Source organism: Chroicocephalus ridibundus, chromosome 4 (assembly GCF_963924245.1).
Source record: "Chroicocephalus ridibundus chromosome 4, bChrRid1.1, whole genome shotgun sequence".
Lineage (NCBI taxonomy): Eukaryota > Metazoa > Chordata > Aves > Charadriiformes > Laridae > Chroicocephalus > Chroicocephalus ridibundus.
In genome coordinates, this window is record NC_086287.1 from 41,037,903 (window position 1) to 41,163,558 (window position 125,656).

The window sequence follows — 125,656 nt, forward strand, 5'->3', positions numbered from 1 at the left end:
GGATTTAATTGAACACTCCTTCTTGCCCTGTATTCCATTTTTTTCCCCTTAGCATCTTTGTTTCCCTCATTACTTGCCCACATTTCCTCATTTCTTATTCATATTTAGTGCAGTGAACTTCCCCTTTTCACTGTTTGCTAATTATAAATACATATTTTATTACTGCATTTACTGCCCCTGAACCCAAGCTCATTTGCAAACCACCAGTACCCAGCTCTCTTGGTGTGCCTTTTGGACTTTCTAGGAAAATGTCCTAAAACTAAGTCAGGGCCGGAGGGAAAGAAGCCACAGCTACGTTATATCCTGCCACCAGCGGCAGCGAAACAGGGGGCTTGCACCCTGAAATGAAAAGCAAGGGTGTCATATCGAGTGGTATCAGTGAGGGAGGGAAAGGGAGTTCTAGCGACTCCCCTCCTTCCCCAGTAAATCGCTCCTCAGATGGGCAACACCCCACGTCCCAAGTGGGGAAGATGGGAGCTGCAGCACTCCCCTTCCAGCCTGGCTCCCACCAAACACTCCTGCGGCTCCTTCTGGCGTTTTCCTTGGGAGCGAACAAGCAGGAGGAGCCTGTCAGCTTTCCACCAGCTTCGGAAGTTGAACCCGTTCCCACGGGAAGCTCAGGAGAGCAGGACCTGCCTCCCTCCCGGAGAAGTGGGTTCCCTTCTGCAGCGGTTTCATGCCAGCAGATCTCAACTGCTCATGGAAACATCCTCACTCAGAGTTTGCAGTTTAAATGGGTTTTTTTGGTGTTTGTTTTTGTTGGGTTTTGTTTGGTTGTTTTTTTTTTTTTCCCCACAGATCAAATCCTTTCTTTTAGGCAGTATAATTGTTGTATAGTATGATGAGCTGAGGATTTCATTTGGTTTAAACTCCACAAATGTAATCAGCTAAGCAATACACTCACTTTAAAGTCTGTAATAGTTTTCATCTGGCAAGAGTAAGACTAAAGTAGACTTGCCCTTCGGCTGGAAACAAACACTGACTTTGGAAACTACAGGATAAAACTGTAGAAACATCAAAGGTATTTCAGGCCCGGCAGCAGGAGACCTCGAGATGTGTCACTCAGACCGAAACCTTCCGATGGTTGTGCAGATTTTCAACTTAAGAGCGCAGCAAAGTGATTAATGGGCCATTACTCCTGCTGTCTGCTGCAATTTGTGCATCTCTGGCAAGGTGATCTACTGTCCCAACACGTTCCTTAACTGCTGTGAAGTTGGGCCACAAAAGATCTGTATCTTTTACATCTCTGTCATTAGCAGAGGGAATGAGAAAATACACCCTTCCTGGCCAAATACACGGGAGACGAAAGGTGAAGAGCCCTTGTGTTGGGTGACAAACTGCAAGAGTTTTGACTTTAAAAGTATGTGTAAGTAAATAAAAATCTCCATCTAAGGCTGTAAATTGCTTCCACTGTTGCTCAGACAGATTATCCTAGTCGGTCAGCCATTTAGGAATTCAAAACATTGCTACAGACTTTCCCAGCTTAAAAATAAGTCTTCCACATCATCAGAAACATGTAGGAGCTAAAAAAAGCTTCTTTCTGGAAAGAGTAGAGATCTGCCCCGTAGGACATACTGAACCAATTCTCGCTTCTCATGCTGCACTAAAAGGGAAAACAGGACGGCGTGCAGGTAAGCGCATCCCACAGCAGAGCTGGCATGTGGGAAAGGCAAACTTGGGGAATACTGACTGTTTAGAGAGGGCTTAAAAACACCTCAAAGCACGTTACTTCCTTTCATTCCAAGATTGTTAAAGCCTAGATCGTCTTTCCTTTTTCTCCCTCCAAAGCTTAGATATAGGCGGGAAGCAGACTGTTCTCATGCTTTGGAGAAAATATATAACCCAAACCAGGAAATGCCAGATCTGGCCATAATATACTGGAAATGTCACTGAAGCAAAGAGCATTGTGACATCCTGAACTGGGGACAGTTTCATTTTTGCTTTCTAGGCACCCAACACTGCAAATCTCTCTAGATCCTAGAGGGAAGAAAAAGGTACGGGGCTCCTTGAGAAGATGTAGAAACCTCAGGAAGGGGAAAATCAAGTTAGAGGAGGCTCTTGCCTTGGAGTTCTCTGTTCCTCCTGCAAGGATGTGTTAGTTTTCTTTCTGTTGTTTTAACAGGCTGCATAAAGATCACTCTGAAACGAAGCCCCAAAACTTCCTTCCAACGTCCAAAGACAAACATCAATCAAAAATGAAGTGCTTTCCTCCAAGGATCTTTGTTCAGCAAGTCCCAGGCGACATCAAGTTAAACCAGACAGCTGGACAACAAAGAGACGGGATCAAGCAGCCAAAATCAGGGACCATCTTGCTGCTACCAACCACTTGTTTGGTTCCCTGCAGGCTGCTGATGGAAGAAAGGATCCCTGCTGGGTGACAGAGGGGTGGCCGGCCCACCGGGACGGCTGCGGCTTCTCAGCTGCTACCCATCAGTGGTACGAGTCGTCCAAGCTCAAGTGGGAGAAGTCACTTCCATTAACATATTTCTTAGGCTTGTAGGAGATAGAAGTAGAAACAGGTGATGAACTTTTATGCAGAACCTAATGGGTATTTAGGGTATGAAGGGGTTTTTGTTTGCTTGTTTTTAAATACATTTCAACTCCTTTCCCCTTCCGTGACAGAACTCAGTTCTGAAGCTCATGGTGTTTCTTTCTGCCGTACATCCACATTTTAGAGTTCAAAAACGTATCTCATGAGTGTTTAACCTTAAATGCTGAGGTAAAGCTGAAGCTCTTTAAAAAGATGCCTCAGGATTTCCTCGAAGCAAATTTTGTTTCAGGGAAGCAGAAGACTTTCCCAAGTCTTCTTGACCCTTGACCAGAAGACGCCCAAGACTTTCCCAAAGAGCATATGGTTTGGCCATTTTGAAATGACCAGAACGCAAACCCTCTAAGTATGCAGGAGCTGGTGTTTGCAGCCATTAATATTGCTGTAAGCAGCTGCGGTTTGCAAAGTAAAATGCTGCAGACCCCTGGCTCATAGTAAAGCGGTCCCAGGGGTAGACTCTACCTAGAAACGAGCAACTTCCATAGCATCTGACCACGAAAGTGCTCAGCATATAGCCAGAGGCATCGTCTGGCTGCGAAGGACCTGGTCCCCCATCAAAAGTTCAAATTCAAGCAGTTTTTTGCCTATTTATAAGAACATAGAAAGTGGTTTTTGCTCATTTGCACCACTTCCAAATAGCCAGTGTGCAAATGGCAGCTTCAGCAAAGGGGCAACTCCGATCGGCTCCAAAAGCAGCAACACCACCAACCTGTATCTGTGCAGCAGCTCCAGAGGTGCCGGCTGATAATCAAGACTCGAACTGAACAGAAAAATATTCACGAAAGAAAAGCTGAGCCTGCCGGCCATATCCCTGAACAAACAGCTCACTGGCTTGGGCATTCATTTAGGAGGTTGTTATTACGTGTCTACAGGAAAATAATAAAAAAACCCAACCATAAACACTCCAGCCAATTTAGAAAGGGCAATTCTCCCAGGTTCAAGACAAATGGACTGCATACAGGGCTGGGTCAGCATCTCCCTCTTGCTCCCTGTGCCAAAGAAGATCACAGGAGGTGGAGAAGGGAGGAAGATAATCCTCTGGCGTTTTCTCCGCAAACTATAAACCGTCAGAGCTGGGCTCAAGGCCCCGCTCCAGTATTTGGGGAAGTGTTTCCATTTCCTTTCCCCTTTGCATTTCAGACAAAAGAAGAACAAAGCCCAGTCCTGAGTAATACAATAGGCTGATGCTTAAGATGTTTTGGACAGTCGAGTGAGAGGCAGGAGACCCAACTTCAAGTCCTTGACCTGAACCAGGCAGAGAACAAGCATCAAATTCAGATTGCTTATCGCCTACGACAACGTAACACACTGACATCTCTCTCGAGATTTCACTGCTCCTGACCTGCACAACCACTGAAGAAAACTTTGGCAAACCCAGCACCTGCCATAACCAGTGGGGTTTTCTGTTGGGGTTTTTGGTTTGTTGTGTTTTCCCACTAAAAAACTGCCATTTTCTCAGTAGCTGTTTGAAACAGAGTCCTTGTTCGCATTAGTACAGCATTAGCTGGGTTAAGTAGTGCACCCCGACACAGCAGTGCACCGATGTGTTTTATAAATTATGCATGTGCTAGAATTAGCTTATTAGAGAATTCCCAAAGAACTAGGCGCATATGCACGTAGTGATTCACATGTTGCAGCTATTTGCATTACTCTTTGGTACTCTGCAGTCCCTGCAGCAGAGCACCGAGTCTCCCAGGTTTGGCAAAAACGTTAGGAGAATCTGAGTGGGTGAAAATGAGTGAAAACATCAGGTGTAAAAGGTACCTCTCCCCATAGCACCGCCTGCGAAAAGAGATGAAAACTCACCAACGTGGAGCATTTTAACTCAATGAAGACATAACAAAAATCCTGTCTTGCTCTTGTGCGCAAACAGCAAAATAAATCATAACTGCAAATGAAAGCATCCCAGGACCTTAGTAATATCAAGCCACATCAGCTTCTGGTGGCCACAGTGAGCAAGAAACCCCCATCTGTTCACTAGGATGTGACAATGCAAGCACATACAAGACCTCAGAAGTAGACCTAACTACATTTATCTTTTAAATATTTGAGGAAGAGTGCTTTTCTAGCTAGTTACCAAGTGACATGGCTTAAAACAGAGATTAGGACCAGGTTTGAATCACTTATTCTATTACGAAACTTCGGGAGGAAAAAAAAAAAAATCCACTGCAATTTTTGGAGAAGAAATGGTTCTGAAATTAGTTGTCCTTCCCAATTATTACTCCAACTGAGACAGGCTGGATTTCGGAACAAACTGCAATCAACTGGGATGCCCATGCTCACACGCCTGTGCTCTTCCCTTCTCAAGGCAGCTGGATCTTTCTGCACGTGCTTTGCCTGTGAGGAAGCGCTGCTCCTCAACAGCAAAGCCTGATCTCCATTGAGCCACTCATCTTGGAGAAGACTCACCGGCTTTGGCAAGAGGATCACTCGGGAGCTGCAAAAACCCCAGCAGAGCTTTGGCTGACAGATACCGTATCCTCCTGCATCTTTGAAAGTGGTGAACGCCCCAGCCCAGAAAAGCCTCGTGCTTTCCTGCTTCAGAGGAAGAGTCAGCTTTGACTCTCTCACAAACAGGTTGGCTTGACATTAATTCTTTTAACAGCAAAAGCTGAAATAACCTTGTAGGAATATAAAAAAAAGAGTTTCTTTAGAGATCAGTCTTTCTCTGTCCAAAGTGTTATGAAGAGACATAAGGGATTTTTTCTTTCCCACTGATAAGATTTTCTGGAGATGAACTGTACAACCTGGCCCAGTGAATTTCCTGCCATAACAAGTTGCATGAGAAGTAAGTAGTGGCTAGCTAACAAGGTAGTTCAATATTTACACAACCTTTTCATTTCTAAGTACGTGGCACAGATTTTTAGAAAAGGTGAAATCTCTTCAGATAAACTTGCAGGATTTTCCACTGAACAGGTTCCTCTCTTTCCTCAGAAATGGGGAGTGGCAATCCCAAACATCCAGCACCACTCACATCTCCCAGCCCAGGAAACCCAGCACAGCACCATTAGCAACCCAGTGTCAGGGAGAGCCGCCGGACGCACGGGACCAATGACAAAGCAAAGCCACCTACAAAGAGCAGCTCTTTTCACTGCTGGCCACCTGCAGCAGACATGCTGCTTGCTTGCTTGCTTATTTTTTTTGGTCTTTTCCAGATACCGCAGCTGCCTAGCGCTGATAACATTTCTTTATGTCATAAGGTGAACGCACTGATTCAGAAGTTACAGTTCTTGCGTGCACTGAAATTTCCTGTGAACAAAAGGTTTTGATTGCGGCCTACCTTCCTCCTCCTGCTTGACAGAAACTAGAAATAACAAGCCTGCAGACAGCACGGAGGGCCGTCTTTGGGGAAACCACAGCACACCTTTATGCCCAGAGTCTGTACAGGAGTGTTAACACCAAACCTGGGAGTTTTTATTCTGCTTTTGAAAACAAACAAAAGAACCAGAGACTGAGACCACAAGGCATTTGAGAAAACACTGAGAAAAGATGACCATGTCGAAGGAGAGCGGAGATGCCCATTCACTAGCAACCTGGGCATTCTTCAGAGGAGAGCCAAAGAAGTGACAGCTGAGAAAATTTTCCAATGCAAAGAACTTTTAAAAAATAAAATAATAATAAAAAACCCCTTTTGACTCAGCAACCTCAGGATTTTGGTTAAGACTGAGCATTTACAATAAGGTGTTTATACAACCAAGGAGAACACTCCTATAGTGATCTTGATTGCAGCGATCTAAAATATAATCAGAACAATTTTTTTCAATAAGATAGCAATGTATCGGCTTATCCTTATTGCCACTTTCACCCGTGTTTGAAAACAACCCTTTCTTTTAGCCTTCTTACACGCGTCTCAAAAATACGACATCATATCTTATTCCAAGTTCTCACTTAACAAAGCTGACCAAGTGTGGGCAAAGTCTATGGCACACAGTAGTTGTAAGAAAATTTTTCAGCTTGCGTTCTTCGCTCTCCATCCCATACCTTCCCCTCCCAGCATCCCTTCTGAAGTGCTCCTTTACTTTCATCATGTTTTAACGGGGCATGTTCCTTCTTTCCCCACGTACTGGGTAGCTGTGCACATGAAATCATTATTCTGAGACCAGTGCTGTACAGCAGTGTACTGCTAGAGTCATATCGGAAGATAAAATCTCATATTCCTTAAAATAATTTAGTCCTTCCTCAGTACTGGGCTTAAACGCCTGTGACAATTACTCGGTTCAAAAGAAGCCTCTTTTTATGTTGCCAGTACTGCAAGGCACAAACACAGAGTTTTCGTGTCCTCTATAGGTGGTTTCATTTCCCTTCACACACTGACTCCTCTTACCTTGGTGCTAAGGAAGCAAGAGCAATTCCACCAGTTTCAGCATGCCGGAACTGAGAGGACTCACAAGATACTCCATTAAAAACAGAGTCCAGGCAAGAAAGGACTCCGTCCACCGGAACAGTATGTCAGTTCACGGCAGCCAGAGCTACGCTCTTGCTCAAGTTCTGATTGCCAGACTTGGAGTCCCAGAGTCCTCACACGTGGGGACATTTCTCTGAGGCTCTCCCTTACACACACAGCTCTGTGGAATCCACCTACCAACCCACAGTTTTAAATGTTTGCAGCACAGTATCGGAAAACCAACCCTGATCTCCAATGCCAACCTATTTTGAGCTTTGGGCTAAGAAAATTGCTAAAAAAAGCAGTTTTCAGACTTTACCAAGTGTTGCTGTTAACATGCATCAGTGACGTTATCCATTCTTCTGCTATTTTCTCTGTGACCTACTGCCTCCACATGGGGGAAGGGGAGGGAACAGTCAAAATATATCCCAACACTCAGAACCATATCCTTAATAATCATAATGATAATAATGAATCTCTATGTGTTAAACTCACAGAAAGGCATGTTTCAATGCCTGATTTTTAATAGCCCTTGGTTAGAGCGAGGCCTACAGAGTGATACCTTCCTCTTGGCAAACAATCACATTTTAGTATAGTGATGACACTGGGTTATTCAGTTCTTTTCTTTAAAAAAAACACACTCACAAAATTGAATGTCACCATGGGAACAGTCTAAAGTTGATTTTGGAAAGAGGCTCATTTCCTACAGCTTTTCTGTTGGCATAAAAATAATGTCACTGAACTGTATCAGAAGCAAGTCCTTTATGAAGTATCGTCTCTAAAGATACCAGTCAGTTCTGAAAATATCCTCCCTAATGGCTGCAGTTCTTTAGTTTCTGAAGCAGAATAAAGGGCTCAGACAGGTTTCTTCCCTGTTTTCCTCAACAAGAAACACACCCCAAGCTACCACCAGTGTGATCTAATTCAATCATTCTTCAGCCTGTAATGTGTAATAAGTGTCAGTATGGAAAAATTCCTTCTTAGAAGAACAATTAAAACTTAAAGCAGTCATCCTGGTTGGCTGGCTGAACAAACGACACATGTTCACACAAGAATAATTCAGTCAACCGTCTTAATAAGGATTTACTTTAAACAGAACCTTGTATGGGTACACTAGACTCAGTCTCATTAAGGAGTAAGTTGGATTTTTATACAGCATGAACCATTGGCAATCTAAAACAGACCCACTGAAGAATGGAATGGAGAATCAAACGCAATGTTTCAGACCCAAGCTCTATGTGCCTTTAATAACTTCTTTTTCCTTTTCTTTTTTTTTTTTTTTGAGAGAGTGCACACTACGACAGACATTTGCATTTATCATGTTTTTAACTTCTTTTCTAAGGATGAACTCTCTGAATCTGCATCTTCCAACTCCGCTCTGTGTCTTTTCAGTCCTCCGAAAGATTGAGTGCCCTCACTGCCCGTAGGATGCAAGTCAGCAGTATCCTCTCTTGTGCTCACGTTGTAGCTGTTGGAGTCCATTTCAGACAGGCAGCAGTCTTTGTGCAAGCTCACACCCATCTGTACAAGGTTGCCATTATCAGCATTTGAGCGCACCTGTAGTCCTTGCGTCACAGCCTCCTGCTCTCCAAAACTCTGTCCGTTGCTGAAGCACGAAGGGCGAAGATGCAAGTGGCCGTTATTGTGGTTAACACAGGAGGTCTCGAGGCTCCTCTCCTCACTGTCATCAGTCTGGTTTCTGGAGCAGTGACCCGACATGCCACAGACGGCAACAGTGGAGAATGGAGGGACCAGTGAGTGATGGCTTGATGCTGGTTGACAGTTCTGACTATTTTTCTGTTCCACATGTCCTGCTGTCTGAATGCAAGGTTCTTCAGTACAACTATTTAGCCCTTTGCGGTTAGCTTTTCCATTGAGCTTTGTAGTCTCAAAAGAATGCTCTATACCTCCACTGCTAGTGTCTTCAGATGTGTTTTCTTGACCCTCCGTTCGCCGCTGATTGTCACATTCATGCGCTTGACCATTACTAGAATTTTCTATCAAGCCACATTCTTTTAAAGTTTCTTTGTTGTGGCCTTCAGTAGAAAGAGCTGGGGAACCTTGAGGAACTACTGAACTCAAGTTCCTAGCATCTTCCTTATTTAGCGAGTGTGCTGTACTGTGCCTTCCACTAGTTCCTGGTTTCCCTTCATCATTCTCTCCATCTCCTCTGGAGGATTCACCATCTTTACTAGCTGAATATGATATGTAAGAATAATGAAGCCATTTGTAAGCTTTGTAAATCTTTCTCTCCACCGATTCACTGTCTGAACAAGGAGAAGTCCTTTCTTTGAGAACTTCTTTGTTGGCTGAACTCCTTTCTGGCGAAGAAGCTGGAGAAGAAGAAAGATCATCTACTTTGATCTGGGGGTAATCATAGATGTCCTCACCTATGTAGGGGGTCACATTCTCTGTGTTAGTGCTAGTCCTTTCCTCCTTTTGCACCTTCTGTCGGCGCCTCAGCGCATTGCGTTGCCTCATAGATGTGCGTCGTTCATTCAGTTCCTCTTCATCTTCTGTACTGCTGCTGGAGCTGCTGGATTCGTTCTCCTCAGGGCTGGGGGACCGTGGCCGTGGGAAAAGGTCCGTATCTAGTTCTGGCTCACAGGTATTGTCATCAGAGTCAGACTCATTGGAAAGGGCCAGGAGACGTTTGTCCTGATACTTTCTCAGTGCAGAGAGCCTCTGCTGACGGGAAGCCACGTCTTCTCTGGCTGAGGGGGATTCAGTTGATCTTAAGGCCCTTAAGTTATAGGCAGTTTCATCAGACTCTTCAGCCACATGTGGTGGGGAGTGATGCAAAGAGGCGGAAGATTCCGACTCGCTGTAAGCGGAGCGTTCGCTTACTCCTGCATGGAGCTGCAGGATTGTGCTCTCACTGAGGTCACTGTCCGAGTCAGAACTCCAGCCCTCGATCTCCCGGCGCACAAGGGAGTCAAAAAAGGCCATCATCCGTGGATCTTCCTGGACTGACTGGTTGGCATAATCATGGGACAAACCACTACCACTGTTCAACACAAGACTGATGTACTCTTCATGAGTGTAGAGGCAACGTGAATCATCCTCAATTCTACCATCCAGATCCCCTGTGCAGTCAGGCTGCTTGTAAGGACTCCAGATCTGTAACAGAAAACAAAAAAATATGTACGTCTTCGAATTCATAAGCTATTATAAGCATTTGAAATAAAACAGTAGTGCAAATACCCATAACAATTGCAAGTTCCAGATTGTTTTTATTAAATTTTACGCATCAGACCCATACTTACAAGTATTACAGAGATGTGGGGTTTTTTTCTCCCCTTTTACAAATGTGGTTTTCCTGCATCTACTTCACCCATCCAGAATTTAAAAGCTTTCAGACTGCAGATTATCCATCATTTCAATATTTCATTGTGTAACTATTTCTCCCAAATTGCAGGGCTCTATTTTTATATAACAGGGGATGCTTACTCACTAACGGTAAGAATAGTTTGTTGCCTACAATACAGTCTTAGCACTAATGAAGGCACTTGTTTCCCAGGAAACTAGAGTTGCTTGTGCCAGTGATGTAGAGTAACATTTCAGCCAGCTGCATAATCAGTCACACCTGATCAGCAGGCAGGGAGCTGAATGTATAGAGGTGAAAAGCAGAGCTGCACTACTCCCTTTAGGGAACAGTTGTGAAGGAAAGAAAGCGTCCAACGTCCTCTCAGGACACAGCAGCAGTTTGAGTTAGTGGGAAAAGGTAAAGGAGAAGAGTTTTACTGAAAGCTACTTTTGAAGTGGAGAGAGTAACATGGTGAGGTGTAATGACTTCACCAATAGCAACAGCCTTGGCTGTGCTATCTAGCCTTCCCTCAGTTTTCCTGGTGTGGAGGGGAAAAGTGCTGGGGGAGCGGGGAAGCCCCAAAGAAGATCCACCAATATCCCTAAGAAACTGGTAATCCACAGCACACGTAGTAGCTGGATCTCCTTACCTTTCTCAATTTTACTCACAGATTTGGGGACAATTTGTTTAAGGCACTCATTGGACGACTATCACTTTATTCTAGCTCAATTGTTAACGTGATGCGCAACACTTACAGGAAGCCAAGCTAGTATGTAGCTTATCCACAATACTACCTTAAAGTTCTGCTTATAAAATATCTGATTTCAGTCGTGCTTTGCTTTTAGCACACTAACAAGCTCAGGGAAAAAAAATCCTATGCCAGCTGTCTATACCAGGGTTGGCCTTTCGAGATAGGGTTTTGCAAAAAACATCCAACTCTTTCCCAACAGAAATCAGTCAAGTTTTGTTCCAAGTAGACAAAACCACTAACAAAAAAAGTATTTTGCCTGTAAAAATGAGATAATCAGCACTCATCTTACAGATACGTAGTTAACACATGCAACATAATCTGATACTACCATGACAAGCACTATAAAAAAAGCCCACGAGAATGCAATTTGGTATTCACAGAAATTTTCCCATGCTTCACCTCCTAAATACAACATAGGGAAGAGCCTTCTCTCAGTGGATGCCTGAGAAAGATTGTTGATTTGGGGATACACCAAGTTGTTTAATAGAAAAATAGAACTCTACCTGCTCAAAGGACTATTCTGAGTTGCTGCCTTCTTGATGATTTAACTAGCACGTGTTCAGTACCTTCTCTCACAATTTATCAGATCTTTTCCCCTCTTTGTCCCACTACTGAGCATTTCAGCAAGTAGATCAGACCTTTTTGCATTTCAGAAGCATATACCTTCTTGTAAATGCTTCATACAGTATGCGTGGACAAGCAGGCTGGCATGCTCCTTCCTCAAATAGTCTTAGCAGTGTTAGATTGATCACTAGGTTTTATAAAACTATTTTTTTAAGCAAGAGAATTAGAAAACTCTTAGATTCTGTATGAATCAATATAAGCGGAGGAGAGGTAGTCTGCTCTGAAGTCTCTCTGGCAAAGGTCTGTTTTATCATGAAAAGTCATCTAAAAAGGTACATAAAGTGTGCACAGAGAGATTTGACATCCTCATTAGTGCTAACGGATCTTTCTGCTCACTCTGCAAGCATCAGAGAAAATACAGCAGTGTTAAATATTGAAAAGATAGCTACACTATAAAGAGTCTATAGTGAGGCTTTTCCCTTCCAAGACAGATTTGTTCAGAGAGGAGGAGTAAATAATAAAGAGAAGTCACAGGAATTCAGGATGAATACCTATTTGTACAGGATCAGATGTCTCTGGAGATTGATACCCCTACTTCTTAGACGTTGCCATGAGGGAGTGTGAGGGCCTGCCAGAGTCCCAGAGAGAAATCATACTAAGAATCTATCCTTGGCAGAACCGGGAAGTCTTTAAAATGGCAGCAACTGGTGCAGTGCTCTCCATGGCATCCAAAATGGGCTTCTTTGTAAATGGAATGCCTTTGCCTTTTTCTCATCCTCTGACTGATGCCATGTCAAGGAAGGATGTGAGCAAATTGGAGAAAATAAGTTGGCAAATCATCCCACTGAAGCAGCAATCTATCATGAAGTTCTTTCTCTGTGTGATGATTACGGAGCTGAATATTACTCAGTGATGCCCCAAGTATGGATATAAAAATAGGAACAATAAAAAAAAAGGGGAGTACAAAACTGGTTCTCTACTTCAGCAGAGATGCTTCAGAGAACGCCTTTGAATTGCTTGTATCGCATGATGGCAAACCCCCAAATTTTACAACAAAAAAGTAGTTATGCCTGTAGCGTGAGAATAATTAAAAACAGCTATATTAGATTATCTGATTAGGCAAAGGCAGCTAGCCACAATGACATTAATCTGTCACCATATCAACGTGGGCAAATAGACTTTGCTATCTTTGATATACTGATGATTTTTAAACAAATGGGACCTACAACAGTACTGCTCAGTTACACAGTACTCCATTTCCAATACAAAACAGTATTTCTTTCTGAAAATCTTTATGCACTTTATCTATTTTATCTTTTCTGGAACTGTCTTCTAGCTGCGTAATTCTCTCTAAGCCCCACACATCAGAGGGAATGCCTCATTTATTTCTCCTGCACAATTTGTTTTCCTGACAGTACATCCCAATGTCTCACACACTTAACTGAGGGGAAAGTGTTATTTTTCTATTTGATATTGCTTTAGCCTTTGTGGCGAATGTTTGCTGCAAATAATAATTTTAGTTCACAGCTGTGCTTTTCCATGCAATTTTACTGAGGTTCAGGTTTTTGAAATGGAGGGCAATGAACAGTTCATTTGGGTTGATGTGTCCAGCACACACTGTCTGGAGTCAAGGCTTCTAGTATCCTTTACTAATGAGCTTGTTAAGTCTTATTTTAGGTTTCTGAAACCTCCTTACTTGAATATTCACACACCCCTCCTCGTCTTACCCATTGTATTCTCAGCCCCAGCCGCAATCAAACCCTAAATCATTGAGTTACTGAATTATATTCTTGCAGGTGCTTTACAACAAAATAGAACTAAAACAAAAAACCCATAACCACAAAGGTCAAAATCATTCTTGTGAATACTATTCATTTCAGCAGGGCTAGGCCTGAGATGAATTTGTATCTCATTTGCAATCAGCATTAAAATAGCAAGCGTGTTGGCAGAAGCACGTGGAATTATTGAATGGCTTGTCTGTATCACGCCTTGACGTTGGTGCTATCAGTTCCTCACTTCCAGAAGTACTAAATTTAGGCCAGCTAGTCTAAAAATTAAGGGCTCAGACAAACAACTACTTGAATCCACATTTTTAATTCATCACAGAGTTTCTACAATTGAGGGAATGGAATACCAGCCAGTGAAGTTATCTTCTGTAATTTAATTCCAGAAAGACTTTTAGAAGACACTTGAAGGAGAGTAAAAGGAAGGACACTTCTTAAGGAACTGATTAAAAGAAAGAAACAAATAAAAACCGACAAAATAAGAAAACATAAAAAAACCTAACTACCATTTTTATTTATGGCTCTTCCTCTTGTCATCTCAAGTTCTCCGAGCGAGCACATCAAGCATTTATATGGGGAAAGACAGCCAGCCATGCAAGGCAAGGACTTGTGTTCCCAGCTGTTTTTAATGCAGTAATTAGCCCCTCAGAACTGCTGGTGGTGTTTTGCCTGTTTTGCCCTTCTGCTAGTGGCAGTTACTAGCCTTCAGCCCACCTGTAGAAGTAGCTGGAATGAAGAAGAAACCACCATTGTATGGTCACCCACAAATGGCTGCTCAGTAAGACAGTACCTTTAAAGAGCGAAGTCACGCAGATCAGACAAGATATGAGCCTTAAAACAACCTGATCCCCAAGCGAGGCACGCTACAAGCTGAGACAAAATGACATACAACAAAAGGGTAAGAAGTTCTGGCTCACTAATAAACTTAATACATGAAACGCCCTTCCCTTAATTTGTTTCTAGCTTGCAATGTTTGGGGAATTCAGTTCCTTCAAAGCAGCTACACAAGTTCCATTGCACATACTGCGACACAACAGGCATTCTCTTCTAAGGAAGCAGTCAAGCAGAGGTGTCTTTGAAAGAGTTACACAACCTGTGACTGGAGCCTTAATCGAACTAACCTTTTAATCACTAGGTAAAAAAAAAAAAAGCCAAAACCCTAGCAGATGTACACAAAAGCAACACAGGGGATGTTTATACCAATGCTAATCCAACAGTCTAAGAACACTCATGCAGGAAGGATTCATCGGGTGAAGGGTCAGCAGATCTAAAACCCAAAAGGGAGAATTCAGGCTGTGAATCAAGTTCCCAAAGCAAAAAAAAAAAAAAAATGCCTCTGGCAAAACTGTTGTTAAACAGTGGCAGTTTCACTGCTTGAAAATTGAAAAATCAGTGAGCTGCTAAGACTGTTTGATGGACTTTTGTTCAAAGCCTGGATTTGACAGATTTGCGATCAAACCTGTCAGAGGGACACAGATGAAGAAAAAAGTAGAAAAGCAAACCAAAGTATCAGTGGAAGGTAGAAGAGAAGGAAAGCTGAACTACAATCAGAACCCAAATGCTGATAGTAGCTGTAATGCAAGTGAAGCAGCTGGGCATTGGGCCATGGTCCCAGGGTTTTGGGCCAGTTCTGGTACATAAGTTGCAGACCACTAACACATTCCTTTGCAGGACAAGTTCATTCAGTCAACTTGTAGCTGACTAAAGCATTTACTAATATTCAAATGACCTCATTTATAGCCACATGCAGGTAAGACTTTTATGAAATCATTCAAAAAATAGTTAGAAGTAGCATCAGTTCTCATTAGACTACTAAAAAATTAAATAGTTCTGCTTTCTCTCATCCTGTTGATAAACCATAATTATAGCAAAATTTCTATGGCAGCAGAACACGAAGTGCATTAGTGTAGCATAATCCCCTCCCTCACCACCCTCCACCTCTGCTATTAGAAATGACAAAAAAAAGTTTCTGCCTTGCTCCCACAATACTGACTGTCTTTCCTTAAGGAAAGGAAGTTTTAGAACCTAACTTTGTTATCTCTTTACATTCCACATAAAAAAGAGCACAAATTTTCTAAAAATACTGTACATTGCTGGATTCAGAATAGACATATTGTGGAAGCTATTAAGAGTCCTGTTTCCTCTGGAAGCTCCAGAAAGGTATGTTGAATTGATTCAATGCAGAAGTGTGTTCAAAAATTATAGAAGGGCTCCTGAGGCAGTATTTGGGCCAAATTCAGCTAGGTCAGGCTAGGCTAAGGCTCAATGAAGGCTCTCTTTGGAGAGACTTCATTAAATTTTAGCCCAAAGTACCAGAAGTCTTAGGAGATGACATGTTACAGCTGTGATCAAACTCTCCAGAGAAGGACTGTTTGCATGATAGTTCAGTTATGTACAGAAAGAAACTGGAAAAAAAAAATCCTTTGTCAAGGTACAAATTCAGGATAATCTGATATTATCCATTATATCTAAAACCTTTAAAATTGAAACAGAGTTTACAGTTGAAATGCCCATTAAAAATTTGCATCAGTTTAGCCAGCAAATGAGACATACCACTTCACAAATAACTAAGATGAGAAGACAGGATGGGTGTGAAAAAGAACGATGCTGAGCAAAACAAAGCATTTCTTCCTGAAATATTGAAAGAACACATTTTCTGATAATTAATCTTACCTTTATAATCTTTTCAACGCCAGAAGAACAGATCATGTAAGTGTGGGGATTAAACCGGACTTGGTTTACAATTGACCGATGACCTTTCAATACCATAAAAGCACCATTGACGACCCTGCCAATGCCACCTAGGGGAAAAGCAAGAACACACTGAAATGAATAATTATATCTTCATATTGCTTCCATTCATAATCATTTAAAGTCATATTATATTTGACAATGCACTTCAGCTTTATTTTGCAATATTTTAAGGCCTACGTTGGCTGCAGAATTCCAATTTTATGAGCAATGCCCTATGAAAAGCTGCAAGTTTGATGAAAAGCATCCTTCTTGCAAATTAGGACTTGGAGGCTAGCTTTAGTTCAACTATCTAAACAAACAATGAAGGTTTTTGACCTAATATGACAAGTATGTGAATAAGAACAACATACATACATAATGAAATCACCAGTGAAACCATTGTGCCTAAGGCATGACACTACTCACAGTTTGTAAATCTGAAGCAGAGGCAAATAAAGAGGTTGACTTAATTAATAGCTATACTCTGTTTTTTAAATTTATTTTTTAAATCAGCAATTCATTACTGTCACAGTTGACTCTAGTCTGATGGGTAGGAATCTAAAGGAGGCAATCTTCAAGGCTACAAACCTGAGTTACTACTTACAGCAGGACTTAGTATAGCCTTCCCTAGACCGGGATCTATAACAACTCGTATTTCCGTGAATCAAGCTTAGAGAGGGATCTGAAATAACATATCTGACCAGTGGGTTACATCATTCTTTGTCACAAGGCAGGGAATTAGCTGAAGTGGAATGCTTTTGTGCTAATGGCAAAACTCAAAACAGAAGCCAGATAATTTTTCTGCTTGGTCATTGGCTCTTACTAGGTCTATATACCAAAGCACGAAACTGTCCCACAGTAATTTTTTATATTAATAGATTCACACAATTAAAACCATAAGTTTGTTAGAAAGTACACCTGTGTATCTGAATAAACAAGTGTCAATCAACATGCTATGATTAACATCTTCAGTGAAAGAAACCAAAACTTTTAAAAGAGGGAAAGTAAAACCTGAAAACCACTTCAGAGGAAAACAATCTTGCTATTTACAACTTCAAACGTCGTAAGCACACTTTACAGAAAGTTAAAATAATTTCATTAGCTTCTGTGCTGCTTATAGTCATCTCAACACTAAACAAGTAAACTTTATGTTCTTCTCGCTGAAGATGTTTGCTATCCTCCTTTGTCCTCAACAGGAGCTCTTTCAGCTGAAATAGCTGCTGCCTTAAGCCCTGAGCCCAGTGTTGAACAACTTGTCTTCTAAAACAGAGAGTCGGAGTTCTCCTGCAATGCACATTTTCCTAAAGAAAAACTTGCATTAACACTAAAGAGTAGCAAGATAGAAGGGTCAAAAAAAAAAAAAAAAAAAAAAGGCATTCCTATATCACCTTCAATTTGTCCGGTTACATAAATGATAAACTGCAATTAGTGAGGTTGTGTTCAGCGCCTTTCCTCTTAGAAAAAGTACTCTATCCCTTCTTCCACTCATAACTACACTCTGAAGACCAGACCAATGCATACATGGTGTACAAACCATGATAAGGATTTAGAAGCAAGGAGTCATCCAGCTCCTAAGAATCCAGAGACAGATCTTTTTACTGCTTTTGTAAAGTGTTCTGTTTGCACAAATGAATTTTTGCAGACCAAACTGCAGTCTCATGGCACTTTGCGACAGAAACGAGCCTGAAGAAAGGAAAAGAGATAGCAAGTAACCCCAAGGACCAAAACGCATGGCCATTTTAAAGACTTTGTATATAGAATGAAAGCTCATTTGAAATTAAGAAAACTTGAAAGGGAGACAATCACTCCAGTTAACTCCTAAATACGTTCATCGAAACTGCACTGAGACTGAGCTACCTGGACCAGTTCTGTAAGTTCTGCCTTCAGCCACTGGAGCAAGATTCCACCAGTGTAAGCAAAGTCGACTGAGAAGTAACTGATTGGAGAGCAAGTTCATTAAATGCCAAATTGGGCTCTTTTGATTTTCTTTTCCGTTTTATGAGTTTCCTCATGTCCTTTCATTCTGCTCACCCTGCTAGACATTCGTGACCACATTTATGGCTGATGGCAAGTTGCCCTACTCCCACAGCATTCCTTCCAGCCAAATCACAGTTGTCAGTCCAATTGCATCTATCAAGCCAATGGTAGATGGTTACATCAAGTCCAGTTCTCAATGCGTTTATCTTGACCTAGCAGACAAATGTTCCAGGAAAGAGGGCCTCAGGAATGGAGAGACAATTTGCTTAGGAAATGTTTACAAGTCTGTAAGTAATGCCTAAAACAAGTTTTAACTATCCATGGTCTCTAGCTGCCTGAATTCAGTACAAAACAAGAAATACGACCTATGAAACACTCACAAAAGAGCCAGAAGTTAAAGAAACAATGAGCAAAGAAAGAATTATAATGGAGATGAAATACAAATTTAGGGCACCAATATCTTGGGCTGCATTTTCAAGTCAGTCATTAGCCTTTTGTGGTACTGTCAGCAGTGGGAATTAACCTGTGGTTATTTTGCTAGTAAAACAACGAAAACAGTTTTTTAATGCCAGAAATGTCTTCTTGCATTAAACTTTAAATGTTTATCAATACACTAAGAGCACCAGATGAAAAGTGCTCATCATACCACATCTAGAACACAGCTCTCCCTAGGCTGTCATCAAATTCAGACAGTGTCTGAAGCCCAGAAAGCCAACTGTATCCTGGGCTGCATCAAAAGAAGCGTGGCCAGCAGGTTGAGGGAGGTGATTCTGCCCCTCTACTCCACCCTGCTGAGACCCAGCTAGAGTACTTCATCCAGCTCTGGGCTCCCCAGCACAAGAAACACATGGACCTGTTGGAGCAGGTGCAAAGGAGGGTCACAAAAATGATCAGAGGGATGTAACACCTCTCCTACGAGGACAGGCTGAAAGAGTTAGGATTGTTCAGCCTGGAGAAAAGAAGGCTCTGAGGAGATCTTATAGGAGCTTTTCATTAAAGGGGGCTTATAAGAAAGACAGAGAGAGACTTTTTACCCAAGGCCCGTAGCAACAGAAGGGGCAACAGTTTTAAGCCGAAAGAGCATAGATTTATATTGAATATAATAAAGAACTTTTTTAGAATGAGGGTGGTGATACACTGGAGCAGGTTGCCTGTGGATGTCTGTGGATGTGCCATCTTTGGAAGTGTTCAAGGTCAGGGTGGACGGGGCTTTGAGCAACCTGATCTAGTGAAAGATATCCCTGCCCTTAACGGAGGTCACTTCCAACCCAAACCATTCTGTGATTCTATGAAGGAACTCCAAAACTTTCTGCTTTAATATTCAAGTTCCCAAAATTCCTTTTAAGCTGCTAACAGTAAAATCAGAGGAAGCACAGTACTAGAACAACCTTCACTCCTCTTAGAGTGAAGGTGAAGTTCCCCACAAAGCCTCTTAAAACAACTAATACTCAATTTACAGGAAAAGTCTCCTAGGAGCAGATTACTGCAATCACAAATCTTAGCAGTCAGTTTATTCTGGTAGTATGAGAGGTTTTAATAATTTAAACCAAAAAGTATTGACTCCAGCAATACTCTGATAATCTTTGTGTCAAATATAATAGACTGCCCCAGAACCTCAGCTTTGGACAACCCCTTGCCTGATGCAATTTCAGTCTACCAACTCCTACGTGCTTAGGCGAAATCTCTTAAGTTAGTGCTTAATGCAGAGCCTTCTACATCCTTATCCTGACAGTGGTCCCTTCATTTTATAGTGGCCTAGCAAACTTGGTATCGTATTACATGAATAGCTGCATGGCAGACACATGCCTGTGTCCAGACTTGTCTGGAATCCCCTGGTCTCTCAGCAGAGGCTTTGCTGAAGCCATCCAGCTTCTAGCCATCTCACAGTGTGAGTTAAGTTTGCTCATGTCTGCTGGCAAAAATAAAGCACATCTGTACATTAAGTGGAGGTTGGCCATAAACTGCTCAAATTCCTGAGACCATCTTCCTTTTTTTGCATGTAATAATTTCTATTTCTTTTTGCTGTCTTCACTTGAACTGGTATTTTTATTTGCATTGTTTCAGCAGAATTGACCTCTGCTATCCCAACAACGTCCAAATTTTGCTTTGGAGGTTTGAGGGTTTTTTTTAGGGGATGGGAGTGTTGTTTGTTTGCTTTTGAATTTAGTGCTATGCACAGGTCCTGCAATCGCTTTAGTATGGCAGCTTTTATATTCTTAGGTAGTTACCATGTGTATAAGCAGTGTTTATACAGAAGCCTACATATGTTGTTAATAATATTACTAAGAAAAAAAAGTCTTAAAGTCTTCAGAGGCTGATTTTGCTGATTTTAAAAGCTTTCTAACTTTGTAACCTCTAAGCATGGGAGGGAAGGGATAGAGATATACTAGCTGGTTTTGCAATACTTTCCAAAATTGCTATGCGTAAAGACAGTTCTGAGTAGTGGTTTAGTGTTCTAGCTGGGCTGGTCAATGTTTTTTTGGTCAGCTTTTATTTGATACACAAAGTGAAATGTCAAGAAAATCTCTCTTCCTCTATACCCTGCAAATAAGTGCTTCAAAGAGGAGCAAAACAAAGTCTCAAAAAATTCTTTAAATGATATCCTACTGTAATGTCTGACCAGCTGGAAGAAATAACTTGTAAAAGGCTAATTCTGAAGTCTACATTTTAACACAGATTTCCCCTACACAGATTTGACAAGAATACCATGGCAACACGAGGAACATCCGCAGGCTCTGATATAGACAGAAGGAATAATACAATGCTTTGAAGTAGTAGATGTCTACTAAGTTGCCAAAGTGATTACTTCTTGGTTTGCTTTATTATTTTATGTTTTATACATTATGCTAATTAAATCCTCATTAATTATGCAGCTCTGTAACTGTTTATGCAAATGGGATGACATTTCACATATTGAGAACATGCTGGATGATACATACCAACTATTTAAAAAACCACTAGTAAATCATAATGAAGGCGAGTGAGATATTTGGACAGCAATCTGACTGCCCAGGCACAAGTTCCACAACACATAGCACTGTTTAAAAAAAACAAACTAGAAGAAGGAATTATTTGAAGGATAAGGAAAAAGAAAGGAAGTGATAGATTATTATGAAAAGTGCCCTAGTGCAGAAATCCTGTAAGAATGTAGAACAGTCTCTAAACTAATGGAAGCTGCATTGTTCTAAACATTAAAAAAACCCAACAACTGTCAAAGCGCTGGAGAACTTGCTGGGATAAGGAACAATCCTCCACTGGCTCTGTAACAGAGGAATTAAATGACCTCATTGAGAAGAAGTCCTTTCTATCTAGGACACTGAAAAAGAAGTCCCACTGGTTGTTCATATAAGGTAGAAAGACGTTCCACAGACTAAAGCATAACTTCATACAAGCCTTGTGAATTATTCAAAGTGTTGAAAACTCCTGAGAAGAACCAGATATTTGCAGCTGCTGCCAGTGTGCCATAGCATACCATTCCACTGTAGTACTTGGCACTGCAGTAGAAAGCTCGTTTAAAATTAATTTAGTTTTCATTAATAATATTCCGGGACACATTTAGACCGTAGGCCACAGCCCTGCATTTGAATCCTATGAGGTCATGATGCATTTACGGAAGAGACATACCATAGTTTAGAAAGCTAATGCATAGCACAATGCAAGCAAATACACACAGCATATAGGGCCTCTGCCTGCAGTGCAGCTGATTATGTTTAGATTCCTTAAAAAGTCTCTCCCTGGTCACTCACACACCTGTATTTGTTTTGTACAACAGATGCCAGCAGATGGCTTTGCTCCTCAGAGACCCATGTGTAGAGAAGCTAGGTTTAAGCACAAGCACTCTTGCCCTGCAAGCACAGGGCCCTGCAGCATTCCTTATAGAGGGATCAGGCATCTGACTCCAGCTCTGGCAACAGCCAGAGCAACTTCAAGGTTTCTCAGCAGCACAGGCAAAACTGACTTGGGTCACATCAAATATGGAGTAAGAACAGCAAGGGCTGGCTAAGATCCTTTCTCCTCTGAGCATGGTAAGAGCAGACAGTTTGAAGGAGGCACCAGGGGACTCCGGCTTAGTACTTCTGCTACTACAAGAGAAAGCGAAAGGAAGTGCCTCCCCATAAGAAAGCAGCTCCAACTCCATCTGCAGACTGCTTCCTTTGGCACCTTCGAACCCACCCTCCTCCTGCCAGGCCAGGTGAAAGGATCAGTGTGGCCTTGCAGAGCTTCAGCATAAGCACATACGCCTAGAACCAGCCCTGGGTTGTGGTCTTGTACCTCTGCAGAGGTTCCAAAAGCCAAAGAAAAAAATTCATATTTAAACATCAGAAGCATATGCAGAAAGCTGGTGTGGTAGTGGCTATTTTTGGACATATATTTTCTCTCTTCTTTTGTTGCTGCTAAATATCTGCCATGTCTATCTATGCCTTATCTAGACCAACCTTCCCACTGTTGTTATCACCAGTAGAGCTGAACAACAATATGAAAACTAAGACAAAATTACTATAGAAACAAACTTTGGCACACCCTTTCCATTCTGTCCCCTCTCCTGGTCTGAGAGAGATTGCTTTTTTGGTGTGTTTAACTGTACAGGTCGTAATGGTTTTTACAATGTTATTGGAACCATGCAAATTCCACCACCAACTATGCTTTCTGAACATAAAGGGAATAAAGTAAGTGAAATTAACACACAACTGGTAGCTGGTTTTTGTTGTGGTTTTTTTGGTTTTGTTTTTTAAATGGAGGTGTGAAAACTGCTTGCCTGTGCATTTATTTTGTACAGGTAGCTGCAAACAAGTTCAATGCAATAAAGAGGAAGAAGTTTTGGTACAACCACATGGCTAGGTGCTGGAGACTAAGGCTTCTCCTGCCTCTCCCAGTGCTCGTTGTCATTTTCAGCTTTCTAGGGCTGAATTAGGTATGAAACATGCCAAGGCCTGTAAGAAAGACACTCATAGATGCTCAATCTTCTTCCACTTGGCTACAGCACTACAAAGCACCCAACACTGCCTTGTTTTGTGATAGATGCCATGTAGCCAGGACATTTCCACAGGTTTCTGGTGTTACAAATCCACATTACATGGAAACCAGTCTAAATTCCACTGAATACAAGAACCTCTTCTACACCACCCTACCACTTACTTGCTGTGATAATCAAACTGTTCCATAGAACACTATGGTCAACACTGACCTGAAGGGAGAGACAAACCACAGTCCTAAAATTAAAACAGTTCAGATCCCAAGACCGCGCCTCAGAAAAATAAATTTTTTAAAAAATAAATATACAAACCTTCCAGAGCATGCTCCCCATCAGGCCAGGAGGCTCCCCCCGCCCCAACCCAACTGGTATGCATACATGCATGTGTGCACATATATAGAAATCTCAAAAATAGCTAAAGACATTAAGAAACACTTAATCATCTATTATTCATCTTCACTTATCAGCCTGGAACTTTGAGAACTTAAACCACAAGCTGTCTACAATGAGATAACCCTGTTTAAACATTGAGAAAAGATCTGTTGCTGAATTCTTCCAGCCTAAAGAGGTGTTTGCATTTACAATGACCAACAAGGAGAAAAAAAGGGAAGAAAAATTGCGTCAGTTCTGCTGAAAATTGGTGCAATTAGTTTAGTAACTGGACAATGACAGGCCCCTTCTTGCTAGCAGTTACAGTCAAAGACAGAATTAAAATAGGTTTTGAAATGCAGTTCGCTGTTCTGATTTAGTGAAGTTTTTCAGAAGTCTGGTGGCAGCCTGCTCACGTAAACTGAAGAATCCCCAACTGTCTTCTCAATCACAAATAAATATCCTATCCCTCACATAGCATCTTTGAGCAATATTTCAAAAGCAAGAGACAAGCTCTGAGTTGCAAAGATGATTCAGAGTAGTGGGTGAGGAATGTAAATTCCATTTTGCAAAACATTTGGTCTACTAAGCTCTCTATTACCCCACAAGACATGTCAGGTTCTGTCTTGAACATGGATTCTTCACCAGCTAAGATACCATGTTTATAGGAGTTAGGTTTAAATACTGCCTGAAGTGCTTATATGTTAACAGTCTTGCTTGGCAGGTCATGTAGGGCTTGATGTCTCTTCTCACTTCTAGGTTGCCTTGGAGTCAAGTAAAGGCCATGGAAACTCAGGACTGCTTTCCTTCTGCCAGACTAATGTATTAATTTTGCTAGAAACTCTGCCTCTGAAGAAAACTGGGATATATACTTTAAAGAGGAAACTGGATAACAATTCTGAAGCACAGTGGAAAGCTGGGTACTACCTGGATGGAGAAGAAAGTGGAAAAAAGAGCAAATTATTCCATCTTCAAGAAAGGACAAAAGGTGGTAAAAAAGCAACCAACCTTCTGGCATAGGAAATCCTGACCTATTTAGAATAATCCAAGATTGTGGAGGGCCAATAAAACTCTTCATCAGAATAGCTTCCTAAGCAATTTAGGAAATACCTTTTTTCACAGACCTCCCCAGCCTGAAGTAAATCCTAGTAACTGGATCGAACAAAACCGCTGGCAAAGTTTCCAGCTGAGGGGGAATGACTCAATGTAACCTACTGGGAGGACACCTCTAAACTACAGTTGTTTGCAAAAAACAGCAGAGTTTGTTCCACTTTCCTGGGAAAATACCTGCACAGGTAACCGCATTCCTCCAACTTGAAATATGTTTGCAATTGCCTGACTGGTGTTTTCCTTCCCACTTTTCCTCACCTCTCCTGTAGTAATGTTGCTAACCATTAGACAGCTAGTACTTGCTGCACCTGTGCTTAAGCAAAATAATCTATTTCAGAGTTGTCATGAAGAATGCAGCTCTGTAAAAGGATTTATGCTTGCAAAAAAGCTGCTATTTACAAATAGCTGATATAATGTAAAGGAGCTGTATTATAAATATTTATAGCAGCACAATGTCTGAATTCAACCGGAAGGTACAAATCAGTGAGAGAGATATTTTTATTTAAAATACCAACCAACAGGACAGGACATTACATCATCCTGTCTATTTTGTACGGTATTTTAAATGAAAGACCACGTTACACCCCCTCAGATCACAGACCCAAAGACACTCCTATTTTAAGCTACAACATGAGAACAAGAAGTTTTCCATTGAAGCAGGTTTCCAAGGTCTCCACATCCCTACAGCAAGACTCTTTCTCCAAGCAGGAAGCACAGCAACCTCTCTAGCTGAGCAATTATTCTGAACCACAGGATGAGATTTAAGAAAGGATGTTTCATCATTCATCATCATTTCATCATTCATCACATTAAAAACAGGCACAACCCTCCAAGAAGAGCTGAATGAAGAAAAGAAGAGCATCAGTAAGCCTATCACAGGTGATTTGGGTGACCAATGAATTATTTGCCACAGAAGCCAAATCTTTAGGACTAACAAAGCTCACAAGTTTCACTAAAACATTTCAATAAGAGAACTGCTCAAGTTACAAGAGACTAAGACATACAGCTCCTACTACAGGATCTTCTGAGCCCATTAAGCAACCACTGAGGGCACTTGACATTAAGTAATTAATTTTGTAACTGAAATGTTGCAAATTTACCGACACCCTTCCTCAAGTTACAAGAACCAGAAACAAGAAAGCTGACCAAAACACAGATGACATTGTTTTGTGGTAATTCTAGCAAATTCAAGCACTCTTTGTGCAAAGGTCCCAGATAAAAAGTGTCATATGCAGCTGCCTGGGAAAAAAGTTTTCAAGAGCATCACAGCCACATAAACACAAAATCCCAAATCTAGAATTTACAAATGGAGTTAAGGACAAGTATAGTAATATGCATAAAATGTACGTCCACACATATGCACAGTCCACACATAAAAACATACAGATAAATAACTAATTTAAATGTATGCATCCTTTGTTTTAACTAAGAGGAAATTCCTTAAGTGGTAATAACACAGTGTCAAATGTAAAAGGAAATCATACAAATTAAAAGGAAAGCGGGGAGAAGTCTCTATAAACCCTACACAAAGATAGAAGGCCAAGGCACTGGTACCTTTAGTAGGACCATCTTCAGGACTTCTGGACTGCAACATCAAATGTTGGCTAAATAAGCAATCCAAAATTAGAATGGCATTTTTCTCAAAACCCCGCCGTTAACCAAACCTTTTAGAGGCTAGTCATCCTCTCAGTTGTGACTATCAGCCTTCGAAAATGAAATAAAATATTTTCATTTTACCTCTAACGCAGCTTGTAATTTGCTCTCACTATTGCTAAAGCACCTGAGACCATGGGACAGCACTCAGTTGTACTTAATACCGCTAAAATACACAGTTTTAACTGTCAGAGACATTAAAATGGAAACGGCAGAACATTTTCGTAAAGTCTTGAGTCTTTCAGTCAAGATTCAACACCCTTCCAAAAGAACACAGCGATTTGTTTCAACAGAAGAGATATGCTGTTATATGGCTTAGAGATAGCAGTGGATGATGTCGTATTGCCAAACCCTACACAATAATAGACGGTATCAAATTAGGCACTGACCAACTGTGGCATCTACAACACTACTGCTACATCCCACACACACTGCTGCTTTTCTTTAACACCCCCCTCCTCTACTTTCACACAGAGTTGAGGTAGTGCTACTTGCTTAGCACGTCTGCCCCAGCATGGGGAAGGGTCAGAAATGAGTCAAAAGTGGTCACTTCCAGCAGCTGATAGTGCTTCTCCACCCAGAAAGTAAAAAAAAGCAAAACTGCTCTGCATTAGAAATCAGTGGGAGGGTTCTGGTGTAAGAGGAAAGAAAGAGGGGAAGAAAGGCCAATGCACTGGAGCTGGAAGGAGCAGCAGCCTGTGAACCCAGCACCATTTTCTATTGCAAGCTTCGTTGTGAGATGAAGTTTCTTAATAAGAGATCCTAAATTCTTCAGTGAACTCAGACAGGCTTAGAAGCAGCAGAATTGGCAGACAAGAGGGAGGAAAGACAGACTCTGCTCCAGCCACAGCTCTTTCTCTCCATCAGCTCATCTAGAAGATTTAAATGATCATTATATGAGAAGAGAAATAAAATCAGTACAATAAAAGATTCAAATGGCATTGGCCATTGTTATCCAGAGACCGAATTAGGCATTTGTAAACCCTCCCCCATCTAGCTTTCATCAGAATTACTCTAGATTCAGTGGCTGAGTGAGAACAGCAATTTTTCAAAAAAACCAAACAAGTATTTGTCAGACACCTGCTCCCTCTCCCCCAGATTCCAAAACAACAAAACTTACCTGCTTCTGGATCTGGAGGAATCCTCCACATATACAAATTGAAGTCATCAGAACCCGAAAGGATGTACTGTTAGGAATAAAAATAAAAGCAGTTTACCACAAAGTATCACCTGAATGATGTTATTTTATTGTTGATCTAGTTTCTCCAAACCAAAAGTGAGAAAAAAAAAGATAAATTGTGTCATTCGTTGCACCTCACTGATCAACTTACCCTTAAAATGGGGGTGAAGTACCAGCACAAAAATGTTGCATGCATATAAATGGACCAAAATTCAAAAGCATGTTTCACGTCTCTAATGCCTACTGTCCAAAGTGTATGTCGTCTTTGCTAAATAAGGCTATGGATTTTGGTTGGCTTTAATACAAGCATGTCTAGATCAAACTCTCATATCTTGCAGCCTGCAACTCTGGTCTTTTTTTCATGTCAAAGTCTTTCATCCTTTTTTTTCTCATCTCCTGAACTACCAAAGAAAACTCCATCAAACACATACCTAAGAAGAGAGGTAGCATGTCCACTACACACAAGCAAAAAATGTCTGACTCATCAGTCTACTAAGACCATCAAAAGTCAGTCACTGAGGATGATCTTAAACACTGAACAAAACCAAAGCTAAACACTCCTTGTCAGCAAGTCTCAGGCAATTTTAAAAAAAACCCCACATTCATCATGCTGTTCGTTTTTTCCTGGTTATGTTACTCTTGAAGAGATGGAAGGCTGCCCTTTTTCAACAGTGCATGAATGATAAGCAATCTCTTTATTGTACAGAAGTTTAAGCAATATGCAACTTGAAGTAGCTTAATATACTACAAACACGCACTGGAATGACAGGTGACATTTGACATGGTAAAAACCTTACGCCTCTCAGTTATGAGAGGCCACAAATTGTGCCTTGTCTCCAAATATCTCTTCTCCAATAAACCGTACTTGATGTCATTTCTCTCTCTCCCAAATTAGATGAGATGGCACATAGTGGAACCGAGGGCAGATTCCAATTCCAGTTATACTGGTGTAGACAGTGTAAATCTCTAGCCCTCAACTGACTAAAGGCTTCTGTTTAATCAATACAGTCCAGAAGTTGGGGTTTTCATTTTATTATTATTAGAGTAGAGGGAAAGGAGAAAAAGAAAGAAACGGATCAAGTTTGTCCCTTTTCTAGTGTTTCATAGGAGACAAGTTCTGTTTTGTTTGGCTCACATGTAACTGGTTTCTGTCTTTCACTCTGCATGGATACATAAACTCATCAAGCAAAGTAACATCAAGCAGTGAGGAGACAAGTCCTGGAATAAAACAGGACTGAGAAGCAAATAAACAAAAAATATCCAGTAACACAGAGAAAACTGCTATAAATTTGCATATATTCTGTTTGCAATGCTAATTAAGTTCATGAAGTGTTTGGATATTTCCAGACATAAAAATGCAATAACCAACCACTAAAATCCCTTCTTTGGTTTCCTACATGACAATCTAACCATTCTTTTTTCTCTTAGTTTTAAGGATGTAGGATGTGAGTAAGCACTTGTGAATGCAATTTGCTCATTTTCTGACAGATAAGAAGCACTGATCAAACAAAAGGTCCTTTAAAAACTTGTGCACACTAGTCCTGTATCACTCATAGACCCATCCTTTCCAAGCCAGAAAGTTATTTCTAAAAGCAAACATGTTCAAGCATTTAGGCAGCTTACCTTTGCCAAACTGACCTGATGGTGCCAGGAATATGTGCTTCCCTTTCATTTGACTGCTCATAAACGTTAGCCCACAGCAGGCTGAGCCACTGTGCCAAAACGACAGACATTAGGGCTCACACAGGCAACCTCCCAGCAACCAGAAAGTACCTCTAACGTGTTTTGTTACACAAGAAACGCTACATGGAAAAAAGAGTCTTGTTTAAAGTTATGGAGATGTTGCCAATTATTAGTATTTATTACCAAATTCTGTGGTTGAAGCAGCAACTGGCTTGCCTAGAACACGCGGGGGAAAACAGACTTCTAAACCAGCCACAAAGCTCAGTATCTTGAATTTATGACCATAACACACTTTTTTTTTTCTCTAAACCAAACAAGTTCTAACAACTCCTCAATATGAGAGACATTTAGCACTTTACATCATAAATCAAAGCAAGCTACCACCAATGACAGGCTCCAAAGTGACAGATTTCAGATATCCTGCACCAGGCACGCAACACAGAAAAAACATGCAGGGAACAAGGTGTCTGTGAGACTCTTCAAATCAGCTTCTGAACTGATTTGCAGAGGAAAATACCGTATATCCTGCAAGACTCAATAGTCAATCATCTAGGAAATCCGGCATATCATTGCCCAACAAACAAGAACATAGTACGGGCAAAGACCACTGATCTGAGTATGCTCTGTCTTGCTTTGCAGACAACAAAATTTAGAGTGCCCTTGCAGTGGTGTGGCCTAATGGCAATTTGACTGCACTATTAAGAGTGTAACCAGGTCAAGACAAGTGATTATTCCCCTCACAGTCCCTTTTGCAGCCATACCTGGAATATTGTGTCTGGTCCCCCAATACAAGAGTGACACTAATGACTTGGATAGAGAGTGGAGGAGGCTGAAGGCACACGTCCTGCAAGGAAAAGCTAAGCGAACTGGCCTTATTTAGCCAAAGGAAGAGAAAGTGAAGGGAGAGAGTGGACCCCAACAGTCTCCCACTGTCTGAATGAATATGAAGCAGCCGGGGACGGACTCTTCAGTGGACGCTCAGGAAGCGACCGTCACAAGTCACAGCAGGGGAAATTCCAGCTGAGCTCAAAGGAACAGCATGTTCAGGAGAAGCATAACAAACACTACACCTCAGCCCCAGAAAGGCAGTGGAATCTCCACCCCTGCAAATCCTGAATTTACCTCTACAATTTCATGAGCAACCTGATCTGACTTTGAAGATGCTCTGCTTTGAGAAGCAGCTTAAGTCAGATGACCTCCAGAGCTCTCTTCTGATTCATTTTTTCAAAGATTACCAAAATAAAAAGGGAAATAATGGTTTTGGTGGATTGGGGTTGGTTTTGGGGTTGGGGGGTGGGAAGGGGAGAGGGCAGGAGAGGTGGACAGTGTCAGGAAAATGCCCACCTGAAACCCTGACACTCCATCACACATCACAGCTTCATAAAAACTCCAATGGGAAGACAAACTTAGGCCACACAGAGGCACAAGCTGCAGTTCAGCACATGGACTTGCATAAATTCAGGTGGTCACAATTTGGGGAACTTATAGAAATAAATTATCCAATTATCTTAAAGTAGTTCAGAGAATCATAAAATAGCTGAGGCTGGACAGGACCTCTGGAGCACATTTGGTCCAACCACCCTGCTCAAGCAGGGTCACCTAGAGCCGATTGCCCAGGACCCACATCCAGAAGGCTTTTGAACATCTCCAATGGTGGAGATAGTCAATCCAGCTAAGATAGTTCCTACCTACTTAAAAGCACCATGAAGTCCTTCTCCTCATTACTGTTTTCTAGCCTTTATGACATTTGCATCAATCAAATACACTTGGCCAAAATATTCTGGAGCGAATTAAGAGAAAATAAGTAGGAATGAATAAAGCATCTGCATTGCAATTTAAGTCTAGTCACAGAACAAAGCTCAGCACAGGATCTGAGCTGTTCTGAAGTGCTTACAGGTTTAATCTTGCAACTGAGACAGCCATCACTAAGCGCCAAAATCATTAATTGATAAAGTCATCTACACAAGTTTGATGTTGTAAGCAATGGGCTGTGAGTTGCAAAGTTTTAAGTTGAAATTTTATTTCGATAGTTAGCTCTGCCAATAATTATCAGAAATAGATGATATTCCACAAAATGTCCAATTACTTTGTATCTCTGCCATTCCATTGCCATCACTGTAGCAGCCAGCATTGGTTTCCACTCTCTTTCCCCGTTAGGATACCTCTGGGGTACGTGTTTTCCTGCTGTTTTCACAATATAGAACTGAATCCCCAAATGTATTCCTTTTGTCCTTTACTGTAAGACCAGGTGATGGAGGTCTGAGAAGCAGAACGTGGTTTTTCAGACAGAGACCAAGAGACTGCCAGAAGCACAACTTTATGACTGCAGCTATTGCAATAAAGATGTGCCAGCTGAAGCTTCAAGAATAGACACCCAAGCTGCTAAAGCCAGAAACACGCCTCTTCCATGACATTTCAAAAAGAAACTCAATTCCAATTAGTACTCTCTGCATAAGACAATGGGAACCCAAAGCCTTTGGAGAGCACAGCTGGACTGACGTTACTAGGACATTTACATGATCATCTGTTAAAATTTTTCTTTGATGCATTCATTACTAGTGTAACAATAAGCCAATAGTTTTCCACACTAGTTGAAAGTTGGAGAATAAAGATTGAGAAAATGCAAGTTAGTCCATATTACTAGAAAATTCAAAGTAATAATTGCTATGAAGTGCACCAAGCCCTAGTTAATAATGCTGAAATCCTGAGGGAACTGAGTAGACTTTTAAAAAGGAAGGAACAGAAAGGAAAGAAAAGAAAGGCGTTGGGGTGGGGTAGATGAAAGAATGTCATGCCGCATATGCTTAGACTCCACTTTAATGGTGGCCAAGGATTTCTGGTCCTGGGGGGATTCGCAAAATGCCATTCCTAGCAGAGTACCTTCTATTCACTCACTTTAAGAACAAAAGCCCCGATAATCAAATCACAGAGGTAAGCCAGTGAGGGGCAAAAACATGCGCATTCACTGAGACAAGTAAATGGCTAAGACATCGAGCACTCTCCCTCCTCCCACACTCCCTCCCCAAAAGACAAACTGCAAGCAGAACATAACCTCAAGAACCAGTGCCGAATTCTGAATCAGACCAGACACTGTGTGAGGAGCTTAGATGCTCGGATGTCTGGGAGGGAAGAGACCAATATTAAAACCACCTGTTTCATTGTCTGCGTTTTTGCTGCTGTATCTGCCCAGGACTTCGGAAATCAACATTCAGGATATTCACATGAACATGAGATTAGACAGAAAAACAGTTGCTAATAATTAATATTGGAGTTTTTTTAGAAGGAAAGAATCAGCTTCTATGTCTAGCTGTTAGCAACAATGACAGGAAAAGGCTTCCAGATGACTACAAGCTGCTGATTCAGAAGTTTGCCTTAGAAGGAAGAAAACTCTCAGGCGTGGTTAAGTCTGCTGCCGGAGAAAACACAAATTCAGTCTGAGCTTCAAGTACGCATAAAATGCTTAAAATGAACTACCACCAGGAATCTGGCAGAACTACTTTGGACTAGTGCTCCCCACTCATTCCACTGTAACTCTTCTCATTTTCTCTCTCCCCAAGGAAATTACAGCAGTTGATATAAATAAGTGGAGATCTAATCTGCTGCTGCTATAGTCTCGTAACAGTAGCATTAGCATTGCATTTTGCAGAGTACTACCACTCTGGGGAATTTATTTTTGTTCTTACCACTGCCAGTTTGAAAGCTTTCAAAATTCCACAAGCTACATTTCCTCAGGTGCTACTGAATATGGACTATTTCAATAAAATTGTATCTAAATCAAACTTTATTTTACAGTTTCCAACATCCACATTTCCTGTTTCCATAAAATTTCCTCTTATGACCTATATCGGAGACATCTTTAAGCTTTTGGCCCTAGACAAGGGACCAGCTGACATGGATCATTTTTCCAAAAGTATCAGCAAGTCTTTTCAATGGACCTACTAATGTAGGGGAGAACAAGAAGAACGTAGGGGAATTTGTCTTAAAAACACAGACCAAAAAGCACCATCACCATATAATTATAAATGGGTGAATTTGACGACGGGTAGTGGTACAGAGATGATAAACATTTGAAACGTGATTGCTGCTAAGTTACTAACAGGAAAATGCTTGTTAGAGAGACTCAGGTTCCATGCTGCTGCTTACAGCTTTACTAACAAGTCAGCTCTGAAAGAGACTAAACTTCTTAAATCTCAATTCTCACTCACTTGAGTGTGTCTGTCCTTTCCTCAGAGGGGCCAATGAAACTTGGGGCAGAAAAGATCAGAGCGGACAGAATTTTTCTGGGGCTTTTAGCAAGCTGTACCTTAGCTTCTTGAAGTAATGCAAAATCCACATGCTGGGGAAGAGGCACAGAGGCATCCAAATTTGAAACAGTTCTGCCGGTGCTTTTCACAGCACCTTTAAGAGGCAGGATGTACAGCCCTGCCACATATTGCCCGTAACTCATGGGTGGGGGGGTCAGCTTTTGCTTTTTTTCCTAGGACAACAGATAAAGAATCTGGATTGGTGGCAGTCTGCTAGGCTGAAGTCTTAACTCCTATTGAGAATATGAAAAGAGCTGCCTTGCACATCTTCTCTGTGGTGGGATATGCACAGAGGAAACCACAGTTTGACATGAAGCACGACTGAAGTCTGAAAAACATTATTTGTCCAAAAGAGATTGAAATTCAGAGCAATCAGCACTTTGGAGAAGGAATCCATTTACAGGAAGAACATAAAAACTGTGTATTTTTCCAAGGAGGAAAGGTGTCCTAAGGAAACAGGGCTTATGCTATTTTGTTCTTTGTGGCATCTCTCCATCTCCAAGGACTTCTAAGCCTAATGGCCGATTTCAAATTTGATAGAGGGCGAGGGTTCCAGAATTACCGACTGCCTAGAAACATTCTTTTACAAACAGGCAGACACACAGAGGAGAGAGAGAGACCCTTTAAGTAGCCACTGAGAGCAAAGCAGTACCATAATTACATCCCCCTACCTAAGCATCAGGAGACCCAAATGGGAACTCATCCTTGAACCCAACAAAATCCCAATGATATCACCATGATCTGTTTCTCATGAACTGTTTCAAAGGGGATTAGAAAGCAAGCTATAAATAGAAAAAAGCAAAAAGTAAGGAAGATCACCTCATATACACATATATATTTGTGTGTGTCCTTGTATGTATAGATATAAAATATCGCAACCATGAACACAGGTCCTGCTACACATTAACATATTTTGCATGAAAAATGTTTGATGGAAGACAAGCAAAAACTTTTTTTTATAGCTGCTTATGGGCCTTTTGTGATGCCAAGACTGCTCTCTACATCTTCCTTACAAATGAGACTTCCCCTGCTATTTTCTCCATTTAAAAAAAACCAACCCGATACTTAATTTACCATTTGATCAGAATTTAGTGTTAAGTCTGCATTTCCTGCAGGTAGAAAACCTACCGATTTGTTTTCAAATCATCTCTCTATTGTTAGAGTACCAATTGACCAGAGAGGAAACAAGGTAAGGACACATCTATAGAGGAGGAAAAGTTTTTCCTATTCAAAAAGCAAAAAAAGGCAAACAAACAAGAAATCAGCAACATAATACAGCTTGTTTGAGATGGTCAATACCAGAGAAATAAAAGAAAAAACAAGGTCTCCCACAGAGAAGAGCATTCTTTTCCTTTCCTTAAAAAATTAAGAAATAAACAACAGTATATTGGTCAAGTATTTCCATCTCTTTGCAATTCCTGATCTTTCTCTCAGGCTGTAACCTTTATGCTGATGAATCTAGGCTTTTAGTATAGAGCTCCCACTGAGTACAGCTTGAAAAGCTGCTCTAATGATCATCTACTGACCTCCTCAGTAGGTATGTTCCCACCTATATTCCCTTATGCCAACATCAGCGCTCGTAACACAGCGGTGGTCCGGTTCGGTAGCTAGAACAGTAAAACCCCATAGAAATCACAATCAATCATTCCACATATTTCTTCTCATTTACGCATTTCAACCAGCTTCTATAGGGGTCAGGTGGGTGCCAGTACAGCCCACGTAAAGCACAGGACCTCCCCTCTCAACAGCATACTGCTTTTTGGTACCCTCAGACTGCAAGCCCAGTCAGAGTGGCTGCCTCTTCTCCTTCTTTTAGAAGCTCTCACTGTCACCAACTAAGAAGTTCCTCCCTCCAAGGCAGTTAACCAGGGTGTAGGGTAAGAGCAGGCACCTGTGCAGCCTATGAACCTGTTGCTGTCTCTCAATGACAAAGCCTAAAGTAAGAAGAGACATAACTGGGAAAGTTATTTCTGAAATGTGTTTTGGAACACTTATGGTTAAGAAAATAATTTACCTATGTTCTTTTATCTTTTGCTTTGTAATAAGTTCTGGGCCACAAATCATATCTTTTGTGCAATATTTAACAAATTTAAAGAGTAATCTACAAGCAGGGCTCACAGCACTGTGGTATTAAGAAAGCTGTTTGCTTTGAAACAGCTGTCTTTTTTCATACTAGCCAGAACAGCAGCTTGCAACCTGTATGGTTTGAGACTGTTTTTCTGGAAGGCTGAAACTGGCACAAAAAAGATCTTAAAAGTTTTCCATCTCAGCATAAGAATCAAGCAGGTACATCCAAAGGATTTTTACAACAGAAACTTTGTTCTTCAGTAAGAAGCATGCCTATCTCATGAACTGGAAAAAGAAAAGCTGTGACACAGCAGACTGGAGAAACACAAATTGCTCCTAGTACATAAAATTCAAAGCCAAAAATTTGTATTCCCACTCCCTAAATCCCTAATCTTATAAGCAGCCAACTCTGTGTGGGGCAGTTTTAAATGCTTACAGAAGCATCATCAGGAACAATCCATCAACATTTTTACAGCTGCCTTTCTGCCATGCAGAAAGGCCATAACAGTAATTTTATTCATGAACAAAAGCTATTTAGAAACCCTTATTGTGGACTTCTATGGCAGGGAAAATATTCCTATTATATTGCAAAGAAAGCAACAACAAGTTTATCTGAGCGTATGAAGGGGACTCTTCTATACAGGGGTGAAACTGCATGTACCCCAATTCTCTCTCATGTTTTCTTCAGACGTCTGTTACTTTACTGTTTCAAATACACATTAAATCAAATATTCTATTCGTCAAAAGCCTTGAGAATTCATAGTTGCTTTTTCAGTACCTAGACAAGGCCCAGTTTTAACAGCTCAACAAGGAACGCTGTCAGTGCAACACCTATTGTGTGTCACTTTTAGCAGTGCACTCCTGCTCACGCTCCCTTCCCTCTCAGCAGTCTGGCAAGGGATGGTACTAAACTGCAGATCCCCTGTGATGCCCCTATGAGGAACACAAAGCGCACAAACCTCAAAGTCTCCCAAGTCAAGGTTCCACTCCACCAGAATGTAGCCCCAGCATGGGTTCCTTTGGACTAAGGCATCGCCTTACAGAGGTCTAAAAACCTCCCCCAAGGGCTTACAGAATGCAGAAGAGAAGGGAGACAGCATATGGAGCAGGCAGGGTGCCCCAGGGAACTGGAAAGAGGGGATAAGCATAAGAAGGGTTAAAAGAAAACTCCCAGCCCTTTCTGTCAAGACCCTGACTCTGAAGAGCCAGTGCCAGTATGACCCTCCCATGTCAATTACCAAAAGTGATGGGGAATAAATAAATAAATAATTTCACAGACAGATAAAGTACTCACGTATGTATTTTATATGTGTGTAATGTTATGCATAGATCTGCAATTTAAAATGCCATGTAAATAAAGTAAAAACCAAAATACCACCTCATCAGTAATTCTTGGAAGAAGCCAATTTAAGGCAGAGTAAGACATTGGTTTTCTTTTCATCCAAGCACTACAACATATTTGCACACTGAGTGCTTTTCATATATTAAGAAATACTGACTGCAGTAAGCTACTATTCATTAAGTCTTCTATGCACAGGAAACTCACAATATATTCTTTAGAAGAATAATTCCCTTTCTTCTTTTTAGTTTTTAAAGCTACCCACTGATAAGTATGATTTCCTGAGATAAATGGCCTTTAAGTTAGATGACATGGAGAAGAACACAGAAGAGTTCTATTCTTTACAAAGGCAATGCACAACCCCTGGCACCTATACAGCTAATCCTGTTCCTAGAAGGGTTACATTCATGTAATAATTCTGTCCTGCTAAAAACTGGGCTGTCCCTAACCAGGGCTATTTAGCACACAGGCTTCAACATAACGAAGGCTGTAACTTTATAGGGAGTTGGAGCCGTCTGCAGGACCGTGAGCGGTGCATTCCTGAAACTCTCCTATACCAGAGTAATGTCAACAGAAAAGGCTGAGTGGTGATGTAATGTCTGAGGGCATGCCAGAGTCAAGACACTTTTTGTTTGATTCACAGGGTACAAGTTATTTCTCCCCACCCCCGCCTTTTTTAAAATCGGGTAACAAGCAGTTGATTTTACAGCCACAAGCGGTATAGAGCCTCACAGTGAAAAAAGGAATGAGCTGATAGCATTCATCACTGTTGACACAGGCAACAATTCTTGAGCAACAAAAGCTTTTGGTCTGTTTTAGTTTGGAGGGGTTTTTGTGTTTGGTTTTTTTTTTTTTTTTTTTTTTTTTTTGCGGGGGGTGTGGTGTGTTTGTTGTTTGTGTCGTTTTTGTTGTTTTTTGTTGTTTTTTGTTGTTTTTTTTTCTGCTGCCCATTACCATGGCCTCTGAGGCTCCTACACTTAAAAATGCATTAAACCTGAAGCCCTTTCGTACCTCCCATATCCTCAGATCCAATAAGATAATTTCCACATTAGTCTAGCAACTAAAAATCCTTAGTATTTAAACATTTCCCAAATTCTAATGCTGACAAGAAGAATGGAAACTCCCCCAGCACCTTGATGCTACTTGAGATTCTCACACATTTTATGATTTGTGTGTAAACAAATACTTGTGCACACAAGGGTAAAGCCAGTGGGAGTTGGGTGTATAAATAAACTGCCCTCAAAATTTTGGGCCTGGATGCTTGTACCAAAAAGATGGATGGATTATGCTCTCACATAAATCTCTACAGCCAATAGAGGGAGTGGGCCGCTGAGAGTCACGCTCGATCCATCTAGCCTATCTTATCCTTCTTCCCTTTCACAGCTGTATGACTCAAGTGAGCTCCCGGATAAGGCAAACGGCATACAATTTTGAACGCGTTTATCTACCAACATCAGAGCTCTCCTACGAAGAAAAGAAAAATCAGTGGCATGTGAATGAGGTCATTACAGTCATGACATGGACAAAAGACAGAGTTTGAGAGGAGCAAATGAAGGCAATTATAAATGGGTGCAAGTAAAACACCAGCTAAATATTGCCTCTCAAGCTTTGGTAATTGTAAAAAACAAGAAAGGTCTAACTATGGCATTTCTAGGAAAGATGCTTGCATATACTGTTTGCTGATTTTCAAATCAGATCCACAAGGACTAAGGCAATCATGCTTTTGGAGGAGAACAACAGTTTGCAAGGACACAAAAAAAGCAAAGCTGTTCATCCAGCAAGAGCTCTGTCACTTAGCCTGTGCTACAATGCACACACCCAAAATACCTGCAACAACTCAAAACCATCTAAGCACTTCAGAATGTGTTCCGTTAAACTTAAAAAAAAAAATATTAGGGTTAACAGGTGAACCTTTCTGAGTTTTGTTCCTTAAAGCATTAATGGTATTTCATTCTTTGTTAGGAGCTTTCCATCTACTTGCATCACAGATGCTCCAATAAAACGACGTGGTAGGCAGATCACTGCACATCTGCAGGGAGCAGGCTCCCCTCTAGAGTGACAAGTCAGGAGTTCTGGATTCAAAGTCCTGGATTGAGTACCTGTCACAATCTGTGGGCACTGGAAAGACAATACTGAGAAGAGATCAGTAGACAGAGCCTAACTGCCATCAACAGACAAACCAATCAAACTGTTCCCCAACCAGTAGTCTGTGTTTTATTTGTGCAAAGAAATTATATTAATTTAACATGCATACTTTGTCAAAGAAAGAACAGCACATCTGCTTGTTATGGGAGCTTACATATTTAATTTCTTAAAATATAAGGGTGATCTCTAAGAGAGCTTCCAAGTTGTGTGTTTGCAGCTCAGAATTCTGTTCATTTCTGCCGTATTAGAATCCAACAGCTCCATACAGAACAACGTGTTATTTACCTTCTCTGTAGATTTTCACCACTGTGTTGCAGCAAAAGGCAAGTACTAAGATACTAACAGTTGTGGGTTTTTAAACACCGATGATCATGATTTACAGGAAGATTCCCTGTGAGGAAACCATTTTCCATGTACAAACTCCATAGAAAGATTAGCAAAGGCCATAGTTCTGGAGGTGCTGAGTCTCACAGTGCCAAAAGGCAACCTCTCCATCTCTCACCCACCCTCTGATCCTTTCCTTATACTGCATCCAAACACGTGCCTGAGCCCTTGGAGTGTCAATATAAGTCATTAACACAGAAAAAGAAGTAAATGCTGCTGCCAGGTTGGGAAGCTGAATCAGTGAAAGGTCATGCATCACCTCTGCTGGATAAGAAAGGCCTCCACATTTCAGCAGTTCACTTTTTCTTTTTTTCAATGTATCTGCATTCTAAGCATTGAGGAGTTAAGAATAGCCCTTTCTTGTTAGGGTTAAAATACAGAATTGAAATGCAACTTTATCAGATGAACTAACTGTGCAGACAACACATAATAGTTTTTGAACACAGAAGAGTTATACTTCTGTATTAGTAGGCTCTATATGAAGTATTAAAACCCAACTATTTAAGACAGCTTAAAAGACGGAAAAAAGACTGAGTCATCAGTTTAATAAAGATGAAAAGAAAAATCGAAGACAGAGAAAATAAGAGGTGCAATGAGAGAAAATCTCGGAAGAAGCCTTTCTACCACAAGTGCCACTCAAAATTTGAACACAACTTTCTTATCCTTAGATCCCTTCAAATGAGCCATAGCCCACACAAACTTTTGATCCTACAAGGAAATACAAGCAAGGAATTCTATGAAGCTCACTTTGCATGGAGCTTGGATGAAACACATTCTTTACTAAGACAAAGGACTACAATATTAAATGGGAGAGGGGGCTGGAACCAGATTAAATTGGAAACAGATTTATTTCTTTTTTTGGTGAATTCTGATTTGTGCATGACGTCTTGTATACATTATTTCATACTCACAAAACTCACCAAAAAGCAAAAGCATACTAGTTGTACAGAAGGGCAAAACTCAAAAAACATTGTAATTTTTTTTATTCGTCTTCTGTATCTTTAAGTAGGTTCCAACTCTAACCTTCTTTTTTAGATACACCTGGAATCGGAAGTGGGTTCTCTGTAAAAAGCAGTCCCTAAGGAGTATCGATAGTGTCGACAACCTTAGTCATCTGAACTTGAGCACTATGGACAGTTTCAGACACACACAACTGGACTACATGTGGGCATTTTCTGCAACTTTATTATCTTCTTTCCTTCCAGTTAGAGGATGCGTACAAGCGGGTATCTAACTGTCAAATTCCACATCTCTTTAATATTCCATATTAAACTTCATCTTCCCTATTAGCTTCTTATAGCAGTTATAAGGGAATATAAATGTCTTTTGCTCTGATTTCCAACTGGTTAGTAGCATTATGTGCTGCTACTTATATGAACAGAAAGTCCACCAAGCCAAAAGAGTATCAAGTTTTTAAAAAAATGTAGGCCTCTGAAGCCTATCAACCTTGCATGGAACAGCCATATTCTTCTCATTAAAATAACACCATACCCATAATAAAATGGCTTAGAAAGCACAACAACCGACACTAAGGCTTTTATCTAGATCTTCAGCAACAGATGGGAAGCTAAACTATACGCCAGAGTGTACACAGGTCTACTCTGACTTCCAGAGAATAAATGAGTGTCATCTTTAGGCTGACTAAATAATGGACCAAAAATCATCAGCAGTTTTCTTCTTCAACAATACATGTGTTTGCCCATTGTTTATAGTAAACCATTCTTTTTTTCAGATGGTTTCATTATTGCATTTTCACACTCCTTCTGCCAAAAACTATGTAAAACTCAGGAACGCTGCTCAAGTTCAGTGACGTAAATGTATTTCCTACTTGCAATCTGAAAGAAGCTCAACTCTGCCTCCTGCAGCAGCAGCAATAGAATTAATGACCAAATTCTGACTGCAGGAATTTTACTGATGACAGCAAAGAATTTTCAGATCTTAGTTCTATACTATCGTGGCTTGAAAATACGTTTTTTTTGTCCTTAGTGTTAGTGGATATTAAATACAGCTGGCCAAGGACAATATCCAACTCTAGAATCACACAAACTGTTGTTAGTCACTTTACGTGTGACCTATTTCTTTGTGATTAGTCGTAGGGACAGAATCCTGTCTCAGTGAAGTAAGAAGTATTCCTTCCTAACCACCTGCCATTACCACTTACAGAACACTGAACTATAAAGACCTATGATGTGATCCAGTACTATAGTATTAAAGGAGAGACATTATAATTTGAAATAAGAATCAATAACTCTATAAATCACACTATTCATGTTTTGTGGGATTCCCTCTACTGGACTCAGTACCAATATTGAAACGAAAGGAAGATGCTTCCTTAGCATATGTAGATAATACTGTCTACTCATGGTTCTAAAATCATATTAATTGGACCTAAAAAGCCCTTCCAAATGTTTTTCTTGTGAATATCACCTTCCAAGTAAGTATCAAACAAGAAGTAAAATTTATCATGTGCTTTGGTATACGTTTTTCTTTTTTCAGAGCTTTTGTTGCAAAACAGTTCTGAGGTAAGCCTACATGCGTCCTGCCTCCTGTTTTAATTCGTGAATCAGGAAGAAAAAAAAAAAAAAGCCTTGCAGAGGTGTTTTCCATCACTCATGGGCACTCTGGAGACTCAGGACACACATTGCTTGCTTATTACCTGATCACGATCACCTGCAAAACAGCAGCTCTTCATGGTACATGAGTTGAAGTACCCTTGGTTGTCAAACTGGAAGACAGGCAGCCGGCAGTGGATGTCGTAGAGGACAGGGGGAAGGCGCCGACGCAGTGCCAGCAGCTGGGTTCCATTGCTGTTGAACCGGACACTCATGGCACTCTGAAGGGAGAGGTTTCCACCATAGCGGAGCAGTGAACTGGGAAGACAGAGGAAACAAGTGAGATGGGCCGTGCATATGAACTTAACTACTTAAAGACAGAACTTTGAGTCATTTCAAACAAACAAGCCCAGTAAACCTTAATCTTATTTAGTTTCTGCTTCAAAGCATCAATTCCTGAACAAACTTGATTCAAAACCTGAATAACAAACTATCAAAATGCTAAGACTATAAATTGTTCAGAAGAGTAAAGTTAAACACTGCGAGTAGTTTTGTTAATGACAAATACATTTCCTGCATAGGAGCAAAGTCTCACAGGGTAGCCTTAGCCTTAAAAAGGCTGTTCTTGTAATTCTGGGATGTCTGCATTTGAGACTGACCCTCCCAGCACTCAGCTCTTTTTGTTCGGCTGGTGCCTGACTCCAGCCAGCCCAAACCTTTTTTCCCCCCCCGGTCTGGCACCGGATGGCATTTTCTCTGATTGTAGACACTGTGACCATTATTTCACTTCTGCTTCTATTTACATTTCTACAGGGCATCAGAGAAGGTTTGAACTCTACAATCAGTTCCAGCTGTCTTAAATAAAAGGCCATCTTACTAACAAGTTATTACAAGAAATGCTAAAATAAGTCACTTAGCTAATCTCAAACTTGCTTCATCTAAAAATATTGCCAAGTAGGCAAGACAATTATGCTACCACATGATACTATTACCTAAAACTCTCACATGGTTGAATTAGCTAGTTTCCTTGTCCCATATAAGGCTATATCATCAGAGCTGGAGTATTTGTATCAGTTCTTATTGACATATACAAGACAAAAACAAAGGGTCACAAGTTTCCAGGCTCTCTCTTTAAAACAATAACAGAATATGGAATTTATTCCATCCAGGAACCTAAAGATAATCACAGCATACCTGAAATTCAGCTTGCATTGTATGGGCTTTCTGTTTTTTTCAAAGACTTAATTCAATCCCTGCACTTGAAAAGATTGTGTGTATGGGAAGGCAGACAAGGAAGACATTTTATCCCTTTTTTGTTCAGTGAACACTGAAACCTCCTTAAGCAGTAGCACAGCTTGACCTTTTGTTAACAGGTTTTGAGCAATCGCCATCAAATCTTGTTAAAAGCTATGACTTTTATGCACCTTCTGGACTAGAGAAGGCCTGCCAGCACAGAATTTGCAGATTCTAGAGGGAAGTTTATTCATAGATTTTAATGCATTTTACTTTCTGCTGTAGTCCTCTGCCCCAACATTTGTGAAAAATGAGTCACTCCACATGGATGGGAAGCCACATTCCATGCAGGTTGAAGCACGCATCATTACATGAGATACCGTAAAGTTAAATAACTATTGCTCCTAAGCCAGAGTTAAAGAAAACCAAAAACAAAACAGAAGACTCCACATAATGAATGGACTAGAAGTACACTGTTGTCACACATATGCACTTTGCGAACTGAACAGTCAAAGCCAGGGCACCACAAAGGAACCAGAAGTCACATTTTCAAGGCCAAATAATTAGACCTTCAAGCTGAGCATCAAAACTTCTAAATGCCTGTATCAGCACAAAGAATCCTGCTCTCTCATGTGCGTGTGCATTCTCCTCCTGCTAGGCAAAACTGCTGCACTTCTCTTAATAGCATTTTTGTTTTTTAATAAAAACATGAGAAAATTTAATACTAGAAACTGTAACCTTAGAGACGAGGATTTAGGATCCCCCTCATCAGCCCTAGTTTCTGTTCAAGATTGATAAAGTACTCAGCCAGCTCAAAATACTCAGTCAGGCATTAAAAAAAAAAACAAACCAAAACCAACAACCAAACACAAACAAACCCAAAACACACAGACCAACTTTTGTCTTTCCCCTCCCCCTTTCCCAATAGGTTTGTGTAAGCCAAAAAATTTTTCTATAGAAGTTTCCATTTCCTTAAAAAAAAAAACCAAACAAAAAAGCCCAAAAAAACCCACCACACCACAAAAATTAAACAAGCAAAAAAACCCCCAAAACAAACCAAAAATCAACCTAAACCCCAGACCAAAAATCAAGCAGAAGAAATAAACCCAGATGTTTTTGGCTAAGAAAGGTCAATTTTTCTATAAAAATATACAAATTCTGCACCATGGACAAGAACACCATAACATATATGCACCAACCAGACTTCCTGTTAAGGTGCAGCCACCGCTGCACAGACTAAGCCCCTCTCCTTGCTACCAGTTCTCCTCCTCAATCTAAAATGCAACCTGGAATTCTCCCCTGTCTACAAGCGAGCGAGACTACCAGATGCCCCATCCTTTCAAATCTTCAAGCAAAGTTTCCATGGTTACTATTATTATGCCCTGTTTGAAATATTTTGAGATTATATTTTATAGTAATAGTAGTGTAGTATTAAAGTAGCTTCCATTCTGCTAACAGATGTTTTCATTAAGCTCCTATAGCAGTCAAAGCTATCAAAGAAAACACCTCTTGGAGTTGAATTCTGTATTGTGTTTCAGTAACCTCAGTGTAACAGAGCTCTAAAAGAATATTTTACTTCAGAAATTATGATCATATACACACATAAGAAGTCTAGAATTAAGGAGCTGCACAGTTATGATCCCTCAAAAGATCCACAGCTTTGCCTCCCTCATACCCTCATTCCACACAATTCAGCCACATGTGTAATGGAAATACAGTTTGTGCTGCAGCTCCTTGAATGTTTGTCTCAAAGGAAAAAGAAAAAAAAAAATAAACAAAACACCACACCCACCAACCCAAACCCCACACTAGTAAAAAAGGCAGTGGGCTAAGTTTAGCTGATAGAGAAAGAAATGCTAAAAAAGCCACTTGCCATTTATATAGAAGAGCAACATGCCAATGACTTTCCTCGCTTGCCTCAATTCTGTCCCCAAAAACCAGACTCAAGAGCTCCAAGCGCAGCATTTTGCTGCACTAATCACAAGACAGTGGTCTTCTGTTTTCCCCACCCCGCTGTGTCCTGCTTGCTTCCTCTCTGCCTCTTTGAAAGGGCTTGTTAAATTAACTGCACAGTGTTTTCATTTAACAAGCTATGAAAAGAGCAGCAGGTAGTCAGGTGGGGATGAAGAAAGACAAACTGACACCAAAACTCCCAAGCATCCATTTCCTGACCCAAACAGAAGAGAAATATTTGTGCTCTCTCTGCTCCTGCAAGACAACGTCTGAGAGATATGGTCAGAAATATGATGCAGGGGGTATCGAGGGGGTGCAACTCATGGCTCCATCTTGGTGGAAAAGCTAGGAACCTAGCTCACAAACAGAGGAGACAAAGGATTTGAGAAACCTCTCTCTCTGTGCCTCCTACTGCAGGCAGTGCACATGGTAGCAGTATTTAGAACTAAGGAATCCCAAGACTTCGCTAATTTCCATTATAAAATTTAGTTGCTTATAGAACAACCATGCTGGCTTTAGGAAAAAAAAAAATAATTGCTCAAAATGTCTTCCACAGTATTCCATCTCCAAAAAAATTGCAGGAAAAAAGCAGTCAGTCATCTCCAAGAAAGAAGTTGGGGGAAGTTACATTATTTTTTTACAGTATTAAACCAGTACTAATACTGATTAGTACTAAAGAGGATGTCTGTATCAAGAAGCTCTAAAGATCTTCAAACTAATCAGAACTAGAGCTTTTGTTCTTTTTCTTTTATTGGGGTGGGGAGGAAAGAGGTAGGGGAGAGCTGTGTTTAAGCACGTTCAGTGCCCAAATGACTATCTCCGCTTTCCCAGTTGCATCATGGTGGTGTTCTATATCTTTAGTCAGTGCTACTTTTGTATTTTTTCCACACAGGATTACGTGGAGCAGTGTAGACATGCTTGGATAAGTTGCTCATGTTAGAACTGCCACTTCTCCCTGCTCCTTATTACGTGCTCCAGCAAAAGAATTTCAGAGGCAACACCTTATTGCAGTTACTAAAAGTTTACTGATGCATCAGACTAATAGCAATGCTCCCCTCTTGAAGACACAGACCGTGACAGCTAGTGAGAAATCCGAAGAAAATCCTAAAAGGGCACCTCTGAACAAGATGGGTGCCCTTTCTGCCAGAGGCATTATCTTTATGAATCCAGACCCAGCCTACTCTGGGATTTAGTCTGCTTCCAAATTTGGCTCACCCAGCCAGCTGCGGAATGCTGATGCTGCCTACCAGCTCTGGAAGCAATAGAGACATGTGCACTTCTGAGTTTTTTAAAAAAGTCATCTTGTATGATTAAGGGAAATATTTAGTCCACAGATGGAACATTACAATCCAAACACACGTGCTGGAGCTAAAGGAAAGCTGAGGAGGGAGAGAATGGACAGTTATGCGCAATATGGTCATTTCCGTAGTTGGATACGCTGCACACAGGCAGCACTCAAGTGTTAACTAAATACCAGCTCAGCCAAACAATGGAAGGCTTTCAATCCAAGAGTAGCACTGCTAAAGTAAATAAATCCTGTTCTACTGGCAGCTAGTGGGGTGAGGGAAGAAGTAGTCTCGCTGCACTCAGAATCTGCAGGAAAAGTCTATACCTGAAACATGCATTTCCCTCTCCTCCTCTCTCTCTTTTTCTAAACAAAGAAGTTGTTTCATCCCTTTTTGAAAAGTCAACTGCCTGAGTGGTAACATAAGCTTAACTCAGGCTATTCAAAAGTTAGCTTGGCAACAGACAGTGGCCATTAAAACTGAGAGAAGATCAGTGTCTTGGTAGAAATAAAATAAAAACAGGAAGCATGACAGCATTAAATAGAACCATTAAATAAAACCATTGAATAGCTTCTCTTGATAAGCTACAAATCTGACAACGAACTGCAGTACAGACACTGTTCTTGGGAAATGAGTGTCATTTAAGAGGGCGAAGGAAGGAAGGAAGGGAGAAAGTGTTGATATCATAAACAGCAGTGTGTGAAACTAACTTAATGAAAGAATGACCTTAAAAGGAAAAAATGAACTGAATGCTTGTAACTAATACACACCATTGCATACAACCGTGTTTGTCAGCATTTCTGTAACCACAAAATTGAGGAACTTCTAACTGTGCAAAAAGAACTGGAATGAAACTTGGCAAAAAGAACATTGGTCTGGAAAACTGCAGAAAGGTTTGGGGTTTTATTTGGAAGAAAGTTATTCTGTGCTATTCTGTGTTGTTGTGTGTGTAAACACACACAATTCTTAGTTTGGAGCAAATACTTAAAAAGAGCCAAGTTAACCAATAATAGAAGAGCAAGCATGGGATAATTAACATTCAAACTTTTTTTTTTTTTTTAAGTAGATTACAAGTCTCACAGAAATCTCAAGATAGTTTCTTTGAAAAGCAGGTAAGTCGAGTCAAAGTGTATGGAGTTTCTCCATATGTATTCAGAAGTGTTAATAAATGCGAAGGAAGTCCATCAGTGTTTTAAGATTAAAAAGGTACACAAGCCATACTCAGGATTTTATTATTTCTCAGTAACATGCTCATTTTTCTAAATTCTGTCATCACTATTTCTGATTATCTCACTACCTTTACAAGAACTCTCTTCAAGAACTACATCCCCTGGAATCCTTAACAGGAAGTAAGAGGTATTTGCTTGGACTTTAAAGAATAACCAACAAAAAGAAAAGCTGTGTCTTGTTTGCAAAACTAAAAACCTTTGCTTTCCTTCAGAAAGAAGATACAAGTAAAATCAACTGCATCCACCAACACTGGAAAAGTAGGGAATTCAGGGTGAAGATTCTGCACGTTCAGCTCTTTACCGTTAGGGTCAAGAACATGGAAATTAGTATAAAAAAGGAATCCCCCATCATTAATAAACTTTGATGCATGACAAGCTCTAAGGCGAAGAAAAGCTTCACCTTTCCCCCCAGAACCAGCAAGGCAATAATTTATTAATTTTTATTTTTTAATAAGAGAGATTCTTATCTGATAACTTCAGATAACTTCTCTGACTTCAGAATCTGGAGCCTTAAGAATGTCAAACATCACCAGATTTACGTACCCAGACCTCATAACAGCAGAGGCTTGCGTGGTTTTGCCCTTACGATCTAATTGAATCACTGAATGCTAATGTTGCTTCACCAGTGTTCTCAGGCAGCGCTCCAGAAAGCATTATGTTTTCCTTTATTCTGCCTTCATTCACAGGAAAAAAACTACCAAATTTCAGTGTTTTGAGGACGATGACAAGAGCAGAGGCACAAAGTACAAAGCTGTCCCCCTCATCTGTATTATTTTTATCCTTTCAGGACTTAAAGCTTACCTCTGCCATTACAGTGATTAAACAGTAGCAAAAGACAACAACAACAAAACCAACCCTATTTGTTTGAATGTTTCACATCCTCCTCCAGCTCTATCCAGGGTTTGTTTTGGTCTTATTACAGACCTGTTCCCAAACATTCTCACTGACCAAGGCTTCCCCCCACTACAGATCTGAGAGTCAGCAGGCACAAGAGTGCCCTATTCTCACTGTCTGCTTGAATCATCTTGGTGTTACTGTAATGTAAGTAATAAATGAGATCTAGCCCAGAGTAAAATAGTTTTGCAGGAAAAGAAAAAAAAATATAGTCAGATTAAAAAAGAAAAGAAAGTAGAGAATACAAAATAAAGAGCAACTGTTCAACAGCCACAAGCTAAACTAGCTAAATCGCCTGATTATTTTCCTCCTTTTCTAATCCCTAAATTCTACAGTCGGAGTCCATTATTCAGCCTGTTCAGGAACAGTACCTTGCAGGATGAAGTACAGACTGTGAGAGAGAACACTGCTCAGCTGAATCCAGCAAAACACAAAGGAGTAGCTTCCATCAGATAACCAGACAGAGAATATGCAAATGCAGTGAGACGTGGCATGGGAAGATGACCTTTAGGCCAAATGAAGGAACAGGAGCTGTTTCCAAAATGAAGCGCGCACACCAAAGTCAGTATAACACAAAGAACACAGATACTAGAGAACGTTACCTCAGAAAAATAATCTGAGTGTAAAAGTTGGTAAATCTTCCTGAAGAGTAAATCCATTTTCACACCTTAGTGTCTATGCAAAAGCAGTCACAAATCAATACTGCAGTCCTATGAAGCGTTTGTTCCTATACATGTTTCTGTGCTTCGATTCTTCTATTGCATTAGAAAGGCTGAGTAACATCAGCCACAGATTTTTTCTCTCATCTGACAATACAAGTAGGGCTTCCTTTTGACAGAGAAAGTGGCAAGATCCAAGATGCTCCTGCAGAAGCACAGACAGTCTTGAATCAGTAAAGCTTTTGCCTCTAATAGGCACAAGATGAATCGAAATTATCATGTAAAGCTAACTGAATGCAACTGCACACACAACTTTGGTCTCATCAAATTGGTTCCACCACAGTTTCCCATTGACTGATGTTTCAAAGACTAATTCCCTTGTCTTACAATAGGATTGAACTAACATTTCAGTTGTTCTCCCAGTAAGTGCACTAAAAGGGTCTCTCCCTTGTATTCAGTTACCAACGTTTTTTAAAATTTTATTTTCTTTTTTTGAACAAAATATGGTATCTCTTTTAATTCCTTTCCTCATTTTAATTCCCTCCTTATTGAAATGAGACATAAAGGTGATTAGGACAAGATGATCACAGACCTATTTCCTTAAAAAAAGCAGGCTACAAAACCACATTAAATCAGAGCTCCTTTTGAACAACAGATAACTATTTTATACTTTTAAAATTTGCATTGCAAGGACAATACTTGGCACTTTAAATTCTTGCTTTAGAAAGACCTGTGTGTTAGAGAATTTCAACGCTAACAAAAAGATTAAGCATCATGAGGATTTTGAAGTAGGCAGTATTCCCATTCCTTGATACAGGAAAAGCTGAGGGCAAGAGAGGTCAATCAACAGACCTAGCCAACACTGTGAAACAAAACCAACTTTCCTGACTTCTTGTTTACTGCATGAAGCTACTTATATTCTTGAAAATTATAAAACCTGAATACCACCACTGCTTCTGGGAGCAAGCTGGATCCCACAGAGCAAAGGAACAGTACTTAGCTTAAAGTGCCTGGCCAGAACCAAACCAGTGTGGGGATGCAGGTAGATGTGAAAAAGTTTAATCTTCAAATCAGAAAATACCCATGAATATGATGGAGGGCTAACTATCTGCAATGGATAGTATGATTTTTAACTAATGAAGGTTTGAGAAAACTACTAAAATCAAGACAGGAAAAGCTGAACAGAAGAAGAGTCACCATAGCCCTGTCTAAGAAGAACTAAAAGCTGAAGTACTAACAGTATATATTTTTATTATACAGTTTCAACCTCAGTACTCCAAAACTCAGTTGTGTGTCTGATCAACAAATCTGAGGATGCTAGAGGGAAATCAAAAATCTTTCATTCTGTCATGGAAAAAAAACCTTCAAAGATCTTTAGTTTGCACATCAGTGGACTAACCTGAATATGCTCCACTACAGGTAAGATACCAGCCTAAACATAGAAAAAGCTAAGCTAAACCCTCTATCCCAAGAGGGGCTGACAAGGTAGGACATAAATAAAGCAGGACTGCCACTGACATAAGAAATGGGTATATCTAAAACAGAAGCTAAGTGAGAGGGACCTTCCTACAGTACCATCCTAGTTAATTCCACGATAAGGCCAAGACATAAAGGTGGGAACAGAAACTATAGCACCCGATTCACACACTTGATTACCAGGTAGTAGTTGGCAGACTTGCACACTTACTTATTTCTAGACTATTAGTTGGTGCTCACACTAGCAACAGAAAAGATCACTTGCTTCAGAGTAAAAAATATCTAGCTATAAATTCACTGATTTACATCTTTTGCAATTTTAGTGCAGCACTTCTGTCTTCAAAAGGGAAAAAGAAAAGAAAGAAAAAAAAGGGAAAAAACCCATTAACTTGCTGAAAGTGGCAACCACAAAAAATGAGTCCATATGCAGGAAAGTGCTTGTACCCAGCAGAAATACCACTTAAGCCATCTGCATGACTGAAGCCTTAATGATTGTCACCATCTCTCTTTGCTCTAAGTCAAAAAGGTTTATTTGCAAGTACTCCTTTTTTTCTTCAGTGGCCCCCTACTAGAAAGGCAGAGGAGACTACCTTAGATGTTTCTAATGCTAAAGTAATCTATTTTGGCTAAATCTGTGGCAAATAGTTTGGAGATTTATTTATGGTTACAATGAGGAAAACGAAGCCAAAAAAGATCGCAAAAATACCAACCCTTACCCCGATGCCATTACCATTCAAAAGTTCCTTGAACACATTCAAAAGATTTCCAGAAAAGAATAATTAAGTCCCCACGAACTTAAGCAACAATCAGCTCACCTTCTATGACATTAAAAGGAACATTAATAAATAATGGAAAACAAGTAGGGGAAAAAAAAAATCTCAGTTTACATTCTGTGTTATTTGGGGCAAATATGCCAAGATGGACCTGGTCAGGAGAGCTTCAAATTCTAGCTTGAGACACACAGATCAGCTGAGCTGCCTCAAGAGCACAGAAGCAAACAGATGAGGATGGTACATGTGTGGGATGAGTTATATTTCCTGAACTATGAGAGAAGAGAAATAGTTATTTGAACTATTTGAGGTGGTGTGGTTGACCCATTCTGGTGAGCACTTAAATAGCACTTAAAATTTGTCAATCTGTAACCTAGCTAAATTAATTACTTTAAGCAGCATAAAGTTATTCAAAAGTTCAAAACAAATGTTTCAACTGGGAAGGGAAAAAAAAGAACTGATAAGTTTGACAATGAAAAAGTGCTTGCCAAGATACACACATTTTTCCTGCACCCATTAATACAGTGCTCTGCTCAGAGCAGGACTGACAAAGGTCTCCAAACAGAAACATGCAGCACACTTCTATTGCACTGAAATAATTTAAACGGGTAGTTGCGGATTCAATGACGTAAAGGGACACCCCCATCTGCAGGGGCTTTGGCAATCCCAAAGCACATGCTTTAGAAGTGATTAGAATCACAAGCTTCTTTCCTTTACATGCAGGGTCAAAATACAAAACAGTCAAAGAAAAACCTTAAATCTCCACATACTACTTCTGCCATCCCATTCCTGTAGCCATCATGGTAACATCTTATTAAAAAGCTGTAAAAAAAACACAATTACAACCAAAGCTGCTACTTTGAGAAAATTCCCAATCCACCACTTCTAGCCCCGAACCTCACTAAACTCAATTGCCAAAAGCAAACCCTGTGGTTACTCCCTGGATTAATATCCCCTGCAACACAACCATCAACAATACTGGATCCCACACTTGCACTTCCAGAAGCTCAGTATTTCAGCCAACATACCAGACATCTTGGTAACACACAGATAAAACTAGGCAACTGCTACTTTTCAGAGTGAGCTAGGAAGGTAAGCTAGAAAGGATAAAACTCAGCATTGTGCATGAGCATTTCTCAGAAAATAACTGCTGTCTCTGTTCTTCTGGTATGATCTTTAAGGATCAAATACCTTGAAGGTATGAGCCTGGAAACTAAAATTGGCAACCGTCGGAGACCTAAATCTATGGACTTGGACTCAGTTACGATGCTGGTTTTATGACCTTAGAATACCTTCCGCATCACCACACAGGTTTTTTTCTAAAGTCCTCTCTATGCAACAGGCTATAAATATCACCTGTGGTACAGACAGAGCTGCAAACACTCATCATCTCCCTTTTCCTTGTGCTCCCACCCATCAACAAAAAAACCCCAACAAAATACACCATGCCTCTATTCAGAGGTAGTACTTAGCCCTCTCTTGCAAAGATGGTCTACTTGACATGCATCTAACTAAACTCTGAAGAACTGTTCTCAAATTGCCTGTAGTTCTGGTAGCCATCACTTCTATTTCAAAACCGACAAAGGACTTGTGAACCTGCAACCTAGCTTTTCCAACCACATGTCAGCATGTCAATCTAAGGTCATAGACGTCAAGCAGGTCATAAACGACCTGCAAGACTTCTGCATTCTCAGATTATCATGAAAACAGAGATATTCCATACCCCTACACAGAAAGAAGTCATGTGGTACATACAGTGTTTTCCTCTTGCCATCAGAGGCCATTACACCGATCCAGAAACAAGGTCTTTAAAAGGCTGTGAACTAAATGAAACAAGTGAAAAACTGTAAGGCAAAACAATCAAGAGACAAGAACGGGATTTTCAGAAGTACAGAGTACCTGTGATTTCTAATAGATTTGGACCAGAAGTTGTGTGTTCAGTACATTGTTGTAACAGTTGGATCACGTTTTCCTGCAGCACAATGACTAAGCTGAACACCATGTATGGGGTAACCAAGTAGACCTCTGCCACAGGGGAAATTATGGTTACTTCGCCCTTATCAATAGGCCTCACCAATCTATTGATAGTATTTCCAAAGGTGAAACAAATTTGGCAATATGATCCGTTTATCATTGCCTTGGGCTTTTTGAGTACATTGACTTGTAACTACACAGACAGCACAGGCCTCTTGAACTTTCAGAAGAATCTTAAAAAGGTCTATCTTATGTAAGCATTTCTACCTCGCTCAGAGTTTGAATCCATTACTTGAGTTCTGGGAACAGAAGTGTTCCCAGAACACAACACTCAAGACCAGTGTCCTGGAGCACTACATCGTACTGCAGGAACATAAAAAGTCAAGTGTCAAGCAGAAACACTCTCTGCTTATAGTTTATTCTCATGAAACAGGCAGCCTTGGAAAGTAAATCACCCCCAACTTGGGTTATGTTTCACCTCTTCTACTTTGTAAAAAGCCACCAGGAATTCTTGCGAGAACATACTGATGAGATAAAAAAAGGAAAGGTTAGTGTAGCAAAAGAAACTGAAGCAAGTAAAACAGTAATGCCACAAACAGATGAACATATCTAATAGTTCACTGCTCCTCAAATGAGGAAGGTCGTTCTTCCTTCTTATCTCCTATTCTCAGCCTTACAAACCTCCCTTTCTCTTCTCCATCATCTATGCCATCCACTGGGCCCTCCCTGAACCCAGTTCAACTTGCCAGGCCATAAGAATGCTACAAAGCTTTTCCAGGTTAGTTTTCGAACTTCTGAGCATGAGTTGGCTCAGAAAACAGGTCAACCACAGAATTAGTGCAATGGACATAGCAGGAATGAGGGCCTGGGAGCTTTTAGATAAGCCCTCCCAGGCTCACAAAAATGCCATGAGATACGTATTTCTGATACTGACCCAAGACTTAGCATTTTAACCCTTGAACTGGACTCAGAAATGGATCCCACTGTGTAAAAAGCACAGGCTCCACACTCTCATCACAAGCAGAAAACACTTCTATGAACAGCCTTTTTGTAGTATGAAAACCGGTTTAAAAGTATGTGATGGTTATTAATAGGACAGACCAATAATCATTTTGATCTCAAAAACTTCCAGATTAGTTGATGTAAATTGGGGAAGGAGGGTGAACATAGGAAAAGAATGAATTAAAGGGGATAATTATCATATTTTCTTAGGGAAAAAAACCCAGCCTTTTGATTTCAGTAAAAGAAGGAGATGGGCATGGGGCTGCACAGAAAAGGGCAAGGGAGAACTGGAGTATCTAAAAATAACTGGAGTTATGTAAATGTAAACTGACTTGTTGAGTTGCCCCCAGCAATCCCATAATAATACATATTTGCAATACATATTTTATTGTAAACAGTTTAAGATGCACAGACTTGCCTTTTATGATTTTCTTAAAAAAAGGCACAGCTTCCAGACCCCATCTAGTGGTGTGAGTGCCTTACAACAGCCTCATTAATTAAGACACAGTTAAGCTTTCCAATGCTCTGTTTTTTAAAAAGAAACAATACAGTTGGTTTCAATTTAACATCCACCTGAAAGAATGGCAATACTCACACGTTCTAAAAATAGAAAAATAAGATTTCCAGAATCACTAGTCAACTTGTAATCATGCTGGACTTACATTAGTTCTGTTTTAACAGTGCTTCATATGCTATTTTTGAGGAGCCAGACCACCACATTCAGATCTTATTAGTATACTGGGAAAGAAGGGGAAAATCTCAATTGCTGCGTGCACTAAATCTGAGACAGAAAAGATATCAAGCTGTGAATGAACTTTGGAAAAAGCAAAATGAATCTGCCTCTGTATCCTGACTCAGTCAGCAAGACTAATCAAATTATGACTATTTGAAGTGAGCTACACTTTTCACAATTCAGATCTGTCTCTTAAATTTCCCTACGCGTGCCAAGAAATGCTGGCTTTTCAATTACCCTCTTCACTGTACTAGACAAGCATAAAGCACTCCAAGCTTCCCATCAGAAAGTTAACCAATTTCACAGTACATGAATAAAATCTACTCATAATCAGGACTTTTTTTCTAACCCTAAAAATATTTTGGTTTTAATTTGTAGATGTGTTTGGTGTTGCCTGACTAAAGAAGGAGATAAAACCAACTTCTCCCGGCTGGAGGCATGTAACAGCAAGCTAGAAGACAAATTCAGATTTTCCAGATAAATAAGTACATGCAGCTAATGTGTTTCTGACAAGCAGTGGAATCTGTACCTGAATTCTCTAACCTACTAGGATATCACTACTCCATTCAAGATTTTGAAAATTTAGAGATATTAGTTTAAAACTGCACCATTAGCCATATTCCACTGACTGCCACACAAGTTTCACAGTTAACAGCAGATCACCCCTTTTCTGACAGTGCATCATCAAGTTGAACAAAGTTAAACTATACCTCAACCTGAGAAGCCTCTGTTGATTAAAACCAGAAATTCAGCATTAAACCTGATCCCCTTCAAATGAGCGAAGGCCAGCTGAATGCTGTGGGCTTATCAAACCTCACCTAAGTCTGTGAAGAGTATTACCGCACCAGCGCTGTTGGCCATAATACATGTTACGTGAAAGTATTGCTAGCTACAGAACTGCTATTTGCCACAAACAGCTAGTCTTCGGAATTCCAGGCTTCCCATTTGCTTTCTGGATTTTGCAGGACAGCAGCAGCAGGATTCCCCACAACAGTCTCCAGTTATGAAGCAAACCAAGTAGTGGCTGCATCTGTTTAATATTGTGAGTTCCATCTGAGAACTGACAGAGAACAGGACAGTAGTCAGGGTAAATGAGTTTTATATGAAGTGTTATACTAGCAGCAGATTATTAACTACGTATAACCATTTCACCTTTCCTGTATTGGAGGAGTGCTGCAGCCCTGCTTAACCCACTGGAAGTTCCTATTTTCGCAATCCACAGCAATCAACTAGAAGTATCTACACTTCTTCCCCTTCTTTCTATCCATTCAACCCCTAGTCAAAACCCCACTAGCACACGTTGTGACAAAACAGCTAAAGTTTACCCGATCTAGCCATTTCTGCTAGCACCACAGGTGGAATGATAGACCTGAAAAACCTCCCATGATGGCCACAATATTATGAAGGACTACATCAATACTGAAGGAAAGGAGGAATTTCCCTTGACAGTTTACAGCATAAAATAAAGTCCCTCACAAGTGAGCTCCATGCACAGCAATGGAAATAAAAATGTAGGCTAGGGAAGGAATAGACAGATATAGCAATTTTATACTATAGTTATATATTGTGCTATTCAACAATCCCAGCAAGTTAACACTTCTACATTGTGTCCCCCAAAAGTCTCTATTCCCTCATCCTTCCTACACCTTAGGCAGTGTCCTATTTTCTTGGATACTTATGACAGCATAAAAGAGGGCTACAAACCTGTAGAGAAGCAAGGATTTCCACCATTAGCAGACTTTTTTGGCAATGAGAAAAGCAGCTGATGCAGTAGCCCTTCTTTGCTGCGCTAGTGTTCTGGCATGCAAGTTACACAGGCAGCTTCCTGTTTATCCCTAGATTATGGAGGACTTCAGGGCTGTTTAACCCATTATGCCAATAAAATTCATCAGCCAAAACACTTTTGGCACACATCTTACCCGAAACTACATGTTGTGTCCTTTATTATTAATAAGAATACGGAAAATATACACAAACTCCCTCACATACCAACTTCAGTTCTATGCAAAGTCTATCACAAGTACTTACGGCATTATGTGGATTACTTCATCCTTAACAAAAACCTCTTTTTTTCCCCCAATAATGAAGTTCACAGTGTATTTTCTCCAGAAGAGACTTTAACAAACTAAAACGCACAGATACAAATCTAAATTCTGGTTTCTACTTCCTCACTGCAGTAAGGATTTTTATCTTAGCTGATCTACAAATTAATAGAACTGTTTCCTACTAAGACAAAGTTAATTGACTCCAAAAACGTTAAAAATCAAGTTGCATATTTCTAGATTAACAAACTAGATCTGCAGATAACAGTGGGAGTTTTGGCAAATGATCTGTTACTTTAATAAAGACTAAAAATCCTGTCTAATTTATTTAAACATGAGGGATTCTGGCTTTGGCAGCCCACTAGCAGGACACAGCTCACTCTGAGGAGTCCTCTTCCCAAAGAGTTTCCTGGGAGCAAACTGGAGTGGCAGCAGAGTGCTTTAGGCCATTTCCTTTCCCTCAGCTAAGCATGCCCTTCTCACCATGTTTTGAGCACATCTCTGATCGAGCAAAGGAGAAAAGCTGACATCTGTCCCAGAAAAACGGCAGTTGAGAGCAGACTTATCACCTGCGTTCCTTTAAGTTACAGCTTACCCAGCCCAAGTCTGAGGCTCTAAATATCAGTCATAGAATCATAGAATCATAGGGTTGGAAGGGACCTCTGGAGATCATCTAGTCCAACCCCCCTGCCAGAGCAGGGTCACCTAGAGCAGGTTACACAGGAACACGTCCAGGTGGGTTTTGAATGTCTCCAGACACGGAGACTCCACCACCTCTCTGGGCAGCCTGTTCCAGTGCTCTGCCACCCTCAAAGTAAAGTTCCTCCTCATGTTTAGGTGGAACTTCCTATGTTCAAGTTTGTGCCCATTGCCTCTTGTCCTGTCCCCAGGCACCACTGAAAAGAGCCTGGCCCCATCCTCCTGACACCCACCCTTTAAGTATTTATAAGTGTTGATAAGGTCACCCCTCAGTCGTCTTTTTTCCAGACTGAAGAGACCCAAATCCCTCAGCCTTTCCTCATAAGAGAGGTGTTCCAGTCCCCTAATCATCTTTGTAGCTCTCTGCTGCACCCTTTCCAGCAGTTCCCTGTCCCCAGTCAACAGCATTTACTCCGCGAGGAGCAGCCTGTCTCTTACTATCCACTTTCTGAGTCCTCTGGGAGGAATGAGCTGCAGTCAGGAAGCATGTGCCTGTTTTACACAATGCACCACACCTAGTAGGTGCAAATGCTTTAAATTCAGTGCTTAAGGGAACAGCTGCATGGTATAAGTGGCATATGTCCAGCTGTACAAGAAGGGTGTTGTACACATTCCCCTATGCACAGAAAAAGTGGCATGACCTGTACACCTAGGAATTTCGGCACTGTAGTTGCAAGGTATGATGGTTAACCATCACCATTTAGTTTTTAAACTGGAAAGATTTACTTTCATTGGATTAGAATCTGAGAAAGGCATCTCTTGTCCCTCAGATGTAAGCATACAAGCTTCCACCAATTTAATTTATTAAGGCCTTCAAGATGACACGAGAGGTTACAATGTGAGGCACCCTTTCCCCTCCCCTTCCATCATTCAAAAAAAAAGACTCTAGAATTCAGATTTGTCAAAGGTTATTAAGTCTTTCATACTGCTGCTAAACCCGGAGAAATATGAATTACGTGCCAAGAAGCATTACCAATTTAATTTTGTTATAGCCGTTTTATACTTGGCACTAGAAAGAACAATGCCACAATACAGCTAAAAACGTGTCCTTAAATATGTGAGCACAGACTATTATCCCATACACACACAGTAGCCCCCAACAAACTCACAGCAAGCACTTTGCCTTGTGATCAAGACTGAGGTAGAAGGCAGGATAGCATCTAGACTAGAGATCATCTGAGTTTCCATGACTTTTGCTGAGCTTCCATAGCTGCTACCACCCCAAGCAATAGGCCATCAACACTTTTATATATAAGCTGAGAAACTTTTGGAGATCAAAGTCTTAATAAGAATAGCTAAAAATAAGAAAAACGCACGATTTCTGCTATTAGAAAGCAGCTGTTAAAATTTCTAAGAAGAGAATTCCTTACTGAAGTAATCTGCTCCTGCACTTATCAGGGTCAGTGCTTGTATCCTTAGTGATACTTGCCTTCCTCTCTCTATTCTTGTTAGCCTTGTACATAACCTTTCCAGGGGTGAACCCATTTCACTTTGCTACCCAAGTGAAAGACTTCATCTAAATTTTGCATCCATATCGAATTTCTGTTGATATAAGCTACACCACTCCATCAACATCATTCCTTTTATATTCACACTCTGAGAAAAAAATGTCTGAAGAGAGAAATGCTTTGGTGCAACTCCCTTTCAAAAACGAGACCAACACAACCTGCAGAAGTTCTTAAATAACAAAATTGAGGTAGAAGCTGAAAAACAAAGAATCCTGCACAACTAGTATGAGGCCAGCTGTCTTGGCAAGAGGAAGCCGACATTGTCCCTATTAGTTCACAAGGAAAAACCAGACATGAACTGAAGTTAAAATGACAGAAAAAAACCCCAAGAAACATGTTTTATAAGAGCAAAATAACCCTAATGTTGTGTACTTCTCTCCCTCTATCCAGTACATGCTGAAGTTCGTTTGATGTTAGAAAGTTACTTACAAAGACCTAGACATAAAGAGTTTGACAAGGATAAGAGAATATAGCTTGGGCAACTTCCTAACTCCCTTCCAGTTAAATTTTATCAAACCTAAATTTAATAGCAGACTGTAGAACAGCTGCCAACAAGGGCTCTGGCAAACTTCACAAATGTGAGTGAGCTGTAGAGCTACCAGCATCAGTGTGCAAATTTTGATTTAAGCTTAAAAATAAAAATCAATTCAAGCCATTAATGTTTACAATTTAAGAATAATAAACCCTCCTGAAACCATAATTTGGTTGTTATTGCAATGGATGTCTAAACATTTTAGAATTTTTTTTTAAGCGAGTTATAATTAACTTCATATGAGATCGCTTTTTCTGTCTGTACAGCACAAACCCAAGAAGAATATTTAGTGATATGCGCTTCCAGATATTCCAAGAAATTCACCAATAAAGGGGAGAGTCAAGTGTACACTATGAAAGATTTTAAATAGCTGAGGCTACTGCACTGTAAAACAAGTACCACCTGTTTTCCCCTCTTTTCACTTTTTTGAAATTATCCCTTCTACGCTTACACTTGCAAATGGAAACATGTAAACATAAAAGTTGGGGGGGGAAGGGAGAAACATTTAATTTAGGTGCTCAATTTTTTGTGATTATTACAATAAAAAATGAAAATTACTTTCAAAATCTGAAAGATTGAAAAAGACTTCAACAGAAGCTTAACCTCTCATGCATGTGAAACTCTGGTATCAGACACTGCATGCGTCCACTTTAGAACCCAGTCTGACCACATGTCATACTGTAAACTTACTCTCTTCTTTTCATTTGTTTAAAATCCTATGCAAATCTGGAAGCACATAATGCAGCCAAACTGATCATCCACGTGTCTAGGAAGTCATATAAAGCTCCGATGCGTTGAATAAAAAGCCTCCATGACCACAATCTCTAGTCTGACACTGAAAACTTAGCTGGGTAGAAAAAACAAACTGTAAACCAGGCAGTGTCCACCATGGCTTCTGCCAGTATTGGCAAGACAGTGCTAAATATAATGATGCGAACTTGACACAACAATATGAGTTAACCTGCAGTGGTAAGGCCAGACAGGCTTCCAAAAAATCACTGACCTTAACATTGACGATCTAGCCCTATTTTAAATCAAATTAGATTGTATGTATGAAGAAGAATGTTAATTTTGCAAAATAATTTAATTCAGCATTCCTAACATTGCTGTTAACTTTGTTCTGCATCTTTTCTTAGCATCGTATGTTCTGACTTAAAAAAAAAAAAAAAAAAAAAAAGGCATGCCGTCACCTCTCAAGGGAATGAGATAGCACAGCATAAAACAAGGATAACAAGGACAGCCAAATCTTACCTCTGAGGTTTACGAATATCCCAGAGTCCCACACCCTCCTTGGAGTTGGCAGTAGCCAGTAATCTGGGTTCTACTGGATTAAACATCACACTGTGAAAGGCTGATGGGTAGTGTGCCAAGCAGAAGGGCTCTGTTGAAAAAATTGAGATTTCAGACATAAGAACAAACAATACATACAACTGTTCTATGCAATGAGTTTGGCAGCTTAATATGGAAAGAGCATAACAAGATCTGAAGATATGGAGACATGTTCAAACCATTTCTCAAGCTGACACATCCAAAGCAATATAAAAACTGAGGTTTTAAAAACCACCCACATGTACATTAATTTTGTCTAAATATGGAAAAGGACACATACTGGATTTCAAGACACCATTTTGCATACGGAAGGTTATCAGAGTTTAAAACTAGCCACTTAAAGATCAAGTATCCGAGTCTTCTTAAGGTTCATGACCAAATGGTCATCCAATAAGGACTACGGTTCTTCTGAAAGTTCCCTAGCAACATATACCTGGAAGCTTCCACAGCCATTGATGATCACCCAAACAGTAAATGTAGCAGCAACTGCTTATATGGGAGAATAATATTACAAAGAGTGAAATAAATTTGCATGGAACTCAGCTCAAGGCAAGCTGCCAACCCTGGGGAAGAGAGGCCTGCCACCTCTTAGACAAGAAGGGTGTTCCTCTGGCATAAAAGTTTTAACAGTTGGCTTCTGCTGCTCACACACAGAGTTAAGAACATGCTCATCCAGACTCTCTCCCTCTCGTCTTGATTAGTGTAACAAGACTGCGTTTGGCCTGCTTCTCTGCCCTATTCATTCCATCAAAACGCTGCCGCCATGAGGAGTGGGAAAAAGCCTTGACTCTGTCATCCTTCTCTGTATGTTTCTGCTAGCTTTATGGCTTTAGGCACAGTCTAATTCTCTTTGTTGTCTGTATCTTTTGTGGCATGCTGCCACTCTTTCACTCAACTAAGAAACCACAATAAATGCCTATTTTGAGCCAGGGATTATGCTAGACTTTTCCATTCACTGTTTGCTTTGATGCAACCACTGTGTTGCTCACATGTTTGGGAGACTCTCTTACTGCCCTTATTTGAGCCACTGTGTGCAGGCACCTTTAGCCCCACAAGCACCTCCAAAGGTACTTCACTTTCTTTCCTCATATCCCTCATTAAGACATATAAAATATGATTAAACACATAACCCTCCCAAATTCCCAATACCTTCTGAAACTACTGCCCATCAAGCAACTGAGACAGAATTAAGGTTTACTTGTCCTGCCCCATATATATCCTCCTCTTATGCTCTATTACAAGTGTTTTGACACAGGGACTTTCCTTTTTAGTGTTCATTTAGCAGTGATCAAAAAAAAAAGGTCTCTGACCATGGCTGAAGCTCCCTGGTGCTATTAATTGTCATAGGAGGCAGAGGTAAAAGGAAGAACAGGAGCAAGTTTTTGTTCTGCCAGTCTGTGCCAAGGCTTTAGAGATTACTGTTGGTCTGACAGCAGCTCCAAATAAGGTTTAACACCAAAACTGACCTTCTACATTTGCATCATCAAATCAGATCCCTGCTGGGACATAAAAGACTGTGTTATTAAAATGGCAGCCCCTACCGAGAAGCAATGGCCTGCATTAGCCAAGTGGAGATACAAACATTATCAGATTGCCGAACAAAGGAGCTGTTTTTTTAAAAGAAACTTCTAATTTGTGTACCTTTGTTTAGTCAAATCATTGTCACTAATTACTGGTGTTTTCCTTCACCCCCTTATTATAAATAGCCTGCCCTGGTACCAGATTTTTCTTCTAGTATATCAAAAGTTGCCTTTCAACTTGTCAAATTAAAGAGAGATTACAGGAGTTAAACTAATGAAGCACTAAGTCACTTTAATGAAAAGTAGGGGGATTACTTTTTTATTGTTCTTTATGCTCATTCACAATTGTAGTTCTTACACACTGGAGTATGAAAATGTTTCTCAAGGGAGAAGCTCAACACCATCTCTAACAAAAATTAAAAGTGGGTTTATAAAATTATTGCATAAATCACTCAGCAGTGAAAGATAGGGAGAAACAGAAGGGAGATGAAACTCCTTTTCCAGCTTCTTTTAATGCACTATTTTAAACAGGAGGTTATTTGCCAGATTTTAATGAGCTGGCCACTCAGGGTAACTAACTATACTTAACACTGGCAGGCATAGTGCCTATTCCCATAACAATACCATTGCAGACAGTGACAGGCATTATATTGTAGTAAACATTGGCAGGGCTCACACATAAATGCTGACTCAGGACTCCTATATAAGCATGCAAAACCCCTTTATTTAAAACTTAAGAGAACCTAAGACACTACTGCAAAAAAGCCCCAAATGTACCACAGTCAACACTTATTCACTCCATTTTCACTAGTGCAACCTTCTCATTCAGTCTCAGCAACAGTAAAAGCAGTAGCAAGGTTTAACTACAACAAAGAAGGACAAACCTCATTTCATACAATTTCAGAAACTCAGACCAGCCTGGACATTAGCTTACAATACTGAGAAGCTTCATACAGATGCATTTAAGCAGCCAGTCCCACCGACTTTTGGCATCCACTGTCAGCAACAGCTTGTTCTCCTAACAGAGACAGTTCTTTATGGTGTAGAGTTTGGGAGAAGGCAATAAAGGACCATTTCACCATTTCTAATGTGGAAGCCATATTCAGTGTCTGGTCTCATCACTTGGACATTACAAAAACAGACAAATAGGGATGAAACGACACTTGGATTTACCAAAGGTAAATTAGTCACATCCAACTAATTTGATCCCTTTCGTTGATAAATTAACTGGCCTTTTATACAGGGGAAAAGTGATAGATCTAACGAGGACTAATTTCACATGTGGTATAGTATCAAGTTTAGCTACAGGCAGTTGGATTTAGCAAAGGGAGTTGTCATGGGGCAAGAAACTGGCTGAAGGGAAGACAATAGTGCACTGTGCCAGTGAGGGACTTCGGAGCAAAAGGGAGGTTACCAATGAGTTCCTCAGAGACTGATTCAGAGAAGAGACATTATGGATATTTTTATTCAAGTCTGCGACATGCATATATTGTGTGCGTTGTTTTTCAGAATTTTTTAATAAAATTACCAGATGGGAAGGAGATAAGTGGGTATCACAAGTGCACAAGAGAATCAAAATTTACATTAAGAATCAGACTCCTGAAAATTGAATGCAGTGTTATTACATTTAATTTTTATTTATACAAAGGCAATAAGCCTGGGGTAGGGAGGACCAATAGAGACAGTGAGTTAAGGCAATTGCATTTAATCAGTTTACAAAAAAAGATGAAAGTTTATTTTAGCTATGAAGAAAGGGAACCAGATTCTGTACTCCTGCAGATTGCTCAGTTTTAATTTCTCAGCTTTGTGTTCTTTAAGCTGGGGTAAACTCACAACTTCATTTACTGAAGTATTACTTAAGACTTCATATACTGAAATACAATTACTGAAGTATTCCTCTCCAAATTTACGTAAGTACAATTCTAAACTGAGATTCTTCAGCCTTAAAACTGCAGCTGTAAAAACACAGATTGCAGTGTTTTGAGAAGCTGCAGGCTTGTTACATAAAAAAACCTTATTCAGTTCTGTTTTAGAAAACAAAGATTGAAGTAATAATTCAACTTCCCTGTTATCACATAAGGGCTTAAGTTGCCATACAACCAGAAAACATTATGTGTAAGAACAAGTCTCAGTGTCACTGTGAAGTATATAAACAGCTTTGGAAAATTATTCAAACCAAAATAACAGCTTTCTACACGTCCAAAAGTTTTTTATCCTAGGCTATAGACAAAACAAAACAAAAAAATACTCCACATTCCTAATTGATTTCGAGTTTAGCAAGACGTTTTTATTGGATAAACATGTCCTCCACTGCTTCTTTACTCAAGTTAAAACCTATTCATACCAAGTTCTATGCTAGCCTGCACTATATGCTGGTACTTTATGAAGTCATTTAAGACAGTAACACTGAACTGTAAAGACCAGGGCTTGCCTGTCACCAGCCACAAGACTTATGCCTTGCTTTCACCCTTCTCCAACACTCCCTGCCTCAGTCACCCCAGATAAGCATAATGTTTTCCTTCCCTGCCTTGTCCAAATTCTTCCTAAATCTATGATTTTTTCCATCTAGAGACCTCACCTCCATGGGAAGACTCTCGGATGTCCCAAATAAGAACCCGGCCATCATCTGATGAACTGGCAAAGATGTTGTCATTTACTGGGCTCACTGAAAGGCCATACACTGCATCTTCATGGGCAAACACATCCAAGGTCTCAGTGCTGGAAAAAAGACAGACAATATTATCATTCTACCTTCATTTGCTGTTGTTTTAAAAAGTAAAGTACTTACAGCTTTATCTACCTAGTAATACTTAGTGACAAGGTTTATGCAACTTCATGAGACCCTTGCGTTTAATTAGAGTTAAAAACAAACAAAAAGCCTATGTAGAGTGACTAAGACAGCATTCTGTGAGGGAAAAAAAAACCCCAATCACCACCCTTAGACCAAACCCACACACTGAAAACTTCAGAAACTGCAAGATGCTATGGAAAGCATGTTGTACGAGATGAAGTTTGGGAGGAGGTAATGGGAAAGAGGTCTTGAGACCTGTGAACTAAATTATTACTACTTAATGTGAAAAAGAAAACAAGACAGAAATTCATTCTTTAATACAGGCTTCTGCATCGTCCAAAAGTTCATTTGAAGCTCACAAGAGCAACTTTCCAGCTGTCTTTTTTAATAAGTTTTCTTGGTTCTTCAGGATAGACCAGACCTATTATTTAAATTGGTAGTAAAAGCAGCAAAAAAGAACAAAAGAAAAATAAGTCTGCCGGAAGTACCTAGATTTCAATCATTCTACAGCTATAAAAAAAGAAAAAGCCTGTTCTCTGTTCTTCTCCCAACTTTTTAGATCATTTAAAAAGGAAGAAATAATGTCATGGAGAGGCCAAAAGCTAAAATACTAAGACAGAAGATTCGGGGGTTGTTTTATTTCTTTAGAGAATATGCTCTGTATACAATCCTTATACCTCATAGAAACTCCACCAAAGAGATCTCACGTAAAATCACTGTTTTGCTCACATGGCAATTGATGTTCTTAGGGACAAATATACTAATTCTGTCTCATGGGCCATTAACAGCAAGGCCAAAAATGCAGTAACGGAAAAAAACATTTAAAAGTATGAAAAAGGTTGTCAGACCAATTGTTATCATTGAAGAAGACAGAGTAATTTTCTACAGAAATTAATTAGAATTCAGTGTGTCAGACTAGTAAGGTTTCTTTCAGAAGATCACACAAACAGCCTTAGAGGAATTAATACTGTATGCATTACAACTGGACTTAGCACAACCCCCAAAAAAACGCCACTGATAACAAAAGCACATTAAAAGTACATACATATCAAAAAGACTTGTTAAAACATCTAAGCGAGACATAGCAGGAAAAAACGTATTATATAGAAAATTGTCAAGGACCAAGATCTTGTAGAAGCTTGAAAAGTCAGAACACAATAAGCACCGACATCTAAAATTTTGACATTTCCACATTTAATTAAAAACAAAACACGAAAAAAACCAAACCTCCCAACCCCCCCAAACCAAACAAAAAATGCACAAAACCCCCACACCCCAAAACCCCCCTCAAAATCACAAAAAGTCAAACCAAAACAAAACCAAAAAAAAAACCCACAAACCACCAAACAACATAATATTCCTGAGAAAGCATTAGAAGAGTAAGACAAATTTACTTCTGCCCAGCCCTCATGTAAGATTTATTCAACAAGTATACATAAGTTAGGATGGAAGGCAGATGGTACACTGATCAGTTCAATGCAAAAGGCTTTGGAGAAACCTAGCAAGAAATATATCCAAATTATGTTAACCAGGATTCAGGCAACTCAAAGAGATTTAAGATTTTATATTTCTCTGTTCTTACATATATCTCTTCCTGCTTTATATTCAATTTTCTTGAGTTCAAGTTATTTAAACGGTCGTTGCTTAAATCTGTAGAAGTTACGAGTACAGACCAAAATTTAAACTTTATAGTTTTTCTACTTCAAAAGCAGTAAGCTCAAAAGACAGGATATCTAGAGAACTCCAATCTAATACGTTACCACTACTGTATTAATTATATTTTGACTAACAGCCTAATCTTGATGTAGCACAACAAAGCCTAATTCCCAACTGCTTTGCAGTTTTGGTAAAAAGTAAGTATCAAAATAAATATGCTTCACATTAGTCTGGAGAATCAGGCAGCTGTACCCAAAGTTTTAAAAGGCAGGTAGGCCAGGCACTAAATACAAGTCAGGTGAGTGTTTTGAAAAACCAAACAAAAAGCCCGTATGTGCCACAATACTTGCATATGTGCCAGAATAATCTGGCCCTGAATCTACTCAGAACCTACTATGCTGCCTGCAGGACAGCATATGTATTTAATAACCATTCTCTTTCCCAAGGTCAAAATGATGCATAACCCAAGTGCTAAAAAAAAAATAAATGGGGTGATGTGGCATACTTCATTCCAGATATGAATTTAAATAAATAAAAGGCATGTTTCAGGATTAAAACACTGTGCTCTTCTCCCAGACCATTAATTTAAAACAAAAAGTTCCTCCAGTGAGTTGACGTTAAGGGAGCTCTTGAAGCAGTGCAAACACAAACTGTATATTTACCTTTCAACGTCATGGAGTATAACTTGCTCATCATTGCCTAGAAAGAGAAATATAAACACTTAACATCATGTCCCAGTGGTTAAAATGCATTATAGTGAAAGAAATAAAAAACAGTTATTTTTTTTTTATTTTCTATTTCGAAAACAAAACTGAAGCAGAGAGAAGACCAGTTCAGTTGCCAAGTGGTCAGCCCTCTGCTCGTTTACGTGAAAGGCTCCATGTGACATTTCTAGTCATGATCAAATGCACTAATCCATTCCATCTCCTACTGCTCAACAAATAATTCTACTTAACTGTGTTACTGATCATTCTTTGTTCAGTTTGAGCTTGAGTTTTGGGACATTTGCAGTAAAGAGAAGAATATTATATGAAGCAGCAGAACACCTTTAACTCTGATGCGAATACATCTTTCTTCCTGCTCAGAGGAAGCTCTGTAAAAAGATAATGGAAGGTGAAAAGAGATGCCATAAGCAAAACACACTGGGTTCCCAGCTCAAATGTTGCCAGTTCACACTGTCAGCATTCAGGGTTTTGAAATCATTGAGAAGGCACGAACATGACAGCCAGTATAATTTCTTTTGTATTAACAAAAACCAAACCAAGTAACCAGACAATCATGTCACTTTTCTTTGATCACATCCATTGAATACAATGGAAACTAACCACATGCATGCAGACTAAGAGGGTCACAGCTACAAAGTGATTCTGCTGGCTCATGCAGTGTTTTTCAAGCTATAGCAACAGAATATTTTTTTTAGTCTCTGCACTGAATATTAATTTATCTAATTTGGCACCTCCTTTTTAGAAATATTTAAGGAGATACACGTTTATATTTAATTCAGAAGAAAAAAAACAGCCCACAAAGTCATATTTTTATGCTCAGTATGTCTGTAGTTGCGATATCAAGTTGTGAAGCTTTCCTCACGTACACCAAAGGTTCAGAAGGAGCAAGATTTCACGTTATGATTCTTATGTGTTCAGTTGACTCAGTTTTCATTTATCCCATACACATTTCAATTTCTATTCTGTCCCACCAGAAGAAACATGAGAAAGTTTCTCTTTGACTAATGAGGTATGAGATTTTTCTACATCCACTTGCTCTTTGCACAGGCTCCTAGTTAAATCGTGCCAGCCTTAGATTACTGCAGTAGCTCATCTTTTCCATGGTACAATAAACAAGTCACTTATGTGTAAGTGCCCTTTGATCATGAATTGCAATGGAAACTGCCCATTATACGTTGCAGGCAAGGTTTATACCTAGTACAATTACTCTAGTGCCTATGTGTTTCATCAGTGAAAAGTGTAGACTAGTTTCTCCAGTGACAAAATTTCCTCCAGCAGACATTCCTACTCCTCACTCTCCATACAGCGTGAGCACAAGAATCATTCTAGATGCCTGGCTTCAGGCCTCTAGTCATCATGGGATCGACCTTCCCTTCCATCGCAAGCTCCAAAATGGGAACGAAAGAAGGGAGCGTGTGGAATAACTACTGCTTCTCTCTGTTTTGTGTGTGGGAGGAGATGGTGGCAACAAAAATCTAACCACAAACTGCTTGGTTGATTCTGGTAAGGATTCATCCCTGCAGAAAATGTCACTGCTGTTCAGGCCAGTAAGGTTCCCACTTACATTGTTTTACTTTAACACAGGAGAGTTCATTCTTCACTGAGAATAACTGGGTTGTAATTGTATACGCAACTCTCCCATTTATAATCTCTCTTGTTTTGATAACTGCAGTTACAACAATCAGAAAAACAAGAAGTATCTGCCATTCCCTTCAATTACACCTGTGAGGATGAAATACTGGCAGTACATGTACAGTTAAGGTGGCCTAAACCCCATTATCTGTCACATCAAGCCTCTACAGAAACAAACTGAGTTCCCTGTAGGTTTATTTCAGCTGTTCATATACCTAACATTAAATGAAAAAAAAAAGAAGTCCATGCAGTTTACTAAGTGGGGATCTTTGATTTCAAACGCTGCCCTACCTAGTCTCAGTGCGTGTGGAAGGGAAGCAGTATTCTTCAGGGATGGGAACTTCTTTGGTATCTTAAAGAGTTTTTTTCCTCTAGAGATTACAGGCAAAACACTGTCCACTCAGTTTCTGCCTTCCAGTTTTGTAATGGCTACATGTGGTGCATGCTACACATGTGCTCCTTCAAAGCAGAGAGCTTTGAAATTCCTTGGATGCAATTCAATTTGTACTGAAGTGGAAAATCCTTTCTCCTCTGCTATCAAGAGCTGCTTTAGGGAAAGGTCATCAGATCCTAAGTCATTAGTCATTGGCAGCTTTATTTACAGAATGAATTGAGTTCTGTGCACCTTGTGCTAGTTTCCGTACTCTAATTTTTTGGGGTTTTTTGGAAGTATTCTGACTTCCATGATTTGAATATCACTCCAACTTCAGTATTGGGGGGGGATGACGACCAATAGATCTTAGGACACACAATTCTCTCCAACCTTTTAAGAATCTCTCAGAACATTATTGAGTGAATAAATATAGTTAGCCCCATTTTACTGACAGAGATAAACCAGATGGTACATCTAGGCCATGCAGCAAAATGACTCTTTACAAGGAATCCAAGAGTTAGACTCACAGCCCCTGCAGAAGAGCTCTGTGAATCTTGGTGGAGCAGCTGAAAGAGTTCCTGACTCCTCCAATGGAAATAATTTCTGGCAGAGGCACAGAGTGTTTATGCAAACTGGGGGAGGAAAAAGAGATGAGAATGGCCAGTTTGTCTGTGCATCAGCTGTCACAGCTCATCTAACCTGGCATTTTAGCAAAAATCCACCATAATAAATGATGTAAATCTTTAACTGCAGGTGTTAACTGCAGTGGCAAGATACAGTCAAACCACTCTACTGCCCTTCCTGTAAAAACAGTAGCCTCTGACAGCAGGGCCCAATGGACAGAAGGTTGAGTTAGAAAGGAGAAAAATACCATTACAACTGCTCCAGCAAGATTTGGCACAGTTCATTCCTTGAATATTCATGTAAGGTTCCATTTGTCTGAATTCAAACTAAAGTAAAACAGACTCCAGCCCAAAATTTCATTGGAATCACTCATGCAGATACATTCATTTGAAGACAGCGTAGACTGCTGTCTTTCTCATAAAATAAACAGCAGTCCCCAGAATCGTAAGACAGGCATCACTATTTTTGGGGTTTTTTCTCCACCTGAGAAGTATATCTGAATCATTTCATCCTTAAAACTTGACACCATCCTAAGCTTTGTCATGTCTTTTTTCCTAAGGGTTGTTATAGTTTTAACACAACATTGAAGGCTGAAAAGCTTCCACTGTTCACATGGGCTTAGAATCAATTTATAGCATTGATTTGCAGTTCACAAATCTTGGTTCAAAAAGATAACGAAAGGCTCAAACCAAGTAGTTTCTAAGCCTAGCTGTATGTTAATGGATGTACTGATGAAAGATATAAATTCCTGTCCATTCTATTATCATGTCAGATAGAGGAAATGAAATACAACAAAAAATGACACTGACTGCATTTTGACAGTCCTGTGCCTTTTTATTCTCACTTCAGTTTTCCTCCTGACCTCAACACTTCAAAAAATCAAGTGGTGAAATGAACCTGAATTCTAGGAATTATTACCCCAGAACAAGTACATGTCCACTATCCTTACACTAGTTTTAAGACTGAGACTGAATTAAACTTTCTGTTAAAAAGTGTATTTATATTAAAAAAAGATGAAAAGCATCAAGGCCAATTAGAGCCAACAGCGTGCCAACAGTTCTAAAAGGCAGACACTTACCTAGCGAGGACTGAAATGAGGTCTGAGAAAAAGTGATCCACCAATAGATGGCAATAGCCCTTCATTAGCCAGCTAAGGGTGCATTAAAATCAGCTAGTAGCAGTAGAGGTTTTTCAAGCATCAGGCTTAAGTGCCAGAGAGGATGCAGGGTCTGCCCTCAGCTAAGAGGGAATAACAAAGACCATGTTCCACAGTCTGCAGCACAAGTAGGGGCAAACTGGACCCAGGATTCTCATGATGGCTCAAGACACGATGCGCTTACACCAGGGTTTGGGAAAAGGAGAAGCATAACAAAATTGAAAATGTTGTGCTAGCCAAAGAATTCCCTGTTCCCAAAGAACCTTCAGCTGCTGATTAAGGACACCTTCCAGATCCTTAAGGGACTATGGAAAAGACTTTTCGTGTGGGGCAGGATCTCGCTTATGGCTTCTATTCTAAGGCATTCACAATGCAAACTCTCATGAAATCAGGGTGCTCTTCCTTACTTACCTCCAGAGAACACTTTTGTATTGCCACTGTTGAAAGCTAGGCAGAAGATATTAGAGTGATGCTCCCCTTTCAGCTGAACTGGTTTAACTCTTGAATGGATGGCTTCTTCCATATGCCAAAGTAAGACCCGACGGTCATCCCCTCCTGGAAGAAAGAAAGAAAATGTGCATTACTGCCCGAGCCATGTGTAAACTGATGACAGACAAGTTATTTAACTCTGCAGTTATTCATAAAAGGCTTTGATTAAACCCTAATTAGCATAAAAGAATTTATACCTTGCAAGAGTTTGGATATATAGACACACATTTACATTAAGATGCCATGCAGTCAGCTATTCAATTAATATTAATGAAAACAGAGGAATCAGCAGGAAGAGTTTGGATTAAATAGCTGCCATTCTGCCAACACATAGTGACAACCTATAGCAACATGGAGACTCAGAATTTTACTGCTATGTAAAATTCTGTGGCAAGTTGTAGATGAACTACATGCCAAATTAACATATTCAAGTTGGCAAAATGCTTCTACATCAACTCCTGGTTGCCAGCATCGCTTATGTTATTCTGAAAACAGGAACTTTTTTTTTTTTCCTCTTTCACCAACAACTGTATCTCCTCTAGTAGTCTTCACAAAGCCTTCACAGCATAGGTTGGCTACAGAACTGACCTGTGGCCATAAAAAAATTTTACTGAAGCACTTGGAAGTCTTCAGCATGCACAGTTATGTTGTGCTTCTAGATCTGTAAAGGTTAAGATAGACGCTTCCAAGAAACTTCTGACAAAGAGAATAAATGGGGAAAAGAAGTTCAACTCCCTCTTGCTTTACAGCTTGCTGTACTTCTAATTGCTTGCCTAGGTGCAGTCCTCAGTTCAGAGCTTTATGCACAAATATATTTAAGTGACTCCTTCTCTGTCTGGTAAACAGTCAGATATAAAATTAATATTAGACTCTGATCGTGCTTCAGTTGCATCAAACTATTGTTTATTAGGAAGAGAAAAAAATTCACGATGCTATTTTATTGGACAGCACTCTCAACATCAATTTTGGATGCCTGTAAAAATCTGAATAAAGCTTCTTCAAGTCAGACTCAAAATATTTTTGGTATCTGTCTTTAATAAAAAACGAAAGAGAATGGCATCACAAGTCAAAAGCGCCACATGCTGATTTTACTGCTTCTTTGCACGATCAAAAGCATAAACTCGGCACCTTCTGAGCTGCTATCCAGAAGGAAAAAGGCATGAAACAGAGACAAAAGGAAACTGAAATTAATTGGTCTGCGGTTTACTTCAAGAAGAGGTAAATGCATAAATAGAATTAATGACTACTGTTAATCAGATTTCTTAAAACTTTTCACATCATATGATGTTATTAAGAAGTTTTCCCATGGAACTGAGTTATGTCAAACATGCTTTAAGTTAACAGTCTCTCAGCCTTTAAGTCTCCTAATAGATTTTATGACAATCACTTTGATAGACAGTACAGCTGCACGTTACGCTTACCCATGCTCCATGAAATTAATTGTGTATTCCTCCTCCTGATTTTTTACTTTACAGAGCAAACAGGAATAACGATAAAAAGATTTGTGATGCATTTGATAACTACCGGGAATAAGAGCCAGATATGATGGGTCCAGAAAAACTCACAGTAATTTATGGTCAACTAAACTGACAGGACCTTAGATTCCTTTCTGTCTAGAAATAGGAAAGTTGTATTTGCACCCTAGTGATTGCAGATGAGCTACTAATAAAGAGACACAAAAATACATGACTGCTGAAACATATGACCGTGTTAGTCACACTAAAATCAAAAAGTGATTGTCACACTTAAAGTGGTTAGTTTCCAAAGCTGCCAACAGACAGGTCTCAATGTTATCACTACCTGGCAAACGGTTTAAGCAACATTTAAGTTTGGTGAACACCAACATTGCTTCTATCAGACTGTATTTGTTGCCTTTCAAGACTTCTGGAAAAGACATTTCAGGGCAAAACATAGTAACATGCTGCTGTTAATTGTTACCATAGCAAACCAATTTGCAAAACCACTGCAGTAAGTCTACACATCCTCCTACTTTATAGCACAGCCATCTAGGTGTCTCACTTTAACAGCAAACTATATTCATTTCCACTACACACCTAGTCCAGATACGAACAAAAATAATGAAGATATCCAAAGACAACAAACATGACTGGTTTCTAGCATACATATAGTATGGTAGGAGTGGAATAAATTGCAACCTGTGCAGAAAAGTCTTTGACAGTGTTACAAGTTGCCATTAGCTTCTTTTTTTATAAGTTCCTATACCTTACTGCCTGTTTCCTCTGCCTCCAGCTTAGAAACAACTCTTCCTACTGAATCCAGTTGTCTCTCTCTTCCCAGACACCTAGATCTCCATGAAATTTTGGTACAAAGGGCCCCACTATTGAGTATGCACTACAGCAGTTTGAGAATTATGTTTGCCTTCATGGCAACTCCAATTCAGCTATTCCAGAAATACTTCTGCCTTAAGGCCAGTTCCACCAGAAAGAAAAAGCCTTAACAACGTGTCCAATCACAGAGGAGGATTTGTGGCAGAACGACATTTTACCAGTCTCTACATCCTCATATAAGAGAGCAAGAAGCATTAAGTCACAGACAAACGCACCCAAGAAAAGACAAGTCTTACGTGACTGAAACCGGCAGAGGTGCCAACCAGCAAATGCAATCTGCACTACCACAATCAGACTCTTAAAAGTTAGAATAAGAGGGAAGAAAGGAGGGAGGTACACACGTATGGACAGGTATACAGTGAGACAGCAAAGAAAGTGTGAATATATAGACCTTTTACACTGTAGAGAGGAACCAGGATTCATCAGACACAAAGTGCATTCACATTATGCAACATAAGTTACAAGTCTGAGAATTATAGGAAACTCCAGGCCTACAGCATACGTTCTGTACAGTTGATTACTGAATGCAGATTAATTAAGATGCTTTCAATTTGCAGTGGATTTATTGTGCACATACACCAGTTCTACCACATGTGAAGCAGAAGCCACTCAACACTTTTCAAAAAGCAGTGGACCCACTGCACAAACTCATGATAACTCCCAATGCTCCCCGAAAGAGAGTAACTGTGTACGGCAAGGGTATGATCTTGACACGATACAGAGCGTATATCAACAGCAACAGGTTTACTACACATCTGGGAAACCTGGATATATGGCCTCATATGAAAATACCTTAGCCACCAAGGCTCCACATGTGAATTTTCTAGAAAATGAAGCCCCACATACAGTCTTGAATTTGCAATTTTTCAGTTCGTGGTGTCAAAAGTAATAAGTTTGACATCTATGCAGTGGAAATAGCCTCCCTTCTATCTTATTGTGCTGATTCTGTTTAGGACTACATGGCTGACAATTTGAAAAGTAAAAGTTGGTGTGACCCAGCTAAGAATCATACAATGCCATTCTACAGTTACTTTTCAGAAGGGAACCACATTTCAAAAGATTTAATTAGTCAAGTACTTCAGTGTTCATTATGGGTCAAACCTGCTTTTACACTCAAAATCAAAATGAGACAGGAAGAGAAGTCAGACCAAAGAAGTATTTGCAGTCAGAGAAGCTGGAAATTTTATCACTTTCCCATATTACTTTTGATGTAGAGAAGAGCAGCATTCCGACTTTTTTTTCCCCACAAGCACACATGGATGAAAAATACATGAACACGCGTTTCCTCCCTGCCCCAAGTTACTGGAATACTTTGTTAATGCTTTGGGCCCTCTGACTAATGTTGGAGAGAGACACAGACAGGATTAAGGAATTCTACACTGAAGATATGTAACACAACATATCTAAAAAGACAGCTTGCATTTAAAATCTTGGGATAGTTATCCTGAAATAAGATTCTTAAGTAGACAAACACTTTGTGTTCACCCTTGACAATCTTCCAGCTCCCGTGGATCCAAAATGGACCTCCCAGAAGAATTAAAAGTGCCTTGTCTTCTTCACAGTTTGCCTGCTTCAGAATGGTTTCTGCATGCTGCCTACCACAAGACTGTTGGGGGTAGGGGGAGGGAAGAAGGGCTTCTCCCAAAAAAGTTCTTTCTTTTGTTTTGTTTTGACTTGGTGGGGGTTTTTTGGTGGTGGTTGTTTCTTTTTTTTTAAAAAAAAAAAAAAAAAAACCCAAACAAAACCTGACAAACAGTATAGATAGAATATGCCTATTCTAGATAACTGAACAGGTCCCAAATGACTCAGCATGGCATACATTTCAGCACAAACAGTTCACTGCCTCCACAGTTCCGAAACCAAAGCATTCTAGTTTTGCCCTGCTTTTGGACTAGTTCTTCCACAAAAAGGTTTCCTGATCTGGTTAGCTTTTAAATAGGTAATCACTAAATTTATACGCAATTAAATTTGGAAGAACAGTCTACCTCATAGTAACAGTGGTCTACCTGCAGTCCAGGACTGTTCTTGTTAGTCCTAAAATGATTTGAAGGGGGCCAGAACATACCCTTGCCAAAAGCAAATCTAGCCTAAACAGTATCTGCATAGCTCATGAAACACACCTGAGCTCTTGTGTGCTAACAGAAGTACTTCAAAATCATAGCAGTCAGGACTTGAAAACTGCAGTTTTAAAATGCGTTAACCTCGCTGATTGTACACAAAGCTCAAGACAGCTACTCTTTGTCTGCCATATACCAGGTCCAGTCACTAAAGAACCTACATGGCAAGTGGACAACACTTCTAAATCATAACATAAAAGATTAATCCTATTGCTTGTATCTACTCGAGAAGTTGCACGAATCACAGAAAGTGGGATCAGACTGTATTTCAAGAAGTTGATCACTTAGTTGACCCCGGCCACAGGCAAAAGGCCAGACTGCATCAGAGTTATTTCTAGCAGATGTGTGTCTAGTTTGTTCTTAAAAAACCACCACTGAGGTAGATTTCACACCCTCCTTAGGCAGCCTATTTCAGTGCTTCATTATCCTTGCCATTAGGCAGATTATCCTAATATCTAGCCCAAGGGTGCAGTTTGACGTTACATATAATCCCACTCCCCCATGCCATGTGGTCCTGCTATTTTCCCTGCCATTGAATTCAGTGGTGATGCAGCCAGAGGGGGAGTAAGTTAAAGAAGTTGACCTGACAGAAAATCAACTGTCAGACAAACCACCTCTCCCTCCTTATTCCTTCCCCATGTTCAGATGCTTCCATCATACCACCTATAAAAGTGCCACATTACAAACAAGGGAGAACGGAAATAAGCATAAGATCAAAGAGCATCCTAAAAATCTTTCTTTCTGTAATTTAAGGACATTTCTTTGTCTTATTCCCTGTGGACAAAGAAGAGTTTACAACTTTATGTAATAGTAAGTAAAAACACTTTCATGCAGCTTAAGACTTGCATCTCAGCTTTTCTTTCTGTAGACTAAATGGACCTCTTTCTTTCAGTCTTTCATTTTCCTAGACCTCTGATCATTCTTCATACCCTCTTCTGAACTTCCTCTAGTTTGGCCACATCTTTCTCAAAGTACAGTGCCCAAAATTGAGCACAGTTCCACAGCTCCATCTGAGGCCCCAACAGCACCAAATAAAGCAGGATTACTCCACATGCTTTACCATGTCTGATGATATTTATTTTGTGATCTACTATTACATTTGGATCCTCTTCTATACGACTATGGTCTAGTCTCCATAGTGCATTTGTAGAGTTGACCATTTTTATTCAAATGCTGTAGTTTGCACTTGTCCCTATCAAAACACAGGACATTTTTTTCCAGGAAATGTCTCTTAATTAACCTTAAATTCAACTCCTATCCTCTGAAATTATTGCTGTCTTTCCTGGTATCATCCTTAAATTTTATAATTTCTTAGACACTAATGAAAGCATTGTATAGTAACTGGACCTAAGACTCCTCCTCACACAGAATTCTGCTTGATACAAAGAGACCAAGATAAAGACTGCCCTTCTTTAAAACACACTTGATACACAATCCCCTTACTTCAGAAGGAATATTCCACTACCTTTGCTAAAGTCACCTCATTCCCCTGTTTTAGGCTCGTGCTCCTTCAGATTTACATGGCAACCAAATGACAGATTGATTTCCAGTACTTTCTTGCATCCCTACAAATTTACGATTATAGAAGAGCTATTAATTTTTGCATTATCTGGTGAGGGAAAAAGAAGCCAAGGAAAAGAACATATGCATGGATTAAGTAAGTCTCAGATTACAGTACTCCTCAGAAGTTATCTTGCAAGTGCAGTTTAAAGTAGGGAAAAAAAAAGTGGGAGGTTCTGATAAAGATACTCATGTTTGTAAGAGATAGCAGCCATGAAAAATGACAGTCAGATAAACAAACAGGAAAACACTTCCACCAAACTTGAGAATGGGAGAAAGAAAGTCTACAACACAGACTAAGTAAAAATGATTGTTAAGAAGTTAAACTGCAGAAGGAGATGCTTGGCATATCTGAGGGAAAAAGTCAGTTGCATATCATTGCATGGTGAATTTAGTTTCCATGTACGGATAGCCTTGTGTTTCTCAAACTGTTAACAGAAAAATACCACCACCTAGTATATAACGTGTTACAAAAACACATTTTGTCCAATGAAATCTTTCAACTCCATCCAGCAGCTAGTTTTAAGTAATTTCAGCCCACTTACACATTTCTTACACGTTAAGCTTTCCTCTTCTCTTGTGTGATTCTACAGATAGGTCTTTTCTACTTCTCACAGTGCATCTTCTCCCAAGTATCCACCTCCTCCTTCCATTTCTCTCAGTTTTCTTTAATTCTTGTTCTTATGCCTGTCCCTTCTTCTAGCAGTCCTGTCCCAAAAACATTAGCGTCTCTCTCTTTCTCCCTGTCTCTAAAGTGACACTGTGGAGTTCCACATAGGTACAGCAAAAGCCTACAAACTGGCCCCCAACCCAGCTTGACCTCAACTTTTTTACTTGAAAAAGTGGTTAGGAACAAAATTAATTACCATTAAATGTGTAACCTCCACCACAAGATTTAAAGAAGTTAAAATACCAAAAAGTTTCAAACATGCTTTCAAAAGGCCTGCTGAGGCTTGTCTACACTGAAATTCTCTCCAAAATCCTAACAGGAAAACTATCTGGAACTGTAATATAAACCCTGTTTAAGCAGTTTGAAATGTTTACTGAAACAGTAATTGTTAGTCTTACAGACTTGCTTCTGGGAGATACATCCAAAACAAAACAAACAAACAAAAAAGTGGGACACATACCCAAAAAAACCATTCCAGCCAGGGCTGATGAGAACAGCACTAATTTGGATGCAGGCTAGCATTTAAATAGCATCAGTATAGCCACTATGAATGCACTGTATCAGCTGTACATAAAACAGCTCTAATAAGGTCTAAGTTGGTAACAAGTCAATTAGTTAAAGCAGACTCCTCTAGGTGAAGAATATACATATTACTTAAGACTGAAAAGACTGCTTTCACTCTCCCTTTTCACAGACTCCAATATCCCTGTTAACTCTCTCAGCTGCTATAAGCACAGATGGAAGCATCTAACATCTCATCCTTACCTCAGCACACTGACTATTTTGAGGGAGGAGAGACCCACATGCCATCTATTCTAAGGCTTTATCTGCATTTGGAAGTCTTCTGAAGCAACTCTTCTAGAAAACTTCAGACTACAGTCAGCTTATACCCTTCCTGTATCCTTCATCTGAGCACTCCTTCTCACTGTTTTTTCCTGCTTTTGCTATTTCTCAGTTTCAAGATTAAGCATGACCTTAAAAAAAGAAGTGTTTTGAGCCTAATTTTAATGAGGCCTGGACTTATAATGGCACGAAATTTAACAAAGTATCCATAGATCTTTTGCCTTTTAATTTCTTATTCTTGATTGAAGAACAAGGCACCTGCCTGGTGTTGCTACGTCACGTAAAGCATTCTAGATATGGCCACAGCATGGCCACAGATAACATAAAACTTTGTTAAAAACAGTTACCATAATTAGAGCTTTTCATTTTCTCAGGGCATCAATACAAGGTCGGACTTAAGGTAGTCTGTTATTAATTATCCCAAAGTTGTGCACTGCTAAGACATGTAACTTAAACATCCTCTTCCCACCCCTGCCTTTTGTTTTTCACTTGCTTCCTAGTCATTTCATTAAATTTAGGAGAGTAGGACTCTATCACCATTTATTTCCTATATACAGAGGAAAAGCTTACCCCCTTTAAACATTCTGCAGCTTTATGAGGAGTTAGGAAATTGACATAGAACTAGGAATTGACATTAGGAACCAGACATAGTTTGAAAGCCTTCCTTTTACCTAGGCTTCTTTAGATGTTCACTTTATAGGAAATCTGCCTCTGTTCTCTCACTGCACCTACCTTGACTCAGGCAGTTTGGACAAAATTAATTCTTACAAGTCCCTTACAGCCCTCAGCTTTTTATGCTTCTACCTAAAGAATGGATGTCAACACAGGCAGGTTCACTGATGGTATGACAAGACCTGAAGTGTCTCCTGAGGCTTTCTTGAGCAAGAAGAACAGAAAATACTGATGGTGTTTCCATCACTTACTATAGAAAATAAAAAAGCAACAACAGACGCACTTGAGCTCTCCGTAGCACTTTTAAGTAGAAATACCTAGCACTACTTAATACTGGAGAAGGACCAGTACCAACCAGTATGCCAAGTTTAGCACATCTGGGAACTTTAGAATAGATGAATCAGCATTCCCTTCCAAAATACACATGTGAATATACATATATACGTGTACATAAATATATGTATATTCACAAGATAAATGGATGTGTATCTCCAAAGCTGCATGTGTATGTAGATAAAAGAATCCCTGTTAGTAACACTAGAATCCTTCATGTAACACTTATTCCAGAATCACCGGACTTACGCTTTTAAGTTTCCTGAGGTAAGAAAGTTAAATTTAAGAAGGTCTCAGTGTACCAGTTTCCACTGCATAAGGTGGTTTTAGTCTGCCCTTGCTTAAAGGTAACCAAGCAGCCATAATAACTTTTTATTGAATCCCCGTGTTATCTCTGGAGTTATTACCAATACCTTTGTGCGACAGAGGCGGACTCTGCCCAGACACCACAGCAAGGCACTGAGCAGCCCGCTCAGCCATGCCCCCATCACCTTCCTCAGTAGCCCCTGTAGCTATTTACAGCCCACCAGAGGGTGGCCAGGCAAACCCAAGACCCCCTCTCCCTTCCTGCAGCCCCTCTGGCTGGTAACCAGGCCGTTACCCCCCGGCAAGAGAGGAGACCACTCCACACAAAGCTGCTACGGCCCCGTGCCAAGCAGCTCTGCGATACCCCCGAGGGCCGTTGCCCCACAGGACAGGGTAGGGGCCCTCCCCGCTGCAGCCCGGTCCCGGGGGAAGGCAGGGCAGGGGAAGGGAGTGAGGGCCTTTCCCTCCAGCCCGCTTCCCCGGCGGGCGGGACGCGACGCCCCCCGCCCGCGGCCTGCAATGGACACCGCGCTCAGCGGCCAGGCCGCCCGCGGGGCGGCCCCTCCGGGACTGGCAGTCCCCCTCCCCGCCGCCCCGAAGGGCTCAGCCCCCTCGCAGGGGGGCGCGGGGTTCCTCGGCTCGGCGGGAGAGGAGCGCGGCTGTCCCTCCAGGCCCGAGCCCTCAGGGCGCTGCGCCGTGCCCCGCCGCGGGCGGGATAGGCCCTCGATTCCCCGGCCTGTCGCTGAGAGCCGCCCGAGGAGAGCGCGGCCTGCAGCGCCCGGCCAGGCCCCGGCCTGAAGTTGCCTCCTTCCCCCGCCGCCCCTCCGAGCCCGGAGGCGGGGAAGGAGGAAGAGGCACCTGCGCCAAGCGCTGCCGAGGTGGGGGCGGGCGAGCAGCCGGCCGCCGAGCCCCGCAGCCCCTCCCCGGCGGCGAGGGAAGGGGGGTGCAGAGCCGTCCCGCGTCCCCGGTGTCGCAGCTGATGTCAAGCCCTCGCCTCCCTCCTACCTGACAGCATCCCCCCACCCCCATGGCTCCCTCAGCCCCGGGCAGGCAACGTGGGGAGGAAGGGGGGCTTGAACCTAAAAAACATCACCACGGAAATAATCCCCCCCCCTCCCCAAACGCGCCCTGCAAGGGGAGGAAGGAGGAGGAACAAAACAAAACCCTGCTCCCCTCCCCCAAAAGAAGATGGGGGGGAGGGAGGGTCCCAAAGCGACCAGTCCTTAAATTAAACCGATCCGGTTCCCCGCCCGACACCGAGGGGGGCTGCAACCTCCCCCCGCAGCCAAACTCCCGCCCGCCCCCCCGGCTGAGCCCCGCCGTCCCCCGGGGAGCCGGCCCAGGGCAGGGCGCTGACAAATGTCACCCGGCGCCCACAATGCACGCCGCGGGGTTGTGTCCCCTCCCTCGTCGTCCTGTCGTCCCCCCCAAAAAATAATAAAATCCCCTTTTAAGAAGAAAAACCCGCGAGCCAGCAAATAAAGGGGCACCCCCGGCTTCCACCCCCCGCGCCCTGGAAACACTCTCGTAAAAACTTTGTCCGGGGCTCCCCCCCAATAACAGTAAAATTTAAAACCTGTCAACCATTTTAGATCTCTACTTGGGAAACATTATTCCCGGGCACCGGTGGGTTTGAGGAATGACTCCGAGCGCCGCCGCGGCTCCCCTTCCCCCGGGCCGCGGGGGAGGCGGCCGAGGAGGAGGAGGAGGAAGATGCTTTCTGGGGAGGGGGCGAGGGACGGGGAGCGCCGGCTTTACCTGAGACCAGCCACTGGCCTCCATTGTTGGAGAATTCAATGGCATTGACACAGCCGAAGTGGCCCAGGAGGTCCTTCTTGTAGAGGTTCCTGCAGCCCCGCAGGCGTCTCCGCTGGAAGTCCTGGGTGAGCAGGGGGTCCCCCTCCAAGCCCCGCTGGGACAGGAACCCCACCACCGACCGCATGCTGCCCCCCCGGCCGCCTCTCCTCTTCATCCTGCCGCCTGCGCCGCTCCCCGCCGCTCCTTCCCCCGCCGCCCCTTCCCCCGCCGCCGCCTCCCCTCCCCCGCTTCCCCCCTTGTTATGGTTATGATGATTTTTCTTTAGCCAGCCATGGCAGAGAGGTGTTAGACACTCCGCCGCTTCCTGATCCCGCTGGCTCCTCCCCGCTCCCCTCAGCAGCTGATCCTCAGCTGCAGCCCGCGCCTCCCGGCCCGGCTCTAACGTCGCGCCGCCGCTTTTTAACTCCCTCCTGTAACGGCGCGGGGAGGGAGAGGGGGACACAGGCACACACGGGTGAAGTCGCCGCTCCGAGGACCTGCGGCAGTTTCCCGCCGCCGCCACCCGCCTGAGGGGCGGCCCGGCCCGCCTGAGGGGCCTGCAGCGGCCCGGAGGTGGCGGCGGGCGGGCAGGTGCTGCTGCGCCGTCCCCGATGGAGGTGAAGCGGAAGGGACCTCTCCGGAGCCACGGCCGGACAATGAGGAAAAAAAATTACCCCAAGCGCGTCCTGTTTGCAGTGGGGTTTGCCCTCCGCACGTGGTGAGCCGGCTCTGTGGGATTTCCAAATTTCGAGGTCTTGATTTTTTTTTTTTTTTTTATCCTTTAAGATGGTTTTTACGGGGCTCGCTGAGGCTTTAGTGCTTGCTCTCTCCTGCTCCTACTCGAGCAGTGCTGAAGTAGGAGGGCTGCCCCTTCTCCAGGGAGTAAGTAGACCTCTCTGGACTTTGCCCCAGAAGACTGTCAGAAATGCAGAGGAATTTTCCTCTCTTCTTGCCTTTCAGTACCAACAAAATACGCAAAGGCAGACGGCTGAACAGATGGAATTGATCTGTGCTGTCCTTCACTGCTCTAGGACATCCTAACCTGTGTGTTTGTGGGGAAAAAAGGATACCTTTTGCCTTTCACAGGACCGTGTGAGGCACAGGAGTGTCACTGGAAGAGTAACAGCTGCCAGGTGCAGCCCGTAGCCCCCACACCACCGGCTCCCTGGGCACAAGGTGAGCGGTCCTGGACCTGCAGCTTGAAACTTCCAGGTCTGCGTTTGCCCCCAGGTGCAGGTGAACTGGCACCAGCACCTAGGGAAGGTACGGTTTTTGGAAGGTGAGGAATTAGCCTGACAGTCCTGGCCTTCTCTGTGGGGAACGGCACCTGCTGGGAATTAGGAGTCTCCAAACTTTAAAACAAACAAACAAACAAAAAAATCCTTCCTGACATAAGCTGTGGTATGACAATGTTACTGGGTACTGTGAGACCGCTGCCATGTTCCAGTGGCAGCTTTTCAGTAGAAATTGAAATTATTTCACTATAGAAAGTCAGTTAAGTAACTTGTGATTCTTACTTGGCTAAGATTATAGGAGGAACACGAAATCCTATGAACCACACTTTTTGGTTGACAACACTTAACTTTTAACATGTAACAAAAGAAAATACCAAACTTTTCACTTCTACTCAGAATAAAAAAAAAAAGTAAGAACATATAAAACAAAAACCCAGAACATCTCTTGCACTTCAGCTTTTTATATAACTTTTTTCTGTATGTGTTATCAATAGGTATAAATATCAGAACGTAATTAAAGGTAGAATAATAATTTGAGAGGACTATCCAGACACAGTCTGTTGTTTGCTGTTAGAATGATAATTAACAATGTTACTACTGAAGTGAAAGACAAGAATGCTAAATCTCTTCTGCATCTGAGCTATATGAAGTTTTTTTTCTATTTACAGTTGTTGATGGCCAGCTATTATTGCTATGTAACATGTCTAGCAAGCCTCAGCATAAAGAGGCAAAACCCTGACCCTCATGATTTGTGTTCATTACCTTAGCTTCAGACACAGATAAATTGCAGTGGTATAAATCATATTTTATAGCTCTTTTGCTTGCATGCCACAAAATTCTGTGCCATTATAATTATATCAGAAACTGTTGCTTGCTTCTGAATTCCCAACATAGGTAAGTGGCATTACACTTTTCTACCTATATTAAACTGTCTCCATCAGTTTTTATTGCATTCTTTCCTCTGTAATTTCCATACAGCTCACATCACCATATGATTTGAGACCCTTCCAGAAACACATTACGGAATCACAGAATCACAGAAAGGGTTAGGTTGGAAGGGACCTTAAAGATCATATCATTCCTCCCTCCCCGCACCTCCCACTAGACCAGGTTGCTCAAAGCCCCATCCAGCTTGGCCTTGAACACCTCTGGGGATGAGGCATCTACAACCTGGTTGTAGATATCCTTGGTTTCTGTATTGAAATAAATAGGTGTAGGAGCCTTCCATCTGAAATGCAACACGATAAAATCTTGGTGCTTTTTCTTCATGTTCTGGATCCAGTCTCTAGGAAAGCTCTGTACTTCCATGGACAAATAGAAATAACATTATTTCCTAAACCTCCAGTGCCAGGATTTTCAGGAAAGGTTTAACTGAGGTTTTATTTTAAATCACATTTCTAAGCAGTCAGAAAGAACATACCATGTTGTCAGAATTTGAAAGAAAAATAATACAAGACTGCCAATCTTTTTTGCTAAATGCAATATCCTCTCACATGACCATATAGGTTCAAAAAAAAAAAAAAGTGTTGGTAAGCATTCTCTCTGGTTCCTTTGTTTGAATTAATTTTGAAAATAAATAACACCTAAGAAAATTATAATGACCGATACTGGTAACATTTTCCTTTTCCTGTGTTAATGCCCAAATGCTGTAGTCTCTTGAAAACGTATATACTATTGGCCTGAGTCATGCTGAAGTAGCATCAATGAAGCATCTTTTTCTACCTTAATAGGAACCTGACGCAGCTTGGAATGGAATTGAGGTATGGACAGGGCTTACTCAAACCAATTGGTCTTCATCGAGTTACTGTTCTGCAGGACGCATTGGCATGCAGGGTGCTGTACTGAGACTGAACATCACAGAACAAACTGGACTGAGTCTGGCCAGGCTCACGGGGCAGAGTAAGTCAGGTTCTCTTCGTAAGCGCTGCTTGAGCAGCTTAATTCTGTAGGATGTTTGTAGCCTCCTCCATGCCTCAAAAGCAGCATGAAATAAAGCACAAAAAAATGTTTTGACGGGAATTTCGACAAGTAGGCAATAGAGGGGAGGAGAGAACTGGAAAGGAAATGGGAGTTAATGAACAGGGTGGTGACTTTCTGTAGAGGCTCTTGGAACTGAAGATGAGTAAATAATGTTTGATGCAATATAGAAGAGGGAACTAGCAGGATGCTTCAAACAGAGAAGTGTTGTGGTCAGAGTAATGATCTACGTAAACAATCTTGGGTTGTGGTTTCAGGGTTGCTAATTCCAGGGCTGTGCAGAGCCCCGTCTCCCAGCAGCACTAAATTGATCTGGATCAGGTATGGCCATGGTTTCACATTGCTCTCTCATTAGCTTCTGCCCAAGCTACAGAGTTTTTGTTCGGCTTCTGGAAGGATTGACAATAACTGATCTGTTTTTAATGTCTGCTGATACAAAATTATCCCTTCAACATTTTTTCTGAACAAGTTTGAATTGGCAGAATGAGTTAAATTGTATTAGTGGTTTCCATTTGATGTCTGTGGTGTATTTGATCATTAATAGGAGGCCTACATTCAGCTTTACCCTGTTGTCAGATCATAGCATTTACGGCAGTTAATGGCTGTTATGTTACGAGCTATGTTGGTTAATGCTGGAGGGAGAGGTATTGGGGGCAGTCTAGGTATGGAAACAAAAGAGCTAAACAAGGGTCTTAGTTGCATTCATGGATCAAAGGACTTTGTCTTAGAGATGCCATGTAGAAGTCTAGAATTTACATGTACCCTGGGTGCTAGGATCTAAAAAGCGGTTTCAGTCAGAGCTGACAGTTGACATACAAGCTTGAGTGGCAGGTAGACTTGTGATGTTATCCACAGACATGCGCAAATATGACAGTGAGAGGCCTTTTGGGGAAGAGGAAGAACCATGTTCTAGCTCTGCTGAGCTTTAATTTCCTGCTAATCATACACAGAAAAGAGAGAAAGGCTATGATTTGAGTTTGGATAAAGGGAGATAGCTCTGGGGAAAGGAGCAGATCAGTAAATCATCTGCAGAGGGATGTTAGTTGTATTTGTATTTCAGACAAGATCACGTGGGAGGATAAAAGGAGAAGACCAAGGATACAGCTCTGTGAGAGCATTAGGAGAGTCTGTCAAAGAACACTTGGAAGGAAGGCTTAAATAGGTGAAAGAAAAAGATTTTAAGTGAAGCATGGATGATTGTGTTAGGTCAGAGAGGATGAGGTTTAAATACATTTTTTTGAGCTCTGATGAACCTTTGAATGGCTTTGGTTAATCCAGAGTGGAAATGGAGAAGTTTGGACACTGATAGTTAGATGTCTGTGGAGTGAGTCTAGAGGTGAAATAGAGAGAGGCCGGTTGTTAGAGAGGAAAGTGGGGGTGGGTGAGGGCTTTATTTTATTTATTTAAACCATTTTCTATTTTTGAGGGGAAACAGAAGCAAAAGGAGGGTGAACCAAGAAAATTATGTCATATTTTACCCATTTTTATTTTTTTTAATAATTTTGCTCATGGAGTTTATTCCCTCTAGTGGAAATTAGATGGCTTCTGGGCTTTTCTCCTTTTGCTTAGTAATTTCACAGACCAGAAAGGTGGTAAGAACAAGCGTTCTTCTCTCAAATGTCACCCTTGGGGCTGTTCAGCTAAAGGTGTAGCTTTAATACGCAGCTGAGCCAATCTAATGACTTGTGGCCAATGAAAGGTGGCTTTATTCTTCATGGGTATGTGTTCTGTCCCATTTTTTGTACTGATGCTGCTACTCATTGGACCTATTTGTCTACTGGTTTACTGAGTTCATTTGGCTCATGGAGGTGTCCTATTGAGTGACAAAATCAGCACAGGCTAGTCTGGAGTGCCCAGCTGGGAGCGGAGTTTCAGGAGATGGGGGACGTCACCTTCTTAGAAGCCGGGAACTGTGAGGTCAATTTAGCGTGCCTTCTGGAGCTGCACCACTGGGGTAAGTTAAGCCGCTCTTCAAGAAACAGAATTGTGAAATTCCTCTCTATCTAAGCAATGAAAGAGTTGTCAATTCATGAAGAAATATGTTGATGATGATGAATGTTAGTACAACTCATCCTCACGGGATCAATCTGGCAGCTCGCACCTCTGAGAGCAGTTTTTTCAGACTCTTTGCAAAACCTGCAAACTCTGGCAGATCCCTGCAGTGAGTTGCCACTGATTCATCTTTTGGCTTGGGCTGTAGTTTCAGCAAGATCTGGCTCTATGGTAAGCTAGTTCAAGGTGTTAAGCCGGAAGAAAACTATTTTTCACTGTGCTGGCTCTCTGCTTGCTTAATTCCTTGAATCAAACTGGCACCAGTGTTTGCAGAAGTGAGGCAGTAGAAGAATCCCTACAGGTAGAAGGGGTAAGCAGAATTGCCTTTTCAACAGAAGCTACACCTTCTATCCACCTTGTTGCCATGTGAAACTCTACGTCTAGGATGTGGCTTCACAGTTGATTGAAGCTGATCTCATTCTGACTTTTTGGTGAAAGAAGCTGTCCTACTGCCTCCCTGGTATCAGCCTGTTAAAACAAACCCAGCTCAAAATGACTTGAATATGTAGTCATGGGGTTACTAGCATCAAATGAGGAAGATAAATCACATTAGGAGTTGAAATGTGAGTTTTGGTTTTCTTCTGTAGCTTGGGATGGGGCCTTAAATAGTGATATTAATGAGCTAGTGGGGACTACATGCAGCTCTCTGCTTATTGTCTGCTAACAGCAATTTGAGCCTTGACTGGAGCCTCTTCCCTTTGATATTCCACAGTCATTGATTTTCCTTTGAACACTGAGTCATTTACCCTAGTCTTCTCCCTGTTAAAGGATGAGCTAATGTGATTATAAAATTATTTCTTTTTCTGTGATCAGCGGAGCAAGTGAAGCCTGGTTTCCTATGGACTTGTGCTCATGTGGCACTGCTGTGTGGATTCTCTTATGTATATTAAGCAGTGTCTGCACATGCTTGTCATTTTATCAGTGACAGCTTTATTAGGATCTGTTTCATCAATTTGGTTTGCATTTCACAGAAGTTACCTTTGTACAAATTTAGATGGAATTGGGCAATGGTTTAAACATGCTTTTTTGGCAAGGAAAGGGGGGAAGAAAGGGGACCCACAGGCAGAAACACCAATAGACAGTGTAATTGCATAAGCCTTCTTTCCTTAGGAAATCAGGCTAAAATTGAGTCTTTTGACAGAGACCTCTGCAGAGATCTCAGATCAGGCTACAGAAAGAGAAAGAAAAGTAAATCTTGCTGTTTACCATGTAAAGGCTTCTAGTTACCTGCTGCAACAGGTTTTTCACAACTAAGGCTAAGCCAGCAGTTGGTGTTTATTCACTTGGTTACCTTCTCATCTTCAGCAATGTCCCCATCAGGCTTTGGGAGCTTGTTTTTTTTTTTTTTTTTTTTTTGCCAGAGTGCACTCATGCATCAGTTGCTTTCATTTATTTTTAATTTAACCTTTATACTTGAATAAATGGCTATGTAGGTAGTAAGACAAGCTGTTAAATAGACTTGTGGTTTATGGGACTCTGTTTATGTCAGTGATGCCATGAAAAATAAAGGCTTTAGATGCAGCCAAGGATACAATCTTGTTACTGTAGAAAAGCTAGACTTGGGGGTTCTATTATATAGCATCTTCTCTGTGAGACTTTCACTGTGTCACAAATGCTGGGGTATTTTATTGCTTTCCTCTCTTTTGTAACTTTTCACTTAAGCTCCTATTACCTTAGAAACTAAAATAAGGAATTTGTAAAAGGAAAAACTGGCCTATTTCAGATTTCTGGGCAGATGCCCGTTCGTACAAACGGGTCCAGCTATGAACAGACTTTGCAGATTGGTTCAGACTTTGTCCCTATTCTGAGCTTATCTTGAGCTCCGATAGAGTTCTCTTAGGAATGCCTTGCCGACCCTGTGACAGGGCAGCTGTATCCTGGAGCCCAGCTCCACCGGTTTCTTGGGTCTCCTTACAGTCACCTGGACCTTGAAACAAGTCTGTCGTGTCCCCACATGTGAGCTTTTTTCCTTGAAGTACTTTACAGCTGGATCAGTTCCCTGACTCTCTGACCCTGCCATTACAGAAATGCTGGTGCTGGAGCAAGGGAGCAGGGAGGGAGCAGTCAATCAGGTTGAACAGGAAATGTGGGACTACCCTTCCAAGTGGGGTTCCAGGTTTAGGCTAGATTACAATGACCATGTAAAACAAAGCATCATACCCTGGGGGGAGTGAAGAGAAGAGGGAGGGAGGGGGAGAAGGAGGGAGAACATGTCCATATGACTGTGGGAACTCAGTTATAGCCAGTGTGTGTGAGGCGTGATGAGCTTCGGAGTAGCGCCGTCTCCTGCTTGGTGACCTCCATTTCAACTGGTCAGCTGTGTAGGGGATGGATGGAGAAGCTGTGGCTGGGTTGTGACTGTAAGGGAGATGCAGCCCTTCCAGAGGAGAATGAACCAGAGACATGATGTGTGAGTTACTACGGTGAGTGAGATTGCACTGCTTTGTAACCCCCAGTGGGTGAATTTAAAAAAGGAGGGTCTTTGCAGAAATACTTACTGTACAGAAGCTCTAACTCTCAGGTATAAAGCAAAGGTATGTTTAAAATACAGACACAAGTCAATGGAAAGCAAACTTTCCTGACGTGACTCCACCACCAGTGACATCTAACATGATCGCACCATCCTGGCTTAGACCAGGTCCTTAGAACAAGCAGCTGTTTAAACTTTAATGGCTTGGTCGTCTTATTTCTGATAGGGAGAGGGCCTTATTTGCTTAGAGGAATGTTGTTCTGGAAACCAGCTGTGTTCCTTGTTTGCTATCAGTTGGTCCCTGCCTCGTTCCTGAGTTAAAAAAGAAGGTGGTGCCGGGGCCGGGGGGAAAGCGTGCATTCTCCTATAGGCAGAAAAAATACTGCTTCTATAGAGAGTTTCTCTGATGACAGCCATTAGCTGCTTTGTTGCACCCCTCTGACAATCTGTCTGCTAAATGCCAAGTCTCTGCTCGGGAGCTCCTCCTACCCTGATGATCACATTGCAAGTGGCAAAGTTAAAACAAAATGACATTTGACACTGACTGTCAAATTGTAAAAGCAATTTAAAGCGATATTTCCTGTGGTTTCAGTGTCTCCTTCAAACAGATGCAGCTAGCTAGGATTCTGACAGCACAAAAATTGGGAAATGTTGGGAATTGCAAAGGAATTGGAAGAAACTGGGTGCTCAGGTCCCTTTCAGCTGCAGTGGAATTTGGGCTGGAAACTTGTTTGCCTTTTGGCAATATTGGCCTCAAGACTTGATGATAAACCTAAACCTAGGCTGCATCAAAAGAAGGGTGGCGAGCAGGTCAAGGGGGGTGATTTCACCCCTCTGCTCTGGTGAGACCCCACGTGGAGTACTGCGTCCAGCTTTGGAGTCCCCAACATGAGAAGGACATGGACCTGTTGGAACAGGTCCAGACGAGGGCCACAAAGATGATCCAAGGGCTGGAGCATCTCTGCTATGAGGACAGGCTGAGAGAGCTGGGGTTGTTCAGCCTGGAGAAGAGAAGGCTCCAGGGAGACCTTATAGCAGCCTTCCAGTACCTAAAGGGGGCCTATAGGAGACATGTGGAGGGACTCCTTATCAGGCAAACGGTTTTAAACTGAAAGAGAGGAGATTTAGATTGGATATCAGGAAGAAATTCTTCACTATGAGGGTGGTGAGACACTGGCACAGGTTGCCCAGAGAAGCTGTGGATGCCCCATCCCTGGAAGTGTTCAAGGCCAGACTGGATGGGGCTTTGAGCAGCCTGGTCTAGTGGCAGGTGTCTCTGCCCAGGGCAGGGGGGTTGGAACTAGATGATCTTTAAGGTCCCTTCCAACCCGAACCATTCTATGACTCTATGAAGAGGGCAGCTGGCTGTACGCTCATTGTCCCTGTGTCGTGGTGTTCTTACGTTCATACTTGTTCCCCACGCTTGGGCTTTGCCGTCATTATTCCTGTTAAACTCTTAATCCTTTCCACTCGATCTTTCCCTCGTTGCTTCCTTCCGGCTTGCCAGAGACGGCTCCGATTTGCTTTGTATTTTCCGGGCTGCCTTTGTTCTCTCCCTTCCCCTCTCCCTGCCGCCCCGTGCCCCGGCTGCCGCTCCTCTTCCCGGGCGGGGAGGGCCCCGGCTGCCCCGCGGCGTCCCGCTGCCGCCCGAGGCGCTGCGCGCTGCGGGGGGCTTCCACAACACGCCTACAGCTTGCTCATCAAGCCTTCCTAATTACAAGCAATTAGCGGGTACGACCCGAAGTGACCGAGCATACGCCTTCCGCGGAAGCCCCGAGAGCCGCCCCGCTTCAGCCGCCCGGCCGGCAGCTGCCGTACAACATGGCGGCGCCCAGCGCCCGCTCGCACCGCCGGGAAAGAGGAAGCGTCCGCCACTCTAAGCCTCCCGGTCTGCGCGGCGCCTACCCGGCGGGGCGTTCCTGCCGCCGGAGACAGCCGTTCCGCGGAGTGGCAGGTAGCGGGCGGGCAGGTGGGGGCCCCGGCGGGGCGCCTGTGGGGCGGGCGGCGGCGTGGCGGGGGCCGGGCGGGAAGGGGAGACGTTGGTGCGCGCACAGCAGGGGCGGGCCGTGCCGGCAGGTGCCCGGGCTGCGCAGGCCGGTGCCCGCTCCCCACCGGGGGGGGGCACCCGGGCCTCTTCCCGGGAAGGCCTCAGGAGGGCAGCGCCTTCGCCCTGATGCCAAGGGGCGCTGCGGCCCGCTCCCACCCGCCCCCATCCCGCCGGGCCTGCGGGGCGGCACAGAGAAGTGTCCTCTGCTCTCTCCGGGGGGTCCTGCGGCGGCCAGGCACCGGCCCCGGGTCCCCGGCCTGTCCCCCGGCCTGCCCTGGGTCCCCGGCCTGCCCTCGGGGCCCGCCGCCGCCTCCCGATGGCGGGCGGGCTGGGCCCCGTCTTCCCCGCGCTGGGGCTGAGTGTGGGGCGGTTTATCTCATCGGGGCTTCCTCTGCCGGGGCGGGATGGGGGATCCGCACAAGCGGGCTGCCTGCGCCTGCGTCCCCCGGTTCCTAAAGAGAGGGCAGCTGCTGGGCCTGGGGCCGTAGGTGAGGGTGTCCCTCGTTGCTTTCAGCCTTCTCCCTCGGTTGAAGGAGTGAGAGCAGATTACCTGTCACCCCGCAGGCGTGCGGGCAGGTGTCCGTGCCTGCGCTCTGGCCGCAGTTGCGCAGGGCTGTCGGAGCACTAACACCACAGCTTCTGCTTGTGTCAAACAGCGTGTAAGGGCAAACCTTTAAAAGGTTTAAAAGGGTTGGAGAGATGGGGATGCAGGAGTAGGATTGATTTCAGTTGACTGAAGGGGAGCCAAGCTTTTGTATGTCGGAGGGAAAACTATTATAAGTAGATGCTGCTTCTTTAGAGCTTTTCAATGCCTGAAGAGCCATTTGACCTTAGTGTGGATGTGAATGTAATGGACAATGCCTATTATTTAATAATGCATGAATGGACATGCTTATTCTGCAGTGATCTCATTTTGTCCTTGTTTAGGCTGATCTGGGCCCAAACTAAGCAAAAAGATGTTGTGAATAGCCCTGACTATTTTATTTATATTTGTTTTAAATATGAGAGTTTGTGGAAGCATCTAGTTGCACCAGTATAAATCAGCGGATTCCCTTTAAGGTTTCTGGTGGTGTGATCAACAGCAGCATTCGCTCTCCTGTTACTGGCCAGTCCACCACTGCAGCAGTCTGTTCCCTGACCCTCAGTCCATCAAAGTGAGATGCAATCCTCCTTCTGTCAGGATTGCGAATTGTGGGTGGAACCTTGTATGATACCAGTGGGTGTATTTAAAACCTCTAAACACATTTAATTAAGTTGTCTTTAATTTCCACTTCTTTTCTTTTTCTTTGCAGGCCATGATAAAATCCTACAATGCTGTTTTGACTGGCTGAAGTGAAGGGGGAAAAAGGGGGGTTAAAAAAAATGCCCAAGCAAACAGCAGTGACGATTACTTTGGCGACCCTCCTGGGTGTTGCAGTGGGGGGCCTGGTTTTGTGGAAAGCAACGCAGCGTCGGAAAGGAAAAGCATGCTGTAGTAGTCAGCGAGAGGAAGCAGTTATAAACTCGGGAGATGAGGAACTGATTAAGGCAGAGGATAAGGAGGTGCTTTCCTTCTTCAGATCTCCCACCTTTTCCTGGGTAGAGAGGACCCTTGGTGCAGACATAGTGGTAGTTTCAGAGCAGGAGGAGTGGGATCGTGTTGAACCTTTGCTGAAGAAGGAGCTGGAGAAGTGGCCGGTGCTTGGAGTTGATTGTGAGTGGGTGAGTGATCAAGAAGTGCCTCTCCTTTAGATTGCAAATTGCAATGGGAAATGATCTGTGTAGGAGCAATTCCTTTGCTTGAATGGATACAACAGGACTGACTATTGAAACTGTCTATGGGATTATCTGTCATGACAGCAGTGAAGTAGCTGCTAATTTTGGTTCTTCTCGCATTTAAGTGTGCTGACTGTAAGTTTTTAGTTCACTAGTTGTATTTGTTTACAGAACTCCTGTGATAAATCGACTGCACTAAACATACTGATACTTGTATGGCTAAATATAGCATTACATGTTTTGTATAATATCTCTTTAAACGTGATTTACTAGAAGTAGCTTGGGTTTACACTGTTTTAAATCCAGCTACATACTTAAGAAAAAATTTCTAAAGAACAGTAAACCCAAAAAGGAGGATAATGCTGATAAGTAGGTATAACTCACTGGGACTACCAGAAAGCAAAGTGCCTTGTACATTTGCCTGCGTGAACTCTCAAAACAGGCTTTGAGTCATTTATAAAGCCTGGGTTTGCCATTGTTTTGTCTGTAAATTTATTCACTTCAGTCATTAGTATAAGCCACAATTAAACAATGTGTTTGCCATAAACACTTATGTAGTGGGTGGCTTTGTGCTGCTGTGGATTAAGAAATGTGTCTGATTTCTTCCACCAGCTCAGCTATGAGGGGGAAGGGTGAAAGGGGGAAAGTTTCTCTTGTAGGAGTGTGGCAAGAAGTAGCTGGGGACAATAATACTGTGAAACAGATCACATAATTTGCAGTAAAATTTTAGAAACATTAACAATACTGGATAGGTACTTCCTGTCTTCAGTGGCCTCTTTTTTAAGTTGTTCCAGCTCCAGTATTGCTAATAATACTGTAACCCAGACTCTGATTTTTGTCTTTATTTCAGGTATCTGTGGAGGGAAAAGCAAATCCTGTATCCCTCCTACAGATGGCTTCATCCAGCGGTCTCTGCATTCTTGTTCGGTTGCCCAGGCTTGTTGCCAGCGGACAGACTATCCCAAAGACCCTGGTGGACATCCTGGCAGATAGTACTGTGTTGAAAGTTGGGGTAGGATGCTGGGAAGATGCTTGCAAGTTATTTCATGATTATGGTCTTCCAGTCAAAGGGAGCGTGGATCTCCGGTATTTAGCCATGAGACAGCGGTGAGTGTCTGAAGCATCATTTGAGTTGGAAATATTTTAAAAGTAATTTGCATATGCTGAATGATATGAGGCAGGTAGGTCTGGAGTTCTCAGGGTGGTTTTAGAGCATGGGCATTGATACATGTCATGCTTCTTTCTGTGGTCTTAATGGAAATGAAATCTTCATGAACATTTCATATGCTAATTGTGTCTGTTATGTTAGTCTTCTCATGCAATACCCATATGGACTTTTCTGAGTATCATGCTTCAGCTTGTAAGAAGTCCAGGCACAGTGATGTAACATAGTAAGAGTGATCACCTTCTCAACAGGTGTTTGAATACACTGTCTAGAAGTATGGGTAAATGTGCCAGGGGCATGTAAGTGGAACTGTTGAATTACAGGATTTCTTGAAAAATTACTAAAATACACCACCTCTAATTTTCCCTTCTAATAACAATGCTTCCATTAAAAAGTTACAATTATGATGCCATTTTCTCATCCTTTGTTCTTCCTAAAATACAGTGTTTTACTTGAGAATATTCTTTGTGTACAGTATATGTATGTCTGGGTGTGGTGTTAGTAATCTGGGGCATGGATTTGTTGACCTGACAGTGCCTTTTTATTAATGAGGATGGACTAGTTGTCTCTAGTGGCCAGGATTCCTCTGAGTCATTCCTGGCTCTCATGCTCCTCCTGAATCCCTGCGGCAGGTGGTCCATCACTCTGTGGTAGACTCTTTAGTTCAGAAGTGGGTAGCTCAGAGCCAAACGCTTCAGGCTTAAATGTTATCAACTCCCAGTCTTGCCTGTTTTGCGTATTGCAGGCACTAGATAATTACTAAATCTAGAAAGGACATTTTAGCAGAGGGGAGGGAGAGGGCCTGTAAAGCTGTCAGGCAGCTGTGTGCCGTTTGAGTGGGAGTCATGCTTCATGTGCATTGTGTTCTGGCAGGTTCAGGGTGTGTGAGGCCATCCAAATTTGCATGGGTGTATAGTTTCATTTTTAATATGTTTGTTTCACTTTCTTTGTTAAACTAAAGGAAGGATCTACTTCACAACTGCCTTAGCCTTAAGTCTTTAGCTGAAAAAGTCCTGAACTGCCCGCTTGACAAGTCTCCTCATGTGCGTTGCAGCAACTGGGAGGCAGAAGAACTGACACAAGATCAGGTGTGTCTTCAACTTAGTGTTTTGGGAGGAAAAGCAACCTTCTTAGTAGAGAAGAGACATTACAATAGGGAGATCTGAGCCTTCTTCGAGTTCTGCCTCAGAACCTTATGTGTGACTGTGGTCTGAAGTTAATTTTAGACTCTGTGCCTGCATTTCCCTTCTTTTCTGTGAAGGTAATTTTCTGCTGTTTCTCCCTGAATTCTTGTCCCTTGTTTTCCTTTAGTCCTGAAAGATCTATAAAGCAGTATTCCTTGAAGAAGTGTTTATGCACCCAAAATCTCACCTTTCTATTATTTTCTTTCCTCCAATCTATAGCAGTCAGTGCAATATTAAAAATAATATTAAAAAATATTAAACCTTGTTCACCATCTTTAGACCATTGTTTTTTCCCTGATCGCTCACTTTCTTTAGTTATGCTGCAGATGTCTACAAAACCAGTGACCGGTAGAGGGAGTGCCAGGATAAATAACCACACGGAATAGTCATAGCGTATCAAAAGGGAACTTTTTTTTTTTCATTTTGGGGGGGGGCTTGGTGGGGTGGGAGGGTGTTTAAGGCCGGGCTGACCTGAATTTTTTTCAGCCCCTTGTGGTTCCCGAAGGCACCCGTGAGTGTTTCAAGTCTGATTGACCCTAAAAACCTGGGGCGTGGTGATGTTATGAAAGTGTCACTCAACTGCCAGAATCCTGTGTGAACTTCAAAAGGAAATAAATTCAACTTCTGGCTTTACTGTACCTAGTATTAAAGACTGATAATGTAGCATTTGAGTGTTTGCTGTTTCTCAGTATCTTGATGCCTACGCTTTTCTGCAGGTTCTCTATGCTGCTAGGGATGCCCAGGTCTCGGTGGCTCTGTTCCTCCATTTGCTGGGATTTGCCAGCCTCCCTGCGACATCTGATGGTGAAAATTCTATCGCTGCTTGGGAAAAAGCACTGGGTAAATGCCGGGGCTTAGTGGATATCCCATTTAGAGGAAGAAGGAGTGGCAGCACAGGAGAGGAGAAAAGTGGAGAGGGGCGGTCCCCTCAGAAAACAAAGAATCGGAAATCCTCAGTGAATGGCCAGCCCTCTGGCAGTCAGCAAGTGAGAGATCCACGGAGGCACAAGCGAAAGCCTCTGGGCGTGGGATATTCTGCACGGTAAGTCTATGAGCACGTTTTACTCCTTGTGCTGTAGATGGAAGACTTTGAATGATGCCTCATGCTCTACTCATTAAACAAAGTGGATAATATGATCTAGGAAAGAAAATGCAGGACCCAATGGTCATGGGAGCTAGATCGTGTTTATGTTTTCCCTGTTTCCCTCTAGGTGGTATTGAAAGTGGACGCAGCACTTGGATCTGTACTAGGTCATAAGCAGGTTGAGGGGCTGTCTTCAGCTTTTGGCCTTCCTTCTCCTATGGAGGAGCATTAGCTAGAGAGCAGAGTCCCGGCAAGAAGCGGTTGGCTGTCTGGGTGGCACTTACTGCCCACACAGCTGTGCCCTGTCTCCTCCAGGGAAAAGGTGGCAACTGCATAGAGCTTGTCCTGTCAGCAGGATCTGCCTCGTGGAATGCTGTTTGTACTGTGCTGCCCCAGGTCACTGTGGTCACAGAGATGTCAGGGTACTGAGCAGAGCTGAAAGCTAAGGTTAGAAAGGGTGAGACGCGTTATGTGAGGTGCCAAGACGGCACAGGAAGGAGCAGTCTGCGGCAGCATCAGAGCACGGCACTTCTGCGTTGGCCAGGGAGAGAGAGGAGAGAATGGTACTACTTTAGCCTTGCAGACTCAACTGTTGCTGGATTCAGGATCCCTGTCCCGCAGGTGACTTTTGTGGAACAAATCCCAAATTCTTACAGCCTTTTGCTAGTGAAAGTTCAGTTATTTTTAAATTAAAGCAAGTTGGAGAATTCTCTTTAAGCTCAATGCAGTGGAATACACAGAGATCTAGTATGTGTGGTTTTGTTTGGGTGCAATCTAATAAAATTAATTACATGGATGTAGGAACTAAAATTGTCTGTAGTTACCATTTGGAAAGAAAACCAGTCATTATAGTATTTGTTCTCTCCTTTTCAAGTTTATTAGATTGGCAATGAAGACATTTTAATACAGTCAATAATATTGATTTTGTTAGCAGTCATTAGCAGTATTGTGTTGTACACAGCAAGTCTCTTCAGATGTATTTTTATTTCTGTTGGAGCCTGTGTCATATGAAACAGAAGGACTCCATCTCATGGGAGGGTTAAAATTTAAACAAAATTGCATTCCAAGCTAAACTGGGATCTCCCCGTGGTTGTTTGTTTATTTATTTATTGTTTTTAACCACACTTGACTTCATGAGAGATCTGTAGACTCACTGTTTTTTATAGTATCTCCAGCAGTCTGTCTCTGCTCTGTAATAAGACTGGATGTGATTTCTAAGATCTCTATCCACTCTTACTTTCTATAAGCCTGTTTATTTTTAATGTTTCTTCATTTAGAGTTGGGAAGTACTCAAATTATCATGGTGATTGGGCTGAACTGCTGATGCCCAGTGAAAGGAGACCTCCTGTATTGTTATTGGTTTGTTGCGGTTTTTTCCCCCATGGACCTCAGAAGAAATCCTTTTGTCAGATTACATAGCCTGTGAGTCAACCTTTTTAGCTGGTAGAGCTCTGATGAGTACCTGTTTGTATGATCTTGTTGGAAAGAAAGGAAACTTTTCCACAGTGTGTTGTGACATGTCTGTATCCCAGGCCAGTTCCCCCCAGGTGCTCCCCAAGCTCAGCCTGCTCTGCTCTTCTGTTTTGTTTGAAGGAGGTTGGCAGAGTAAGGAAAAGTTTTCTGCAAAACAGAGCCCTTCCCCACACTGCCACAAACCACCAGAGACCGCTCAAGCAGGACTTCTCACCTCTGACTAAGGTTAGGTGCCATGTGTTTTAGAGGGCCTCAGCTCAGCTTTGTTGTTCCCGTGGACTCAGGTGTCTGGGTTCCTGGTGCTCCATCCTCTTGGATGAATGAAGTAATTGCTGTTCACACTAAGTTCTAGAAAAGTGGTCTTAATAAAACGTTGAAATACAGGCTTAGGCAGCTGGTACTTGAAATTGCCATGCCTGTAAGTTGACACTCTCTTTTAGCTTACTCTTAGCTCATGGTTCTTCTTGACTTCAATTCTCTTTTGCTTTCTGATATAATTTTTTTTGAAAATGCTGTCATCATTGATGGCATCCCTTGAAAACTGGGATCCAGAGTTACAATTCTATTGGCAGCAAGAGAACAAAGATACCATAAAGATACCTTACAGTCAGCTGGTGAACCCCAGGTAAGTTTTCAGATGTTCTGCTTCCCTTAGCAGCAGCCTGTGCAGTGCTCAGCAGCCTTAAGTATGTGTTTAGGAGCACGCTTGTGATTTGGAGGAGGCTGCATGAGTTGCCGTGTGGAAGGCACGGTTATGAAGAGCTCTGCTTTTTTTTTTTTTTTTTTTTTTTTTGGCATGCTGTTATAGTTGCTGTAATGTTGCCCTTGTTTCATAGGAAATCTCCACTGTATGACAACTGCTTCCTGCATGCACCAGATGGACAGCCCCTGTGCACCTGTGATCGCAAGAAGGCTCAGTGGTATCTGGACAAGGGGATTGGAGGTGAGCATACAGATTTTCTTGGTATTTGAAATACATTGCTTTTTGGTTTTTTGCCTTGTTTCTTAGGTGACTGGGCAGGAATTTTTTGTATCCTTTCTTATTGGAAATACTGCTGGGGATTCACTAGCATGATTCCTGTGTTTTAGCATTGTTATTTTATCTTTCAAATACAAATTAGTCTTGAACATTCTCTGTTTGCCTTTACCCTTTCAGAGCTAGTTAGCACAGAGCCATTTGTTGTGAAGCTGCGATTTGAGCCTTCAGGACGTCCCGAGTCTCAAGTTGATTATTATCTGACAGTCAAAGAGAACCTGTGTGTTGTATGTGGCAAGCGAGAATCCTATATCCGGTGAGTTATTTAGCGGGGTAAGAGAAAAATGCGTCTTTTAAAACAGGACTGGGGTCTGCATCTAGTTTGGCATCCAGAAGCTTGGGTAGTGGCCTGAAACGTCATGCTTGTTTGCTTCCTGGTTGGGCTATCACTATTTGAATGCTCTGTAATTATATGTGTCTGGCTAAGTTTGACACTGAACAGGCCAGCCTTCTCTCTTCTTACAGAGGCAGGAGGTATCTGTCCTTGGAGAGAACAAAGCATATGGAACATGTATGTGCTGCAGTTTTAATGACAGGGGGCAGCAGTATGCCAACACACACTGTTCTGATGGCATCCCCTTCTGAAAATAGCTGAACTATTTCCTCCGCTACTTAATCCTTATATTTTTGAAAGGTTTAGGTGAGTCTGAAGCCCGTGAGATCACAAAGGGTGAGATTTTTGTCTTTGCAGCTGCTACTGTTTAGCTGAGAAGCATGCTTTTCATAGTGCATTGCTTTATTATTATTAATTTTTTTTTACAGTATAAATACTTATTTTTTTTTAAATTGAAAGGAATTAATTTTTGGAAGGAGAAGAAAAAAGAAATGCAGAAAACCCATAGAGAGAAGTACAGAAAAAAAGAAGTTGCAGAACCTGTTGCTGCACTGAGGGTCCTGACCCTGGTGATCTTTTTTTTTCCTGGACTTTTAGTATAAGTTAATCCTTTGTGGCCCAGGAAGAGGAGGAATTGGGGGGTACCAGCCCCAGGCAAATGTAATGAGGTGGCTGGTTTGTCTTCCTTAGGAAGAACATTGTTCCTCACGAATACCGAAGACACTTCCCCATCCAGATGAAGGACCACAACTCCCATGACGTGCTCCTACTTTGCACGTCCTGCCATGCCATCTCCAATTACTATGACAACCATCTCAAGCAGCAGCTGGCTGAGGAGTTTGGTGCCCCCATCGGCTCTGAGGAAGGTGTGCGTCTGCTGGAGGACCCTCTGCGCAGGCAAGTGCGCTCAGGGGCTCGAGCCCTGCTGAATGCAGACAGCCTGCCTGACCCCCGAAGGGCAGAACTTCTGCAAAGCATCAAGGACTTCTTCAACACAGAGGCAGTCACTCCAGAGATGCTCCAGGAAGCAGCTGATCTGGAAACCAGGTATAACAAGCCCATCAGTAGATGTAACTGTTTTACTGTTAACAGTAGATGTAATATTTTAGCCATTTATGTTGGCGTGTAAGTTCAACAAAAAGTTGTGTACACACAGAGCCTTGAGTAAATATTACTGTAGCAAAAGGAAAGAAAATCCAGCAGGATTTGCAGAGCTGAAGGTCATACACGCTGACTTACCCCCCCACCCCCAAAGCTTTTTAATGAAAATAAGACAAAACCCATTGCTCTTCTTGGGATATTGATGTATCTTCCCTAAAACAATGGTGTGAAGTTAAGGAGTGTCTGAATTTGAGACTACTAGGAGCTGATCTGCACAGGAAAAATGAGCCTCTAGACGCACAACTTTAGCACTTGTATAAGCCTCCAGAGTCTGGTTTTGTAGTACTTTGATACATTTAACTAGAAAGCAAGGATAGGAAGAAGGTAATTGTTTGTGCTGTAGCCTAAGGCTCTAAGCAGACAAACAAACTCTGCATTTCTTACTGTGTTTTTGTTTACCCCTTTTTCCCCTCAACCAAGCAGTGATTTATGAACTGCAGCTCTTGTTTCTTCCTCTCTTTCCCTTTCTGTTCCAGCCATCTCCTTCTGTTCTTGTTCTCCATCTTCCCCTCCACTATTTTATACGTTTTGAGGGACAGATCAGGGAGGGAGACTGAAAGACAATCATATCAGAAGTCTCCTCTCTTTCTCAAAGCTTCCCTAAATATCTTTTCTTAACTAGCATCTGGTCTCTGCATGAAGTCGGTATTTTCTGCTTGTTATGCTCACTGTTGTTTGTAATGTGCCAATGTTATAACTCAGAGCCTATCCAGGCAGGGAATTCAGTGGCAGGATCAGGGGTCTGGAGTGTCATATGCTTCTTGCCTTGAGAAATTTGCAGTCTGTCTCCTGAGGAGCTTGTAATGGACCTTGAGAGCTTTGTTTAGTATTGCTGTAAAAGAAGAATGCTTTCTCAGTTCAAAGAAACCAGCTTCCCAGTGTAACTGTGTTCTAGAAAGCAGTCTGGCATCGAAGCAAAGCTTAAAACTCTCCCTCCTGCTTAGCTTACCATGTGTCTGTAATTAGACTCCGTAGCTGAACGTATCTTCAGTGTCTTGCTGTTCATTGTAGACAGGTCTAGAGTCTGTCAGTGGGCTTGTGCGAAAATAAACTCTGCTTGTGTCCTGGCAGGATCTGCAATGAGAGCTACGTGCCACATGGACTGAAGGTGGTGCAGTGTTTTGCTAAAGGGGGCCTGCGCTCCCTTATGCAGTTGGAGAGACGCTGGCGGCAGCATTTCTTGGACAACATGCAGCCCAAACACCTCCCAGAGCAATGGTCAGTGGACCATAACCACATGAAGCTGATCCGAAAGTATGGGGAGGATCTTCAGATTGAACTGTCATGAAACTAACTTCCTGGACTCTAGATAGTGTCTAATGGACATAGATTACTGAAGGTGGAAGGACTGTTTTTATTTCTATGTCTCCACTAACATCTGGGCCTGGATTTGCAAACAGGCAGCAGTGGATCTGCCAGATCTGGCATTTTATAGAGTTAAATCTGTTGAATCTGACTTGAATTTTCAGGTGTGTCGTGGTTTAACCCTAGCCAGCAACTAGAACTACGTAGCCACTCACTCACTCCCCTGAGTTGTGATGGGGGAAAGAATGGTGAGAAAAAATCTCGTGGCTTGAGGTAAAGACGGTTTAATAGGTCAGAGCAAAAGCCGCACACGCAAGCAAAGCAAAACAAGGAATTCGTTCACTGCTTCCCATCGGCAGGTGGGTGTTCAGCCATCTCCAGGAAAGCAGGGCTCCATCACGCGTAATGGTTACTTGGGAAGACAAACACCATCACTTCGAATGTCCCCCCCTTTCCTTCCTTCTTCCCCCAGCTTTATATACTGATGTCATATGGTATGGAATATACCTTTGGTCAGTTGGGGTCAGCTGTCCCAGCTGTGTCTCCTCCCAACTTTTTGTACGCTCTCGGCCTACTCGCTGGCGGGGCAGTGAGAGGAGCAGAAAAGGCCTTGACTGCTTGGCAACAACTAAAAACATCAGTGTTTTACAACACTATTTTCATCCTAAATCCAAAACATAGCACTATACCAGCTGCTAGTAAGAAAGTCAACTGTGTCCCAGCTGAAACCATGACGAGGTGGTTTGGAATTTTTAATCCTGGTCTGTCACTGACTCATTCAGTGCAAGAGTGATATGCTAAGGGAACTTGCCTTCTCAAAGTGACTATGGAGAGTTATTTTCTACACCCCAGGATGGCTAATGCCTCCAGACCATCTCTTAACACAGAGCACAATTTATGAGCGTTTCCAGGTTTTCCAGCAGATACATCTGTGCCCTTAGCTGCACCTTGAGAGTCTCCTGATAAAAGTCTTTGCTTTCAGTGCAGTTGTACTCATATGAGTTCTTCTCAGAGAAGACTCCCTGCCAGAGAGAGATTCCTTGTTTGGAAGTGACAAAGAAACTACCTTTTTTTGCAGATTGTGAGCTGTATCAGCATTGCATATAGGCTTCAGTGAGTTTCCTGATGGCAGGTCCCTGACGAGAAGTGGCACTCTGACTCTGGCAGTACGGAAGCACCCATGTCAAGTCTTTTCTTAAACAGCTTCCAGCAACACACAGTCTATAAAAAATGTGGCCTACTTCCACTTGTTTGTCGTGAATAGCTTTTGGTAGGTACCTTTTCATATCAGACTGAAATGAGGTCAGGTGTCTTAAAAGGGATGAGAGGAAACAAATTTTATTTAAATACCAGCAACTTTTAAGAGGTCAGACTGTGTGGCAGAAAACTGGAAAATCTGGTGTTCTGTTCCTGGATTTGACGTGTGTGGTGGTGAGCAGGTCACGTTCTCTTCATGCCTGTTTCCCTGTCTCTGAAATGGGACTAATAATACTTACCTATCTCACAAGGGTGTTGTGAGGCTTAATTAATTCATGTTTTTGTAAAATGCTTTGAAAATATAAGCTCGTGTGTGCTAATTATTACTGTTGTTTTTAAAAATGTGCTGCTGTCTGAGTTTCTTAAATATTAATGTTTTTTGCCTGGTGTTATACCTTAGTTAAATGTAACTTTTTAAAAATACATATCCCTTTCTGTGAAATCACTTTTGATTATTTTGATTGCATGAGTGTGCTTCTCCTGAATGATGAAGCTATACTCAACTTCTGTAGGTCTCTCTAAAGAAGTTTCAGTAAAACCCTGAAGTCATACTTCACACTACTGCATATAGTGCAGTTGACGCATGTTTTATTATAACATTTGGGCAGAATCGTGGACCTGCTGTGATCGTGGCTGAAACTCTCCCTTATCAGATAATTCAAGAAATTTCACAGGCCAGCGGTGAAAAACCTGTTTGTAGCAGAGGTTGGTTGAGATAAGTAGGAGCCCTGGAGAAATGGTACGTTAATGCCATCCCAGAGGAGCTGCAGTAGCAGCCTGAGCACAAGGAATCAATGATTCATGATAAATACTACTTATCTCAGAGCTGCAAATGAGACCATTTTCATTATATGGGCAATTTTATTCCTCTCCTGTACCACTGACAGGTTTTGACAAAAACTGATCTAGCCGAATGTGTTCTGTCTCTGTACTCGTTCACATAGCTGATTGTAATCTCAGCAAGAACCTCCTGTCTACAGCAGCAGCTTGGCTATAACTATTTCTCTCCAAAGCATTTTGAGCATGTGTTCAGATAGTGCTATCTCCTATCTTTAGTGCCATCTGATCAGGGTGGCGAGAGCTCTTTGCATGGCTCAGAAACTCCTTTTCAACAATTAGGAGTACAAGGTGTCTGTCTTACTTCTTCATTCTGCTTTGTTTTTTCTCCCTTTGTTCTGATGCAGGAACTCCTGATCAAGCTGTCCTTGTTTAATGGAACCGATAGGCTGACCACAGGACTGCTGTCTTTTCTGTTTTGTTGAGACAAGAAAATGATGTTGAGACAAGGACAAGGTCCTCTAAATTTTAAGGAGTCAGTGGTATCGTTGAAAAGTTTGGGTTTTTTTTTTTTTCCAAATCGCTCGTTCAGAACTAGAAATTTGCAAGGAAAATGTCATAAATATTTTCTTAACAAAGATTCTTTGTTGTTTGTAAGATATTTTTAACTTTCATCATTTTAAGTCAACCTGAAAGAGGAGGGGGAGCAGTATATTTATAGGTTATTTTTATATGATTATTATTTTAAATTTTCTGCCAGTCTATAGATAAAACTCGTGTATGTTTTCTTTGCTAATTGTTATATTCAGTAAAAACTTGCTCTTTTACCAGACTTAGCACTACTGAAGCTTTTTTTTCCTTTTTCATATGCCTGCTTTTTCTCTTCTTTCCCTGTATCTCACCCAGTCCTTGTGAGTCCATCCTTCCTTACAGTAACACCCTTCCCTGATCTCTCTGTCAGAGATCAGACATGGAAGAGCTGGTGCTGGCAGCAATAATGTACTTCTAAGCAATATGATAGCAAGTTTGTTCAGGTATACTTGAATTGTTCTGAGGCTCAGTGAATTCGGGTGCTGTCCTTGGCCTGATCATGCTGGTGAGTCATCATGGCTACAGATCTACTTTTTTTTGAATGAAAACGTGAATGCTCGGGTTGATCAAAATCTCTCTAGGTTGCCCTAAATATCTTACCTATGTTAGGACCCTCCTGCACTAAACCATGCGCACCCATTTTGCCTGTGGAGGGAGAGAATTGACGTGCCTCTCTGTGTGGCCTGGCTTTCATGTGGGATTTTGCATTCCATCGCTTGTCACTTTATGTTTGTAAGCTTGCCCAAGGTACGCTGCCAGAGATGGGGGAGAGAAATTCTCTCTTTTACCTGGCTCTTGATGCCAGACGTCTCAAACTGGTTCTTGCAGGTTAGTGCGGAGCACGCTCCAGCTGTTATGATTTATGATTTTCCTGCAGAACTTGCCTCCATCCTTTTTCTTTCAGATGTTTTGCCCATGTGAAATGGATATGGTTTTCTAAGAATACGACTGGGTACATGTTTCCGGTGATGCTCCTCTGGAGCAGGAGTAACAACTGGCCCTGTGGTAGGTTAGCTTGACTTCCCCCATGGGGTACAAACTGATTTCTGGCTTCCCAGACACTACAGGTTGCCTTTTTCTTGGCTTTGCGGTAACTTAGACATTGTTGCAAGGTGCAGGAATTGCCAGCCAAGCAGCATTTCTGTTAGTCTGTCAGTTGGAGGTGCAGTAAGTGCTGCATTTCTGAGCAGACCTTATGTGACATGTTAATTATGCTGCTGACAGACTTGGCATTTGCAGTGCCTTGATTTCCCTCCTTTGACGGTATTTAAAGGTCCCCGCTGTCACATCTATGACTGACAGGACTGAAGACAACATATGCCCGTGGGCTTTTTGCGTTTTTCTCTGTTTGGTATTCACTAATGGCAAGAATGGGAAGGTATCTTCCTCTTACATTTCTATTGCTCTGGCTCCCTGCGGAGTATCTGAACTCTGCACTGTCTGAAACATGGTTTTGGTCTGGTTTTTTTCACTGAAGGCAAAATGGTTAGCCTTGAGAAGTACCTCATTGCCCTGGCCTTGTGCCTAAATGCCTTTGAGGAACCTGGCCTTCTGCACATGCAGAGGGAGCTTCTGTAATAAGGAGTGACCAGGAGCCCTCGTGTTCTGTTTGAATTTAGAGGCACCTCCAATCTGAACCAGTAGGTCAGTTCCCATCACTGCTTCTTGATCTCCTTCCTTCAAGGCCTCCGCAGTAGTCCAGACCTACACTGCCTTCTTCGTTCCCACAGCTTGACCAAACTATCATCCCCTTGATGTTCTTTGGGAATAAGGGGCATTGTGAAGCCCCTTCTCTCATTTCTACGTAGTGCTGTGTTATTGGCATAAGGGCTTTTCCCCACCCTCAGGGGTACATTGCTCTGGAGAAAGGGAGCGTCAGTTTGAGGTTAAGTGCAAAGGAGACGTAGTCAGCTTTCTCTGCGTGCCTTCTTGTATTAGCCCCCACATCAAGGGAGTTTTGTTAAATGTTTTTACAGGTAGAGAGAGTAATGCAAGAGAGCCAACATGGTTAAACTTAGTAAGAAAAAAAAAAAAACCAAGAACCAAAAAGCCAAATAAACATGCACAGAATATAATTTCCCATATTCAAACCAGATTCTTCTGTCACTGTGAATTCCATCATGAACAGCAGACAGCTGTGGTAAGGATTTTCTGCACCAAGGTTAGTGCTGCGTCTTCTCTTCCCACTCAACTATCATGGTGCTTGTTTCTGTCTTGAATTAGCCAGCATGATACCACCTGGGGTCTCAGTGGTGTTGGTCGCCAGGAAACAGAGCTAAACCATCTTTCTTTTATTATTTTTCTTTGCAAGCTATTGGATAAGTTCAGTTTCTGAGATGGGGGGAGTAAAGAGAACTGGAAAAAAAAAGGATAGAGGCTTTTATTGTAAAATAGAGATGTCATCTTCAGATAACAAGAAACCATTTCCTTGTACAGGAAAAACTCCAGCTTCAGCTATAGCTGATATAAAATATGGCTTCTATCTTTCTTTGCTTAAAAAATTGAAAGATTGTGCAGTGGTTAAGGAGCAAAAGAGAGAAGACATTTATATTTCTCAGCACAAATGTGACAAGTCTGGGCAAAAAGTTACTAGGCAGCTGTCAGAAACGCAGGCTTAAGAGAAAAACTGCCTGTCCAAACCCCCTCCACAAAAAACTGCTGCTCTGAGGAAGCTGTTTCACATTGTAGTGTGCTCTGTGGGGAACTGACACGTATCTGTTTCACATCGATTAACAGCAAGTCCTTTCCAATTGATTGTCCTTTGAAAAATGCCAAACGGTACTTTGCGTCAGCTGAGATCTGCCAGTTGCTCTCCCCTTTTTTCCTCTGTGCCCTGACTCTGTCCCAGACTTTTAGCCGTAAATAAAAGCAGAGAGACTGGCTGCTGGTGACAAGTTGTGAAAATCAGAGTGGGACCTCCTTTGAATGCGCTGTGAATAAAAAAAATTGTTATCCCTACTTGTCTAGCAAGGGCTATAGAGAGCCCAAATCTGAGCTATGTGTATATAGTTTGATGTCAGATTTTTGCTATTCAGATAATGCTTTCCATATGTTTTAAAAGCATTACACCCTCTTCTTTCCCCCTGTGGTTCTCCTGTGATATATGGGTGGCGATACTAGATGTTGTTCAGCTGCATATCTCGAAGCGCTGTGCTGATGTCTTAAAGACCAGCTCCATTTTGCAGGTATTTTCCCCGCATTAGAAAGAGTCAGTCCAAGCTGTAAGATTAGAACTTAAGAAATCCTTACAGAGCCCTGGAAAATACCAGACTAGACAGCCCATCTCTTAACAAATTGGTTACGGGGGAGAAAGCTTAAAATTCACAGGCCTTCAAGTGCATGTTGTGTGCACGATAGCCATCGGTGACAACCACTAGATGGAGCTGAGTATTAGACACCCCCCCCCAAAATACAGAAGTACCTTTTTTTGTTTTTCTTTTTTTCTCTACCTTGTAAAATGGGCATTAGGACTCTTAATGCCGCTGGGCTCTGGCCCCATTAGCTCCATGTCCCCCAGTTCCCCTCCACTGCTTTCAGGGTTTCCAGTGCGTAGTGAAATATCGGAGGGTGTTCTTGCTATCAGCAGGGTTGAAGCCCTGCTGCAACTTTGGACAAAGGAAGTGTGTAAGTACAGGTAGATAGATGTAAGAGCTAAAAAAGGTGGGTTATCTTTCTTTCACTCAATTGGAATAATCGCCAGTTAAAAACAGAAGGGCTTCCAGCAAGGCAGCATCCTGTAGTTGGATGTGTTTCACCACCAGCTGTGGCTTGTCAGTGGGTTTATAGAAAAAGCTTATTTCTCGTGATGGGCTGCAGTAGGGGAAAAGGAGGAGAAATTGCCGTAGCTATCAGGTGTGCGCTTGGGTAATAACCTCATCCGTCTCAGCCTGCCTTGCCCTAAACATGGAGGGAAAGGAGCTAAGGGAAGCCTGGATGGATCCTTGTCCTCCTCACTGCCTCTTTTGCTCAGGACCTGCCACTCTGGAAGGTGAGTCCTGTGCTCTGCAGGGGACACCGGCATGGAAATGTGGCTTGTGAGTAAAGCCCAGAAGAGCTGAGTTTGTCTACCTTAAAAGAAACAAAGAACTGAGAGACAAGGAGATAAATAAGAAAAATACTGTGGTGAAGAGGAGGGGAATTGTCATGGTTTGCTTTCTAGTCTGGCTAGGACAGGGGGTTATGGACTTAAATGTCAACGGAGGAGATTTAGGCTAGTCATGAAGAAAATCTTCCTTATGGTATGCGTTGCTTCATGACACAGGTCACATTGCTTCCTCACAAGTGCGCTGACTGGCTCCCCAGCTGCAAACCATCTGTGCTGCCCACCGACAAACCTGGAGGTGATGAAAACGGAAATATTTTAGCGAACTCTGTCCATGGGCACTTCGTTCCCATATGTGCTACATGCCCTTCGGTCACCTGCTGCCAAGACTGACACGCAGCGCTTCTCTCTGAACTCTTTAATTAATGTGTGCCTGCTCTGGATTTTTATAGCTCTTAAAAAGTAGCTGTGAGTGGTATCTTGTATCAGAGGGAGGTTTTATGAGTGCTCTGAAGCTTGCCATTGCTACCGCTGAGGAGGTGACCTTGGCACGTGTTCCCTCCCCTTTGCTCCTCGCACTATGTGTTAGCGCTGCGCTTTGCTTTTCCAGTCAAATGCTTCAAAAGAGGACACATGAGCCAAATGAGGTCTTGTTGTTTTTTTGTTTGTTTGTTTTTTTAAATGCAACTTAGTAGCTTTCCAAAAATCCCTTCTCCCTTGAGAAGAAAGACAAAAACAGACCTTCAGACCTAAACAAACTTTCTCTTGCTAAATAAGTACTTGTTTTTTAAATCTCAGAACTTCACTTGGGGAGACAATGAAGACAGCAATCTCACCAGCCTTGTTTTTCTATAAATTGCTGTGAGTTTGTTGGAGGAATTTTTTGGTGGTGTTTTTTTGTTTTTTTTTTTTGTTTTTTTTTTTTTTGTTTTTTTTTTGTTTTGTTTTGTTTTTTTGTGGCTTTGTTTCTTTTTTTTCCCTAGGAAGTTAAATGTACCTGCTGGACAAGGAAACAAATTGTGCTGGAATCAAGATGGGAAATACACACCAGTAAAGGCAGCACGATTTTCTCACTTCTATCCTTACAGGCCTGTACTTATATCCTGAACAAAGATAAAGGGGGAAGCCTGGAAAGCACAATCAACTTGAAGAAGGGGATCCCAAAAGCCATGGGGTGCTGTGTGTTAGGCACACTGCAAAAAAATACCCCAAATTATCCATGAGGGCAAGGATGGGGACGTAGGAGTTGCTGTGCTGGACTGAAGTCTACTTGGTTCAAGATAATTTAGTGGTCAGTAGTGAGAGCTTGGTTCTCCCTAGATAGTTTGGTTTTCGCACTTCATGTTTTTAGGGTGAAAAGTGATTTATATTTCATGTGGTAGTTCGAGGAAAGCTAGGCAGAATTTTTCTAACAAGTCTGCTATCACCAAGACATGTGGTAGTGCCTGCCTTGCTGGGGATGAGCGGTATGGTCAGCAAGATTTAATTTCACCTTCCCCTCTCTAAATACCCGGCAGTGAGTAAACTCCCAATGAGTTGGTTGGCTGAAAAACGTCCGGTAAAGTGGCTGCACCTGTTTCTACCAACACAAATTCTCAAACTGCATTCAAGGCTTGAACAGGGCAGGAGAAAGACCCCGATTGATACAAAACTGCTTCGGTTTGCTTGGCTGAAAGGCTCCTGTGCAGATCTGGTTAGTTAACTGACGGTTAGTTAACAGGGCGTTTTACAAGGAAGAGCTTCAGAGTCTTCACACAGATTGACCTTTGAAATAGTCTATTCTCTAGCTGGCTCTTCTTTTTTTTTTTTTTTTTTTTTTAATGGGAGATGCAAGGAGTGATGGTAAATGTAGGCATCTGTGGAATGAAGTGCTAGTGTTCAGGCAGGTTTGGCGGTAAGCTACACAAGCTATTTTGTGCATTTTAACCTCAAAGATGTCAATGCTCTACGTGTGCTGGTTGGATATGGCTAAAACGGCTTCTTCGTCCTCCTTCCTATGTTTGTCAGTGGATTGTGGGGATAGCGACATAAAAAGATGTTGGGGAACAATGTCAGAGACGTGTAACCTGGCTTCCCAATTACAGTCTGTGGCAGAGGAGTAGAAACTCCCTCTACTTGTGTGCTAGCCTTGCTGCTCTACAGATTTGACATGGAGGGGACAAAGAAGGAATTCAGGTTGCTTTTGTGGTCCTCATTACCTTGGCTGAAACCATTCCTGCCCATCAACACCTGCACTGTGCAAACAAAGCCCTTGTAAGGTAAATAGTGGCAAGGAGAAAAATGAGCCGACATCATCTGTTCAGGCTTGAGGAACACCATGGCTGTGTCTTCAGCAGTGAAGTACTTAAACATCAATGGTCCTTACTAGCTATACCTATTAAACCCCACTGAGATGCATCAAGTGACCTATTTTCTAAGCTACTAGAGGCTGTCTGAAGAAGACCCTCTGGATGTCTCTCTCTGTCATGAAAGCCAGAAATTTAGACCTCATTACATGGTATTAATTACTATTTTGATTGGGGGTGGATTTTTGGATAGTCTTTTTGTTTATCTAACTGAAATTTGATCTGATGATGCTGTCAAGGGGGGTGCAAAGGTCTGTTATGTGGTTATAGCTCATTCCCCTGGCGATATACTGCTATAAACACCTCAAAGCCAGCAGCTGTGTCCATCCTAAGAGAGCTGCACTGGTTTAAAGCTGTCAGTATATTAAAGCAGTATTACTTGTGTATCAACAAGCTCCTCTTTCTTTTAACGGTGAAAACATGTAATGAGTAAATCGCAATTTTTTTCAACAACAGAGAATAAAAGGCATTAAATCTGTGCGTCCCCGCCTCAGGCTCCTGGCTAGGTGCGTTTATGCGCTGCTGGCAGCCTGGACCCCTGCTGCCACCCAGCAGACTTGTACAAAAGGAGCCTGCTGAGGAACCGGGCACTGGAGTGACGCTGAACCGAGGTGGGAGTTTGTCACAGCACCAGGGGACCAGCCTGCCTCAGAAGCAAAGGAGTAAGAGGCAGTCCTGGGGATGGAGCTCCCCCATTCTTGCTTCAGTCATTACGGACCTCACAATTTCACCTTTTGCTCCTGTTCCCTGTTAAATTCACATCAATGAGACCCAAACCACACGTGACGAATGTAGGAAATGCGTCACTGCTCCTTGAGACAGCTCCCATGGGGAAGTCTGTCCTTGTCGTTTCTAAAACCTCAAATCTCTAGAAAGGGCTGATGGTGCCCTGGTAGCTGAGCTCATGCTTCATCAGGTGGGGTGGTGGTAGGGCATTGCGCCTCAAGTGCGGCGTAGCTGGAAAGGGTGGAACAGTGCTGGAAAAAATGGTTCCCATAGGCAGCAAAATAGAATGGGGGAAAAAAAAAACCACTAACACAAAACCAGAATGAGACTGGGGCATTTTAGGGAGATCAAGTTGCTGAACAGGACTTTCAGAGCTGTAGCTGTTTGCTCTTCAGAGAGGGGAGGAAAGAGCTTTCCTTAAGGTGTGTCAGTCCCAATTCTTCATTTCTGACCTCCCTGACATCTATAAACTATCTTCTGAATCTCGCTTGAAGCTGTGAACTCCTGACTTCAATAAATCCACAGCAAAGCATGACACGTGGGCTGGGGTCAAGAAATTACAAAATCAGCAGAGGCACAAAATCAGAAGTACCTGGAAACCCTTCTATATCTTGATGCGCTGGCTGTAGCTCATTTATTGACTTCTGCTCAGTCTAGGGGCAAAAAATGGGCACCTGGATGAATGTGCAGAGTCAGCCTCAGTTCAGCTCACGGAAGGCAGTGCCAGGTTGCTCGTTTCGATGTTTTATTAGTGAAAGAAATGCATCTGAGCCAAAAATGAACTGCAATTTTTGTTATTTATATGGCAGTGGCCGGTGGCCTAACTATGCATGGAAATTTGGGTGAGCCCCAGTTCATGATGAATGGGCAATGACCTAATGGTCTCATGTCACCACAAATCATTTCTGTTGCAGATGATTTAAAACAGCTTCAGAGTTAGATGGATAATGTGCTACTCGCACCCCAGATAATAGCCAGATCTTTTGTCATCCTTATTCCTCTCCCATGGTACCCCAGATTCACCAGCCCTCAGTTTTGTCTTGCCTCTCCTGGGGTATGAGCAATCCACCTTCTCCTTCTTTGTCCTTACCGTACACCTAATTTCACTCGCTCTGGTAATTGTGCTCTTCTATCTTTCCAGCAGGTTTGTCCCTAAGCATCCAGGGCAGCGCTGAGCATGGCCAGGAGAGGAACAGCCTCACGGCTTTTTCTTGCCATGCATGGGACACCTGGCCAAAGAATTCCTGGCATTCCCCAACATCGCTCCTCTGATGAGTAGTCTCTCTTTGTGGCTCCCTCTGAGACTCCAGGAGGCTGGACTTTCATTTCCAGATCCATCGGACGTTTTTCATTGTGATTCCCATTTGTCATTCTCAGATTTACTGGCTCAGACCTTTCATTTCCCACTTCCTCACATCACGAAAGGCTGTCAACTTGCGTTATTTAATGACAGGGCTAGTTTTCTGCTAGCGAGCAGAAAAGGCTTCTCTTCCGTCGCTGTTGATTACTCTCACATTGCTTATTCTTAGCCCTTTTTTTTGATCCAGAACCTGAAGGAGGAGAAGGCAGGAGGAGGGAGATAGGAAGAAGTGGAGCGTTGACTTCTCCTTGCCCATTAAGGATTGGGATTTTTCCTTTCCGGGGTGTGGTAGTTGTCCTCCAGCTTGTTCTGCAAACCTCCATCCTTCTCCATCTGTTTGTTAACTTGTTCCATCCTCCCTTGCCATGATTCACTCCCTCCTCACTGGTCTCCTGCCTCTGGCGCACATACAACCTGCTGGAGAAAACACACGTGTTTCTGACAGTGTCTCACCTCTGCTCTGCGGGGTTATGCACAAGATTGATTGGTCCCAGAGCCGTCGTATCATTTTGCACTCCATCACCGCGTGAGCTGGTCACAGATCAGCAAAGGCCACCTGCAGACTCAGGTGAATGCTAAGGCTGCAAGAGCAGTGGTGAGACCATGGCCACACAAATCTGTACTCATTTCAGTCACGGGGCAGCCTTTAAGCTGGTTCTGTTTGAAGCTTTCAAATCAATTTAAGACATAGCCCAAAGCAAGAGGCTTGAACTCACTGAAATTATCCTTTAAGCTGCTGTGAGGAAAATGGCATTCAGCCCAGGTCTGGAGGAACAAAGTCAGCCACACAGAGCTGACATGGCCACGCTGGAGCAGGTCACTGGCAAGGGGCATCTGGCAACTGCCACCAGCCTGCCCATGCTGTCCCTTCAGCTCCAGTTTTCCGCTTGTGGGCCATTTGCAATGACATGCCCTCAGAGACAAGCGGCTAAAGCCAGGACAATTCTTGGTGCACCATGCAGGATCCATCCATCTGCTGAAGCGCCACTGAAACAGACAAAAAACATTTTGGGATGCTTCTGGCAGAGGATCTGGCTAGGAGCTGCTGAAAAGAGACCTTGGCCCAGGCCAGGCTGAGAACTGCTGCCCCTGTCCTTCGAAGTGATCCTCTGCCCCGTGATGCGGCCTCACTCTGCTCCACTCCTGCCGGGAGGACACACAGCGATGGTGACAGACCCCCCCTGGCTGCCGTCAGGGGCCTGCCTGTGTTAACGAGATAGCCTTCATTCATACATGGCTGGCAGCATCCTCTCAAATAAATCCTTTTTTTTTGTTTATATGTTTTAAAGGGGAACGTTTGCCTATTTGATGGCTGATCTCTCTCAGCAAGAAGAGAGACTGAGGAGTTTGAGGCTGGTCAGGGAGGAAGCCCAATATTTCAAGCTGGCTTTTGTGTGCAGTAATTGCAGTAATGCACAGTCCTTCTCCAATTCATCATTACGCGAGCATTTTCCATCCCTTCGGATACATAAAGCACCATGCCTAACAGGGTTCACAATAAACTTGTGCATGGGATGTGATGACTGGACTAAAACACGGGGATAGGTCTGTCTATGGACGAAACATGTAACCCACCCTGGGTACAGCTGACTCAGCTTCTCCTTTCCAGAGAGTGAATGTCCATGGGAAAGGTGCAGGTACATTCCCAAACTGGAGGGACTCGCGTGTGCCGACACCTCAGTTTTAACCATCTCTCCCCATCCCTCACATGGAGGAAAGCTTTGACTCTTTGAAACCTCAATTCTACCTCCACATCTGACCCCTGCCTCTATGCTGAGCCAAAGCATACCCTCTTCAGTCCCAAATCCAAACCCTCCCAATGTCCTGATGAATTTATACTTGGCAGGCTCAGCTTTAGTGCATCTGCAAGAAAAAGAAGAGCTAGCAAAGGAGGGGAGAGCAGCTGGCTTTCTGATTTACAAATGCTTTTGTTGCAAAGCACCTCAAAAAAAATGACAATTTACAAGGGTAGTTTCTCAGAAACAGAATGAGCCTCCTTTCCCATTCAGGGAAAATGTCCATGTTTCCCTTTTTCTCTGACTCTTCCTATTTTTCCTTTTCAACAAACATTGTTATTTATATGCTTTAAGAATAAGAAGCAGGTTTTTCCTTGCAAATACCAGAAGGGCTTAACCTCAGGCCATTCTTTGAAAATGATTAGCTGCAGCATGCTCTGCCCCTGCTGAGAGTTAGGAAACGGGGCTGTTCTCCCTGGCACCACTGCTCAGAGCGGAGCCTAATGACATTGGATCTTTGCTCTTGAACAACAAGCCACCTTAAATCTGGATCCTGGTCTCACTGCAAACACTGGAAGAGAAAGAAACGCCTTGGGAGATGCTGTAAAGCCTAGATGTAGGAACTGAGTTTTTAAGTTGGGCTTCAACGCTGACTTTCAGAGGGGTGGCAAGAGTGGCCTTTGGGTGGGCCAGAGCTCGGAGGGCACAGCCACCATCGCTGAGGTTGGAGCAGCCGCCCGTCTTTGCACAGAGCAAACCCCAAGCACAAGGAGGCTGCTTGCATGACAGCCATCAGGGACAAATGAGGACGTGATGTTTGGAGAGCAGAAGAGATAAACTAAAATAAAAAGTGAAATAGATAAAATCTATTTTAAATCTATTTTTATCCTGGATTATCTTGGAAGGTTTGTGGAAGTCCTTGAGGGCTGGAAACCAGTCTGAACAACCCCATCCTTCAGAGCTTGCAGGGACCAAACGGCCCTACGAGACACAGCTGTCCTCCTAGCAAGCTCCTCCCTGGACATGATGATAAAGGAAACCTGGTGCTTCCTTCCCAACTTGCTCTGTGCCTGCTGCCCTCAGCTGCTCCTGTGGGTGCCAGGTAGGGAAGAGCTGCCCCTCATCCCTGGAGATGTGGGTACAGGGGCTGCTGCTGCCCAGATGGGGCAGGAATGTGGTGTGTGAGAGTGCCCAGTGTGTGTGTTTGAGGTGCTGTGATGGTGGGGCCTGAGCTTACCCTGAGCTGGGGCTCGATCAGGGCCTGCCTGGCTGGCATGGCTGCTTGGAGCAGGAAAGAGCTGGGCTATGGAGAATGAAAAGTCAGTATTGTGCTGACGCATGGTGGTGCGACTGTGCTGAGGTTGCACCCAGGATGTACGTAGGGTTTTAAAACTCGGGCCTATCGATATGGTTATTTTTGTCTATATGGGTTTTACTGTGCTAAAACAACCTATAAGTGTTCTTCAGTATGCCATTAAGCAGTACGATTATAGTTGTTGCACGTAGGCTTTTTCATCCTCTCTCTGCAGAGAAAGGTATGTTGCAGTGGACACATTTGTAGAGGAATTACGTGCATAAGTAATTATATATTTGCTAGAGGTAGCACATTTCTTGGATCTTGCTGTGACCTTCAAACAGAAATGGTCAGGCTTGCGATGGCTTTTAGCGCCTGTGGGAGATATTTTCCTTGTCTTTAGCCTGCATCAGAGAAAGTCGTGCCTGCTGCAAACCCGAGTTAGATTTGAAACTTATCTAAGTGTGTGAAACACATGTGCGCACATGTATATGCGTGTAAGGATGTATCTCTGCATCTGAAAATGCTGCAGTGGTGTGCTGAGCATCTCTGCAGACATGCAAGCATTCAGATGGAAGACGGAAGAGTACCACTTCTACTCACGGTGACTTAACCAGTTTCTCTCATTTCTCACTCTTTTTTCTGGCTGCTGTGCTCCCACAGTGACAGCTCTTCATTGCCAAGGCTTGCATTCAGGTATTGGAGACAATTATGAGGAAAAATGAGGGGTCACTTTTTTTTAAACACTGAAATCTCTTACATCATAATTTCCATCCCTTTTCTGTGCAAAAGTGGTGGAGGTCATTTTGTTCAGCACTTCTACAGCATTCACCTTTAGCGGGGAGAAAATATTTGTCCTAAAATGTGAATATTTAAAGAATATGAATCTGACCTTTCCAATTACTATTAGAAATGTAATCTCTAGTATGTTTCTTTATTATACAGTGCATGTTATAAAAACGGCTTCCTAATGATGAAGCACCTTGCCTTTCAAGGAGAGGGGGGAAAAAAAATCTGGGACCCCTTCATTGGGGAAAGGGGAAGGCTGGCTGAGAGGACAAATCGTGGAGGTAGTGGATAGGGTGGATGGAGAACTGCCGTGCACCAAGTCCCACTGCTCTGGGACCAGGGGGCACTCGGTGGAGCCTGTAGGAGGTTCTCTTCCAACAAGTGAAAGACAACGCGTTGTTGCACAGTGAGTAGTGAAGTATCGGACCTTGCTGTCACAGGAGATGGTGGAAGCAGATGCTGTTAATAGGTTAAGAAGGCAGTTACTTAATTTATAGACTCTGTTCCCATAAACAGATCCTATGGGGAATAGCAGGACTGAATGCTCCAGCATCCTGCGTGAGAGGGGCAGGTATCCCAGGGGAATATGAGAGGCATGGACTGCAGGAAGGGGCCAGGTGTATGAGCTCTCCCTAGACAGCATCTCTTCCCACCACTGCTGGGGACAAGGTGACAGGGTGAAACGAACCATTGGTTTATCTCAGTAAAGCATAACTTACATTCTTGCTAACTATGTGTCAAATGCTACGTTTTCTAGCAGTCCTTTGGGATGATGTTTTGTAACAGATAGCCCCTGGTGTCAGGTATGTGCATGGTGAGGCTGTCAGCTCAGGCACTGGCACTGGGGAGCTTTGGAGGAAAACCCTGCCCTCAGGCTTGCACCTCCAAATCCCCTTTCATTCTGTGGGACACGATCAGCAAATTGGGATGCCCATGTGCCTGCTACAGGATTCAGGGCTGGAAAGGGCCTGCAGGTGCAGAGACACCAAACAGGGATGATGTGAACTTGGTTCCCCAAAGCAAATGCACTCAAATCTTCACCACCTTCAGCTGGAGCCAGGTGCTCCCAGGACCTCGCAGCATCAGCCTAGGGAGGTTACTTGTACCTGCGCTGAGATCATTCATGCCAGTGCTTCTCTTGCCACCCCAACTGTCATTGCACTTTTCGTGCTTCATTAATTCTGGGTTGCGACACGGCACAGGTCAGCCTGGCTTTCTCATCCTCCTGTGCCGCATCGGTGCTTAACCCCAATGTGGGAGACACATGGTGAATGCTAACCTGTGATGCTGACCTGTCCCACCGCCAGCAGAGGCTGGGGGGCTGGTGGCGTGCAGGGGTTTAATTGCCAAATTACCAGTCTTACCAAGCAGAGCTGTCACCAGTCTTATCACAGCAGAGCTGAGGGTTTCTCATCCAAAACGACTGGCTACCTGCATGATGCCAGTGCAAGGGGTACCCATGCTGGATGACTTTATAAAGTCGGGAGAGGACAGAAGCTGCATTTCTGCAAGAGTGTCAAAATAAATTAGCGGCGTGTTTGTGGAAGCTTAGGAATACCTAGATTGTTGTTTAAAGCGATCGCAATGGCAGAGGATGCTGCCAGGCTGAGACTGCGTACCTTACTCTTAAATCAGAAATGGTGCTGCATCGATGGAGGTGTCTGTGCGTTGCCCCATGGAGTGCCCTGGTGTCTTCCAGACTAATGTAACTGCTTGTCAGCCTGCTGCAGGTCAGCAGGTTTTATTGGTTGTAGTTCCACCGGAGCTATTATTTCAATAAATATTCTTGCCATCCTTGCAGTCCCCTTCTCCCACCTCTCTGGGAGTAAAGATGTTCCAGTATAATAAAGATGGAAAAGACAGAAACTGATAAGTCTCTAGCATTGTGTTGATCTGCCTGGATCTTGCTCCTGACATTACAGGGATGCCTGATGTGCTCTGGACTCCAGCATCTTCCCTGGCTTTTTTATGCTCTCTACTTGCCACCTGGGGATAGATCTCAATCCCAGCAGGCAGAGATTATGGGATCAGCCTTGCTGCAGGGGCACTGCAGTGCCTCTGGAGTTGACCGATCTGTGGCTCCTATTGCTGGGTTCCCTTCAGCCTGGACTTTCTCACGCTTGGTGCCAGGGCTGGAATGTTTTGGAAAGTTTTCCATTAATTGTCTAGGCTATTTTGAGTGATAGAGCTTAAAAAATAAATACTTCACTGTGACTTTTAGGAAAGTCAAGCATTTTTTCGTTGCATTTGACTCAAACCCAGTCTGCTGTGCAGGGTGCAAGCCCCTTGTATGGGATATGCGAGAAACTGGGTAGGATATTTTTCACAGGTTATTTCCCAGATTGTTGTATTTTCACATGGAATTCTTCTGTAGTGGAAGACAGGAGTTTCATCATTTTGCCAGATGAGTGTTTCAAGCTGCTTCTGCTTTGCAGCCAAGAGGACTCTTATGAGCACTAACCTGGTAGATACATTGAGCTGTAAAAGCCTCGAATTTCTATGAGGATTAAATTGCAGTTCGGGTCACAGTCGGCGCTGTGATGGGCTGCCAATAAAGGAAAGCAAATTGTCGTCAGATCGTAATAAAAAGATTTTATTGTTAATTAATTCTGAGCACCAGAAAAAGTGCTACGTGCTTTACCATAAAGGTGGGAAATAAATCCATGTCCTAGAAAAGATGCAGCAAGGAAGAGAAGCAAATGATTTGAGGTGAGAAAAGGAGATAAGAAAAGGAGGGAGAGTGAAAATTTATATCAGGCTCATAAAGTGAATCAGGTTGATTATAAGTGGATCTTCTAGTTAATAAGTTATATGAATATGTAATTATTACTACTTAAAATATTTATTCTGTTTCTACAGTTTTAAAAAATTGCATGAATTTAGGGCATTTTCCGTTGCTGTTGGTAGCTCCTGCCTGATTCTGCCATAACTCTGCTCCTCACTAAGGCTACGCCTGGTCTGGTGGTGGCAGAGAGTTGGGTTACCTGGCTCAGAGAGGCTTAGTGGGACCCCCTCCCAGGGGGAGAGGGGGGGTCTTGAATCCCAGCTAACCATCTCTGAAGACTTCCCTGGCTCCTCCATGCTGTCAAGGGAGATTCATCTTGCCGGTGTTTGCCTTTCAGCAGATGATTTTTCTCTTTGTACTTGAAGAGCACAAGTGTAATGTGGAACTGTTAATTACAGTTTATTGGGAAATCTTCTCTATGCTCTTATTTTCATTAAGAAACATACTAATGAAAATAACGTTAAGGTTACAGTGACCTTAAATAGCACTGAAGACAATGTTTAACTGTACAATTGGAAGCAACTGAAATCCTAGTTCCCACTTAACCACGTGCTATTTGCCTAAACTTGCCCCTGAGTCGCTCCCCTCCACCACCTTACTGTTTGCATGCTGGCCAGAAACAGTGAGCCAGAAGGTATTTCTGTCCTGATCAACATATATGCCACCCTAGGCAGCTTATCTCCTGTTAAATGTGGAAATATTTGGCATCTGCCCTATTCTGATTGAGCACCAGGATAAGTTAAGGATGGAGCAGCTCCCAGGGGAGCGGTTTGTCTGTCGGGGCTTTCTACAGTGCCTGTGGCCACGGTGTCAGTGTGAAGGGCAGTACCTGAGACTGCCGGAGCAGTATCTAGCTCTAGGCAGGGCACGATCGACACTAGCTGTTGGATTTCTGGCGCACCTTGTAGTTTCCCAGTGGTGACTGAGGCCAATGCTGTCGAGAGTGATATATGACCTGAGGCACGGCAACATGGATTTTCAGAAACTCACATGCATACCCATGCCCTCTGACCTGCATGAGAAAGTTGTTTTTTTTTTTTTTTTTTTTTTTTTTTTCCAGACAAGGAGAGTATTTCAGGCAGTTTAGGAATTTGGCCAATGTAGATAAGTAATGCAGATAACATTTTTCTTTTTCTTTTCAGCAACCAAGCGGTGGCACACACTTTGCCATCTTGGCATGAAGGTAGGGGTAAACATGTCTCAGAGGCTTGCAGAGGTATGATTTAGATTTGGATAAAGGGCACAGTGAGATGCTATGGTCATCAGAGGAGCCTTTCATACGTTATGGGGAAAGGACTTAAGCTCTTTCTGCCCATTGGGACACACGTTTCCTCTTCTCGCTCTGTTTCCTGTAGTTTTCCTGAATTGAAATCAGGGATGAGCTCTGAGTCCTCTCCCTTCAATGGGTAAAATGCTTTCGGCCACTCCTACCTACCAATTCGTGACCTGGAAGCAGATCATTGACCCTGCTTGGTAAAAGCTTCATCAGGGAAGGTGAGTGTCCAGCCCAGGGGCGGGCCAGAAGAGGAGGAAGGAGCCACTTGGTGACAACAAGTTCAGAGAAAACCATCTTGAGATGTCTCACCTTCTCCCAGGCACCCTGCTCTGCCCTTGCAGAAGGAGCTCCTTGAGATGTGGTCTCTTGTGAAAAATCCCTGAACTGAGGCTGCTCTTCCCTTGCATAACTCTTCTAGGAGCCGTGACAGAGGCTTAGCTAAGAAAAGTACCAGAGCTGTTTCAGCTACGTGTGTAGATGTGCTTTGGAGTGTGAATTAAAAGAAGGAACTCCTGCAGCTGGAGGGCTATAGGGAGCTAAGCCGTATTTATTTCCTTTTTCCTCATGGCTTTAAAATACAGGACTTTCTGGATCTTCAGGCCGTAGCGCATGCAGCATGCAGGCAGGAGACCAGCTGGGTGCACAGGACTTTCCTGCAAGGTGGAGCTCCGCTCCTGGCCAGCTGTGAGCAGACAGAGCTGCCTTTCCCTGACCACGTGCTCTTGTCCCAGCAGGATAACATGCCACACTTGCTTTTCTCTGGAGCATGACCTGCTGTGGTGGGCTGACCCTGGTTGGACACCAGGTTCCCACCAAAGCCACTCTATCACTCCCCATCCTCAGCTGGACAGGGGAGAGAGAGTACAATGAAAGGCTCATGGGTTGTGGACAGGGAGATCACTCACCAGTTACCATCATGGGCAAAACAGACTTGACTTGGGGAAAATTAATCTAATTTATTACTGATCCAATCAGAGTAGGGTAATGAGAAATAAAACCCAATCTTAAAACAGCTTCTCCCCCACTCCTCCCTTCTTCCAGGGCTCAATTTCACTCCCGATTTTTCTCTACCTCCTCCCTGGGAGCAGTGCAGGGGGGTGGGGATGGGGGTTGTGGTCAGTTCATCACATGTTGTCTTTGCCCCTTCTTCCTCCTCAGGGAGAGGATGACTCCTCACACACTTCCCCTTCAAGTGTGGGGTCGCTCCCATGGGAAACAGTTCTCCGTTAACGTCTTCAATGTGAGTCCTTCCACAGCGCACAGTCCTTCAGGAACAGACTGCTCCAGCGTGGAGCAGTTTTCCTGAATTTCCTGAATCCCTTCCACAGGGATACAAGTCCTGACAGCAAACCTGCTCCAGTGTGGGCTCCTCTTTCCATGGGGCCACAGGTCCTGCTAGGAGCCTGCTCCAGTGTGGGCTTCCTGTGGGGGTCACAGCCTCCTTTGGGCATCCACCTGCTCTGGCGTAGGGCCCTCCATGGGCTGGAGGTGGATAATCTGCTCCACTGTTAACCTGCATGGGCTCCAGGGGGACAGCTGTCCTCACCACGGTCTTCACCACGGGCTGCAGGGGAATCTCTGCTCCGATGCCTGGAGCACCTCCTCCCCCTGCTTCTTCATTGACCTTAGTGTCTGCAGGGTTGTTTCTCTTACTCCTCTCTCCTGTTTGCTCTTCTGTAGGTTGGTTTTTCCCCCCTTCTTAACTATGTTATCCCAGAGGGGCTACCACCATCACTGATGGGCTCAGCCTTGACCAGCAGTGGGTCCCTTTTGGAGCCAGCTGGCGTTGGCTCTGTTGGACATGGGGGAAGCTTCTAGCAGCTTCTCAGAGAAGCCATCCCTGTAGCCCCCCCTGCTACCAAAACTTTGCCATGCAAACCCAATACACCTGCTCCAGCCCCTGAATCCTAATGCTGATTTTTCTTTAAATGTTCTTAGCTAAACTCTGGATGACTTTGTTCAAACTGTTTCCAGAGTCTAGACAGACCTTATGTTCATGTTTCAGATGGTACTTCCATGCCTGGAGGCCACAAATACAGAGGACCTGATTTTTCAGATCAGAGTAGAGCTAAGAAAAACCCTTTGGCGTTCTCCAGATGTTTCATAGTTGAAAGCACAGCTACATTTTATGTCAGATGACTGCAAAAGCATGCACTTTGTCTCACCATAACTATAAAGCAGTCACACTTCACTAATTTTTTGAAGACAAATCTGGACAACGCTTGTCTTTTCTTCCCCTGCAACAAAGACCTTAATTCTATCTGGGCAATTTGGGACAGCAGATCTGCTCTCCTGGCTGTTTTTACCAAGGCTGTCAGCCAAAGACACAAAACTGTCTTCTTGAATGCACTGTTTAATATTCATGGTTCTAGGAGATCTCTTTCCACTGAAGGTGATGAAGATTAAGGCCTTGTTGATTATAAAGAAAATAAGATTCTTAACCCCCTACATAAACTTCTTCCCTGTAGCTGGTCATATTCCTCCCTCCCACTTCTGTATCTAGATTACTCACCAAATACTTAGCCTATGCTTATATTAAAGAATCAGCCACCTGGATTGTCAAGGGGTCCCTTATATTATTCCACTGTCCAAAACTGTACAAACCTTTTTAATTTCTTATCTTTAGTTTTTAGTTTCTTACTTTAACAAAATAAGAAAAGACTTAATATCTCTAACATGGAAGTAACAGCTATAGAGGAAACTGAAAAAGAACAAGCGTGGTGGTAAGACCCCATAATTCTGCTGTGATATTTGTATAATCTTGATTTATTTAGTTTATGTTTTTCGGGTAACTTCTCTTAGGGCGCTTATTGAATTAGCTGATGCTTTTGCAAAGATCAGCAGTGAAGTATTATCACTGTTAATATTCATTGTATGTCTACATTGCAGGTTGTGTTGAGTAGAGATCTCTGTGCCAGACTGCTCCTGGTACTCTTGTTATCTCTGATGGGACTGGCTCTAATATCTCTATGCAACATTGCAGCTTACAGTATGGCTATACTTGAACAATTTATATTGTCAGAGATCCCTGTAGATACATAAGGCTAGAAATCTACTGTCTTTTAAAAAGAAAGATGAGATTCTGGAGCAAAGCTCTGCAGTCAGGGGTGAAATCATTGTGAATTCTGGCTGCGGAACACAGGACCTTGGGTACGAGTAGCTTGGACCTGGGAGCTAGTCATCCTGCAGCGAAGTATTTGGGCCCTGAAGATGAAAGATCACCGGGGAGACACTTTCAAAGCGTATGGAAGCCTGCAAAAGTACACGTCTCTTCAGCTGGAGCTGTGCTGAAGGTCCTGTCCCCCTCAGGTCAGCCAGCTCTAGTCCCTAACCCTTTCCAGCTCAAATAGGTCCCAAAGCTTAAGTGATGTAAATAATGCGTCTCTGCAAATCTGGCTTATCTGTGCTGAATTGGGTACCTGTGGTCAAGTGTGAGCTGCTCTGCCAACAGCTCTGAGGGCGAGTAACTCGGTGCTTTTGCTGGGGTGGTGGGCTAGAGCAGAGCTTCGCTACCCCGTGCTCCGGCTGCATTTCTGCAGGAACAGCCCGTCTGCTTCGGGGCTGACTCCTGAAGGGAGAGAGGAGTAGCAGCAACTTTCTCCTAGCAGAAAGACACCTTGAACTTCAGCTTGTCCTTCCTATGTCAGAGCTGAGTTCTGTTCG

General features: G+C 42.3%; 2 protein-coding genes across 6 annotated transcripts; one reads left to right on the forward strand and one right to left on the reverse strand.

Moving 5' to 3' along the window:
* Positions 1-7,990: 7,990 nt before the first annotated feature.
* Positions 7,991-82,966, reverse strand: DCAF5 (DDB1 and CUL4 associated factor 5). Of its 3 annotated transcripts, none has more exons than XM_063331321.1 (9): positions 82,699-82,966; positions 72,014-72,157; positions 67,755-67,791; positions 65,224-65,363; positions 61,048-61,177; positions 41,911-42,124; positions 27,273-27,339; positions 16,012-16,139; positions 7,991-10,052 (listed from the first exon to the last, which is right to left on the reverse strand). In XM_063331321.1, exons 1-9 carry the CDS (start codon positions 82,910-82,912, stop codon positions 8,250-8,252), a joined length of 2,877 nt encoding a protein of 958 aa, XP_063187391.1. In that variant the 5' UTR covers positions 82,913-82,966; the 3' UTR covers positions 7,991-8,249. The 3 variants fall into 3 exon arrangements, with proteins under 3 accessions (XP_063187391.1, XP_063187392.1, XP_063187393.1); XM_063331322.1 differs by lacking the exon at positions 82,699-82,966 and adding an exon at positions 81,048-81,067; XM_063331323.1 differs by lacking the exon at positions 82,699-82,966 and adding an exon at positions 78,662-78,923.
* A 473-nt stretch (positions 82,967-83,439) lies between these two features.
* Positions 83,440-105,820, forward strand: EXD2 (exonuclease 3'-5' domain containing 2). Of its 3 annotated transcripts, XM_063331324.1 has the most exons (11): positions 83,440-83,455; positions 83,824-83,913; positions 92,193-92,425; positions 93,811-94,219; positions 95,124-95,380; positions 96,400-96,526; positions 97,339-97,664; positions 100,016-100,122; positions 100,336-100,471; positions 101,240-101,596; positions 102,782-105,820. In XM_063331324.1, the coding sequence occupies exons 4-11, from the start codon at positions 93,881-93,883 to the stop codon at positions 102,996-102,998; spliced, it is 1,866 nt and encodes a 621-aa protein (XP_063187394.1). In that variant the 5' UTR covers positions 83,440-83,455; positions 83,824-83,913; positions 92,193-92,425; positions 93,811-93,880; the 3' UTR covers positions 102,999-105,820. The 3 variants fall into 3 exon arrangements, with proteins under 3 accessions (XP_063187394.1, XP_063187397.1, XP_063187396.1); XM_063331327.1 differs by lacking the exons at positions 83,440-83,455; positions 83,824-83,913 and having other exon boundaries at positions 90,231-92,425; positions 96,493-96,526; XM_063331326.1 differs by lacking the exons at positions 83,440-83,455; positions 83,824-83,913 and having other exon boundaries at positions 90,233-92,440.
* Positions 105,821-125,656: the final 19,836 nt, after the last annotated feature.

What these genes read in the sequence shown, in the direction of transcription:
- DCAF5 (XM_063331321.1), bottom strand. Translation starts at nt 82,912, where the DNA reads ATGAAGAGGAGAGGCGGCCGGGGGGGCAGCATGCGGTCGGTGGTGGGG. An exon ending in ATACTCCATGACGTTGAAAG is followed by an intron (nt 65,364 to 67,754) that starts GTAAATATACAG and finishes TCTTTTTTCCAG; the next exon opens with CACTGAGACCTTGGATGTGT. An exon ending in GATATTCGTAAACCTCAGAG is followed by an intron (nt 42,125 to 61,047) that starts GTAAGATTTGGC and finishes CTGTCTTCCCAG; the next exon opens with TTCACTGCTCCGCTATGGTG.
- EXD2 (XM_063331324.1), top strand. Translation starts at nt 93,881, where the DNA reads ATGCCCAAGCAAACAGCAGTGACGATTACTTTGGCGACCCTCCTGGGT. An exon ending in TCTGGACAAGGGGATTGGAG is followed by an intron (nt 100,123 to 100,335) that starts GTGAGCATACAG and finishes TTACCCTTTCAG; the next exon opens with AGCTAGTTAGCACAGAGCCA. An exon ending in GCAGCTGATCTGGAAACCAG is followed by an intron (nt 101,597 to 102,781) that starts GTATAACAAGCC and finishes GTGTCCTGGCAG; the next exon opens with GATCTGCAATGAGAGCTACG.